Consider the following 118,699-nt stretch of genomic DNA (forward strand, 5'->3'; position numbering starts at 1 on the left):
ACGAGAAGCTCAACATGAGCCGGCAATGCGCCCTTGCGGCCCAGAAGGCCAACCGCATCCTGGGCTGCATCAAGAGGAGCGTGGCCAGCAGGTCGAGGGAGGTGATTCTCCCCCTCTACTCTGCCCTGGTGAGACCCCACCTGGAGTACTGTGTCCAGTTCTGGAGCCCCCAACACAAGAAGGACATGGATCAGTTGGAGAAGGTCCAGAGGAGGCCACGAAGATGATGAGAGGGCTGGAGCACCTCTCTTATGAGGACAGGCTGAGAGAGTTGGGGCTGTTCAGCCTGGAGAAGAGGAGGCTCCGGGGAGACCTGATAGCGGTCTTCCAGTACCTCAAGGGGGCCTACAAGAAAGATGGGGAAAGGCTGTTTAGTAGGGCCTGTTGCAATAGGATGAGGGGTAATGGTTTTAAAATAGAGGGGGGTAGATTTAGATTGGAAATTAGGAAAAAAATTTTTATGATGCGAGTTATAGAACACTGTCCCAGGTTGCCCAGAAAGGTGGTGGAGGCCCCATCCCTGGAAACGTTCAAGGCCAGGCTGGATGAGGCTCTGAGCAACCTGATCTGGTTGGGGATGTCCCTGCTCCTTGCAGGGGGGTTGGAGTAGACTAACCATTCTATGATTCTATGATTCTATAATGACTGTCTGGTCCCAAAGCCATGCACACCCTTATTAGAATCATAGAATCATGGAATGGTTTGGATGGAAAGGGATCTTTCAAGGCCATGCAGTCCAACTCCCCTGCCAGGAGCAGGGACATCTCCAACCAGATCAGGTTGCTCACAGCCCCGGCCAACCTGGCCTGGAATGTTTCCAGGGATGGGGCATCCACCGCCTCGCTGGGCAACCTGGGCCAGTGCTCCACCACCCTCAGTGTATGTCTTCCTGATGTCCAGTCTGAATCTGCCTCCTTCTATTTTAAAACTATTACCCCTCGTCCTGTCACACCAGGCCCTGCTGAAGCCATTACTCTCATAATGGCTCTTGTCTCTCCAAGGGTGGTCTGGCGAGTTCACTGAACCAGCAGAAAAGTAATACTGCTGTGAAGAAAAAGCAGTTTCCTGCCGGTTCTCTCCCTGGAGCTGCCAGCAGCAGGCCAGCCCCAGCACGGTGGCAGGGTGCCGGGGGGTCTGCTAGCAATCGACATGACTGCCAAGCCTGAGCAAGAAGAGAGGTTTGAACGTCCCGTTCGGGGGCAGAAGCAGAGGCGACAGCGGCAGAGCATGTGTCTGCTTCAGCCTCACAGCGAACGGCAGGGCCATGACCAGGCCCGCAGTGCAGCCCACCACCACCGCTGGGCCCGGGAGCTCTCGGGCCGGCACTGCTGCCTCCTGCCCCGCTCCTGCGGGGCTTCTCCGCCGTCCTCTGACACAGCGGTGACCTGGGACGGGCCGGCCGGCCGGTGGGGCCGGAGCACGGCTGCCCCGAAAGAGTTAAAGGCGGGCTCCTCCCTGCCGGTACACAACTCCCGGGCGACCTTCCCAGCAGCCTTCGCTGGCTCTGCCCCAACCAAACAAAGAGGGCAGTGGGTTTTCAAACGGCAGCCTCCCAAAAAAGTTGGCTGTTGGTCCCTGGCCTGGGACCCTGGCTGGCCGCGGCCACCCGAGGATGCAGCAGCGGCAAGTGGGGGCCGTCGCCCGGGAGTCGCCCAGCGGTCGCCGTTAGTCCCTGTACGTGGGTGCGCTGCCCGTTTGTTTCTGTGCGTTAGGCTGTGCGGGTGATGGGGAGGGGTGCAGAGACACTTCTGGCAGCGGTGATTTGCGGGGTGCGAGCGGCGGGGAGGGGGCCGCAGCCCGGAGAGGGTCAGCCCCCGCGGCCCGCAGCCGTCCCAGGCGCGGAGGGAGCGCAGCGCTGCTGCTCGGTCCGGGGACGCGCTCCGGGCGGGGAGGCCGGGGGCTGGGGCCGCGCTGGGGCTCGGTGTCCGAGCTGGGAGCGGCGTGCCCCATCTGAAGTGCTGTCCCCCGGCTGCCTCTCGAACTCGCACGTTCTCCAGCGGAGGAGCAGGCGCCCGTTAGACCTGCCCGTGTGTCCATGTACTGCTGGGTGGTGGGTTTCAGGCAGCAGACAGTCACAAAGCTGCTCCAGCCAAGACACCGAAGGCAAGCAGGAGAGGAGAGAACGGAGCTCCGCGAGTGCTGCTTTTGGATCTTGCCCCGGTGTTTTTCTTTACCCTCATTCCTGCACCTCCAGACTGCTGCTGAGAACCGCGCCGTTGACTGCCAGCTCTGCCGGCGAACGGCTCCAGCGGCCCGTGCTGGTTGGGACTGGTTAAGTCAGCCTCTCTAAGCGCCACCTGAGGCTGAAAGTGCTTGTCCTGTGTGTTGCACCATCTTGCAACTGGGTGCTTCATCTTTCCTCCCTATTAATTGGCTTTGGGTTGTGAAGCTGCAGTGACGTGGTGGCGTGGCTGCAGAGAGCTCTCCCTGAGCCCCAGAAGACCCAGGTGATCAGCGGGTTATTCTACCAACAGCAGCACAAAACCACTGGCGTGGATTTTATTGTGGTGAGGCACAGGCATTGTAGGGATTGCTCTGCTGCGCTGGCTCAGCCGGCAGCCTCTTGGTGCCGATGTTTTCCCCGTGCTTTGGTCTGTCTCCCTGTTCAGTCTGTTGCTCCTTCTGCTCCTCTGTTAGAGTGGGGCAAGATGTGTGTCTGGCTTCAGGAGATACAGTCTGCGTGGCTTTGCTAGACGAACTGCAGGATGGAGGATTTGTTCTCTAAGGGCTTGGAAACTTTTCATCCTAGCATGTTTTAACAGCCTTGGTTATCTCTGCAGAGAGTTGAGATTAGTCCAGGTCTCCAAAAGCTGCACTGTCGAGTAGCTATATAGATTTGGAACAGCAGAAAAATGAGGTTGTTGGGGTTCCCCCCTAATCTGCACAATGAGGTGAACTTAGCAGTTTAGCTGAAATGCTTCTAGGTGAATTAAGTCAGCAGTAGTCTCTGAACATCTGGCCTGCCCTCTCTTGAGGCCTGAGGCTGATTCTTGCAGTGCACGCCGGCAGCTCGAGGCTCCAGGACTGTCTGTGCCTGGATGTGCCTGTATGCTTTTGTATTTCAGGGCTCTTAGTCTAAAAACTGTGCCATGATGCACTTTTTCTCTGTTTTCCTGCAAGACTTACAAAGCATGCCCTGATGCTGTAGGAACATGCCTGCTGAATGTTAACCTTCCTCAAATATCCTGGTTTCACCACAAGGAACAAATACCATGTTACACTTTGTGGTGATTTATTTGTTTCTTATTTGAGTGTGTGAAGAACACTAGAAATTCAAGGTATGGTTGTGGTTTAGCCTTTGCAGCTCTCTCTGCTGGGAGGGCTGCATCTGCGGAGAGCAGAGACTAAAAGGTGCAAAACACTTTAAGGAGAGGCTGATGTTGACTGTACAGGTAAAGGCAGTGAGATACTTGTAGTTATTGTTCTTGTCTGAATGCTTAAGCTCAGCTTGAAGAGTTTGTTCAAGGGATCAACCGTGCTGAATTTCTCAGACCACATGATACGGTGTTGACATTGACCCATGGTTTTTGAGCTGCAGGAGAGCTGATCCAATGCAAAGCCTTTCTGCACAAGCTATCCACCAGCACGATTTTATAGTGCCGCCACTTTGCGTTGTGTGTCTTGGGATCCTTTGACCATCAAGGTGGATTTTTCTGTATTCCTGAGCTTCCTCCATCCCTTTCCTCAAACATGAGGGAACGGTACTGTTTATACGGCTGGTACCCTGAGCCCCCAAACAGTCCTATTTACCCTGTCACCTTGCCTTCATACCCTGTTTCCCAGCTAGCACAAGGCTGGAGTGGCGTTGTCTGCATCAAAAGCAAACTATGTGTATCATCCTACTCATAATTTATGAGCCCCAAAACTGCTAATTAAAGAAACCTCAGAGGGACCCAGCTTTCTTCAGCTTGCACGTGCTGCAAACCTTAAAGTAGAACCTTAAGGTTTTGTATTTTCCATTTGAGGATCCCATTTTTAAAGTGTGGCCAGGCAGGGGACTAGCTCCTCAACTGCTCCTCAAGCAGAGCCTAAAGGAACAGGTTGATTGTCAAAGGTGATGGAGCAAAGCTAGGTCTGGGCTCTGAACAGCTCACTTCCAAATCCCGGGAGGGATATACAACCCTTCCTGCTTTCCTGGTTGCAAGAAGCTCTCTTCCATATCTGAATCAGGTCTAAACCAGCACTGTCCTCCTTGTGCTTCTGGGGGATGTTTTTAATATTTCCCCCCTCCTCTGAGCTGCTGCAGAGTGAAAAAGAACTCATCGTGCCAGCTTTTGCAGTGGCTGTTTAGAATGCTGCGGGGAAGCAGTAAAACCGCTGAGGATGGATCCGTGTCCCTCCCCAGCTGCTTGCAGCTGCTCCAGCTCCCCAAAGGCGTGCTGGGGATCTGAGAAGGCAGCTGGAAATGGGAGGCAGAGAGAAGGGTGTGCAAGAGGACTTCGCCGAGCCGCCATCAGCCACAAGGCCCAGGGTGGAGGGAATTCTGGCAGATTGGGCTTGTGGCTCCTTATGAGGTCCATGAGGATCAATTCCCTATTGCTAACACCTTCCCCTTCTTTATTTTCCTGCTTTTGCGGAGCAATGGATGTCCTCTGCCTCCATTACAAGTTGGTCAAACTGTTTCCTGTCCCATGCCCTGGTACCCTGGCCTTGCCCCGTACAAAGGCAAAGGAAGGGAAAGGGAAGGGACATCCCCACACTTAACTTTGTCCTTCATGGTCCTGCGTGGACCTTCTTAGGGCAGGAGTACTTTGCACTCTAGGCAGTACAGCAAGCTCTTGCGTCTAATGTGCGCTGGGTTGTTAACAACATATAGCGGCCATTTTCAGTTGCTGAGACCAGACCAGATGAGCTGCATCTTCTCACTCTCCATGGGTCGCAGCTTTTCCCTCAGCTGCTCCTCCCTCTTCCCCGTTCACAGCCGTTCTCAGCATCAGCAGTTTGTCTCACTTGCTCCGCCTTGGTACCTGCTGCTCTTGGGGCTGCGCTGCTTCTGAAATGATGGATTGAAGCTTGTTGCTGCGGTTAAGTCCATCCACGGATAAATGCCTGCGTCTCCCCAAGGCTGTTCCACCCCGGAGGGCCAGGCTGGCTGCGGGCGTGCTGTCACGTGGCTAACCTGGATGACTTAAACAGCCATTGAGAAAACGCAGCCCCAGCGTAAAGCGGTTGCGTGACTGTGGGATGGCACTGCTGTCTGTTGAAGACTCTGCGGGGAGCTGACTCTCCCCTGCTTCACCCCAGCATGAATTTCAGAAGAAGCTTTGCTTTCACCTCCCCAGGGTAAAAACTGCCCTGTGTTCAAGCCGCGGCCTGCGGCTGTGAGACAGAAGGGAGAGGCAAATCTTCCTAGACATGAGTCAACTCTCTGGTCACACAACTGAAGCTCAGCTCCTGGAGAGTTTGGCGTTCAAACCCTGGTAATCAGGCCTGCAGGAAGAAACAGGTGGCAGTGCAGCTGGTGGGCGTACGCGTGTGCAGCAAGCGGGGGAGCTTTTCCCTGAGGGGCTCGCAGGGTGGATGCTGGGGAGCTCCTCTGCCTCGCGTTCACCTCCTGGGGCTGGGGCTCGCACTGGCGCCGAAACAAGCAGTGAAGAGGAAAAGCCTGCTGCTTGCCCTAAGGCTAATGGTGAGGTAATTTCACCTGGGCTGTAGGAAACTTGGATTCATGCTCTTCCTCCTCCTCAGACCTTCAATCCACTCTGCCTGGAACTGCAGGAACTTCAGAACTTCCTCTGAAGGAACTCTGGGGTGTGCACGCGTGCTGCCGCCTTTCTCCTCTCTTGAGGCTCTTCCATTTTGTATATAACATTTTCTGGGCTGGAGAGCAGGAGAGCTAAGGAAATAATCCTGGTGATGAGAAGGTTGCTCCAGGCTCTAGTCTTTCTGTACTGCGTGCAGAGTTACAGAACAGAGGCGTTACCAGCAGCAATGCCTGGTTGAAGGAGCTTTCACAGCTACAGCTAAGAACTTGAAAACTTAAGGCATTGCAAGGGTTCAGCAGCAGCTGAAGAAAGGGTAGCTGACCTGAAATTTGGACAGAGGCCTAAATCAGCAGGCTGAAGCAAAATTCCTTTTGCAGGCCTGGCTGTATAACAAAACATGCAGCTGCTCACACAAATGTGTACGTCCAGCTGGCTGGGAAGGGTCTCAAAAGCCGACCCACCAAAGGGCAAAGCTGGGAGCCTGTAGTGCTGCAGGACAGCCCTCTCCAGCCCTCGCCGTAAGCCGAGTGTTCCGGCCATTGCATCCCACTGTGAAACAGGGGGCGTGAGCGGGGAAAGGACGCTTGCAGACCCACGAGAAATCGCACTGAAGCAATCACAGCTGGTAGGGGAACGATGCTGCATCCACGCAGCCATGACTGCAGAATTCAGGCTTGCCGAACACCTCGCGGCTGCGGCTGGTGCGCGAGGCGATAGCCAGGGAGGTGGAGGTAGCCGTGGTTTCGGAACAGGGGATTTCTGGTGTCCACACACAGCTTGCAGCGCCCACACTTTGTCTGGAAACCTCCAAGCCAAGCAGGCTTTGTGGTCCTGCTGTATTTCAGAAATAGCAAAGGCTGAGTCAGCCCAGATGAGGGTGTTCCAGGGACTTTCTGGAGGAGACAAAACCTTTCTGTGTTCCTGATATCCGCAGAAATGAAATGGGGTAAAGGCAGAGAGTAAGCTCACATGATTGCAGTGCGGTGAATTTGCTTCCACTGATACACTCCCTTTCCCTGTCCCGCTGCAAAGCCACCGCTTGAACTAACTTCTCCTGAGTGGTGTAGGAAACTGCCAGAGGAACCACGCACACCCCCAGCCTGGCCCTGAGAATTGATAGGAAAATCAAAATCACAGGTCTAGGAAAATCTCTGAATCTCTCCCTCTCATTGGACTGATTTTTTTTTTTTCCTTGTCCAAAAACTATGGAGAGTTACAAAGATCTTGTAGGCCAGTTGAGTGTAAAGGTCTCATCTGTCAGTGTGTAACCTGAGCAGCTGCGTGGCGTAAGCTGCGTGCATGCCACAGACTGCAGCTCCGTTGGGAAAATCCCCTCTGGAGTGGGAGGAAGAGGGGAAGGGAGTGGGCTCAGCTGTGGAAGCGGGGAGCACGTTTAGTACAGGAAAACTGCAAGTTTGCAGCCAGCCTTAGGTAAAGAAAGGTGTAACTAGCGATGGAGCCAGACCCGAGCTGCCAGAGGGGCTGGCTGTTGTGATCTTGGAGGGAATTGCTGGAATGCTGTCTTGTCTGGAGGGGCAACATGTTGCCTTTGCTGGTGGCTTGTTTTTCCCACCCAGCAGCATAGGGAGCTGCCGCTGGGCACTTTGCACACCCTCACAGTGTCAGCGAGCAGGATTTGCGTGGGGGGGTCAGCGGGTGAAGAAAGAAGTAGCTGGCACCTGGGGACGGCACTGTGAGCTACATCCTCAGTGAAGAGGGAGCTGGGTGAGACGCTGCACAGAGTCAGCACATCTCCAAGGCGTGCTCGTCGTCTCCCATCCTGTGCGGAGGCTGGGTGAAGGCTACAGGCGTGGGGCGCTGGCTTTCCTGGCATGTACTTACGCTTTGTCTGTCACCAGCTGTTCAGATAGCTCCACCACTTTGCTTTTGCTCTGATGTCCTCTGGCCATGTCTTGAACCGCTGTGGGAGGAGGGCAGAGCTTCTTGCCAGGGCCTGAGCTCCCTGTGCCTGCAGCCACAGGAGGCTTGAGGTGGTGGTTGCGGGTAGCCTCTCCCCCTGGGATGGGGAGAGTTGGGTATTTCTGCCCTTTTCCTCTTGCTCTGTAGTTGCGGTGTCTGTTTTCCTGTATCCGCTATCCCCCAGCTCTTGTCTACCCAGTCCCTAATGCGCGTGGCAGGGCGTGGGGAGGCCTTTCCATGTAAATGGATCTGGCGCAAAGTGCAGACTTCATCTCTGGAGTTAATGTCTCTCTCTTTAGCCATGGAAGAAGTAAAACACAGAGGGGTACAACTCTTGTGGCGAATTAAGTGGCTTCATTTCTCCCTGTGGCTTTCTGTGCTGATGTGCAACAGTCTGTGTGCCTCCTTGGCCAACAAAACACATTACTGTCCTTGTTAAGATCCACACGTGCCTGGGGAAATGGCGTTGGGAGAAGGTTTTGTGTCACATCTGCTTGACAGCAACCATGTAGTGGTCAGCCTCTATCATACATTGCTGATCCGAAGTGGGTTTTGCTCTCCTATCGGAATTGTGGAAGTGGGATGTTTTGGTAAGACGAAACCCAAAAGTGTCCTTTTGGCAGCAGTTGCAGCACCCGCGTGTCCAAGAAATGCCTGCAGGTGAAGGAAGCTGAGAGGAAGTGAAAAGCCCCTCCACCATTGTGTACACACATAGGTGGGTATGTGTACAGATATGCAGGCCTGTCCCCACATGATGTCAGCGTATATATACACATACGCAACTCCAAGCACCGTCCCTCCTGACCTGGCCCTGCCAGGATGCCTGCAGTCAGGGACAGGGCTGGTCTGGGTGCGACCCAGTGGAGACATGCGTGTGAGGGCCATAACAGCAGCGCGGTCCCTGCTGTGCCCCAGCGCACACGCAGCGCGTGTCTCCACGTCCTGAGCCACTGACTCCACCAGCCAAGGCTGTATGCGTGGGGAGAGAGGGTAAACAGAAGTGCAGTAATTACATTTCCAGTTGTCCCTTCCTTGCCACTGGTGTATAAATGGTTGCTTTTGGTTCTCCCAAAGGTACGGGGCAGTGTCGTCTCCAGACCTGAAGGCAGCAGGGGTTTCCAGGCAGTAGGTGTCAACGTGGGCATACCTGGTTCTGCTGGCTAGAGCCTTCCAGGCCACCAAGGAGGCACAAGGCCCTGCAGGGACCTGCCAGCCTCGCGCGATGAACCACCGCTTGTCAGGACTCGCACCGAGCTCCCTGGGATACTGAGCCTGGGACTCTGACTGCTCCCGATTACTCGCCGTTCTGCTGGCAGTGGGGAATCGATGTCCAGTTTAGGACACTGGGCAGAGCCAAGCCTGTTACCAGCCTTCGTGCCCTTGGTGGACTGGGGGACGAGGCTGGACCCCTCGCTCTGAGGGGGCTCCACATGAGCGAGGGACGGGGTTTGGGCTATCCCTAGTCACTCTGGTGGGAAGAGCTGCTTCTATCCTCCTCTCCGCTGGGAACTGGGTCGCTGCTGGAAGCTGGGAATGGCACCGCGTGGATCCATGACTGGGGCTGGCAGTCCGGCGGCAGAGCACTAGCAGAGCCTGAGCACCATCGTGGGGCTCAGTGCTGCCTGGGGGGCTGCCGGCGTCCCCGCAGCAGCTGTGCTCCAGGGATGTAGGTGCTGGGCGCAGGAGGGGTGCTGGCAGCGATGGGTCGGCTGGATGACCATGCCAAGAGGAGAATCGTGGAGCTGCGTAGGGCTGGGCTGAGCTTCCGCAAGATCAAGAAGGTGCTGGAGCTGGACGACATCCGGGTGACGCCGCAGGCTGTGTACCTATTCCTCAAGCGGAAAAGCGTGGAGCTGGTGTCGGCAGCAGCTGGCTGGGACAGGGACCAGCCCTGGCCCCCACTGCAGGGGCGCGAGGCTGAGCCGCCCAGGCCACCGAGTGCCTGGTGCCCTGCAATGCCCGGTGGGGGCTCCGCGAGCATCCAGGTGCCCTGCCCTGCTGGCGGCCAAGGCACCAAGGAGAGCATCGTGATGGCTAGCACGGCCTCGCCCTGCAAGGACGGTGGGCAGCTCGGGGAGGCCCAGCCCATGGGATTGCCCCCCGGGAACGGTAAGGCCTGGCTCCCCATGGGGGGCTGCCACCATTGTCACCCCCAGCAGCGCTGGTGGGGGGAGAGGTCTCCCCATCGCCTGCGGGAGCCTCCTTGCGAGGCACTACTCGTGCTGTCTCTTGTAGGTGATGATGGCTCCACTGGCACCCCCTCGGCTCTGGGGAGCTGCCCAGCTCCAGGGGGGAGAGCCACCCCTCCACAGCCTCTGCCCAGCAGAGGGCAGCTGGTCACACCTCCTGGCAGGAACCCAGCCCTGATGGTGAAGAAGAAGATCATGGACAGAGCTATCCTCCTCCAGAAAAAGGTAGGGTGCCAGGTGGCATGGCGGGGTGGGAGAGCCCGTCTGCTCTGGCCGGGAGCTGGCATGCTGCCCGCTGGGACGGCCCTGCACAGTGCCCTGCTGCGTCTAACCCGTGCAGATGGGACAGGCCGTGGGGGATGACGGGCTCCTGAGATGCCCCCTCGACCTCTGCTAGCTGCGCTCTGGAGCAATGCTCAACCCTGACGCTTGGTGAGCTCGTCTGGGATGCCCCTCCGTCTGCTGGGGCCGTGGGGTGTGCTGCCCACCCGCCTGCAGCCAGCCCTCGCTGCTGCCCTTGCATGACGCTGGCTGCGGTGACGCCAGTTTCCACCAGCACTGGCCTCCAACCTGCGGCTCACGGACCCCCTCCTTAGGGCCTGGCCACCCTCCGGCGCACATCCAGCTGCCATAATCCCCAATGTGTGTACCCCCGCCTTGCTGTGCTACGAAACCCCCCCAGGCCATGGCCATGCCTATGCTGTCCCAGCAGAGCCACGTCCGTGCCGCCATCCCACCCACCATAGCGAGCATGTGGCCAGCTGCACAGCCAAGCCCAGCTTTGCTGGCTGCTGCAGTGAGCCGTGGGGCAAACGCAAGTGACCCAGCAGTCACGGGGCCGGCCCTGGGTCAGCTGCCAGCGGGGCAGTGTGGCTGCCCCAGCACACAAGGTTTTACCCCTTCAGAGCAGCCTCCGACCTCCAGAGACGTCATGCTGTTGCCCCACGAAGGATGGTAGGATGCTGGCACCCTTCTTGCCGTGGCATCCTGGATACAAACCACAGCTGTGAGTCCGGCTGCGCCTTCATCCACTGCCTGTCTCTGCTCAGACACAGCAAATGTCTTCTCCAGCCCACTCAGGTGTTTGCCAAGAGCCCTTGCCAGCTGCTTGAGCGGATGCAGGTTGTTCAACACCCTTTCCAGGAGAAAGGCTCCCCTGGGGTTCAAAACCAGCTCATAATCCCTCTTGGGGCAGAACAGCCCTTTGCTCCAGGGTGCAATACAAGAAATGGGAAGGCTGGAAAAAAAACCCCCAGGATACGCCATTTCAGCCTGGCTGTTGTCTAGCAGCACCCACCACCGGTGGCTGAGCATGTAGTGACAGCGCGCAGGGCAACGCGGAGTTCCTGCGGAGCAGCGGCATAGGGGCTGGCTGGGGATGAAGTGCCCCAGTGAGGTCTAGAGGTCCGCAACAAGATGATGACTTTCTCTCATGCCTTGTAGCTAAGTGCAGGATAAGCCCTTCTCTTGCTAATCGCCATTAAAGGAGCCACTGGTAACGTTTCACCTTCCCTTCTCGCCTGCCTCCTGCTACTCCAGGTCAAAGATGCCAGCACTCAGACTGCCCCACCAAACTCCGCGACTCCTGGAAATCAAAACCTTGCTTGGGGTGGACCAGTGCTTCCCCCTGCTCCCGGCTCCCATGCCATTGCCGAAACGCTGGATGCCGTGCAGACGGAGATCCAGAAGCTGAGCCAGGCCCTGCACGCGGTGCTGGAGAGGCAGTGCCGCCTGGAGCGCCGGCAGGAGCACCAGCAGCAGCTGCAGCAGGAGGTGCTGGTGGCGCTGCAGCAGCTCAGCTCCACTGTGAGCCACGGCTCCGTGCCAGCCACCCAGCCCTGCCTCCCCTTCAGCAGTGTGGCCGAGCCCTCGCCTGCTGTGCCAAACTTCAGCCAGTTCAAGATGGAGCTCATCTGACCTCACGCGACGCCAGCGTGCTGCAGCAGTGCCGCACTGACAGTGGGATGGAGCTGAGAAGAAGACCCACCTCTCGACGGCTGTGGCAGCTGCCTAAGGATTCTGTGGGGCACCCGGCAGAGAAGGGCTGGTGCCTCGTGTTTTCAGCCCTGAAAGGGGCTGCCTGGCACAAGAGAAGGGGCAGTGGGCAGCTCCCGTGCTGCCCATCCTGGCTGGCGCTGGAGCTGACGGCTGCCCCACAGACTTCCTGCAAGTAGGAGACGCGGCTAGGAGTGACTCGGCAGGGAGGCGGATCTCAAAGAAAACCTGAGGCTTCCTCTCATGTGGGCCAAGTGCTGTGGTGATCCATTACAGAAATGCTTTGTGCCCTCCCTCTGCTGGGCCCTGTTCAGTAAAAATCTAATACATCACGGTTCAGCAACAGCGTGGGATCTTCTTCACTTTACCTGTCCCTTGCCCCACCAGTCTGCAGACTGGATCTGTCTTGGGCACTGGCACCGTGCGCGGAGCTGCGCAGGGGGCTCAAACCCATGAGGTGAGAGCGTCTGCACACGAAGGATGCTAACAGAGGCCTGGCACCAGCCACCATCAGGGATATATCACACTTGTGCAGGAAACAATCTGTCACTGAGCAGGTTCCACCTGGGTCATCCTCCTCAGCCCAAGTTCTCAGCAGGTCTGGAGCCTGGCACTGCTCCTGCCTGCTGTCTGGCCACGATATCGGCAGGACAGAGGAGTAAGAGCTGCACCTGGGTGTGAGCTGGGCAGTTGTCTCTCCTCTAACCCTTTTTTTTTCTGGGCAGGACATCCTGGTTGCAGTCCCCAGCAGCAAGGGCAAGCCCTAGTGCAGGCTGGTGGTGGTACAGAGCTGCTCGAGCAGAGAGGGGTTGGCGAACTTTCACTGCAGCAGTGGAGTCCAGAGGGACTAGAAACTGGACTTGCCCGCCGGGTGGAGGTGTCTGCTGGGGGGCGGCCTTGGTTCATCCCCCAGCAGAGAACCTGGAGAGCAGACAGGGTTTGTCCTTCCTCTGCATCAGCCAAGCCGGCTTCCTTCATTCTGGTCACCATGCTTTGCACAAACCATACCTAACAGAAGTCCCCAGCCTGTTTCTTTGAACTCGTTTAGTCTGAGGTCAAAATTCAAGTGTAAAAATAATTCAGGTATTTGTATACACTCACACACACACATATATATAAATATGTACATATACACCTGGGCATTTTGCAAATCCTTGCAGCGACCTCCGTAGACGGGGGAGCTGGACGACCCGTCTGCCCCGCACCGAGACGCGTGCCTGGCCCCAGCGCTGCAGACGCTGTCGCTGCACTGCCCGGGGGCGTTGTTAGAAATCGGCTGCAATCTCCCCACGGTCATTCATTTCGATGTTGGTGTAATTTTGGGGATGTCTGAAAAGAAATGGTAAAGAAAAATGCAAGATCGGTCGGTTGCTCTACTCTTTTGCATAAGGCAGGCAACCTGTGCCTTGTCTCTGCACGCAGAATGAAGGGGCTGGGTGGCCAGCCTGCAGCAGGCGCAGCGTTTACTGAGGTCTTTGTAAACATCGGGGGGGAAACCAGGAGCAGAACGCCTGCCATCCCCTGGCACACGTACATCAACTTAAAACCACCATCCTTTTGGAAAGAAATTCCCTAAACCCGACTTCCAGTATTTTTAAAGTTTATTTTAAAAAATTACATACTGAGTTTTCTACTCCCCAATTCCCACCATTTTAAGAACTTTCCTCACTTCTGACACTCACACACCACCCCCCTATCCAATGATGAAAGAAGATCAGTAAAAATTCATGGAAATAAATCCTCTGGGCTTGTTAAATAGTCTGTCTCCTGTAACATTTATTCTGACAAACATACAGCCCGAGTGCTAAGCTGCTGTTTGCCTGCTGACAGCATCAGGGAACACCAAGTAATTATTTAAAGTGGTGTCAGGTTATAGCGTGGAAGCTGTTTCCCATCACGGAAATCCTTAACAGTCCATTGCTTTCACCTTGCTTTAAGGAAGAGCTCTTCCCTGTGGCCAAAGCATCACCTCTCGCTGCCCCTTGCATGCCACAAGCCTTCAGCTTTCTGCTCTCCCACTGCAGCACGTTGTAAGAAAGATCGATGGCCCTTGCACTGTGCCCACTGACATGCCTAGCATGGGTTCTTAACCTCCGGCCAAACCTGCAGCCCGCCCTGCAGCAAAGGGCAAAAATCAGGAGCAACATGTTGGGGTGCTTGGATGCAGCACCTGAATGCACGTGTTCGCCTGAGTGAAGAAGCAGGTCCCTGCACAGTCGTTACAGAGGAAGCGCTGGGAGAGAGTGAGAGAGGGGAAGGAGCTTTCTCACCTTTTGATGAAGTAAAATGCCAGGCTGACTAACAAGGACATGAGCAGGAGAGATCCCACGACACACAGGGCGATTTCCCAGCCCTGGAAGGAAGCTGAGGGTGCAAAGGTAGAGACCGAACGTTGTAGTAATGGCCTTTCCCAGCACAGGATGCCACTGGGAGGTCACAGAATCACAGAGTCACAGAATGGGTTGGGTTGGATTGGGTTGGGCTGGGTTGGGTTGAGTTGGAAGAGACCTTTAAAGATCATCTTGTCCAAGCCTCTGCCATGGGTAGGGACATCTTTCACTAGGTCAGATTGCTCAAGCCCTCTCCAACCTGTCCTTGAACATTTCCAATGATGGGACACCCACAACTTCTCTGGACAATAACAGATTGGACTGTCCCAGTCTCCTGACCTGGAGAGCCACTCTTCCACCCACCCTGGCCGCACTCCTGGTGGCATGCTGGCTCTCGGTGCCAGCTGCTGCTCCAAGCCATTGGGCTTCGGGGCTTCCAGGCTGTGTGTCTAACAGCTCCAAAAGCAAGGGGCTCCCCAGTGAAGCTCAGTCTCATGAGAAAATTGTGACACCCAAACATCCCATGCTATTGGTGTGACAGGGCTAACTACCCCATTGCACCAGAGGAGCAGACCGTTGCTACCTCTCCCGTAACGACCTGACAGTTTCTAGAAGGCAGCGGTGTCTGGGAAGCATCACAAGGGGTCCCTGGTGGCTCGCCCTGCATAGCCCCTCTCATGTGGACACATGCCCTGACCCTAGCCCCAGCTCTGCTCACTGTGCTGGAAGCAGATCGTTGTGCTTAGCTTCACCTCCTACTCACCACCGCTGTGCAACACGGACGGTGCATTTTTCAGGGCGACGCACTCAGGACTGGTTTTCAGCATGCTCCCATCCATGGAGAAGAGCTGAGGGCTGGCCAAGAAGCCCTGGCGCCAGCTCTCAATGGCCTGCTGCTGCTCCGGCTGCCGAGCCCACACCTGGCCCCAGACCTTCACCAGGGAGCCCACGCACGTCAGGTTCAGCTCTGTGGAGAAACAACAGCCAGTCTTGGGTGCTGGGAAACCCTTTGGCTGTTGAGGAACACATCACTCCCACAACTTCATGACCTGCTCCAGTAACACCCTGCAGCTCCTGTGCTCTTCACCCTCTTCTCCTCTGAAATCACGCTGCCATGCTGTATTGCAGGTGATTTAAGCACACGCTCAACCTTTCTTTTGGTGACAAAAGGGACTTGGAGTTGTCCTCCCAGCCCAGCGGAATACTTTGTACTACACTTCGCAACTTCATGTTCTCTACCCATTGGTGAGAGTTGTCTGACATTGTTCAAAGGGTCAAAAAGGTGTTTGGGCAAGGGAGACAAAGCATGGCTGCAAAGCCTTCATTTCCCTACAAAACCAGCCAAAAAATAGGAAACATTTCTTCCCATCCCTCAAAAGCTGTAGATCCCTAAGACCTCCAGAAGTGACTTTTTGGTCCAGGTGCTTCGAATAAGTATAGGATGCTGAAGGACTCTGACAGAGAAGTTGAGAACCAGAGTCCTTTAGAGTGCAAACTGCTTGCGTTGCTGGTTCAGGACGTTCAGTTTCTCTGGCAGACATCTCAAGGCATCATCAGAGACTCCCATTCCTCGTGGTCCCTCTAGCTTGCCCTTCCTCTAGTAAGCAGCCCATGCCAGGCTCTCTCCTCTCTTTGCTGAAATCCCAGGTACCCACCAGTGCTTCTCTACTTACCGTCGCTCGAGTGCAGCCTGCGAGTTTGGCCTGAGAAGGGACCGTCCTGATGACGGGCAGCTGTGGAGGGGTGAGGGCTGAGGGCACTGCAAACTGGGCGAGTGGAGTGGAGCACCCACCTTGCAGGTAGAGCTCAGAGACGCCGCAGGAGCACTGTTCCTCTAGGGACCTCGCCAAGACCTTTCCCAAGCTTTCCAGCATCCTCCTGCGGTGCAGGGTCCATGTGGAACAGTCTAGGGGAAAAGGAGACGGGCTTTTCTGGGTGCGGCTCACGGCTCTTAATAAGCTGTCAGCTGTGTGCCCCTTCTGAAACACTTAGCTTCACGCCTGAGCTCAGGAGCAAAGCTCCTCCAGAGCCTGCATCCCACCCTCTGCTGCATCCTGCCTTCCACTGCCCCACTCCTGCAGGCTCTCTCCACTTCTAGCCACCTACCACCACATACTCCAGCTTCACTGCTTCACCAGGCTCCCAGGGGAGTGGGGAAGAGGCATGCCCCACATGTCCCACCCCACGGCCCAGTACAGACCTGTCTCGTGCTGGGAGGAGGGAGAGGTCCTCAGCCTGCCCCTCTCTGGAGGTGGGAGGAGGAACAACAACCTTCCTTTAATTTTACCCAGATCTTGACTGCCCCAGGCTGATCCAAGCATGGCCTTTGGGGAGCTGGAGACCCCACCGTCCTTTTGCTTGCTGGCTCCGCAGTCAGGCCTGAGCCGCACCATTTTTTCCCCACAGAGTCGGTACCAGCTCTGCCCCAGCACATCCCCTTTCACGAGTGGGAGGGAGGCAGCGAGGTCCCTGCCAGCATCCCCCTCCCGTGCCATGGGAAGCTGGGGTCAGCCCCCAACCCCATCCCACCCCACACTGGTGGGGTGCACCCAGCTCCACTCACTGGGCGTCAGGAGGCAGAGGTGGAGATCCACCGCAAAGGCGTCCCGGGGGCAGCTGTTCCGCAGACCAGGGGTAGGGTCCGAGATGGCAAACTGCATCTCTGTGCTGCCACTGCCGCAGCGGCTCAGGGACACGGGCCTGTAACCAGAAGAGGAGTTGGAGCTCACTAACATGTCACGCATCTTTCTTCCCAGCTCCGACCACAAACCCCTCCCGGGCCCCAGTTCCTGATGCCGCTGGGGGTGATGGGGAGTTTGCTGGAGCTGGAGCTGGAATTGGCTTTCGCAGAGCTGTCAGAGATGGGTCCAGCCAGTCCCACCAGCTGGAGACCTGGGCTTGGCCAGAGCAAACCGATTTGGTCTGACTGGCTTCTGTATGAGTGAGATTGCTGCCTTACTACAGCCAGCCTCCCAAAATTAAGAGTTTGTCCTCCAGCACGAGTTTTCCAAGCTACGCATTTCACTGACCTACTGCTTCCCTCTCCACGTCAGGGCCTAGTAACTCAGTCATGCCGTGAGGAACCAGCTGTTCTGGATGTGGTTGTTCAGGGCTGGACTGGCAGAGGCTGCCTGGAGTCAGCCCACCGGAGCTCTCCCACCAAACCGCTGCCCCGACCTTGTGAATAACCACCCCGTGAGGTTTCAGCACAACCTTTTGGCCAGCCAGAAGCCGGAGATCTCAGTTTCCCGGAAAACCAGGCCCGCAGGGCTGCAGTCTGTGCACCCATGCTCATAGGGGAGGTTACGAACTCAGAAGCTCCTGCCACACCAGACAGGACAGGGAGCAGAGGGCTTGAGGAGGACAGATTCAGTTAACAGAGGTGACCAAGTGGACAGAAGAAACTCTGCTAAGAGTTTCAAGAGAAGGGCTCAGCACTATTTCTTGTTGAGTCCACCTAGAAGCGAAAGGGATGTTGGGTTTTCTTTCATTTTGCTGCTCATAGGGATATCTGTTTTTTGTTGTTTGTTTGGTTTTGTTGTTTTTTTTTTAAAGAAAAAGTTTGGCAAAGGAGCGTATACAGTTGCTATCTGTGAAGGCTGCATTCCTGCATGTGATGCTGTACCTGTCCCTTGGGGGAAGCTAGTTCAGTGAGCAGTGGAGGAACAAACTTCCATTCCCTTCATCAAGGGCAGGGAAACGTTTTCCACTGCAATGTGCCACCCCACCTCTCTGTTTTTCATCTCAGCACCAGTGAATGCATTCAGCTGTACAGGACGCAGGACAAGACAGCAAGCTCTGCGCTGTGCCAGCCAGAGGCTCTGGGCACGGGGAACCCAAAGGCACCTTCCCAGGGAAGTGGCCTCACCTGTCATCCTTGCAGGGCACAGCATAAGACGGTCCGAGGAAGTCCAAGTGTCCTCCAGCTGTGCTGGGCTCACACGCATAAACCAAGGCATCCACCAAGTTCTCTGATGTTGCCTTTGTGCCACCAGGAATCAAGTTGGAGCTGTACACGGCGATAGCGCCAGAGCCTTCGCTAGCAGCAGAGATGTCCTCGAAAGTCAGGTTTGTGCCATCTGGAAATGCCAGGGCAATAGGTCGGGTGAACATGTAGTGTTAGGCTGAGCCTTGAGCCTGATAGGACAAGCTGGTAACAAGGAGAACTCCAAGAGCAGAAAGGGGAGACAAAGTAATGGTGGTGACTGAGGCTGTGAAGAAGCAACTGCTTGCTGTCAACACTGGTTTCCAAAACGATCAAGGTTCCTCTGAGATGCAGAGTCCTCTTCATGCAGCCCAGCCAGAATTTAAGGTGAAGAAAAAAAAATAAATGAAGATAAACAAATGTGCGGAGGGAACACCACCTTGGGACCAGGAGGAGGCAGCAGCACTGCAGGGCTCAGGGAGCATTGGTGAATGTGGCATCAGTGAAGCACCCCACAGTCCTGGTGGACCCTGCTTCTCCTGAAAGCCCCCTTGTCTTGGTACCGGCTGGAGGAGCCTTTGATCCTCCTGGTCCCTCTGCAGTGGCATGGAGGAGGAGTAAGGACCTTCTCAGTTGGAGAGTGACAGAACAGCCCAGGCAGAACAAAGAGAGAAAAATCAGGAGTAAAGGACAGGAAAGGCAAGGAAGAGTTGTTCCCCACGCCATGCTCCCTCCTCCATCCCTTTCCTCAAAGCCACTCAACCTTCTGCCCATTAGGTTGAAGACAGACCACACGCCAGGTCCCTGCCATCAGCCTCACCGAGCCCGTGCCCTCTGTCCAGCGCAAACACGAACAGCCCCGTGGCTCCAATGGTGCCCCTCAGTGGGACGCTGGTAAGCGCTTTGCCCTCCTTCCCTGAGAAGACGACCAGGCTGAACCCTCCCAGGCTGGCGCCAGGCTTCCCCTCCAGCTCAGCGAAGCGGTAGGGAGCAGCACCACCAGCCAGGCACAGCTCACTGATGCGGACGGCGGGACGGACCAGCACTGAGGAGATGCTGCAGACGTTCTCTGCCAGCGGTGTCACCACGGTCACCTGTGGGAAGCTGGGTTTCAGGGATGTGACATGCTGTACCATGCATCCTGAGGGTGGCACCAAACAAGAGAGGGGGGAAGAGGTGGCTCCACATCTGGCCCAGGGTAACTTGAGAGTCCAGGATGCTGATCAGAAGCAGAGTCCCTGGTTCAGAGGTTGGTGGCATGTGAGCTGCCTTCAGGGATCTCCTGGTTCTGAGCCACGCTGCACAGGTCAGGGAGCTGCTACCTGACCGGCAACAGGCAGGTGAATGTGGCAGGGAGGTGAAAGCATCAGCAGATGGACAGAGGTAGATGTGGCTCACCAGAACACCCCACTTTCCCAAATAAGGGACATAATGAAACATGATTGCTGCCCTCCCACTGACTATGGATGGAGAAAGGACATCTGCCATCAACCCACCTGGAAGCTGGTCTGAATTTTTGGGCTCAGGCTGTGGCAGCGGCTCAGAGACTCATCCTCAGTGCTGTGAGAATCATTCTCGTACAGGATGCTCTGCCCCGGTACCAGCACTTTGACCAGCTGCTCTGCCTTCTCCGGCATTCGGGATGTGTACACCACAGCGTCCACCAGCCCCTCGGCAGTCACAGCCATATTCACGGCGTAGAGGGTGGTGTTGCTGTAGTAGAGGGCCACAGCATCCGCCCCGTTCTGGATGGTGTTGGGAGGCAGCCTGATCATGGGTGCTGGGCTCATGGCCCTGCTCCCCACCAAGAAGTAACCCAGCTCATCTGTGTGGTGTCCAGCCAGGTCCAACACCTGGTAGGCCCGGCTGTTTCTACCATTGTAGAGGACCAACCAGTATCCCTGGAGGTCAAAGCCTGTGCGTCCGGGGTAGAAGAGTTCAATGTACTCTGCATCCTCTCCTCCCCCTGGGTTGTCTGGGTTCACCTCGTTGATGAGCAGTGTGGCCGCTTGCACAGAAGGCTCTTGAGTCCCTTCTGGAATCTCTGATGGGACACCTTGGAAAGCAAAAATGTCACAAATGCGGACCTAAGCACAGAGCCCCAGGGAAACCACACAATGTTGGACACTATTTTGCTGAGGTGAGACCAAATTCAGCAGAGGACTAAGAATGCTGGCTCATATTTTTGTCATCTGTGTGCTCTAGGCTCCTCAGAAGAGCCCTGACCACACTCCGGCCAACACCAGCTGTAACAACAGAGTTTGCTGTTATTCCAGATGATGAGCAAGTGGATGAGATGGAATTGGATGGGATCTTTGCCAGGCTTGGGGAAATGGATGGAGGGAGATGTCCCTCTAAGAAAGCTAGACCCACATGTCCACCCTCAAACACATTGTACCCCCCCAACCTGCAAGAGTGCTGACCAGTACCTGGAGCCAAGTCTGGTGCATTAATATCCTTGAAGCAGGAGCTTTCTACTGTGATGTTCCCTCTGTCAAAACTCACAAGGCTGGGTGTCTCTAGGAAGGTCTTGAAGGCTAGCAGCAGGCTGCTCAGCTGGCCCTCTGACTTAGCAGTTAGCAGAGTGGTGAACATAAGCCCCGGGTCCTGGCAGGCTGCCTGTGGCTCTGCAGAGGCAAGCAGAGAACTGTCTCAGTTTCCCCAAAGACCCACTTTCTCCTGGAAGAGACCCAGAGCTCGCCAGCTCATCTCCACCACCGCTGCTTTCCTGGTCAGGCTGACTCAGAGCGGCTCATACCATCTGCACAACCCTGCTAGCCCTGGATCACAAAGTCAGGCAGGCAGCAAACTCCTGGTCAGGATGTCAGTCCTGTTGCCACTAAATGCCCAAGACTAGAATAGCTGGTGGTCTGCAGAGGACCACACACTGCTGTGTTGGTGGAGCTGCAGATGGAAGCGCTCTGCAGAACGTGGAGGAACAGCGCCATGCTCTGCCCAACACCCGACATTTCTGTCATCTGCGCCAAGTTCAAATTATCTGGGATCCAAGCCAGGAGGACACAATGCAACAGGGAACATGGCTGAAAATTGGAAGCGAGTGGACATTAACTGCTGGTGGTTCCTGGAGTGCCCCGCTCCTGCCCAGCTCACCTTTGAAGTAGGCAGCAGAGACTCCACAGCTGCAGAGTCCATCGAGGGTCTGGGCCAGAGCCATCAGGACCTCTTCTGGCTTCAGGAGCCACTCCTGGCAATCTAGGAAACAAAAAGCCAACTGTTACCCAGCCAGTGCAGCCTGGGTCACGGGACCCAGCTCATTCTGAGATGGGGGCAGCTCAGCCTCTGCTGAGCACTCAGAGGGCCCAAGAAGGCTTCCCTTCACCCAAGCAGTTGGGTATGGGAATGATGACTGGAGACGCTCAGCTTGGCATGAAGAAAAATACTGCAGAAGATCATCAGATATCCTAACTGCATTTCATAGAATCATAGAATCACAGAAGGGTTTGAGTGGGAATGGGGCGTTAAAGCCCACCCAGTGCAACCCCCTGCAAGGAGCAGGGACATCTCCAACCAGATCAGGTTGCTCAGAGCCCTGGCCAACCTGGCCTGGAATGTTTCCAGGGATGGGGCATCCACCGCCTCTCTGGGCAACCTGGGACAGTGCTCCACCACCCTCAGTGTAAAATTCTTCCTTATGTCCAGTCTGAATCTACCTCCCTCTATTTTAAACCCATGACCCCTCGTCCTGTCCCACCTGGCCCTGCTGAAGAGTCTCTCCCCACCTTTCCCACCAGCCCCCTTTAGGCACTGGGAGCCGCTCTCAGGTCTCCCCGGAGCCTCCTCTTCTCCAGGCTGAACAGCCCCAGCTCTCTCAGCCTGGCCTCACAGCAGAGCTGCTCCAGCCCTCCCATCCTCTGCGTGGCCTCCTCTGGACCCTCTCCAACAGCTCCACGTCCTTCTGATGCTGGGGGCTCCAGAGCTGGATGCAGCGCTGCAGAGGGGTCTCACCAGAGCGGAGCAGAGGGGCAGAATCCCCTCCCTCGCCCTGCTGCCCACACTGCTGGGGATGCAGCCCAGGGTGCCGTTGGTTTCTGGGCTGTGAGCGCACGTTGCCGGCTCATGCTGAGCTTCTCATCCACCATCACCCCCCAGTCCTTCTCCCCAAGGCTGCTCTCCATCCATTCCCCGCCCAGCCTGGATTTGTGCTTGAGATTGCCCCGACCCATGTGCAGGACCTTGCACTTGGCCTGGTTGAACTTCATGAGGTTTGCATGGGCCCACCTCTCCAGCCTGTCCAGGTCCCTCTGGATGACATCCCTTCCCCCCTACCACACAGCTTGGTGTCATCAGCGAACTTGCTGAGGGTGCGCTCCATCCCACTGTCGATGTCGCAGGCAAAGATGTTGAACAGGGCTGGTCCCAGCAGCAACCTCTGAGGAATGCCACTCATCACTGGTCTACTCCTGGACATGGAGCTGTGGACTGCAACTCTTTGAGTGCAACCACCCAGCCAATTCCTTACCCACCAAGTGGTCTGTCCATCAAACCCGTGTCTCTCCAGTTTAGAGAGAAGGATGTTATGCAGGACAGTGTCAAATGCTTTGCACAAGTGCAGGTCGATGACATCAGTTGCACCATTTCCTTTGGTGCTATGTGCACACACCCCAGCATGGCTGTGGGTGGTCTTCCTGGAGAGCTCTGGCTTTGTGTACGTGCCCTTGTCCTGAGGATCTCCTGCCTATCAGAGCAGAAATAACTAATACCCACCTGCTACATGAAGGCAGAAGGAGAGAGTCTGGCTGAAGCGTTTGCTGGGGCAATCGTTGAACTTGCCGGGGGTGGGCCTGCTGAGGGTGTAGGACGAGGAGTCCCGCGTCACAGAGCAGCAGTTGCACTGGCTTATGGACACATCTCCCAGCTGGTGCCTGCAAGAGACAGACATGTAAACGAACGAGAGAGACCCGAGTGCTCTTCACCCACCAGTCACGCCTGCCTGCGCCAGAGGGTGAAGCCATGCACTTACAGCCTTCTCCCTTCACCAGGTTTGGAGAGAGATCCCACCCTCATCAGCACCTCCTTGTCTCAAAAAAAGCCTGAGAGCTCACTGAATCCTGAGAGAGAAGAGCATGGGCTTCATCCAACCCTTCCTCTTCTAGCACTGGCTGCTTTTTTGACTGATCTGAAGACAGGCAAAATGGTACAGACACACTCGTGGTCAGCCTGGGACTGCTGGGAAGAACGGTGGAGTGCAACTAGAGAAACTGGAAAGGCAGCACCTGAAGATGAAGAGGAGGATGGACTGGAGGACCTTTAACGGTCCCTTCCAACCCAAATCATTCTGTGAGACTATGAAGTCTCACTGTGAGGAGCTGCACAGAGCAGGGCTGCTCAGAGCTCCTCAGGGAAGGCGACCACCTCCTCACGGGACAAGGGTGGATTTTGTTTCACGAGTGGGAGGAAGATGAGCAAAGGAAGGAATAGTAATATGCTGTGAGTAATGGTGACCCTGTCACGGGAGCAAACTACCCCCTTTTCTGATGCAGTGACTCCATTGTAGTCTGCAATGGTCTTTTCACAGGCCTGTCCAGAAAGGGGGCATCTCCTCCAGCTACAGAGCCAGGACGTTGGTATTTAGTTGACAAGTTACACACAGAGGTCAAGTCTGCTGCTTTGCCATCAAAAACACAGAGAAGGGCTTGACAAAAAGAAACCCAAAAATGAAACAGAAAGTGACTCAACCCAGAATGAACAGTAATCCCACTTCCAGTCTTTGGTCTGGATGAAGCAGGGCAGGGATTTCCTCCTTTAATCTAAGAAAAGCCTTTTCTTGTTGAAAGCAGTACTGGAAAATTAATTACATTGACCATTACACTTTTATAAATAACAAATAATAAAAAATTATAAGATATTAACCAGCAATCATTTGGTCAGAAAATTCCTCCTCAGGTACTTTATTCTGCAGCCGTACAGCTGCACCAGGACTGCCGCAGAGAAGGGAGCACCTACAAACTCAGACCAGGCGACAGAAAAATGCCAGGACTCAATTCTGCCATGAGGAGACATGGTCTGGAGGTGGCACTTGTCCCACAGTCCTGACCGGGAGCTGGGACAGCAGGCAAGGATGACTCTGGTGCCAAACTCTCTGCCCAGCCCTTCCCAGCCTCTCACCATTTCTCCTCATAGGCAGGTCTGCCAGGGGTCAGGGTCTCCAGCAGCTCAGGGTTCGGTTCCTCGTTGCTCGTGTACACGAAGGCATCCAACAGGCCGGTCGCCGGCAGCGCCTTCCCCGGGACAAAACTGCTGCTGTTGCCTCTGTAGAGGGCAATGGCGTTGGGGCCACCTCTGAGGACAGGACGGGTGGTGTTCTCCGGGAATGGCAGATCCACTGCACGCCAGCAAGGAAAGGAACAACGAGGGCATGTAAGCAACACATGAGCGATACCCACTGTGCAGGAAAACAGCACCTCTTCAGCCCTGGAGAGCAGGACACAGGGACTCGGAAAGTGGCTGGGGTTGTCTGGATATTGCAGATATGGCATCTGCTGCCCCGTCTGTCTGCTCACGAACATTTCTCACATTTGCTCAGCTTGAATTTCCCCATTCGTGGCCAGATCCTCAGCATGGAGGAGGCTGGAGGGGGAAATCTGAGCAGAGCTCGTCCTGCTATTTTGGTTCTGCAAAAAGAGAAGCTGATTTATGCACAAACAGGGGAACTGGAAAGCAAGTGCTGATGTGACTTTGCCTACAGTAAAGTCAGATTTTAATTCTAAAAGAGATCTGCAAAATCCACGGATCTTCCCTTGTATTTACTGTTCCCTTCACAAGCTATTTCCCCAGCACCCAGCAGAAACCACTGAGGACGTTAAAAAGCAGCAGACTGCTGATATTTCAGTGCTCTCCTTGCGTAAATGGCCCCAGGAAACAAACATTAAAGGAGAAATCACGTGAGGGGCAGAAGGGTAAGGAGAAGTGGTTACTCCTTGAGAAGTGCCGCCAGGGCACCGGCTGGCTGCAGGGTAGTCCTGTGCCTCAGCCCTGATGCTCCCCTGCCCAGGGGACTGTTTTTTCCCTGCCCGACTGATCTGCTGGCCTTCTACAACAGACCGACTGCCTTAGAGGAGAACAGAAGAACAAGTGATGTCATCTATGTTGACTTCTGCAAGGCCTTTGACCCTGTGCCACACAACATCCTCGTCTCTAAATTGAAGAGATATGGATTTGATGGATGGAATATTTTTAATATTCAATGGATAAGGAAAGGCTGGACAGCCACATCCAAAGAGTTGCAGTCAACAGATCTATCCCCAAATGGAGATCAGTAACAAGTGGTGTCCCTCAGGGGTCTGCATTGGGACCGATATGGCTCAATACCTTCATCAACGACATACGCAGTGAGCGCACCCTCAACGAGTTTGTGGATGACACCAAGCTCAGTGATGCAGTTGATACCCTTGAGGGAAGGGATGCCGTCCTTTGTCAGGCTGGGGGAGGGGGGCCCTGTGAACCTCATGAAGTTCAACAAGGCCAAGTGCAAGGTCCTGTACATGGGTCAAGGCAGTCCCCAGTATCAGCACAAACTGGAGGACACATGGACTGTGAGCAGCCCTGCAGAGTAAGACTGGGGGTGCTGGTGTATGAAAAATTGGACATGAGACGGCAATGTGCTCTCACAGCCTACAGCCAACCGCATCCTGGGCTGCATCCCCAGCAGCGTGGGCAGCAGGGCGAGGGAGGGGATTCTGCCCCTCTGCTCCGCTCTGGGGAGACCCCCCTGCAGCGCTGCGTCCAGCTCTGGAGCCCCCAGCATCAGAAGGGCGTGGAGCTGTTGGAGAGGGTCCAGAGGAGGCCACGCAGATGATGGGAGGGCTGGAGCAGCTCTGCTGTGAGGCCAGGCTGAGAGAGCTGGGGCTGCTCAGCCTGAAGAAGAGGAGGCTCCGGGGAGACCTGAGAGCGGCTCCCAGTGCCTAAAGGGGGCTGGTGGGAAAGGTGGGGCCAAACTTCTCACCAGAGCCTGTACCGATAGGATGAAGGGTAATGATTTTAAACTGACAGAGGGTAGATCTAGGTTAGAAGAATAATGGAGAAAAGTTTTACACTGAGGGTGATGGAACACTGGCCCAGGTTGCCCAGAGAGGTGGTGGATGCCCCATCCCTGGAAACATTCCGGGCCAGGTTGGACAGGGCTCTGAGCAACCTGATCTGGTTGGAGATGTCCCTGCTTCTTGCAGGGGAGTTGGACTGGTTGGCCTTGAAAGGTCCCTTCCCACCCAAACCATCCTATGATCCAATTGAAAGTTTTCACACTGGCTTGTGTCAAGGGAGGACTTGCTCCGGTGCTCTCACAGCTTTAAGTTCTCTGCAGTGACCGGCTGTACAAAGGCAGGACGAACAGCCAGGGCCATTTTAAGAGCTCCTATCCCAAATCTGAAGTAGTCAGGTTAAATCAAGAGGTCAGCTTCTCTCCACATGCTCACCGTGCAGTCACTCTGACCCTTTAAGATGATTAAAATGTAATCACACAATGTCATTGGGTGGTTTCTGGGGGAAAACCTTCCACAAAAATGTGTGTGCAGTACGCTTGAGACATCTTGACAAAACCTCATTGGAAAAAAATGCCAGAGTGTATCTCCGGTCACCTTCTTGGCTTGAGTGAGCCTTGAGGAACAGTGAAACACAATCTTTAGAAATCTGCTGCTTGGCCTGCAAGCTGGTTGTGCTTTCACGTCGCTTTCTTTGAACCCCCTTGGCTGTTGAGTGCTAACAGCTCCAGCTCATCCAGAGGCAAGAGCAGGGCACCTTTCCTGGTGAGAAAAGCAGAGCTCAAGTGGACAATCAGCTCCTGTGGCGAGAGAGTGTTTGGAACAGTTTGAATTGCAAAAAGGAGCTCAACTCCTTAAAAAAAAAAAGTTGTAGTTGCAGAAGTATTTTCTTTTTTATGGGAACCAGCTTTGCAAGGAATGAATACACTCCCTGACACAGAAATCATGAGTCAGTGAATTACACAACATCTGCAGAGTCAGTGTCTCCAGCTGCCAAAATCTGCTTTTGAGGGGCCCAAAATAACAAGATATTTCTTCCTCCTCTGATGGCCTGGAAGAATTTTTCAACATTGGGAGGAAGTTCCGATTGCAGCTTCACACAGCCGATATGCGTGACCTAGGTTGGCAGATGGCACAGTGGAAGAAAAGCCCTTGTGCTTCTTCGAGAAGATGGTATGCATCTGCTGCGAATGGCCACCAAATGACACACAGGGAAGAGGGGATGTGGCGCAGGCTGGGTCCCGTGGCTGGCTGCCCACAGGGCTGGAACCAGGACCGCGTCCTCCTGAGCAGCAAAAGCACGTGTGGGTGTCTGACCTCCACCGGGTCCCTCACCTGGAGCTCTGCAAGCCCACCCCTGATCTGAGAACTACCACCTCCACTCGTTTGTCCTGAAGCCACCTCCTTCTACCTTCTTTTGGTGCCCTTTAGTTCTTGTACCAGGAGAAAGAGTGATCAATTGATCCACTTTCTTCAGGCTACTCACATGTCCGAAACCTCTGTCAGGGCCCTCCTAAGCTTTCCCTTTTCTAGGCATACTTAATTATTTCTCCTATTATATTATTTCCAGAGCACTGTCTGTCCTAGCTGACCTTCTCTGAATGTCTTAAACTCTAATACATCCCTTTTGAGATGAAGGTATTGTGCCATGCAGGACACAATTAAAGACAGAAACAAACCAGGAATTTATACTGTGGCATAAAAGATGGCTTTCCTATTCTCCTAATAATGCTTAGTATTTAATTTGCTTTATATAATTCTTTGTCCAATAATTTCTAACATTTGATCTGCTTTTTTTATCTGCCACTGAGTCCCAAGTCACATTTTCACTGTCTCTCAGAACACCAAACAGCAATAAAGAACTGACAGCATTCTCCAGCCCCAAACTTGGCTGATGGCTTCTCCAACTCTAAGGCAATCATCAAAATGCAGACCTTACCTGGGGTTTTGCTCTGTGCTGGACCGATCAGAAGTAGCCCATCCAGTGAGGTTTTGCCGTAAATGTCCATGGTGAAATAAATGTCTTTGGTCCGACCATCAATCAGCACCAGAATGATGTCCCTCAGCACAGTCAAGCGGGGACCCCGAAGCTCTATGAACTCAAACTCTTCAGAAGAAGAGGCAGCAAGGACCTCACTGATCAGGACAGCAGATGTGTTCAGCTGAGAACTTGGGGTGCAGTGGTTGTGTGTGCCTGGTGTTGGCACGGCCACTTGGAAGATCCACTGGGAATCGGCCCCCCGGCACCTTTCTATTGACTCATCCGTGGTCCTGAAGGTGGAGTCCTCCAGGAAGGCATCTCTGCCAGGGGTCAGAACCCTCACCAGTGTATCTGCTCTGTCTGTCTTCTTGGTCTTATGGACCAAGGCATCCACTAGTCCATAACTCGTGACGCTCATGCCCTCCTTGTAGTTCCCTTTCCCGTAGTAGAGAGCAATCGCGTCAGGGCCGTTCTGGATAGTGTTCTTAGGAATAACTACAGCAGGGCTCAGAGAAAAGGAGCCAATGAGGAAGAGCCCTTGGCTGTTGGTAACTCTGCCCTGGAGGTTTACAACTTTGTAGGCTCGGTTTCCATTGCCATTGTAGAAGACCAGAGAGTAGCCATCCAAGCGGGCTGTTTGACCGCTGGTGTGATAGAGCTCCACAAACTCGGACGTGTCCTCTCCTGGGCTGTCAGCATTGACTTCGTTAATCAAGAGGGTGTGCTGTGTTTTCTGGTCCCTGGGGGTTTTTATGAGATTCTGAGCAGCGGCTGCAGGAAACCAGATGTACGTAAGCACCATCAATCCAATGTGGCAGAGATGTCCCATGATGAGAGCTGGGATTTTTGTTTCAGCTCAAATCTAGAGGAGAGCGGCCCTGTCCTTTCCGCAGCCACACAGGGAACGCAGAAGGAAGCAGCCACGGCTCGGCTGTTGCGGGGTAGCACGGCAAGGCCTCCGCCCTGGGTGCTGGCTGGCAGAGGCACAGGCACACTTCTTTCGGGAAGTTCTGGTTCGCAAAGCAAAGCTGCAATCCCACAAAAATCAGACTGAGAAGGGTACGGCTTGAACAAGAAATTTCGCAGCTCAGTGCCTTGAAAAGTCGGAGTGGGGGGGAAATTGTTAGGAAACACAGAAACACACCAGTGACATTTAACAGCATTAAAGCCCGGTATTTTTCCCTGCAGAAGCTGGAGAAGCCGCCACGGCCTCATGCCTCCATCGCACAGGACCAGCCTGGCGCTGCTCTCGCTCCTGTTAGATGGTCTCTGTCAAAAAGGTCTCCATTCCCATTCAGGCACAGATCATCCCCAAAATCACTATCGATGTCCCTGGCATAGTTTAGCCTCTCTTGGGACAAAGCTACACAGCTTCTCTCTCACTCCCCCCACCCTCTGAGGGAACAGGGAGAGATCATATAACAAAAACCTCGAGGTTCGAGATAAGCACCGGGAGGGATCACTAAAGTTACCGTTACAGGCAAAACAGACTCGACTTGGGGAAAACTATTTCAATTTATTAATAATAAAACCAAAGCAGGAGAATGGCCCTGGTCAACGCTCTGGCTGATTCTTGCTCCTGCCAGGCCTCCACAAAAAAAAGAAACGGCACCAGCTTCTCCTCCCCCCAGTCCCATCCCCACAGGTGCCCTATGCCCATGGGCTCTCCCCATTTCAGGGGGGGGCAGGAGAAAGGGGGAGAAACACGCGGGGAAGGCTCCTGTCCAGAGGCGTGTGTGGGACAGCAGGATACCCATCTGAAATTGGAGAAAGCAGCAGGAAAAAAAAAGAACCTCTCCCAAAGGTGGAGAGACTGGCAGGGCAGGAGCAGGGCGGGATTCTCAGCCTGGGATTCTGAGGTGAGGGGGGCAGTGGGACCCCCAGCTGGAGTGGGGTGAGAGGGATGGGGATGGGGATAGAGATGGGATGGGGAGAGAGACAGGGATGGGGATGGGGATGGGATGGGGGAGAGGGATGGGGTGAGAGGGATGGGGATGGGAGGGGGATGGGATGGGGATGGGGATGGGAGGGGGATGGGATGGGAGAGGGATGGGATGGGGATGGGATGGGGATGGGGTGGGGATGGGATGGGGATGGGGAGGGGGATGGGATGGGGATGGGATGGGGATGGGATGGGGATGGGGTGGGGATGGGGTGGGGATGGGGTGGGGATGGGGAGGGGGATGGGATGGGATGGAGATGGGATGGGATGGGGTGGGGATCGAACGGGGAGGGAGATGGGGATGGGATGGGGACAGGGACGAGGATGGGGATGGGAACAAGGATGGAGACGGGATGGGACGAAGGCTTGGCTGGGGGAGGTGGCCCCGTGGGGATGGGGAGGTGGCCCCGTGCGGCCCCGCGCAGCCCCGTGCACCCACCGCCACTCGCTGCCACGCACCCGCCGCCGCCGCCCGCCGGGGCCGCCTCGGGGAGGGCGGGGCGGGGCGGGGAGGGGGCGGGAGGAAAGGCCGGTCACGGGGCTCCAGCCCCAAAATCAGCTCACTGGTTCCCGCGTCCCAGAAAATCATTCTCTGGCTCTTCCCGGCTCTTCTCCCGGGGCGTGGGTGCGTGGGTGGGTGGACGGACGGATGGATGAACGGACAGATGGATGGATGGAGCTGTTGGAGAGGGTCCAGAGGAGGCCACGCAGATGATGGGAGGGCTGGAGCAGCTCTGCTGTGAGGCCAGGCTGAGAGAGCTGGGGCTGTTCAGCCTGGAGAAGAGGAGGCTCCGGGGAGACCTGAGAGCGGCTCCCAGTGCCCAAAGGGGGCTGGTGGGAAAGGTGGGGAGAGACTCTTCAGCAGGGCCTGCTGTGACAGGACGAGGGGTCAGGGTTTAAAATAGAGGGAGGCAGATTCAGACTGGACATCAGGAAGAAATGTTTTATGCTGAGGGTGGTGGCACACTGTCCCAGGTTGCCCAGAGAGGCGGTGGATGCCCCAACCCTGGAAACATTCCAGGCCAGGTTGGCCGGGGCTGTGAGCAACCTGATCTGGTTGGAGATGTCCCTGCTCCTGGCAGGGGGTTGGACTGGGTGGGCTTTAACGCCCCATTCCCACCCAAACCCTTCTGTGATTCTATGAACAGATGGGTGGGTGGGTGGACGAACGGACGGACAGTTTACCAGTTGCGTGTCCATCCCCCTGCACCCTACTGACCTCCCCAGCCTGGACTGGCAGCACAGCCGTGCTGGAGGACGTTGTGTCTCTCCCTGCACCAGCCTTGGTGGTTGAACCAGGAGCTGGAGGGCTGCATAGTGGTGCCGGGAGTCTGTGTCCAGCCTGTCCCAGTGGCAGGGCTTTCCTGTTGGACTGGTCCCCACAGCCCCCACGAGCCACTTGTGTCCCAATCCTGCATTTCTGCTGTGCAGGATCCAGCGCCCGGCCTCTCGGGATGCAGCGGGAAGAGGAAATACCCCCGCGCATCTCCCAGAGTGCCAGGCCAGAAGAACTGTAAGCTCCACTCAAGTTGCACCCTCCTCCCTGCGCGGCGGGAGGGATGCAGGTCTGGCCTTCCTCTTCCTCCCCATCAACTCTTGGGTCCTGCTCACCCAGACCTGCTCAGGGGGCTGCCAGTCCCCCTTCCCTGGATCTCCCCACAGGGAGGAGGAGGTCCCAAAGATCCTGCACTGGGCTGGACTGGGCACCAAACACCCATTTGATGAAGCAGCTGCTCCCACAGCTGGGCCAGATGTGGGCTCCTGCTCGTCACTCAGCAGCCTGGTCTCTTCCTCTCTCTTGTAACTGGAAACCAGTGCTTCAGCGCAATGGGGGGAGCCCTGCCAGAGGGGCTGCACTTGCCCCAGGTCCTGCAGACTGGGCCCCAGTGTCTTCGTGGGATCGGCAGTTATTCCCGGAGGAGAGGCTGTGCAACGAGGGACGGGATATACTGCTTGGGTATAAAACAGCGTGAGGGCTGCAGCACCCCTGGGACGGGGGACCTTGGTGGGCCAAACTTCCCCACGGACTCTGGTGGCATGCGAACCCCCAGAGCGGTGCTGGGGCAGTTCCCACCCAGGACTGGAGCGAAAGGCACTCCGCGAGTGTGCAGATCCGACTGCTGGGCCTGAGTTCTCTGCGTGGCTGTTCGGCAGTAAAGCTGCTGTTCCTCCCGGCAGGGTTTGTCCAGTTTGACTGTTGAATTTTGGAGCCTTTGCATTTACGCAATCAGGAATCTCTGGAATGACAAAGGGAGGTGGAGAGCTGTTGGGGAGAGGAAACACCCTTACCCCATCCCTTGCTGGGATCCACACTGCACTGGGAGCGACTCCCCGTCCTGCCTGCGGCATGTCCCAGACCAGCTCTGGTCCCCACCCATCTGGTCTCCGCTGTGGGTTCAGCCGGGCAACTCTGGGCCATGGCACCAGGAGGAACCAAAGCTGCAGCTCTCACTGCTTTTGGGGGGTTTGGGGGGGGTCCCATGTCACCTGGCTGGGTGGGTTGGGCATGGTCCGTGCTCTCCGACCCGCAACAAACACAGCATGGCACGGCTTGGCCAAGGCAGAGCTCGGCAGGACAGGTGCATACAGCCCCGCAGAAACTTCAACCACTTTGTCAGGGAGTGCCCTCGCTGTTGGAATATGCTTCTGGCTGCACTCTGAACGAGCTCGGCCGTTGGGCCTATGAGAGGCAGGGAAACCTGGAAGGCTCAGACACTGTATGAGGGCACATTTTTCTCGTGCCAAAAGCACACCCTCAGCAGAGGAAGCTGTTTTGCTGAGGGGCTGGAGACTGTACCCAGGTAGAGGGGTCTTACCGCAGGGTGGGACTCGCTGGAGGAGGCCCGCGGTGGCTGATCCTGAGTGGGTGGGGGGCAACCAGGCCATTCGGGGCAGAACCAGCTCCTGCTCCCTTCAGCAAAGCTCCTGGGGGTACTTGGCCAAGTTCATGCCCAGAATGGTGCAGCATGGCCCCCTGCCCCCAACTCCCACCCCATGGCCGCACTGGGCGCCGTGGGGCGCACGCTGCTGGGCTGGGGGCGAGGCAGGGCTGTGGTCGGACCCAATGTGACACAGGACAGTGGCACCAGCCCCACGAGCAGGGCTGGGTGCTCACCGCTGCAATGCAGCACCAAGGGGTGTGGATGCCTGCCTGTGGCCGTGGGCATCGCAGCTGGATGGTCAGCCATGGGTGCATGTCCAGACGGGCAGCTGTGGCCATGCGTGCCCTGTCCTGCTGCTCAGGGGGACAGGGCCACGCTGCCACTGGGCACGTGGAGCAGGGAGAGGGTGCAGGGAGGTGAAGAGGAGAGACGTGCAAGGGGCTCAGCTTGCGCAGAGAGCTCAGTGTTTATTATTTTCACTCCAAAAGGTTTGTACAAGGAACAAGCTGACTCTGCACACGCAGACGCACACACCCTTCGCTGCAGGCTGCCTTGGCAGCGCTGCCGGTATCCCGGAAACATTGCTCGGCCTCCCAGAGCGGGGCTGTACCACCCCCCGCCGCCAATGCTACTGCGCTGCCTGCCAGGCTCTGCCCGAGCCCGTGTTGCCCGTGGGACCCTGGGCTGCATCCCGCCGACACCCGCGGCAGCCATGGGCACGTGTCTGCATGGGCACTGACATCCCTCAGCGATGCCAGCAAAGGAGCTGGCGTGGTCTGGGCCTGTGCGGGGAGCGGCGCTCCCCAAACACCGGCTCTGCCGTGACAGAGCCGCCTCTGAGCTCCTGGCCGCTAACAGAGCCTGTCAATTTTTATCGCTACTCTATGCTGCGGTGAAGCTGCTCAGCTAGCAAGCACTGCTCTAAGGCTGCTGCAAAGCAAGTCTAACGCGCGCTGCCCTCCCGAACCTGGAGACCTCCCCGCTGCTTATCACAAAGCACTTTCGAGCTGCTGACCCGTCCCTCGAAGGCTGGGTGGGAGGGGACGTACCCACCCCGGGGGCCCCTCGGGTGGGGTTTTACAGCTGCCCACCCCCAGGATCAGAGTCAGGGCTCGGGGAGGCCGCAGGGCAAGGTCAGCCCGGCTGCAGCCTCCCCGTCCCTTCCCCTCCTGCACAGGGCTGGCGGGCGGCTTTGGACACTGCTGCCATCCACCCGGGGCTGCACCGAACACCGGGTGACCCTGACAGCCACCGGCACTGGGATGAGAGAGTACAACGGACAAAACCACGCGGCCGATCCTGTCCCACAGGGCCCGGGTGGTCAGGCGGGTTCTGGGGGATGCTGTCTCTCGCCGTGGGATCTGCTGCCCCAGGTGAGAGCGCAGCTCGTATCTGTCCTTCCAACTGAACCCACCCCGCTCCCAGAGCTCCTGTCCTGGACCTCTCAAGGGCAAAGGGTTATTGTTGGCCTGGAGGCTATTTTTGGCACCTTTATGCTGCCCACCTGCATCCACTCTAGATGAAATCCCAAGGAAATCCTTACTGTTTATCCACCTCAACTTTCTTCCTTCCCCGCTCGCTGCCTATAGCAGTCATGAATTGAGACATCTGCTGAGGGTTGTTCTGTTTTTCTTTTTTCATCAGACCACATTCATTGGTATTGTGCCCCATGGGGTCTCACTGGCACACATCCCACTGACAGGACTGTGGGTGCAGAGCAGTTACAAAAATGCTCCTTTACGGCCCCTTCCGACAGCCCAGCAGCGATAAAGACCCCAGCCCAGCCACGGGGAACTTTTCTTGCCTCCCACCCACCTGTGCTAAGGGTCCCCACAGGACTTGTGGCTCAGCCCAGAAAAGCCAAGGAGCTCTAGGGGTCAAAGCAGAGGCTGCTGCCAGGTCTGTCCTGGAGGAGCGTCAGCGTTCCGGGCTTCGGGAAGGCTCTCCTCCCTCCTCCATCACGTCACAGCACAAAGGCAAAAAGCCTGAGGACATCAAATACTCACTGTAGATCCAGGCTGAAGAAGTAGAACTGAGAGTGCCTTGGGGACAGTCTTTACATTCAAAAAGAAAAAAAAAACACCACCAAAAAATAAAACTGAAGTGGCCAGTGGATGGGGTTTAGGGGGTTAAATGGGATGGATCAGCAGCCCAGAGCATTTCCGCTGGCTGTACTGGCTCTTCTGGTGGAACAGTGGGACAGGTTGCCCAGAGAGGTGGTGGATGCCCCATCCCTGGAAACATTCCAGGCCAGGTTGGCCGGGGCTCTGAGCAACCTGATCTGGTTGGCGATGTCCCTGCTCCTGGCAGGGGCGTTAGGCTGGGTGGGCTTTAACACTCCCTTCCCACCCAAACCGTTCTATGGTTCTTCCCCACCCAGCCTCTGCCCACGCCCTCCGGTATCACCGGTGACACCCAACCTCTCTGACTTCCATGTGCTGCCATCTGGGACAGGGCTTTGGAAAGCCATTGAACAGGGAAAAAAAAGCTCTAAAGAAGGACAGGTGCCAGTGCTCACCCCAGCACTGGCTGCCTTCGCTCTCAGGTCGCAGACATGAAGTGAAGCCGCAGGTGACAGCTTTGGGCTGGACCTCGGCCGTGGGAAGCACATCCAGCCCCCTCGGTCCCACCAGTGTTCGTACAAACCCCGTCCCCTCTTGGCCAGAACGGACACCAGCTATAAATGCCAGCAGTCCTTGGGTCGCGGAACAGTGCTGGATTCTGCATGGCCCGAGACAGGCAACTACTGCGCTGCTGTGCTCCGGCCAGACCATTTGGTGTCTCCTGAGATGCTGCCTTCTCGGCTGAGGGATTGCCTTTCCTCTCAGTGCCGCACAGTGCTGGCAGGGCCGCCAGCTGGGTGGGAAGCTACGGCTGCTGAGGGAAGGGCTTGCCGCGGAGCCTGAGGACGTCTGCTCAGATCAAGACTGCAGCTGTACAAACAAGACTGGATGTTTGCTCTCAAGAAACAGCAAATGTGCTCAACCTGGCCTCAATGCAGGGAAAGCTTCTTGCCTTAGCCGCGACAGAACTGCAACATCAAGCATTCCTTCTCCCCTCACCCAGGTTCGCCCCCAAAGATGCCCCGATCCCACCCCACCAAAGCCCTCGGTTCACTCCAGGTCTCCTCTGGGAAGGCTGTGATGCCACTAGTTCTGCAAGCTGCCGCCACACGCCGAGGAAGCTGGAGCTGTTGGGGAACAGAAAGGAAAAGGGAGTGAGGCCAGGATGGAGATGGTGGGAGCGGGATGCAGACTGAAGCTCTGGGAGTGGGGGAGCAGCATCCAGGCAGGACAAGCTGGGCAGGAGGAGCCATGCAATAACACTCCAAGCCCAGTGGGACTTCTGGCACAACACAAAACACACCCTGAGGCTCAGGACATCAGCCCACCCCTCCTGCTCTGCAGTTTCTCTGTCCACGGACATGGGGAATAGCCAGGACAGTGGCTCACATGGCGTGCAGACGGGCGTCACAAGCTGTGCCCACCTAACCCCTCGGGCCTGACAGAGCTCTACAAACCTGGCAGCGAGTGGCGAGGGGACACTTACCAGCTACTGCACTAAGTCGTATCGGTCTCAGGCTGAACGGCTGTTTCAGGCCTGCAAGAAAAGAACAAAACCAAAACGCAGGCAGTCAGTGTGGGGACAACTGCATCTTGGAGCAAGAGGAGAAACAAAACAGTGGCGTCAGCCTTGGAGGCAAGGACACTTTCGCCGGCGCAGAGTAGCGGTCCTCAGCCCGGTGCTTGCAGGTGGGAGCTGCTGGTGCTGCTCGTGGGCACGGGACGCAGCATTCAAACCAAGGTCACTGGGGAGAGCAGAGCAGCTTTTGGCCAACCCAGTTGCAGAGCTCTTTGCACACGTATGACACCAGCCCAGACACTCATGGTCTCTGCACTAGTGCAAAGCCCAAATGTCTTCGGTACCCCAAGCTGGACTTGACACCAGAATGAGCCGTGACAGAATACAGATGAGCAAACCAGCAGCCGTTGCAGATCGGGTTGTCAAAGGCCCTTCCAGCATGCAAGGGCCTGGTGCCCACTCCTGAGGAGCATCCCAGCTATGAAAAGCGGAGACTGTTTGTCCAGGGAGTACTTGGACATTTGCATCTATTTCAAAGGGGGTCAAAACATGCACGTAACCCTTGACATCAGGAAGCATTAGAAGTTCTTGCTTTCAGCTACATGCAACCCTGGCAGGAAAGCACATCTTCTTCCCTGCTCCTCAGCTCCTGGGATATGGACTCTCTGAACCTAGTTCCCCTCTCTGCTACGTGCTCGAGGCAAAAAGGGGGAGCTGCCTGAACGTCTGACTGGTCTTGGACACCGTCTGAGCATCTCCACGTGGAGTGGCAGCGCCAGGCCCTCGCTCCCTCTTGAGACCCAGACCTGTGACCAGGACAAGGCCTTGCCAGCAGCAATGCCCAGGAGAAGTGGGTCCCAGCAAGCCGCCTTCCCCTTGGCGTGGTGGATGGTGGCTGACACTGTTAACCAGGTTCTCACACCTACGAGGCACAAACATCCCTCCTCCCCACTCCCCGTCCTCTGCCGAACCGACTGCGCTGCTGCAGCTGCTGAGGAACAGGCCCTAATTATAAACAGGCAGATGCTTTGCATGTCTGAGGAAGGCTGCTTCAGCTGTCAACATAACCTGATGCTTTTGGGCCTGGGTCAGCTCTAAATTGCCACGACAGAGCACTTGGCGTTAACCTTGCAGAGCCGGGTTAAGCTGTGCCATCACACCCCCCACACAATCTGCTCTGTACGGCCTGACGTGGACGCAGCTAGGGCACCACAGATGTCCCCACAGGGCAGCCCTAACAGCGAGAGTGCGTACGTGAACATCTTCAGCCCGGCTTGGTTCCATGAAACAGCACAAATGTGTGATGTCTGCTGGAGAGGTGGAAACGGGCAGAGCACATTCTAGACAAATACGCACGCACACATCTATACACGCACGTACATTCACCTACGCACCACGTGCTGTGCCGGACAAAGAGTGCTACTGCAAGGTGCAAACGAAGCTCCCCCAAGCCGGGATTACAGGACCACTCTAAGATGGTGTAAGCGCTGACTGCAGAAACAGACAAGAAATAAAATCTCAAGGACGTGCTTTTTAATGGCTGAACAACATAGAGTGCCACACTTTGTTTGTTTAGGTTGGTTTTTTTTTTTTGCACAAACCCTATATCCTTCTTGCTCTCCTCGTTTTCCCGAGTGGCTAGGAGTTGGACAGCCTGTCACAGGAGCCCATGCTGAGCTTCCATAGGGGTAATTTCTCCCTTTCCTGTCACTTCGGTCATGGTAAACTTTGGAGCTGGACCGAGCCCGCTGTAACACGGCTGTTCAGCTCCAGGCCATCAGCATGGCTCCTCTGGAGGTCTCTGAGCCTGCAGTGAAGAGGCTCAGGAGCAGAAATGAAACCTTTCCTCTTTGCCTCGAAGGTGTAGTCCCCAGCGTCCCTGCATGGCAGGTCCCTGAGGGCAGCTCACACAACGCAAGACCAAGCTGCAGCGTTGCCTCCGGGGTCTTTCTTGGTGCGGCCGCTGCGGCCCATTGGGACGCTGGCCAGACTCCCGGCTCCTTGGAGGGCTCAGCTGCCACCCAGAGGCAATGCACTGCGAAAGGCCTCTCCACTTCCACAGAGGTGCCCAAGATAAGACACTGTCCCGTCCCCCAGACACTCACACACGCCAGGTGAACAATGGAAGCCAAGCAGGGCCTTTGCTGACAGGTCAGCCAATTCAGGCTACTCATGAACCACGCTCTTCACTGCCCATGCCAAGGAAGAAAATGGTGCCACCTCTCCCTCAGCTCTTCTCCTCCCACACGGTCAGAGCTCCTGCCCCACGTTAACAGGGAAAAGTATCCCAGAACCATCTTGTACTCCTCCACATCCCCCATCTTCAAAACTTCGCACATCCCCATCCCACTCCTGTGGCTGCTCCTGTCCCAGGGCCACCGCACAGCTCTGACAGGGAGCCACCAAAGCCATGTGGAGCTGCCAACAGTTGTCCTCACACCCCAACTCGGATGGACGTGGTTAAGCTTAGCAGAAAGAGAGTCCAGAAGAGCAAGAAAAGAAAGGAAGAAGGAGGCAAGGAGAGCTACAGACAAAACAAGATGCCCATGGAGAACTGTCTTTACCAGTAACCCTCACGGTATCTCTTGGAAGCAGCTGGGCGCTGTCGTCTTCTCACATACAGATCTGTATCTACCGTCTCCTGAACTGCTTGTTCTGGAAGCAGGACAAAGAAAGATTTACCTCCGTTGATAAGCTCCTTGCAGCTGTCAGCAAGCCCTGCAGAACGCCTGGTCACAGCTGCCGGTGGGGGCCGAGCACCCTGGGAGGTTGGGAATGGCACTCCCAAGCGCTGGATCTCATATAAAGGCTCTGGAAATCTGTACTGTAGCCCTCTTTCTTTCCTCGTTTGGAAATGCCTTTACCCCCTCATGCGCGATTAAACATTTTAAATCAGATGCCTTTTTTGGGTGGCATGTTTGGAAACCCAGAACATTGACCTCCTGAAGATCACAACTGCTGCACAGTGCAGGAGACCAAGGCTTCTACGTTCTCCAAGACTCAGGAAGGAACTCTCAAGCCGGGGTTGTACCCAGCCCCACACAAACCAGTACAAGGCAGTTACTGGCTTCCAGCGCAAACCCAGCCCTTGTGCGCACATGGAAGCATTGGTCTCCAAAGGACTTCACGGACATCCTTCTGGCCTGTCTCTCCTCCACGCAGGCTGACAAGGCTGGCCTTACACCATATGAAGGCGGCATATCCTCTTTCAATACCTGAAGATGTCCGCCCTGCTTCCCGAGGAAGCACTTCACCTGCTGCACCGCTCACACGGGGCCAGGCAGCTCAAAGCCAAATGGCCAAACAAAAAAAATTGCTCCCTGTCTGGAGAATCGCCATCAGCTCCTGCCCGTTCAGTCTCCTTGTCAGCCGATGCACCTGAAAGTCTGGGCTTGTGCTTTTTGTGTCGCACGGCCCATTGTGTGTACACACTCATTATGTTCAATACGCGTGTGCATTTAGCACAATAAGGAGGTACATAAATAAGCTGTGGTTTCCAAACACAAATCCGCGGGGACTGCAGAATGAGGAAGTGGGTAAAGCAACTTTACCTGCATGTGATAAAGCAGAGGAAACTAAAATGAGAGGGGCTTCCTTCCCTTCCACACACACAATACTAAATAGCTGCAGAGCTGGTCAAATCAAATTTTGGCAACAGAAGAATTCTTGTAAAACGAAGCATGGATTTAATTATTTCCTTTTTGGTCAAAAATACTTGTTACAATTGTGCATAGAAGCAATAAAAGTTTCCAAAAGCTGCCACCGAGAGTAACTGCCAGTGAGGTCTTGTGGAGGGCAGCTTTGAAACCCGCCGAATGCGCAAGGGCTGGGATGGGCATAACCCCCCCACGCTTCTCCTGGCAAACCCTCGTTTATTCACCCAACTCCGTCCGCTACCAACTCAGCTTCTGGGTTCACTGCTTTCCTGTGAAGGAAGGGTCAGTTTGTAAGGGGAGAATATAAAATTTGATTTTGAAGGCAATGACCTGTTGGCAAATCAGGCTGAGAGTAAAAAGCCTTGGGAAGGGTCTCAACGCCCAGCTCCCGGCCAGGCAGAGCAGGGCATTGGGGTGCTGCCGAGTCGGAGCCCCTGGAGCAGGCTGGCCTGGAGGAGGCTGGTGGGAGGAAAGGGAAGGCAAGACCGAGAGCATCCGGATCCTGCTCCCATCCGCTGCCTTAGGAGTCCCTGGTGGTGGGTCAGGGCGAGGACCACGCTCTTTTCCTTTTGTATCTGACCTTGGGTATGGCCAGAGAGCATCCTCCAGAGCATGCCGGGTGCCAGTCGCAGAGCCGCGTTTCGCCAAGATTACCTCCCCGGCCAGCGGGAGCATCTTCTGCTCGCTGGCCCCGTTCCCAGGGCTCTGCAGGCTCTGCAGGCACAGTGCTCAGGAGAACAGCTTCTGGGCATACGCCCTCACAAAACCAATGCCCAAAGCCAGCTCTTGGCTTGACTTCCCTGTAGGTTTGCTTTCCTTCAAAAAGTAGCTGCGAGGAAATGCCCACGTGCTGCTGATAATACCCAGCACTCACAGCCAGACTCTGGGTGCTAACTAAGAAGGAACCTGAATATCTGGCCAGGTGTATGGATATTCATGCATGAGATGGCAAAGCCAGGAGTGTTCTCCCCATCACTCCTGGGTGAAGTGGCAAAAGCAAACGCCTGCACGGAGATTTCTCAAGCCACAATCTCACAGTTTGGCCCAACTCACCAATCTCTTCCACAATATTCTCAGTGCTTCCAGGAGGAGTGGTTTTCTCCTGTTCAGAAACAAAACAAAACAAACAAACAAAAAGAATAACAACCTCAGGTGGGTGCCCCCTTGTCCTGCCCCTTTGCTCTGCGAGAGGAATAGGAAGTGCTGGGGCTTTCCTGGTCGTTGCTGTGGTTAACACCACAAATGCCGTGGGGACGGGGACGGAGCTGCTGCCCTCCTGCTCTCAGCACCAGTCGTGCTGCTCTGCTACCATGTCAAGAACTAAGCTGTCCTCCTCGGGCCTTTTTTTCTTTTTTCCCCTTAAAAAAGCGACATTCAGATAACTGTGCAAATTGGCACTGTTTGCTCCAGAGTTCGGGAAAAACAGCAAGAACAGCCGCCGTCCATCCTTCTGAAAACACTGCTAATGTGACTGACGTGCACACAGAGAAACGATGAAGAACAAAGCTACCCTCAAACACATGCTTAAAGTTATGAGTGGCAACGGTTAGAGTAAGCAAATATTAGAGATTTGTGTAGGGTTTAAACCCTAACGACACCCAGCCACCGGCACTCAAACCCAGCCGAGCACAGGCGGGCCCCTCGAACCGCACCCCCCAGAGCCACCTGCAGGCACCTTCAGGTCTCCAGGAGCTGGACCTCACCCTCCCGCATGGAAAGAGCGGATCCAGGAATCTGCTCACTCTGCTCACCCGACCTGCAGCACCAGATGAGGCTTTCCCAGCTCCAGCTGAATGACGAACGCAAACACCTCAAACCATCAGGTGTCATTTTCTCATCTATCCAACTCAGCAGCCATGGTGTCATATGGAAAAAGATGAATTAGGAAGGGAAATGGGGTGAAATGATGCCATGAGTTTCCTTAGGGGTGTATCAGTGGAAACACCGGCTACATGGATCCCATAGGCACTGGACTATTTGATGCTTTGTTATTTGGGATAATCACATCACAGGGTCCATGAAGTGGCACCTGAGTTTAGATATTAAGAAAAAAAAAAATTAGGGAGAAAAAAATTAGGAAGAGACTTTAAAAATCAGAATAAAGTCACCTGTCTTTTTATGGTCATAAGAAGAAAGTAACAAAACTGACTTGATTTATTTCAAGTGCCAGCGATCACTTTTGGTCCTGTGCGTGTGCCAAGCATGCGCTGCCGTCACCGTCTGTGCCCTTTGCTGTCAGTAGCTTCTCACAGTGACTCCTCTCCCATTAGCCTGGCGTGTCCGCTCTCCTTCCCCTGCTCAGAACATCTCGTGATTTGGGTCGAAATAAGCCGAAAGCAGTGCAGAAATCACATTTTTATCAGTGACAAAAATATCTTCTGGGCTTTCCACCACACCTTGCATCTTCTGCACTCATCCCGCTTATGCCGTGAACTTGTAAATGGAGATGACGTAAGGTGGGCAGCGGTGTCGGAGCAAGAGGGACGCAAGAGGCTGGCAGCCGATTGCGGGCCCGTTGGCGGGAGCTGCCCCCCTCCCTTTGCTCTGTGCGTTCTCAGTGACTGCAGGCAGCACGCAGTGTCCCACGGCCTGTCCACAAAACCACGCAGCAGAGCTACAAACCAGAATACGCAGGCACGAATGGCTTCTGAGCTCTCATGCTAGTATTTAACGTTGCGGCTGGCTTAGATTGCTTTCCCAGCCTATGGATTGTACTGAGTGGGCTGCAAGCCCCGCTGCCCGGGTGCTGATGCTGCTCAGAGCCGGTTTGCATTTCAGGTTGGCTTGTAGGCAGGGCTTTTGTGGAGCAGGTACCTTTGGGGTCACTCCTCACGTGCCCGCAAAATTAACCTCTCTGAACTCAGAGGAGTGCCAGTTAACCTGCTGCTTCTGCCTCCCAGCACAGCCATAGCTCACTGGGTTTGCCTGTACGTGGATTCGCACTTCTTACTCGAAGGGCAACCCCGAGCAGCTGAACAGGACCTGACCCTCCAGCTGAAAAATCTCCCATTCCACGTGCAGGCCTTGCTGTGGACCTGCTGCATGGGCTCTTTGCTGAGCACTGCCTGCCCTCCAGAGGTGTCTGAACTGCGTCACCCATCCAAGGGCTTTACACAACCCCAAGAGACCACCTGAGCCAGCCAGTGGAAAGGCTGGCTCATCCAGGCTTCGCCCCTGCCTTCCAGCATGCCAAACCTGACGTTCTTCCAGCAGATTAGCGCTGCTCAGTGAGAGGCAGCAACCAAACAAAGGAATGGAAAAATACAGAGCAGATGGGAGAAACATATCCAGTTAGCTCCCCAGACTGCACTTTCAGAAGCCTTCCTTCTGGCAAAGGTGCGCTGTGACATTAACTTGACCTCTCTGGTTTAAAGACCGCCAACAACTCCTGCACCCGGTTGGGATATCTGAACAGGTCACACTGGCATGGTCCGGCATTCCTACGAGGCCCTGACTGTAACCCAACACTGTCCCGGTCAGGCAGCCCATATACTGCAGCAGCCCGCCTTCGGGAGCCGGAGTCCAGCACCCCTGGCTCCTGCCCGGAGGTTATGGGCCCCAGGGGTGCCGTTTGGAGAGGGCAGCTGGCAGCAGCATGCGAGGACAACGCTTGGACAAAGACAGGTTTCAAACAACAGGCAGGTTTTCCATGGTTTTTCCAAACAGGAGCGGTGGGTTTTCCAGGAATACCGTTTAGCAAAGTAGCCCGCTACTTGAGACCAGAAGCTGAACACGAGCAGGCAGGACGAGTGGACCAGCAGGCCTGACGTGCTGGTGGTGTTGAACTCAGAGCAGCCAGCTCCCCCGGGTGCAAACAATTTACAGAAGAACCACAGTGGCACCCGCCGTCAGGCAAGCACGCAGAGGATTAACACTTCCCCTGCACTCCATGGGCTGTAACAAATGCGGTGTTACATAGCTGTAGCTACCCCAGCTCTCACAAACTTGTGCTTCCTAAATCCAAAAGGGCATCTGGCAGGAACTGGCACCCATGAAAGCATCGCTGCCACCAGACGCAGCCAACTGCAAGTGGGGGTTTTGCTCCATCCTTCCTCAGACTTCGTACGAGAGATCCCCTTACTGCTCTTAGCGCTCTACCAGTCAGCTCAGCCAAGGCACGCCCAACTGCAGAGCAAAAGGGACTTAGAACATCTTGAGAGTGACCCAGATCTCCACACTCGTAGCAGGTGAAACGCACCCACACGACAGCTCCTGCAGCTCTGCTGAGGGGTTCTATTAAAACCTACAGAATCTTTCAGCACTCTTTTGTAACTCCCTTCTCTCAGGTTCTTCCTGGTCACTTCTTACTGTTCCCCTGTCACTGCTCTGGGCTCGCCCTGCTCTCTCCATCCTGCAAATTCTCTGGACTTAGCAGCTCCCTGTCTGAGTTGTCCTTTACAGAGATGGCCTTCAACTCTCTTTGTTCAGTCTGGGGAAGTTCAATTAGCTACTCTTGACCTCCGCCTTCCATCCCTGTTATCTCATGGCTCCTCAAATTCATCTTATGACTCCTCTCTTCCATCCCTGATGAAACCAGTATTGATAGTCCACCAGTCCATAAACTCTGGTCCGTAGACTCTGGTCCTTGCTTGCTGACCTGAAATATCTCCCCTTTCATCCTTTCTCAGGCACACTCTTGTTCACGTTTCACATTCATCTGCTTTTCCATTTTACTACCAAACTGTGTTCCTGACAGTCCTCTAGCCCTCTCGATAGTCACATTGCCATAAATTATTTTCTTCCAGTTCCTGCTGGAAGCCCCAGTGCCAGTAGTTACCTTCTCTACTCTTGAATTGCTTGTCCTCAGTTCGGGGCCAAATCAAGAGAGTCTTTGATTTCCCCCTTTTATCTTCACATCAATGTTTTATCTTGGTGTCTCTGCCAAGCCATCATCTCTTGGATGCGTACACCATCTTTCTCAAAATTGATGTGCCATAAGCATACTCTCTACTTTCTTAGGAAGAACTTGTGCCATTTCCTTTCTGTCCTAGTCACCTTAGACTCCCTCCACAACCTCAGCATATTAATTGGCAACTCTCATCTTTGCACACAAGGTTTCATTAGGTCCTGGTCACTCACCCTCCTCATCCGATCTTTGAAGAGCTAAAAGGTGTAGATGAGCCTTTATTCTCTCTCCTCTTGCAGCCCCATACTACCCTTTCCTTAAGGCTTCCTTACGGATGGGAAAATTGGCTTCATTTTCAGAGGGCAGGCTAAGGCTGTGTCTCTCAGGAGCACCAATGTACTCTGCAACCAATCTCCCATGCATTCAAAGGCTTTGTAAATGGCCCTTTGGTGTTTATCAGAAAAAAAGAACCTTTGTGAACCTGATCATGAAGGCTGCCTCCAAGTGCTCTGTAAAATAAAGCCTACAGTAAACTTAGAATCATCAAGGTTGGAAAAGACCTCTAAGATCATCAAGTCCAACCATTAACCCAACACCACCATGCCTACTTACCCAAGCTGAAGTGGAGAAGCGGGGAACAGAACCCAGAACTGCTAAGCCCTGACCATAATGCTGTCCTTCTACTCACCAAAGACAGGAATCTAAACAGAGCTAAATATTACATATTATTACCTTACCATCAGCTCCCAAATCCTGAAAGGTCAGTCATCAGTCTCAAGAACTTCCACTGGAAGAAGGAAGTAATTATCATGTTTAGGACATTACCTTGAGGCTTATAATGGCTCCTCAAAGGCTTTAGCCCAGCTTGGCTCCACATCTTGATGTAGGGCTGTGTGCTCTTTCAGAGCCTCTCTGTAATGCACGAGCATTTTTCACAAAGCCCTTCACCTGTCTCCGACCTGAAGACTGATATACGATCAGCCATAAAGCTGTCACTCTAAATGCTGGTATCATTGCTCATCACTGCGATTTGGACAGCTAGCAACCACAGTGGATTCCGTTCTGGTGGCCAGAAGATCTTGAAACTTGGTTTGTCAGAAGAAACAAATGACTCTCTTGGTTTATCTGCCAGTTCATGTTATGTATTTGCTGGGACTCGGGAAACTCTTCCCTTTTGGGCAGCACGTCTGCTGTGTCCTGCCTCCATTCAGCCCACAAAACAGTCTGCTTTTCCACTATCCCAGTTTCTCAGGGGACACAGTCTTTTTCAGTCCAAATCCAAGATGGGACATACAGAAGGTAACATTTTTTTTGCGTGTGTTTTTATTTTTTTTTTAAACAAAGGACATGCAGGACAATTAGCTGTCCTTTGGGTTTCAGGGATTCAGGGACAAAAGTGTTTAAGAGCCTGCCATGGCCCCTACTATGAATGCATTTAATCCTTTAGAAAGTAATTAATACATTTTGTTTCCAGGTCATTCTTGGGCAGAAGTTCACGGTTAAACTACGTGCCCTGTGAGTGGTGCTCTGCTTTAAATTTGATGCTTGGCACTTTCGTTGGCTAACCCACGTTTTTGCAGTGAAAGAGAACTGGTGCACAGTCATTCTCATCTCACCTTCTCTGTCCTTCCAGTTTTACAGACTAGAATCACAGAAGGGTTTGGGTTGGGAGGGACCTTTCAAGGCCAACCGGTCCAACCCCCTGCAAGGGGCAGGGACATCTCCAACCAGATCAGGTTGCTCAGAGCCCCGGCCAACCTGGCCTGGAATGTTTCCAGGGATGGGGCATCCACCACCTCTCTAGGCAACCTGGGACAGTGCTCCACCACCCCCAGTGTAAAACATTTCTTCCTGATGTCCAGTCTGAATGTGCCTCCCTCTATTTTAAACCCTGACCCCTCGTCCTGTCACACCAGGCCCTGCTGAAGAGTCTCTCCCCACCTTTCCCACCAGCCCCCTTTAGGCACTGGGAGCCGCTCTCAGGTCTCCCTGCAGCCTTCCCTTCTCTTCTCATCGTCTTTACCATATTCTCTTTGTCTGGCTTTCCCCAAGACACATTTGAAATTTATATTCATGCTTTTCAAAACTAAATTGAATCTGGTGTTTGCTGAAAAGCACAAAGATCAGCAGTGTAAGACAGTAAAATCCGACACACATCTACGAGAGAGGCATGGCATGGACAGCAACAGCTCACTCCACAGCTTGTGCCAAGACTCTGGCAGGTACCAGGCTAAGATAAAAACACGTTTACTAACAACTGGACTGGTAAAAAAAGAAGATGTCACAGAAGTCACTGGAAAACCAGACGCAAGAGGGTTCAGTGACTACCGAGAAGCTGATATTTAAGGCATCCACTTGAACACTACCTACTGCCTACGTACAATTTCCTGAAATATTCAGGCACCTGCTCAAGTGTGTTTTCAGGCCTGATTAGCTTTGAGACAGATTCCTTCGGAACTAAGGATCTGCCTTAACAGCCTGAAGCAAACGTGTTAACACAGCCTAATGAAGTTCATGTCAGGGTAATTGCAGCTGCCTACTCCGGATTGCCGTTGTAGAAAGCTCACTGATAAAGAGGAATTCATCAAGCTGCAACAGTTCAGCACCTTATGATAATGTAAATACATGCTCACATACAAAGAAGAAATGACAAAACTCAAATGTTTCCTTCTGGAAGCAGGGACAAGGACATTAGCTCCTGTAACTTTCCTTCAGGAGATTTCTCTTTGTGTGATTGCCAGTGATTGTCAGTTTACAGCAGAAATTCAACGTAAGACATTGAAGATCAACTGCTCTACTGCTTTGAAGCCACAGAATAATCACAAGAACTACCCTAAGCAAGGAACAGGTATTTTGTTTTAAGGCTAATAAATACATTTGTTAATGTCTTTGTTAATTTGTTTAACTGGGATCAAATGGGATTAATTATTTCCAGAACATGAGTCTGTCCCCAAGACCTTGAACTTAATGGGAAGTCTCCTACTCCTTTATTAGCCTGTGGGAAAAGAATTCTAACACGGTGACCTGCAAATTGTGGAGCAATCTAAAATCTAGTGATAAAAAATAATTGCTAAGGAAAATGCTGAGCTAAGTAGCATGAGTGGAGCACCATTCCAACAGAGCCACAGCACCTGCTTCCACCACCAGCTCAGATCTCTCTACACCACATAATGGCTGTGCCATAAAGGGGGACAGGACTCTGCCCGGCTTGGGCAATCCATCTAAATGGAGATGGTGATGCACAAAATGAGTCAGCCCTCCGAGGATGCCTGTTTCTCTCCCTTCAGTACAGATGGAGCCACGGTGAATCAGCTCAGGGTTTAGACATCTAACTTCTGGGTGTCTCAGTTTGGGCACAGGAGTTCTCCTCCCACGTATGTCTCAAGTTACACAAGTTAAAGGTTTAGGCTCAGCTTCTTAAAAGCACCTGCAGGCATGGCACTGTTGAAGACTTTGTCATCCCTGAGCTGCACTCCCAACTCTTCTCTTTTTCAGTGGCAATGTCACGGCTCATCGGAGTGGTGCAGGCTAGGGACGGGAGGTGGTGTATGGTTAATCATCATAATGAGGTTATTTTAGGCATTATATTTTTGCTCCTCCCTTCAAGGCTCCAAATCATACCTCTCTCCCAGGGCACCTAAGTTAAATGTCTGCAGTTAGATAGCGTGAATACCCTGGAGGTCACTTCTGCTCACCTTAGCAGGTTGGCAGGGATACAGCTCCAGATCCGGTAACACTTTGAGTGGAGCACAGAGAACATAGTGATCAAAAATTCCTCTCAGTTAAACAGATTCCTATTTATCAAAGGCTGGGACACCGCCACTGTAGAGCAGAGCTTGGAAGACAAACTGATACGCTGACATGAGAACCAGCGAGGCAGCAGTGGTAGGCACAGCTAGCTGCAAGGATGAAACTGTGCTGATTTCGCTTATATTAAGAGCTTCCTTGCCTATTTATGGTCATTTTCTTCTGCTGCTGCCACCTCTTATCTTGACTGTACCTTCTGGATGTCTGTAAAGCCCACTACAAACAAAGTGGTGTGTAACAACCAGAGTCAAAGACAGCACTGAAATGATCCCCAGATTTGACATGGCAGATACGACACAGATGCTTCAGCTACGACCTTCCTAACCATAGCCGTGAAAGAGGAAACAGGCAGGGGCAATGGCTGCAAAAAGCAGGTGGCAAAACTTTAGACTAAAGTTCAGCCCTAGCTTGGTTGCAGATGTGGTGCCTGCTCTCACCGACACTGCCTAACTCAAACAGCCAGGAAAGGAAACACTGGAAGCTCGCAAGACTCTTCCAATGAACTCTTCTTCATTAGTTTTCCCCAAAATAACATCAACTCTTTCTACTCTTTTCCCCAAAGAACCAAGTATCTTCCGGAGTTGGTATGTTCTTTCTTTTTCTGCATTTTGACTTACCCAGCTCTATGAGCAAGTGCCACATGATTAAAAATGTCTCCTCGCAAAGCACGACGGTGATTCCAAATGGGTAACATATGCAATACCGTTAGCTTGTGAATAACCCAAAGGCTGAAATTGAATCACAGAATCATAGAATCTTTAAGATTGCAAAAGACCTCCGAGATCATCAAGTCTGACCATCAACCCAACACCACCATGTCCACTAAACGATGCCCTGAAGTGCCACGTCTACATGTTCTTTGAACACCTCCAGGGCTGGTAACTCCACCACTTGATTTGCGCAATGTCCTCAAATAAATAAAATCCAGGGACAGGGCTCTTGGAAACTTTGCACCTGGACAGGCTTTTAAGAGCAAAGTTCCATGGAGAACTGTAAATATCCATCCTTTGCCATTCTAGTACTCCTGCTAATTTGTCACCTTATACCCTTCCTTTCGTTTCCTTTAACCTGAGTCTTACATCCACTACTGAAATGGGAAATCAACGCAACAAGCCTAAAAATGGGAATGTGTACAGGATAACAACACTGACTCATTTATTCTCTGAATATTCTTTTATCAAGTCCTCGACAACAAGCCCACAAAAAACTCCCACATGCTGTCTAACAAAGCACAAATTATTAACTGCACGCTGTTCCCTTGCTGCTTTTCAGTCTGTATTGATCCTTCTCTCCCAACGTATGGGGCAGATCCACGCACACATCTACACCGCCGAGTGCTGGCTCACATTACATACTGCTGGGACACGCTCGGTTCTTACCCAGCTCGTGGATCATATGAAGACAACGCCACAATTAATTGTTCAGCGAACTGGAAGTTAAATCTTGCAAGGTAAAGAAAATCCTAATCTGCTAGACCACAAATGTAGCTGTTCCTTAACTGGCACCAGCTGCTGAGGTAAGGCAAGCGATTTGAGGAGAAGGAAATTCTGTACCTGTAAAGAAATGCTTGTTACTGCTGATAAGCTTGAAATCTATTGAATCTCTGATCATCTTCCTGGAACATCCTAGGCTTCCTCACCAGTGTGTGGTGGCGAGTTAAGAGGTCGGGAAATATCTAGAGCAATACAGAGATGGAGGCCCTGGGTAGAAGCAGAGACTTCAAAAGGAAGTGTTTCATTTTTCCTGCACAAATGCTCAAATTTTACTCTGCTAGAGGACATCCAAGTATCTAGACAGAGATATTAAAAACCTAACTGGACGTAGACCTGGGCAATCTGCTCTAGCTGACCCTGCTTTGAGGAGAGGTTGGACCAGCTGATCTCCAGATGTCCCTGCTAACCTCATTCACTCCGTGGTGCTACAAAGGACTATTTCAGGAGCACCCTGAAATACAAGTGTGGCAGACAGATTATCTTTTCTGAGAACAAATGAAACAAATTATATAGAAAAAAAAGCAGAGAAGCTTTCAGGGACACAAGCTCCACAGATGTAATGACAGATATCCTTGCTGCCTACAAACCTCTGTGCTTGAAACATGACAGCTGCAACACAGACCTAAAAAGTAGCACGATGGCAGGTCTTGACAGGATTACAGAAACACACCCTAACAGTATTATCTTAGGCCATGTCATTTAAGGGGTCTATCACCGTGGCAGGAGACTCACAAAGACATTTAATCATATGGCTGGGCCATCGACGCAGTTCGTGGGACCCGTGATGGGCTGAAGGGGCAGACTGAACCAGCGGATGGACCGATGGAGTAGAGCTGCTTGCAGCACAATTAAAACCACCCCAAATCCACAGGAATGTCCTGCAGAAAGCTTGCCACTCTTGCCAGATCTGGAGAAGCGAGGACGCCCAGCTATACACCACAGAAGTCAGCCTTGTGTGGGTGACGAATAAGTGTTCTTCCTCGCAGCTCTGCCTATTTGTGCCATGCCCACGTGGATCGCGGCTGTGTTAGCACTGACATGTTGTCATGAGAATTTCCATGGGTATGGCTCAAATATACCCAGGGTAAGGACAGCACTGAAGATTACTCGCTATGGGAAGCACTTCCAGTACAAGCACTGAACCTCCTGACCCGTGTCAAACACGGCGTACACTAATACAGGTCCGTCAGAGTCGGCCCAGTTCCCATGAGTTGTCCCAGTGGGTATCTCACACAGCCACTGACGACAGACGGACGTCTCCACCACACTCCTCCCAAACTCAAATTCTTGCCGTCATGAGGCACACACCAGTACTCAGCCAAGCACCTTTGGAAACAACTCCCAACTCGCCATCAGCTGAGCCACTGCACAAGCTTTTCCCCCACCGCGTGGCCTGAAGCTGGCACTGTGGGTTTTCTAAACCCATGGCTACATTAAAGACTCCCCACTTCTCCCTCGTCCTACCAGGAACACACGCTCTGCCGCCCGTGGTACGTGCTGCAGACTGGCTGGCAATCTATTTTTCCAGTGTGTAGGAGGCCCACGCCTCTCTGCCATCTGCCACCACTCATTTTTCATTGCTTCTGAAAACAACCTGAAAATAACCTTGCTCTGATTAAGTTTAATGAAGCAGCAAACCCTCCAAGTATATTTCTCCCAAATAATTTGCTGACTGCTCTGCCACACCTACTGCCTCTACCCGTCCTACCCTCTCTCACTTCTGAATCCATTCATTTGCTCCTGTTTTGGCTGTAATGAGTGGACTGCTGAGTTTCCATGAGAACAGGGAGTGAGAGGGATATGAGGGGAAACCCAGAAATGATTTTTAGATAATTTAATAATTTAATGTGTAGCAACAAACAGAAATTTGTAAGAAAATATGGAATCTACCCTACTAGGTAAGGGCTTAGATGAGTGCAATGAATGACAAAAAACCCCCCTAGCTCCTGAACATCTGTTTGCAAGACAAAATAGCTTCCTGTAGTGGAAAATGGGATAATTGGAGATGTCTACATTGACAGCTGACCAACTATGGTCAAAGTTCATTTAATAAGTCCAATGCCCCCTGAGAAACCTGCAACTACTATTGCCTCTTGCCAATACCAGTTACGTTACTCTGAATTTCTTGCTCCTGAATGTCCTTTGGTGGTGGCTCCAGCTTGGTGGTGTTTTCTCCTTCACCATGACAGGTTTTAGATTACTCCTCTCTGCACAGTGCCAGCAGAGCTGCAGGCTTCTTCAGAACTAGGCAGGAAAAGCAAGCAGAGATCCTGGGTGTGGCTGGTGAAGACGACTGGCACACTTAGTGAAGAAGCTTTTGCTGCAAGCCATCCTAACTTGGCACCTCCCAACACCCTACATTCACTCAGAGAGACAAAATTTTCAGAAGGAAGAGAATGCTATATCCTCCCTGAACAAAAGCATCAATGTCCTTCCTTGACCTGGGAGAGACCCAAAAGCCTTCGTGTGTACTCACACACCCTCATGCTCGTGGATGGCACCTAAATCACGTTCTGAGCTGACTGCACCTGTGTCACGCCGTGCACCCAGGGCACCACACTCCAATACAGCGCCTGAAACTATCCCAGCTCTTAGCCTCTGCCTGAGCAGCAAACAAAAACCCTGGCAGTTTTGGCACTAATGCTATTGCAAGCAAAGCTGAAGTTTCCCATTTCACTTCAGTGCCTGGACAACTCCGTGACAAGTGCTTGTTTAGGTGCTGAATTCCTTCTCGCTGCTCCCAAAAACCAAAATAAGGAACAACAAAAGATTATTTCTGCCTCTTTGCTTCTGCATGATTACTGTTTATTCCATATATCATAGCAGCTTATATTACTTTTCAACTGTCCAAAGAAGGATCATCTGCTGCAATAAGTCTGCAAAAACAGTGTACTCCCATTTTCTAAGCGAGTGAATGTTCACTGAAGCTAACTAGCACTACATTAAACTGTACGAAAATAACGGCCGCAGCACCTTTTCTCCCCAGTTCGTATTCTGCAAACACAGACATCTTTAACCGTAGCAGAAAAATAAGCTATTGCTGTTATTTTTCAAAATGATCCATTTCCATAGTGAAAAATCATTGCTGTTTTTTTAATCTGTAACGGACGTAATAAAACAGCACCTTCTTCAGTAAATGATTTACGCTAGTGAGTAAACAATGACTCGGATTACTCTTTCTGCCCACGTACTCAGCACAACGTTCTCACATTTTGTATATTTGCCCCTCTGCCTTCAACTGGGCGTACTGATTCCCCCGGACAGCTCAGGCAGCTCCTGAAGACGCAAGAAGTTACAACGTCCTGGCTCACTGAAAAGGCCGTTTAGAGCAGTGCCTTCATTGCTAAGAAATCTGTCCCCTGATTCTTCAGCAGGGTGCAATTATTGACATGGAGGTCTGGCTCTCCCCTCTAAGGCGAAGGCTTCGGACTGGAGCTCCCACCTGGACCGAGAACGTGCTCGGTTGGAGAGCGGGGTGCTGGCCCTGCAGGGTACGTGTCTCAAGAATGAAGACTATAAACAGCTGCTCGCATAAAGTAACACAGCCTCGCATAGCTGCCGTGAAACCTTGTCATCTCAAGGGCAAGATCTGATGTATTGCAGTGAGGATAATGATAAAAATATAAAGGCATGCATCTTGCTCCATCCCCTAAAAAAGTGCCTTGGCCAAGGCAAAGAGAATTTTGCAGGTTGCCAGAGCACACTGCACACGATCACCATGCACAGCAGAAAAATTACCTAAGTATTTCCCACGGCTCCTACCACGTATCCACCATTAGATAGGCGTCTGCAGAGCTCCTGTACCCTAACTGGGCCACATCCTCAGCTGGGCAAATGTGCAGAACACTGCCGTATGTGTGGAAAGTGGGAGATTTGTAACAGCTGAAGAGTTGCACGATAATTTATTGAAATAAGAAATGATACCCGTTTCTATTGGTACGGGAAGGAGTAGCTTACATACAGACACACACATATGCACAGATGCTAATGCCAGCATCAACATCTTACACACAAAAGGTACACACAGCTCATGTCACATAGAGCTGCCTCTGAATGACAGCTTAACATTGACATATACAGTGCAAAAATAGGAATTAATTATACTTCAAAATAGGGAGTCTTCCCCCCCTCCTCTTCCCCATCCAAGTTCAGGGATTATGCGACTCAACAGAATTCACTACCTCAGCCAGAAGCTCTAAGTCTGGTTGAGTCTGAAAGTCTTTACAAGCCTCGTACCTGAACCCTTGTGTGGCTTGACAGATACGGAGAGCGTGCTGCCTCCTTTCCCGAATGCTCCTTAGTTTCAGACATAACATCAGCGCTTCTGTGATGGTGATGGTGGGACTTCTGGTCATGGTGGCCATCCCTTTTCCTGGCTTCTGTGTCAAACAAGACATGGCTTAGCCTGTCCAGATAGTTCTCCAGCTCTTCCTGGCTGTGCTCCAGTTGTTTGCCGACATTGCTGGGGAAAAAGGAAGAGGATGGCGGGGGGCTTTTGCTTTCCCTCTCCTTCTTGGCCTCTTCCACATGCGGGTTATGCTTCATTAGAAAAAGCACCATGACAAGCAAGATCAGGCAGAGATACACAACCCAGACTTCTTCCATCTTGGTGGTAGGAGACCAAGGAGCTAGTAGTGCCTGTCGATGTACTCCGAGGGAAGGAGACAGACGGGCCAAACAGTAGGTGGTCAGTGCTTCCCAGCTGTCAGCATCCACGGGAAGGACTGTTGCCAGTAATCAAAGCACTGTGGCAGCTGACGTCAAAGTTCAATTTTCTAAAGCAGTGTGGCTTACAAACCTTCCTGCAGTTCTAAATAGGAAAGCAGCACAAACAGGAAGCAGCAAAAAAAAATTTAAGCAAAGAAAATTAAACAACTTCGTCCTTAGACTAAAAGAACTTCAGCATAAAGACACACGATCATCTATTACAGCTCCAATATGATCTTAAACCAGCAGTATTTCTCCTCTTTTTTGTTAAGGAACTGCAAGTTCAATGCTTGTTACTCTTCAAATAGCTTCCCTTCTGTTACAGTGTTCAAATTGTTGTCTTGCTTGAAGTGGTAAGCTTTTCTTCTTTCCAATTCGAGGAAAAGATAAGATAAGATTGGGGTTTTGCACCCTGAAGGAAGATAACAAGAGTGTTTTATCCTTTAGGTGGCATACGATGCTGATTCTGCAGTCTACCCGCAGCACTCTTCAGAAAAAATATAAGTGGCAGAAGGGAATATTAGTCTCTTGAGTTACAGATTCAGTAAGACCAATTTGTTAGCTTCCTTCTGTCTTTGCCGGTCTTGGGAGAGGGAGTCCTCACAGAAGTGGCTGCTGGGACTCGAGATAATTTCAGCTGAACTTTGCAGGGACCCTTTGGAGATCCTTTGTAGGCTGTTCCTCGGTGACTCTGCCCCTCGGTTACTCAAAGCAGAAGATGGGCAGTGCAGGGACCAATAAATGCATTTCCTCTGAGCAAGCCCAGGGGAAGGGATTGGAAGAATTTACCAATTAGAGCCCAGCACCCAGGTTACAGCCAAAATGTAAGCAGGGACTGGAAGGGGATTGCGTTTCCTAACCTTTGCTAGGGGTATCTTTTTACACATGAGAGTGCCAAGCCTAAAAGGAGCAGAGATCACACCCAGATTTCTGCTGCCTCTGTGTGGAAACATTCCTGGGCTCAACCTGCCACAAAATCAACTCCAAAATTCTTCACTTTGTTCCCAAAGTGAGACCTGTCCTCTGCTTTGCTACAGTGAATGGTCTGAGAAAAGTTATAGCATTCGTTCATCCTGTTACTCACTTTGGCAGCTGGTCTGCAGCTTTTAAAGTTTCAAGACCAACGCTGTTCAGCAGGTTTTGCTCCAGAGGCACTGCTGTACTTTTTGCCTTAATTCATTCCTGAGGTCACAACCACGCTGGAAGATCTCCTGAGCAATGTGCTGCCTACAAGCCTGGGCCTGGCACTGCTGCACTACATTTAGGTGGGCAGCCACTAAAGCGGTACGGTACCGAAACCCAGCCTCCCCTTCTGCACTCATCTCAGGTGGATGGCACAAAGCTGAGGAGAGGATGCAGAAAGAGACACGCAGGTCAGAACTGAGCTCAGTTTTCTACCAAAACTGAGCTATGTGTCACTAATGCAGGAACGCTGGAACAGAGACCTCCAAGCAGACGGGAACATCTCCTTTCTGCCCCACCGCTGTACACCACAAACGCCTCAGGGCACGGACCGCACCTCGAGCAGATGTATTACAGTAACTGGTAGAGCAAAGCCCTCACTCAAACCTGACACTGCTGTAATATGAGACACCACTGAAACCCTGAACAGCGCTCAAAATGCTAAAGAAAGAAATGCTAAAAAGAGAAAACATTTTTTTTTAAAAAAAGTCATTAAAACTGCATTGTGCCTCCTGTAAAGGGAAACGGACTGATGGAGCAGCAACAGCATTTCCTAACTTCTAATAACATTGCTAATTTTCTTTTGAAAAAATAATGCAGCAGAGATGCTTCAAACACTGCAAAAGCTTAAGACTGAAGTAATTTCAGATGCAAAATACTATACAGTTGCCTCTTCAAGAAACAATCATTAATGAAATAACTTGGGCACATTTGTCAAAAATGCAGGAGGCATCACCTTGACTACGAATGCAGGGAGCTAACACAGAAAGGCAAAATGCCTTGCCCAAAACCACACAGGCAACTCGTGGAACAGACCCAGCCAACTTCTGGTCTTGCATTCAAGTCCATAGGGCAAGCGCGACGCTCAGGGCTGTGCAGCATCGCATCGAGGAACATTTGCCTTCCGCATCCTCCAATACTGAAGCACAGCGAAAGGAACAGGGGTTGGCTTTGCAGTCAGCATTAAGCAAACACCTCTGAAAAACTGTAGGAGTTGCTCATGTATTAGAATGCATTTTTCTCTGCCCTTTTTAGAGATAAACCAGGTGGATTAGGTTACATCAAACGTCCGCCTCACTTGTATCTTTATTCTAATTGTGCGTGCCTAACAAATAGTGTAAGCACTAAGCAATTACATAAGGATGCTTTCCAGAATCCCTCTGCAGCCTTCCACAGCACAGGATTCTGTAACATCTTAGCAACTCAAGCTTTACCTGAAACAAGCCCAGGAAAAATAAAGCTATTCTCCAGACATACGCTGCACAACCAGCTAGGAAAGAAACCAGCTGTCGTTCCAAAGTCATGTACAAGGTGCTCTTTAATCTTAGTAAATCGCACAAAAATACTAAAAGTTTGACAATGACATAGCTTTTGTACGTTTAATATAAAATCCTGGAAATAAAAAAAAAATACTGTGTAGTCTTGTTCCATACAGTCAAAGTAACAGCAGTGCTCCTTGGCAAGTAAAAGAATAATCCACTAACCTACTGCTTTGCAGCTTTAACCTATTCCAGAAGACTTGAAGTCTTATCTGCATATTTCTCCTCATCAGATTTGTTACCGAGGTTCAGTTTCTCCTTGACAGGCATTCTTTAAAATATATAAAACAAACAAAAAAATATCCTCACAGATGCAATTGACTGCATCAGAGCTTAGTAATAAATTTTTTTTGCAGCCAACATCAGGTTTTTTTTAAGGCTTTCCCAGCAAATGTTTTCCACCATCTCTCGGCTCCTCTCAGCACACCCTGGAATCTGCCTACACGCCCAGTTCTCGCTTCTCCTACAGGATGACTGACTGGACTATAAAAAGCAAGGAAAGCTCTGCACCCCAGGGACACCCGATACCATGTTTCCCTTTAAAGGACTTCTGTTCCTTCAGCTTTTTTAGAGTGAGTGGGGAAGATTTGCTGCAGGAACACAGGAGATTGGTTCAGCGGCTGAAGCAGTGTCGAAACACTGGAGACACACATTCAACTGTTCAGAAAGCAAAAATTTAATACAAATCAAATGCACCAGAGTCTTTGGGCTCTCACAGTTCATTTCACTGCCACCCAAGGTTTGGCATGCAGCTGATTTATCCTCTGATGGTGGTTGTAATTGGGCTACTTAAAGTAAACTTATTTTGTTAAGAACTGATTGTACATCAACAAAAAAAAAAAAATTTACCTGTCTGGAAACAAGTGTCCTCACATCCCTAGGCTAGATGAAATCAGCATTTGCTGTTCTCTTCTAATATCTGTCAATTAAGAGATGAATGAGCAAGAACGATTCTCACTCCTCTTCCCCCAAGATTGTGAACTCTGCTCTCCAGACGGCAGCGATGACACATGCTGTCCAGTGCCTTCCGGGTACCAGACGCTGCATTCACAGACTCACACGGAGTGCAAGCATTCAACTATCCATTGTGCTTACACTGCTGGATCTTCACAGAAACTGCACTGCCGCTTCATCTGCTATAAAAGGTCTGTTCTATTTAAAAGCAATAGGAGAATGAGAAAATATCCCAGTATAAAAGACAGATTCTTCGGTTAATGTCAATTCTACAGGAAGAAAAACCAGATCCTTCCAGATTCTGTGCTAATCTCTTGCAAAGGTGCCTTTCTGCAGTGCGGCCAGAGGAGTACTACACAGACCGAGCCGTGGGGCTGTATATGTAGCAGGCAGAACTGGTTTTAACTTCTAGATAAGGCACTCTGAAAGAGGATCCTTTCCTTAGGAAATACACAGAGATTCTTGCATAACATTTTCTACTGCACAGCATCTTTTCACCATTCTTAAGTCTACAGGAGATTTGGCACAGTTTTTAGCCACAGTTTTAGTCTAAAAGACTTTCCTAGAAGAAATTAAAGTGAAACTCTTGGGAAGGTGTGAATTTGAATGAGTCTGTGGTAAGTGTCCCGGGTGACTCTGAACTTTGGCTTTTCCTGCAAGCTGCCGAGCACTTCCGGATGAACTGGTAGTTCTTGCTGCGGATGTTTCCCTTCACTTCCACGACTCTGGCAGATTTTGCAGCTTAAAGAGGGGAGAAAAGAGCAATAAGAGATATTTAGTCATGTCATAGTGAGGTTCCACACCCCAAAGCAATATGGCTGGCAGGAGCGAAGCCCTTTCTTCTTCTCTTCCCCCATCATGCAAGGTTCTCCTACCTTTTTCCATGAGCTTCAGCTCCCTGCACCACTCCTCCTCCATCTTCTTCCTGTAGTCTCCAAACATGGTTCTCATGAGCTGACGCTTCTTCACCAGTGGAGCCTTGTCACTGCGCAGTGTCCTGATCGCACGGAGAGCCTCCTCGGCTGGAGCAGTGCAAAGGAGAAACAACGCAGTTTGACTCCCCACCGGCTCTGCCCCCACACGTCTGCCACCCTTCCCACAGGGGAGATCTCTCGTTTACTTGAGTGTTTACCCTGCTTTGGAGTGGGTTTCTGCGTCTTCAGGCCAAGTTCCAGCTGCTCCACACACCATTCCACCTCTTTCCACAGCTGGTCATCTGACTGCTACGCAACAAGAAGCAGAGTGAGCATGAGGAAATAAGTCATCCAAAAATTAGAGCAGCAGTTGCTAGCCAGGAAAAAAGGTATCTGCATAAAGTCAGGACTATTCCAAACCACACATTCTGGTCAAAACTTTATAAACTTAACGACATTTTCCCTATAGTGCTTTTTGTTGGATAAACTTAAAGCACTGGACAAATGTTGAGTTGCAACTCACAGCCCCTGTTTGATGGATTTAATATTTGGCTGCCACTCAGATGATGCTGTTTTCTGGAAAGGTGTCCACAGCCTTTCCTCTGAAACAAGCTGCCAAATCAACTTAGAGATGGGAGGAATAAGCATTACTAAAAAAAAACACCCTACCTGCAAATCTGCCCAAAATCAAGCAGCAAACCACGGATGAAATCAGAATTTGAGTCTTAGTGTCTCAGCTCCTCCATGCTTGCTCAATCAGAAATGCATGAGGAGAAGGAAAGTGAAGGCCATGAAAATGGAAGAAGCCAAGTCCCATCCAGCAAATCCAGCTGGCTAACTGAGCTGTGGCTGGGCAAAGGAAACAGCACTGCACCCTAGGGCTGAAGCAATTATTTACTGCTATGAAAACACAAAAGCCCTCCTGTTGTCTCCTCCTTTTCCCTACAACAGTCTCCTTCCAATGGACTGGAAGGGCTTTACATCACCTTCAAATCCCTCTACCTTTCTGGTGCTCAGCAGTGTTTCCTGGCAGGCTTGTTGGTGAAGCAGCACTTTGGATGGAATGCTTTAAGGGGCAGGTAAACACCTAGTGCTACTTCCCTGCAGAGTATTAACAAAAGCAAGTTTTTTGTAATTCAGTACTGCTCAGCTGGCAGTGTTTGTTAACAACAACTACAGCAGTGCTGAAAAGGAAAATAAAATTAATTCCTGGACCTTAGCAGAACATTAGAAAACGGCAGGGTGGGCCTTAGTGGTGTGTTTACAAATAACCTGTGACTTCAGTCAATTTCTGGGCCATGCCTTATTCTCGGGAGCACCCTCGGGCTTTGCAGCAGGCCCCGCCACAGCCGTGGCTACACCAGCCAGCGGCTCTGCACCTCAGCTTTGCTGTTTGCCTTACGTGAGCAATTCATCCCACCCAGTCATGTGCAAGTCAGGTTTGGCATGCACAGATACCAGCTTGGCACTGACTGAGGACAGCTACCTGCATTTTTTATTCTTATTTTCTTAAGAAAACGTGGGACCCAGCTTCCCAGGATTACCCATTGTCAGTCTAAACATGAAATGTTTCAGCACAAGTCTGAAGCAGACAGTGAAGGAACATTAACTCCCTTTCCACTAGTGAGGTTCCTCTGCTGTCTAGCAGAGACAGAAAACAGCTGCTGTAAGAAATAAGCAGCAATCCTTGTCTTTCAGCTTTCACCTCAAGCCAGTATACTAGCTGTTAAACTATGCAAAGAGATCAAGTTTCTCTTTTGCTCAAGGGTTTATAAATTATGGGATCCCATCAATATTTAAATACCTGAGAGGTCTCGTCCTTGTGGGAAGTATCTCTGTTCTGACACCCATTAGCTTCTGCCTCTGCCTTCCTGTTGATACCGGTTTCTTCTATCTCCTTTTTACTAACAGATGGTTTTTGTTTCTTCTTCTTCTTCTTCTTCTTCTGGGCAGCTCCATCTGCCTTTGATGTCTCTGTCACTGCCTCGTCTTCAGGAGCAGTCTCTGGTTGGGGAATCTCTAACGTTACATGGCTTCTATCCTCTTTGGGTGCACCACCTGCAGTCTGAGTCAGCTCAGGCTTCTGCAAGGCTGAAATCCACTGCGTACCTGCTGATTCATTAGGGAGTGAATTACCCAGCGCTTCAAGACCTGCCATACTCTCTGTATGTTGGCTTGCTGGAACTAACGGTACCGGAGGACAGTCTTCATCTGGGATGGCAAAGTTGAAAGTAAACTCAGGTTCTTGTCCCGGAGCAGCAAAAGTCAAGGGTCCGTTCCAGTTCTCCTCATCAGCAGCTCTTACATTGGTTTGTATCTGCTCAGCACCACTGACACCAGGGACTGCTTCCAAAGATGTGCCAGTTCCTTCCAAGTCAGTCTCAGAAAGTGTAAAATCAAATCGGAAGCTGTTGTCAGATGACATGAACCACTTCGCCTTTGCCTCAGAGATTGAGTCAGATCGTTTCCCATCCAAAGCCTGCCCACTGCTTTGCTGTACTTCCACATCACTGGGTTTCACATCTAGAAAAGGTAAAGGATGTATGTTTCTGTCAATACGCCAGGTTCCTACTATGGGAATGCCACTGCAACTCCTCTGTAAGGCACCGCCACAGAGAGGTGATCCCAGCAAAAGCTGCAACGTAAGAAACCTACAGAAAAGAAGCAAATAGCACCATCCTCTGAAGGGACAGTTCAAGCTCACCTGCTTTCTCCATGCTCTTCTGATCCTCAGCCATCCTGAGACGATAATTCCCAAACACACGGTTCATCACTTGTTGCTTCTCCACAAAAGGAGTCTCACGGGAGCGCAGGACCTTCAGAATGTGCTGTGCCTCCTCTGCTGCACTCAAGAAAAAGACCAAGAGAGACAAGAAACGGGTTACGGTGGGCCCTACAAACCACACTGTAGGATGCCGGTGAGCGGGTCTCCTCTGAACGTGTCCTGTGTTCACACTACCTCTGACTAATCCACGACTGGCATTCGATTGAAAGGAAACCCGAAGCACTTCTAGAAGCTGAAGTATGGGAAATGTTCTTAAAGGGAAAAAAAGAAGTAGATCTTAACTTCTTATTATATATGGTAAGGATCTCACGCTGCTGTAAGTGCACTGCTAACGGCACAGAACCTCACAGGGCTTAACAGCCCTTCCTCCCAAGCAACTGACGAATCCAAGAGCCTAGTTCGGCATCTCTTCTCTGAAAACCTGGAAGAAATCTGACTGAGTAGCAAGCACGCTCTGAAAAGCAGGACTCTTGCTTGACTTTCATCCAAACCAGCCTGATCACAAGAGTAATCTCAACTCTTTGTGTCAGAGCAAATTCTCTAAAAAGCACAGTTGTTCCTCTGTGACAGTGGTCCCCACAGACCTCAGTCTGGGAACTCCAGATACGCATAGTCTTCTAGTGTTTGTCTCACACATTTCCAGCTGCAAAAAAGCTTGATGTACTAGACCAGTATTTTGGAACTGGCACACGTCCTTCTCTCTTGGCTGCAGTGCACCTCTCAGACTCTCCAAATGAGGTGTATCTTGCAGCTCCAATGCTGAGAGCCCCATGCTAGGAACAGAGGAACAGCACACAAGTGTGAGGCAGAAACGCCGCAGTGGGGCTGTAGCCATCCACAGAAGTGGGACATATCTTCATAACACCTGCATGTTGGAGTCCTGTGCACACATTTCCCCCTGCTTCAAGGAGTTTAGCTGGCTGCATTCAAGGCCTGCTCACCTGTAGTAAGAGCTGTTACAAATAGGCACAAAAAACTGCAGGGGAACCTCTTCTCTCCTTCACCTGGGTGTTGTTGTAAGCTGAGGATCTCACCCATAGCACTGCCGCAGCCAGGTACCTCATCGATCCAGACCTTGAATTCCTGGCCAGAGCTTGGATCTCCTCATCATCGCGGACTTGTCTGGTGATCGGGACTCCATGCAGAGCCTGGTTAGCATTAGCAGTACTGCTTTGCTCTCCTGGGTCAGGAACTGGCCCTTTTCTGGCCAAGTCACTGCCTCTGCTTGCCCTGTCACCGCGCTCAGCTGCTGCCTCCCTTCCCCTGCTGCTGCTGGACACCAGGCACTGATACGGGTGTAACAAAGCGGTCCAATGCTCAAGCGTGGTGTCTGGGCACGTATTAATGCGTGCACCAGCAAACATTCATCTGGGCAAATGACAAAGGGCAGCCACGTCCCTCCTCCAAATGTTACGTACTGGCCATCAGAACGAGCAGGACACATGTCTTCATATACGTACAAGTCAGACTGACTCGATCAAACTGTGATCCTCTGAAAAGTATTTCACAGGATTTCACCTTTCATGTAATTTCTTCTCGGAACAAGAACAATGAGGAACAAGCTTCACAAAAATAAACCTACTGGCATTTGAGGGCCAGATGCACTGACACAGTATTTCCTTAAGACTGGAAAACAAAAGCAGAGCTGTAGTAGAACCAAACAACAAGTCGTTAGATGGGAAAATGAGAACGTGAGAAAGAATACAGAAAACAGGGAGAACGAATGTCACAGGAATGAAAGATAAAAGCTGCTTCCAGACAGACAGTTGTTAAAGTTCAATGCTTTATGTTGTTTTCTATTTAGAATAAATCCCATATACCACAAGAATAGGAAACAGATGGGAGAGAAGAAACAGAAAAACATCCAGGGCTGCTAAATCAGAACTAAGGTCCAAATACGGCTGCAGACTGTGACAGAGGCAACGTACCTTGTTTTGGGGTTGGGCTGAGGCGAAGCAGATCTGCCTCCAGCTGTGAAATGCACCACTCCAGCTCATCGTGGAACGTGCCCTGGGGAGCCTTGGACATGGGACGGGGGAAAGCACAACGTTTAATAGAAGCACAAATCTCTCACCTGCAAAATTAATTCCAAAACTGAGTTTTCCGAAGTTTTCTCCCCTCTTAGGGGAGATCAGAGTAGCGGGTCATCACCCCCTTGTCTGGCTTTACACTTGAGGTGCGCTGTGTAACAGCCCAATTTATACCACAAATAACACAGCGCAGGGTGGGACACATGCCCTGCAATATTCCCTCTTTAGAGGGCACCAAGTGAACCCTCTTCATTTAAAAAATTAGAGACAAAAAACCTTAGTAGTAGTAAGCCACCCACCCCTGGCAAGTCAGGACTTCCCATGCACTTTTTTGTTGGTTTTTATTTTTTTTTTCCTTTTTTTCTCCTCCACCCTTTTTAAAGGCCTCAAATGAAAGATTTCTCATTTTTCCTGCGGCTTGTTCTATGGCACAGTGTACCTCCACAGCAGGAAATGTCACTCCAGCGCAGCTCTGGCAACACGCAGCATTTATCTCTATGCTAGACACAAGTCCTTTAGACTCCCTTCGCTGTATTTTTCCCCTGCCTCCTGCTACGCAGGTGGAAAGCTTAGAAGTCCGCCTGTGAACAAGGCAGTTGTTACAATGCATGGAGAAATGGAAAAAAAAAAAATATTCTTGCCTTAGCAGAATAACGAGCTGAGCAGGAATTGGGAACGGTAGGCACAAGTACTAGGGAAGTCCTTTAAAGAAAACCTGGGAGCTGGGGGCGCTGCTGCGGGCTGGAGAAGAGCCCGGGGCTGGAGAAGGGTGCCCCGGCACAGGGCCGGGGGAGAAGAGGGTGCCCCGGCACAGAGGCGAGAGGCAGACAGGCGCCGAGCAAGGCCCTTACCCGCTCCATGCCGGGCCGACTCCGCGCCGCCGCGGGGAGGAAACCGGGCCCGTCTGCCACCGCCCACTTCCGGGCACGGACCGGCGTGCGGCGGGGCCCGGGCCCGGGGCCAGCAACTGGGGCTTGGGGCCTGCGCGCCGCCCCTCGGCTGCCGGGGCCGGGCCTGAAGCGACCGCCGGGGCCCGGGGGGTCGGGACGGGAAGGGCCCGGCCGCCGTGAGCCGCTCGAAGGCCTCCGCCCGCCGCGGTCCGCCCGCCGCCCCTCCGGCCGCTCCCCGGGCCCCGCGCCTCCGTTCCGCCCGCCGCGCTGACGGGAAAGCGCGGCCCGTGCGGGGCCTTCTCGCCCCTCGGGGCCCCGGCACGGACCCGCCGGGGAGGGACGGGGAAGGGCCCCGGCGCGGGGGGACGGACTCGTCACAGACCGCCGTGGGCCGCCCCCTCCGCTCGGCCCGGGGAGGTGAAAGGTGTGAGGGCGGCGGAGGAGGCCGCGGCCTGCGAGGGCGGGGCCGGGCGGAGGCGCACAGCCGCCCCGCGAGGCCGGGCGAGCCGCGGCTGGGGACGGATCAGAGGAGCCGAGCTCCCACGCCGGCCGGGCATCTGCCCCCCCCACAGGCTCGCTTCCCTCTCCCCCGACCCCGCGGGGAGCTGCCGGGACGCGCTTCCAGCGCCGGCCGCCCGCTGCGGCCTCCCTCCGCGCCCCAGGTCCGGCCGCAGCGCCAGCAGGGCGCTCCAGCCCGGGCCTGTGTAACCCCGCGGGGAGGGTACGGCGTAGTTCCAGCGGAAAAAAAGGGGTAATACACATACACAAGTTACTGCCTAGTTCCACTTCTATTTTAGATTTCCTTTTGATTATTTGATTTTGTAAATAATAAAAAAAAAAGAGTTAGACACCTTGTTTCATAATGCATTTTTTCCCATGGATTTTTTTTCAACAGCAGACAGAAGCCCCCCCCGCTGCGATGTGCAGTGCTGTAGCACATCGCATTTCACAGCACAGTATTTGATGTCTCTTTCAGAGGCTTCAAATTGCAGAGGTTACAGTTTCTGCTGACATTGGCAGCTGATGTTAGAAATTCTCCAGGGCTGCTAGTTATTGCAGCAGGGCTGTAAAGTGCTAGGAAAGCACTTCCAACTGTTGCTGTTAAAGGCTGTAAAAAGGTACTGGAAAATTCATCACACTTCTGCCAATCCCGACCAGCCTTTTGTCTTGCCTTCCTCCCTTGCTAAGACTCAGCCCCTGTCTAAGCCTCCCCCTCACTACAAAAAAACCTCTAATTGGTTTGAAGTTCATCAGAGGCCATCTTAAGACTAATCGCAAGGCTCTTCTGACTGCAGTAGGTTCAAAATCGGCATTAGTCTTCACATAAAAGTGTTCAAGTGTCAGGAAAAGAGCTGACAGTCAAGTATTGGAGAAGATAATAACGAGCACGGGAATAACGAGCTGTCAGCAACTGTCTTGAAAGGCAGTTCTCTTCTCCCTCAGTCCCTGAGCTGGACCGAGGGCTCGTGAGCCCATCACCACCAGTCGGATGCATCCCCTAAAGCGAAAGGTTCCCGTCTGTGGCCTGAGGAATGCACAAACCCATCAGACGATGCAGCGGCTCCACCAGGCACAGCTGGGCACAGAGCCTGCGGAAGCTCTCTAGCCAGAACAAAGGGTCAAGAGGAACGTTGTTTTCTGTGGCAGGATGCTGTCCGTGTCTCCAGCCGAAACCACGTGCTGTGGACGCAATGCCCATGCAGGGAAAAGGCACAAAGGACCATCAATGCCTCGTTTTTCCTGGGTTTGATCTCTGCCCTGAGGATTCAGCCCACATGGATTCACAGCTCCACAATGGCACCGGGTCAGTGAGCTGTGACAGCCTTGCTCCGAGGACACACACAGAGGGACTGCCGGGGGATCAGGACGTGATCCTCAACTTCTGCTGACACAACAGGAACCTTCTAATGCCGAAGAGCTGCGAGCTGAGCTGTGGAAATTGATGTCTAACCAGCCACGGCTGCCCGGGAGCGAGGCAAACGGCGGGCAGAGGAATGGAAATGGCTTGAGCCTGCCTCGGGCACGCGGCAGGGTAGTGTGTGCTGTACAGAACAGTGCAAAGGCTGGGACAGCTTCACGCCGCTGTAAGACGGCAACAGGAGCACCTCTGTCTGGGGACTTCGTGCAGGACAGCTGTGCAGTCCTTCAGGTCACTCTGGGGACTGAAAATTCCCCCTGACACAGACCTGCCTGCTTTCCCCACCCCACCAACTGAGCACCAACAAATTAGTTGCAGGCATGGCTGTAACTGGAAGCAGCAGTTGCGCTGGAAAACGCAGCTCTTTGGTATGAGGCTCCTTTAAGGGAGTTGCAGGAAGGAATTAAAAAAAAACCAAAAAGATAGAAGTGGGGTGGTTACCAAAGCTGCTAACCACAGCGCCAGGGAGCCTCGGAGGGCACCAGGACAGCCCAGTGTCACATGCCTGACGCATCCTGCCTCCAGACTTCCTCACCCGCGATGTACGTGGCTTGCACATACAAACCGTCATTCAGCATCAGGAAATCTGCGTTGGACAAGAGAAAGGAAGCAGCTGTCAGAAAAATGGAGCAGCTGAAGCTGGCTGGGAAAAGCTGAGCGCAGCGGGGAAGAGCTGCTCCCCACCCCAGAAACGGCAGCAGGACAGCAGTGGCTCTGCTCCGTGCTTGGGGATGTGGGGGTCTCTCCAAAGGGCTCACGGAACGCCAAGGGAATGGAGCAAAAGCCCAGAGCAAATCCCAGACAGAGCCAGTCTCCCTGCAGCTCCCACTGCAGCAGGGGATGAAGATGTGTTTGCAGCAGCCCCTCCTTTGCTCCAGCACCTAGGAGCCCTCACACTATTGTCCGCATACCAGTACCTGCTGTCCCCATACCAGTACCTGCATCGGAGTTGTAATCTAGCGTCCCCTTTTTGTGTTCAATCCCCAGGAGCTGGGCGGGATGCAGAGACGCTGCCTCCAACGCGGTCTCTACCGAGCACCCTTGGACAGAGAAGGGGGGAAATGTTAAGGCAGCAAGCAGCCCCACTGCCAGAGCAGCTCAAACCCCCCCCACTAAGGTGACCGTCAGCCTGGCAGGGACCGAGCTGGAACACCCTCGCCACAGCCAGATAGAACTGCAGGGGGAAACACCCCTACGGGAGACAGCAGGAAGAGAACTGTACACCTAGGGTACGGGGAGGGGAAAATCATTCACCTTTGTGAGAAAGGAGCAGGAGAGTTCACGTTTCATTAGTGCTACGGGTTAAAATGAAACCTCCCCTCAAAAGGGTGCTCATCTGAGGGCAGTGCCACTGACCGAGCCCTTCTCATCACGTCTCAGGTGAGAGGGAACGTTCTCTGATGGAGTGGACACCGCTGACAAGAGCGAGACCTCCTCCTGAGTCAACACAGGGAGCAACAGCTCATGGACAAGGCTCACTCACCTGTGGCTTCTTGGAAGTGCCGCACGCAAGTGTCCATGGTTGCCACACTACCGCTCAGGGTCTTTGTGCCTGGGAGAGGAACAGCATGGCACTGAGCAGGTCCCACAACTCAGAGTGAGGAGAAGTGGGGTGGTGGGAAAGTGTAACGTGACCAAAAGGGGTAGAAATCCTGGGCTGCATGAGGAGTGGGCTGAAGGGCCCACAGCCATTGCCGCTGACGGACAGAACGAGGCAAGAAAGAGCCTGAGCTGGCCATGCAGGGAGAGATATCAGGATGTCACCCCACAGCTCCACCGTAAGACCAGCTGACCAGGTGAAACTCTAGCTCACAAGGCAGGCACTTGCTGCCAGAGACAGAGGAAGGGAACTGAGAAAGGAATGATCCCTCTCCAAAATATCTTCCCAGTCCCCAACTGTTTGCAGTTTAGGGAAATTTGTTAGCAAGAAGTGCTGATGTAAAGACAAGAAACAATAAATAACTGGGATTTCTCTGTCCTTTCTGACCCTGCTGGAACCTCTAGCATCCATGACACTGGGCAACAAGGTGTTCAAAGCTGTGGCAGACAGGCAAAAATTGGCAGATTCCTCCTCACTCCAGCAACACAGGGCAATCCCACTCTTTACGAGGCGCCTCATTCTCCCCAGGGCCACGGCACTGCAGAGCCATTAACCAATAAGGCACCAAAAGCCAAGGGTGCCACAGGCACAACCGACAGGCACTGCACGGCGTGCTGAGCTCTCCAAGAACAGACACGAGTGGCAGAGCTGCCCCAGCTCTTTCGCAGGACGGCACTTACCTGCAATGTAGGTGTTCAGCCCATCGATCTCCACCATCTGCTGACCCAGTGTGTGCCGCCCTGGTGCCAGCCCCATGCCAGCGATCGCATCTGTCACCAGCACCAGGCCTGAGGAAGGCAAGGAAAGAGGCTGCGTTAGCATTGCGGCTGACCTCGCCGCAGCTCTGAGCACTGCGCCACACTGGCCCTCCCAGAGAGGGGCCAAGGTGTCTCCCGGCCACATCCGACTACAGCAAGAGGGCTGGTGGATCGGCACACGTGGCTGTGACGCAGCGAGAGCAGCACGCCACAGCACTTTGTGCAAGTGTTTTGTGGGAGATGGCACAGCACTTGGGATGGCTGGTGAGCCTGCGTGGGCCTGGCGTGGCTCACCTTTGGGGTGGGCTCGGTGGGCGATTCGCAGGGCAGCAGGGTTGGTGTGGATGCCATCAGAGATCATGCCGTAGAAGACCCTCCGCCCAGCAGGAATCTTGTCACTTGTCAGCAGCCCCACGATCCCAGGGTCACGATGGTGGAACTGCCAGAGGGGAGAGAGGACAAGCTGTGGAGCATCCCCAGGACTCGTGGGCTGAGACCCTTCCTGTCAGGGGACGCAGCTACCATCTCTATCAAACAGCGCCTGGCAGCTGGGTGCTCTGTCCTTTACCAGACAAATCTGGGCATCTCCTCAAATTTGAAGAGTCTGCTACAGCTTTGACTCTCTTTTGGATCAGGCAGTGGAAACGCAAAGCCAGAGGTTCAGTGCTGAAACCTCATTGCAAGGCCTGGTACAAAACAAATGGGAGAACAGGCATCCGCGGGGAGCTGGAGAGAAAGCACTAAAAGCAATACCAGCGCAGGGCAAGCGCCCTCGGCTACCCACCGGCAACATGGCATTGAAAAGGTGAGTGATGAAGGTAGCGCCGTGCTGCACAGCCGCCTCGGCCTGGGAGAGATTAGCCACCGAATGCCCTGCGAACAAAGACCAACGCATGATTTTTCTGCCCATCTCCCCATTTATTTCCCTACAGGAATGAAGACGCTCCGTCACTGGGACTCTACTCTGATGCCCCACCCGGGCATCTCAGATGTCAGCACGGAGGTGTCTGTGACCGTGGGGGACTCTGGCAGTGGGCGTTTCACCTGAACACGTTCACTCTGCACATCAGAACCGTTGCAAACGCTGCCTTGCTCAAAGCCCCTAACCCTTTAGGCTGGGTTAGAAGTCCTGTGGTTCTTCACTTTATGTGGCTGTGAGATAAGAGAGGCTCTGCTGTACGAATGCCCTTCTCACTTAAGGTTTAATTTCACATTGGATAACTCCCCCCACTGATTTCTTCAGCGATCTGAGGCAAAGAAGAGTTTATGAAACAGAGGACAAGAAAAATGCACCCAGTTTATGTCTGGCCTGCAAGACACTACAGCACTTCTGGTTGATCAAAACTCAGCAGTAACCTTTGGAAAATTATTTCACCTGTCAAATAAGGCCTAAAGCAGTTGAACTTCAGAGTTTGAACCTTTCCACATCATTCAGATCTTTATTCAAATAAGACTGCTATTATTTCCTGTGTCTGAACAGCACCAAATGCTGCCTTGTGTTCAACGGCAGGGGCTCCTCAATCAGGATGAAGTTTGGCCCTTCCCGTACAAAGGGCGACAGATTCGCAGCGTGAAGCAAGGGCCCTGTTTGTGACAGGTTTGCCACCTCTGTCTAGGCCAGTCAAAGGAAAATCCCACCCCGTCCCGTCGCACTGAGACACCATCAGCTATGCTACCGCCCCGAGAGGGGCTGCCTGGCCTGTGTGGCACAGGGAGACGGAGCCTTCCTAACCCTCCTCTGGCCCAGCCCTTACCGAGCGAGACGCAGATGCCCCGCTTGGTGAGGTCCTGGATCACCTCACTGCTCCTCTTCATCTCTGGGGCCAGAGTGACTATCCGGACACAGTCCAGGGACCCGTAGGTGGTAAGCAGGTCTTGGAAGGCACCTGCCTCGAAGGTGCGGAGGCAGTGCTCCGGGTGCGCCCCTTTCTTCTCCTTGCTGATGAATGGTCCTTCCAGGTGGGCCCCTGCCCAAACACAAACACAAAGCCATGACCCACCAAGAGACCTGCAATAAAGCTCCTGCCATTCTCCTGCAGCAAAACACACGGCTCGGGTAACTCTGAGCTCAACACAGCGAAAGATGCAGTGCTGGCAACTGGCCACGCCAAGCCACCCCACCGCCATGACCCTGTGGGGCCCAAAAGGGCTGGAGCGCTGTGTCTACAGTGACAGAGACCATGGCAAAGGCCAGGCGCAGGTTGAGGGAGAAAGCGGGTCTGTGCCCACCTCTGCATTCCACCTGTCGAGAGAGTCCCAGCTCCCATTTGTCCTGTCCCTACAGCAGCTTCTTTCCCCTTAACAACGAACAAGATAATTGCCTACCTAGAGTAACACCAGAGAGGATAGTGAGAGACAAAACCACTCACCCAGGATACCTGCTCCGTGGGCTCCGCCATTTCTTATCCTGATCTGAGGGAGAACCTAGAGAAAGGGCTTTGTCAGACCTGGTGCCCCAGACACAGCACCCCAGCCTGCCAAAACAAACCCAAGCATTGCATCCAGAGAGAGCTTTCTACCTGGACCACTTGGGACCATCAGCCAAACAGAGCCGGCAAAGAAAAACCCAGCTGCAAGCGCCATTGTGCAGAGCTGGCCCAGGAGACATTGCTGTCTCAGCGGTCTAAATGTTAAGGGCGAGAAATCCAGGGGTAGAGTCCAGCTGCTCATGCCCATGGCTTTTCCACCAAGGCAGCTATCCCAGTCTCTGCAGGCCCAGCCTTGGGCCTCTCGCCTCTTGGTACCAACCTCAGCCCATCATCACCCTGTGGATGGGAGGGGAGAAGGTCACTTGCCTGGTGGTACACAGATGGAGGAGAGGTCACCAGGGTGGGACAGAAAGAGGTCACTCCATGGGAGAGGATTTTCTGGCTGACCAGGTCAATCCCTGATTTGAAGTCATCTGTAGCCAGGGAGAAGTCCACCCCAAAGCCTCCTGCAGCACAAACGAAACAGAGATGAAGCTTTTCCAGTGGACGTTTTCCCACCCGAAAATGCCAATGAAACATTTTGGGGGAGTGGAGTGAGCCACTCCATTTGTATGGCGCTGGCCAGAAGCAAAGGGCTCCACCAGCACTTCTGTCCTACATTCTGTGAGTACAAATCCAACCAATGCCGTCCTCCTGGAGCGCTTTTTCCCCATGGCATCCCAGCCTTTTGCAAGCACCAACTTTCTATTTTGATGCATAGCAAAATCTGAGGATTCTCCATTAAAGAGACACTTCACACTTCCAACGTAAGCTACCACAGAACAAGTCCCTCTTGACCCTTGGGAAAGAGCTATTGCAGGTAACGTTTGTTCCCTTGAGAGGCCCTGCTCTGTCCTCCCTGCATCCTGGAAGGGGTATGGTGGGCATCCTGCCAGCGCAGGGGCAGGATAAAATGTTGATAAAAACGAAGTTAACAGGAAAGCTGGGCTGAAAACCCCTCAAAGCCAAAGGGGATCAGTTACACGACAGCAGCAACCATGGGCAAAATCGTTCTTTATCATTAGTTCAGTGACTCATCTCCCTCGAGCAGCTGAAACACACTTGGTCATGAGCAGCACATGCCCAGCTGGGTTTGAAGGTCTGGGATGGACAAACCTGGGACCCCCCACCCCTATGGCGTCACCGTACCGTTGATCTGGACGTCAATGAAGCCCGGGGCGATGATGCTGTCCTTACAGTCCAGCTGGATGTCAGCAGAGCCTTTCTCATCAAAGAAGAGTTTCTCCGGGTTGAGGATCTTCCCCTCTCGCACCCACAGGTCCTCCCTGAAGGGACAGTCACACAAACGCCAAGCTCCTGTGCCGTCTGCGGTGGAGCACACGGGAGCAGGCGGCTGTGGCCCCAGCGGCCAGGCTGGCCTCGGGCAGAGCAGACCCCACCGGCACCCTCCGCCTCGGGCTCTCCGCCATGGACTGGGGCAAAGCTGCTCCTGCGGCGGCGAGACGGCTGGCAGCACTCTCTCTGCCTGGACTCGGGCTTTACAAAACTCACGGGAACGGGGTTTTTCACGGGCTGCCCACCCGTGAAATGCGGTGGCGATGGCCAAGGCGCCCAGGGGCCGGCTGAGGCGGCAAAACGAAAGCCGCGGGGCCGCGGGGGGCGGAGCGGGGCCGCACCTCCCGCACACCTCCTCTCCGGCGGAGGGGACGCGGGGCGGTGGGAGCGCGGGGGGCGAGAGCCGGCTGCCGGCGCACTGGGCGCCTGGGGACGCTCCCTCGGGCGCTCCCGGCTCCAGCTCAGCTCCGCAGCCGGGCCGTGGGCACCGGCACCCCCCGCTGCCCGCCGGTGCCCCCGGTAGCCCTCACCTCTGGAGCTGGTGGCTCCTCAGGATGCGGCAGTTGGTGAACTGGACGATGGGCGCGTCCGAGACGGATTTGTTGGACGGCATCGCGGGAACGGGGGACCTTTCCCCGCGGTGACTGGGCTCAGGGTCACGGGGCGGGGACCGCGGCTGCCGGAGCCGGGCAAGGCCCGAGGCACCGGTGCGAGCGGCCGCCGCGGGAACGGGGAGGGGCGGAGGGGCCGGAGCACCGCCCCGGGGGCAGGCGGCGGGTAGGCCCCTGCCCCTGCCCCTCCCCGGGGCTCCGGGCCGGCGCTGCGAGGGAAGGGCTTCGCCGCGGGACCCGGTCAGGGCCGGGCCCGGTGCAGCCCCATCCCCCGCCTTCCTTCTCCGCGGGGCAGCGGCGGCAACCGGGACACCGGGGGGCGGGGCCGGGGCGGGGCCGGGGGCGGGGCTTGGAGGGGAGCGGGCGCCGCCGCGTCCCAGTCACGTGAGCGCGTCTCCTTCGCCGCCATCATCGGGAGGGCGCCGCCATCTTGAGGAGGTCGAGGGCTCCGCAAAGGGCAGGAGCGGCCGCGGCCTTGCTTTGGGAAGCGGTGGGGAAGGAGAAACCGGCGGCGGAGGAGATCCCTTCCGCAGGTGTGCGCGGCCCTGGCTGCCCCTCGGGCCTGGGGTCGCCTGCCGGGCCGACACCGGTGCGGCCCAGTGTGATCTCCACCACGGCAGCGGAGGTGGCCGTGGGGATGATGCTGCAGAGATGTCTGTTCTCGCCTGGAAATTACCTCTGCTCCGCAGGCCTACGGTCTGCTGCCCTTGTGTGCTGACAACAAATATTTGGGGCAGAATCTTTATCCACCATGTCTGCTGACTCCAAACCAGAGCTCCTCAGCGCAGGTGGGCTAGAGCATCATCCCGGGACGGACCAGAGTAAGCTCAAGCCAGCTTTACCTTCACAAGTTCACTACTACCTGGCGTCTTCCAGGCAAAATTCCTGCAGCCCGTAGCGAGCTGTGATGTCACTGCTAGCTGGGCAGCCCTGTCACACACCTACACATGAATGCCTTTGTGGAAGAAAAGTTACTTGCTAAGTAGTATTTTTTTATCAGGCAAAGTTGAAAGGCCTGAGAGGTCTGAGATGAATTAGCAGTTCCTAATGGCTTGTAAATCTGTGAATTTGTGAATACGTAACCGTGGCCTGACTTGTTCCTATCTGGGGAATGATTCTGCCTGGAGGAACGGCTCTGCTTGCTTTGTGGTGTGTCGCGTGTGCGTGGAACAGCAAGCACGCTGTATGGTGAGGGGCCAGCGGGCTACATCCACTGCGCAAGGGAGCAACACTGCGGGCCTGGCTTCGTCTGACTCCTGGTTATTCACTTCTTCAGCGGCAACCCCAGGCAGGCCCAGGCGTGCTGGGTGGACCTCTCACAAAGGGCCACCTGATCCTTGCCCCCGAGAGCTGGTAGCCAGGTATTGCAAAGCACCTGCTTGGAAATCTGGCCGGGCACAATAATAATTACAATAACAAAATTACGTTTCAACTGTGTATTGGCTCAGGCAAAGTAAGGTTTCTCGAACACCCCCTTCACTGTTCCTTTCTCAGTCTCAGCTAGAGGGAAAAGAGAGAACTCCACCCTGAACCAGTATGTCATTACTTCTTTTAAACGTTCCTTTCTAAGCTGACAGGTAGGCTCCTACGGTCATTTGACGAGTCAGCAGCAGCAGGGAGAGAAGGCAGAAAGCTCGTTCTGTGCACTACCGCCAGGCCCCTGCCTTTTCTCTCCAGAAGACCATGCCACCAGGCCCTTGCGCCTGCACTCTCTGTGGCCGGAAGGGCAACAACGTCCAGTTGCCAGAATGTTAAAAGCAAGTACTGTGCTGTGTTAGAATTAAAGCCAGCATGCCCAACACTCTTGAGCATTTACTCCTCAACATCTGCTGGCCATTTCCGCTCCGTCTCTGCTCCACAGGACTGCTGTGTGCTGCAGCAGCCTCCCCCTAGCACTCCCACACGCGCGTTGATCCCGTTTGGTGTCCCTGGTGTTGCAGAGTCAGGTGTCTCATCAAGGACTGCGCCTGCGCAGGGTGCTGATGTGAGCTCTCCTGATTAATCGCACCGAGAAAAGATAAATGATGGGGAGTGTAATTGGGCATGAACGTAACATCCCTGTCTGGCCAGGAATTGATTTTTAGTGAGGCTTTCTGCTGTACTTACCGTTCCATGATGTCAGTGACTGTCCACACTGTCAGGAGCATGCCAGTAAAGGCCCCTGAAACGGGGAGCTGGGAATGATGTTTGTTGAGGCCAGGAAAAGTATGTGCAGCACTGTTTTGGGAACTGGAAGCTAAGTATGGCTTCAGGCAGGTTTTCCTCATCGCAGCTGAAATTGTCTTCATCTGGGGCACCCGGCAGCATATTGGTGGGAACGATTTGTGGTTTCGGTGCAGGTGAAGTCGAGGAGATGCCAAACCAAGATTAGAAAATGAATCCTAAGCGTGGATCTCAGGCCTGCGTATTTAAGCAAATGACTCTGTGAGGAAGGAAGTACCCTGCCAAGCTGCTGAACTGAATTCAGATGTCAAAATGCATGTACAGCACCAAACCGCCCGTGGCCAAAACGGGGCCCTTTCCCGTGAACGTACATGATGCCAGACTTGTGACAGTAACTCTTCTCGGCAGTGGAAGAGATGTCCAGGCAAACGCAAACACTGACTGCTCGCAATAGTACCATCCACTCTAGGAGATCCCGCCACGAGGCCCGCCCCATTGACATGCCACACCGACCCTTCGGGGCAAAGAGATCCGATGTTTTCCTAGATGGCAGGCCCCGCAGCGAACCACTAAATCGGAATGCTGGACAGTGGCCCAGACCTCCCTCCGCTCTGCTGGGGAGAACAGAACAGCCTGTGCTGAGACGAAAGGTACAGGAATTTGCCTCATCGATGCTGTAGGTATGTCACCCAGTCCAACTTTATGTCATCTACCTGTCCTGCTTAAGTCTCATCCCTTTGGATGTTCTCCTTTTATTCCTTAGTATTAAATTAACCCTGTCTCGCATCACCAATAATTGCACACTCCTTCTCTAGCAATTGCATGTTCTTTCTCTCTGCTGCCCCAGTAGTAGGTTGAGGGAATCACAAGCTGTAGTTTCACTCACATTTTCTTTAGCAAACGTTCAGGTTGAGTTATTTTTTAACCTGGCTCAGTTCCCAAATTAGATTCACTGCCTGGCAGCATGAGAAGTTGTACCAGCGCACTTTGAGAAACAGGGGAGTGTGTGCTACAGAAGGTTTAGGCCTCCAGAGGGAGGGCTGAGGCTAGAGTGAAGCACTGTGGAGATGCAGCCTTGGCTGCTAATTTTTCACGTGCATTCACAAAGAGGCCTAAGAAATTGTGCTAATGCACATGAGAGTCGAGGAGGCTGTTTACATCGATGAGCTGAGAACACACTCCCAATCTTGGGAATATCAGTGATTTCCCAAGATTTGTCCTCCACCATTAGGTGTAGGTCATTGTTATCGCTCTCTGCCACTTGAGGTGAGCCCTTTACCCTCTCCCAAAGGAGGAAAGCACAGATGTCACAGACTGGCTGGATAGTTCAGAGTGCCAAGAAACGACCACCAGCATCTGGGTAAACTCAGAAGAGCCAGGACTTGAGCCTGTGGTGAGTGGATCTTGTCCTTTCAGATGGCAAACATGAGCCAGGATTCTCCAGGAACCTCACCTTGTCCCTCCTGCTACCCAGCTCATACTCTCACTGTCAGCGGTCTGCAGATACCTTCTGGGAGGCCGTCGGGAGGGACGGTGCAGTGCGGACAGCTCTGGGCTTTGCACACTCTGAGGCTGGGGGAGGATTTTTTTTCTGCATGCTTTGCGCTGTGATACGGGAACTAGCTCAACAGAAACTCAGTGATATGAGCTGCAAAGGTGTGACTGTCTCTGGAGCTAAATGAAGCGCGGCTTGCAGAGAAAAGGAACAGCATTCATTAGTGAATAATAGGAACAAAAACGGAGAAGCTTTTGGGGGCACAACCCTTTGACCCTGAAAGAGAAAATTCCCATTCCAAAATAAATGGCAATCGGAAGACTTACTCTGGGTTTAATTTAACTATGTCAAGAGAAAAAGATGTTTAACGCCTGTAGAGCAGAGAGAGATACACCGAGAGCAGAGGTGGCAAGTCCTGTGCGCCAGAGACAGTTCTCACCTGAGAACAGTGGTGGTTTGTACAGCAAGGCTGGATGGAAACAGGAAACAGCCATAAAATCAATATCCCCGCGGCTAGACTACGAGGGAAGCAAGGTTTGCCCCGAGTTGTTTCCATTAGGTCTGCTGTTACCCTGTAATTCAAAACAGAGGCTTAGTTTCTGGGATCACTTTCTCTTAACGAGGTTATTTCCCCAAAGCTTATTTACTTTTCCAGGTTACTATGCTTCTCTGTAAACCAGGTCTCCCAAGGAAAGACAATCCCTGAGCAATGACAGATAAAACCCCATTACTTAAAAATGCTTCTCCAACAGAGTCAAAAAAAAAAAATCTGCAGCCTTTGGAAAAAATAAAGCCAGACTGAAAGAGTTAAAAAAGAGAAAGGTCAGCAGGCTCTGTGAAGGCATTGTCAATGCAGGCAGCATGTGGCAGCAGGCATCCCTGAACCCTACCTAGCCTGAACCCACAGCTAACGGACACGTACCCTCTGCTGCTGCTGCAGAGCTGCCCTGCTCCATCCTCTCTCTTCTCTGCAGGGCTGACTCACTCTGCAGTGCACGTTCACAGGCTCGCAATCTGCCACATTACAGAGGACTATTTACGTGCCAGCAGACGCCACCTCTTTTAATCAGGCACTCAACGAGTCTGACATTTCATGCTCTGTTCCCTTCTTCCAAACCAAAGACAAAGTCAATTCCTGCCAGATGGGACCGCGCTCTGATCTGGCACGCTGCTGTCAGTAAACGAAGGAAAGGGACCAAAAGGTCTGCAATTTTCTTAATGCCCTGAATCACTTGAGAAATTCGCTGATGCAATAGCATCAGCAAAGAGCTTGAAATGTGAGTTTTCATCTAGGAGTCATCATTGAGGATCTAGAGCCTCGCCGTCAGAGAACGCCTGGCCAAGGCAACACGCTCAGATTGTTAATTTTACTCCGGGTGTATTTGCAGGTACTCAGCAGAAAGCAATCCTGCACCTAGGCATGCTAACCCCAGCTTTTGCTTTATGCTCTGTTCTCCTGATCCTGACTTGCGTGGATTTATACATTAATGAGAAAGGCTTCATCTTCCAAGGCACAAACCAAAATGCCGTCAATGGGATTTTGCCAGCATTCGGTTACGTAAGTATCCATTGCCATCCCGCGCCTAGTAACTGCCTTCTGCAGGGCGTCAGCAACCTGCAGTGGGATCTTAAAGAGTTCCTGCAGACCAATGCCTTCAAAGTGCTTCTTTCTCCTACAGATGAGAGCTACCACCAGCATTTAGTCGCTCTCTTAAATGCAATTTGTTCATATTCTTGTAAACTGGCAAAACCCAAGGCTGGCAGCAGGTTCCTCATAAAGTAGGTAAAACCAGATCTTAAACATACTTGAGCCCCAGCCAGGACCTTCTCCTGTCCTGCCACACAAGCAAAATACAATTCTCCTCACCAGAACTGCAAGATGTACGTGGCACGCTTTCCTGAGAGCCTGAACGTGTGACTCACCCCCCCCTCAGCTGCAAGCTCTCTCAGGCTGCACACAAGTACTGGAAAGGCACTCACTGCAGTCAGTGCCGAGAGAGAATTATGCCATCATCTCCATACATGTTTATGATGCCTGGGTAAAGTCTAATTCAGAAGCTTAGAGTCTACTACTTTTACTGAAGAAAAGAATCAACACAATTCAAATCAGGAAATTGCCCCAGGCACTGCTTCAGCAGACGTCCAGAATTTTCCTTAAATCAGCTTCCACCTCCCTACGGCCCCAGCACCACCGCTGCTCAGGCTGCCATGAAGGAAAGCCCCTTCCAAATCAGGAAACCAGCAGTACAGCCCACCCCAAAGCCAAACAGCTGCCAGCCTGATAAATGAATGCAGACAGATCAGCTTTCTAGCAAACAGAATAAACCAATTAATTTGTTAGTAATTATTGACGATCAACAACTGTTAAAACTACACCTTCACAAAAGTGTGTGAAAATCCATACTAGCAGAATGACTGGCTCACAGCTGAAGCCTCCTGAACAGCCCCCAGTGTAGAGACCAGCTACCCAGAAGGTGCATGAGGTGCCACCAGGCCTGGGCTGGTGAACACTCCTGCCAGGTTAGAAGCTCCAGCTATAGCTCCAGTGAATGTCTCATGCTCTGGCCATAGCTCTTCATCATACTTACACCAGACTTGTCTGCTGCACAGGTACACACATGGGTGGAATACACATACACCACCACACCTCCCTTCCCAGCGAGGCTGCCAGAAGAGGTTCCAGCAGACCACACCATATTCCTCAGCTCTGCCTGATCACAAAGGCATCACTACTACTGGGTATCTGTGTAATATTAACATTTGGGCTTGAACAAGGTAAAGCATGACCTGTTCTCTAAGCTGTACAACTACGATTAAGGTAGCATACTCCCCCAAAGGCAATTTGGCACAAGCTCTACATTTGTAAGGGTCCAAAATCCATTTCCCACACGAGCTTCAATGTTCCTTCACAACATTCATCAGTCCTTGGGACAAGAGAAGGCTGCTACAGCATTCACAAGCTGCAAAAGCAGAACTTCTCAGCTCAAGTGCTCCTGATTTCCAAATTAAAAATATGAGTTCTTGAATGAAGCCATTTTGTTGATGAGACTATTGTTCAGGTACTTCAGAGGCAATTGCAGCTAACAGGGCAGCTTTCCAACCAGCTCAGTTTCTGCAGAGCCATCACAAGGAGAAGCTGCCTCAAGGCTCTTCAGCAGCTCCCATCCCTTGTCACCTGAAGCCTGCAGCCTTGCTCCCTGACCTTGTCTGCACCGCCTATTACATGGCATTACCACGTGCCAGAGCGGGGATGTGCTGCTTGATCAGGGGAGCACAGAACTGCCACAGCCTGGCACCACCCCTCACCACAAGTACTGCCCATGGGCAGCAGCTGGAAACAGCACTGCTACTTGCGCAGGAGGGTTTAGGTTAGGAGGTTTAGCAGTGATGACAGCATCAGTTCTGCATGGTGCTCAGTGACTTCAAGAACCTGCCTCCCCCTAAAGGAACCCCTCCTCTTCCCAAAGGAGCAGCAAAAGCACAAAATCAGAGGCAGAGGGCTCATTACAGCAATGTAGTGAGGAAGTTTTATTCGGAAACATGATATCAGTTTGTAACCCAACACTGGGTGCACGACTCTGATGCCGGAGCATACGCAGTTACTACTGAAACACAAGAGTGTTTCGGACAATTGCTGTAATAAAACACAATTCTCATACTCCAATACCAGGACACTACAGCAATCTTTAGAATCAAAGTTACATCCAAGGAATTCTCTGCACTTACAATTGACCCCACAGTGTAATCTACCTATATATAAGATTAATATATATAGCATGGGAAATTGAAAATCCTTGCTCCATAGATGTATGAACATGTCAAGTCTTTTATAAATAAACATCCAGTGAAGAGAAAAAATTACATTTCTAGATCATATTTATACATAAAGTACTAACAGCAATGGGTGGAAAACTGCACACAGGCCACCCCAAGCCATGCAGCAGGCTTGGAGCAGCCCATCCAATTTAATATTGAAGTACACACAGGACAGACAAGTCACTAACATACATTGCGCATTTACAAGAGATCAACTACCAAATTGGGACAACTGTACACATTGGAAAGACCATTTTCTTTCTGGAGCTTTTTTTAAATGTGGATTTGTTACATCTCTTTACATCATACCGCAAGGTTTACTTTGTGGAGAGGATAAGGGCAACAATGAGGCCATAGAGACCCAAGACTTCAGCGAAGATCAAGATCAGGATCATGCCCACAAATAACCGGGGCTGCTGTGCTGTTCCCCGTACGCCTGCATCACCCACAATGCCAATGGCAAAGCCAGCAGCCAGACCACTGAGGCCCACACTCAAGCCAGCACCCAGCTGAAGAAAGCTCCTGTAGGACAGAGATGAAAAGAGTTTCAGTGGCAAGCAACAGGACACCCAACCCTTCAACTTCAGGCTACTTTTTTTTCCTCTCCCCAAAGCAAGTAAGAATTAACATTTAAAGGGAACCTCTTTTCTACAAAAAGAGCTTCTATACTCTAAGCAAGCAGAGTACATCTCACAAGCAAATGCTTCCTGAGACTCCTAGCTCGGATACTTAAAAAGATGGGCAGCTATGCAAGATCTTTAGCTGATACTCAGGGATGGCTCAGACAGTAAGCTAAGCTACCAGCCCGCGAGTTCACACAGCCACCCAGCTTGTCTGTAGCCACTTCACTCAGCTGCAGCTTAGCATGCTGCCAGAGCTGTACTTGCTCCAGCCAGGTGGGCTAGCACTGGCAGTAACGCCTGTCCCACAGTGCTGTGTATCCTGTGAAGAGCTGCTTTTGTCTCCCACCTTTAGCAACCTACAGCCATAGCACAGCCGGGTGATGATGGAGCCTCTTGCACTGCAAGAGCTGGAGAGGAATGGCCTGGTTTTCCAGGCAGGGGTACCTGAGGGGCAGTCCCAGTCAGTATCTGGCCGCATGGTAACTGCACAGGAGCATCAGTACCCGCTGTTTCTTAAATCGTGACTTATTAGGCCAACCACACAGCTCATCGGCTCCAGCTGGTACAGTGACACAGATACCTCAGCAGCATTGTTTTATTGCGAGGTCTCAATCAAGCCTGATCCAGCCATTCTCAAAAGTCAAGGGTAGATTAAGTTTCTGGTGTGGCTGCTGTAGAGGCCCAATGTATAGCTTGAGGATTGATTTACCAGCACGTAAAGCAGCAAGCAATATTAATTATTCACTTGCATCTCCCAGGCAACAGGAGAACTACTTAGGTAGTCTGATTATACAGTCAGTATTCCAGGTCTAGAACTGGGCACCATGAAGCAAGCTGGGCCTCCCACCCCAGTACCGCCTGTCCATGGTTTCTTCCAAGCCATAAACCACTGCATTACCTCTAGCAGTGCTGTCTGATCTGCTGGCTAATACAGCAGACTATTCAGGCAGCACTACCGCTGGGGCATCGGGCAGCAGAGCTGAAAGCCAGTCCACACTCTAAGCCCAGGTTCAGAGCATGGAGCCTTGAGCAAAACCCAGCCGTATCAAAATAGCAACAGGACAAATTGAAACAAAACCAGCAGATGCAGCAACTTACTTGAATAGCGTGATGGAGGGTGAGAGGGCATTGGCAATGAGGACTGCCACTACGAGGCCATAGATAGCTATAATACCCGCCATGACAACAGGGATGATTGACTTCATGATGAGCTCAGGCCTCATGACAGACATGGCTGCAATACCCGTGCCACTCTTCGCTGTTCCATATGCAGCTCCCAAGGCTGGAAGAGAAATAAAATGCATTAGACATCCCCAAACACCAACTCCTTCACTAGGCTGCAGTATTAGAACAGTTGAGTCAGCACAAGGAAGATTTGTGCAAAACTAATGCAGTCACTTAATTACTTGGTTTGTCAGCCAGGAATATTCCCCTAAGAGATAAAGAAGTGACCTATCCAGAGTCCTAGACCAAAGCTAGATAATTAAAGGTGCTGTTCAAACAGAACTGGTAACAGAATACCCTCTCTAAGCTAGCTTAACTGCAGGGTGTTCTCCCCAGCAGACATTCACTCCCTGATTAGGAATCCAAGGTTCAAATCTGACCTCATTACTTCAGAATTTGTGCTCCCAGAGCCCACGCTGTGAGGCACTACTCGGCTGAACTGCAGGAGGAATACAGCAAAGTATGTCTTTTTACTGCAACTGAAAGACAGGTTTTACAGCCACTGAACTTTGAGCCACTTGGGGCTGAGTTCTTGGATGCACCCAGTGTTTAACAAGTCACCTTCAAGGGGCCTCTTCCACAAAAATCCATCTGCCTATGCTTTGGCCTGGGGTTAACATGCCATTTCAGCTTCATCAGACACATACTGAGATAGCAACAGACTCACATATCACTGCACTTCATTCCTTGGAGAAAGGAATATCCTCTTCATGTGTCAATAACCTCACCTGAGAAGGATCTGGGTCCAAACACTTGTTAATCCAACTACTGGAACCACAAAATAGAGTAGGGCTTGTAGGCTACAGAGGACCACCACCACCTTACCCCTAAGGTTCACTGATCACTCGTGTAAACACATGTGCATGCAGAGGTCAACACAGGAATCTCGAAGCTTGGTTTTCAAAGCAGAACATGGGCTTATCACCTCCAACTGAGGAACACTAGAAAAGTCCCAAAGCACTATCCCAAAGAGTAACTTCTGCCTTGAAAACTTTGCATTAGTCTCACAAAACCTTCCACAAGTACTCCTTCCTTGATTCTAAAGTAGCTGAAAATACCCCTTTCCTTCCAGCCTTGCTCTGGAGCACTCTAGGAACTCCTTAACTATAGACTGTACTCACCATCACCCAGGAGATGATCTGCAGGCCAGCAGCCATCCAGAACTAAGTCCTTGAAGTAGCACCGTAAGGTATGTTGAAGTGTAGGTAGTGTCCCTTTCAGACACCAGAGGTAACAGTCCTATTTAGCATGAAAATCCTCTTGCCTGCTCTAAAAGACTACTGGGGAATATTAAAACCATGAAGATATCAAATCTTTGTCCTGTTCAGAGGCTTACTATTTGAGTTTGTTCCATCCACTTAAAAACTAAGGTTTCTACAAGGGAGAGCTGCTTCTTCCACAAAGATCTGTAGTTGCCTCTTGCACCAGCATCCCAGTGTGAGATGGTGCACCTTGCCCAAACGGGTTGCTGGGAGGTATTCAAAGGTTTAGGACATGTACTTTCCTGCTTCCCACTCAGCATTTACATAAAGCCTATCTTTGGACAGTTAAGAACTGACCAGTAGTCCTCCTGGCTTTACACTAAGAAACTTCAGAAGATTAATGAAGGTAGCAGCACTGCACTAACTCAAGACTCACTATCAGAAGAAAGTTCAGTTTTAGCTACAAAAACTTAAAGGGAAAGCCTCATTATCAACTAAAACCTGGTTCTGTACTCAAAGCTCTTGAACCTTGACTGTCACCAAGTCAGATGTAAAGGGCTATTCAGTGCAATTCAGAACAAGAATCCCTCTTAAAAAAAGCCTGAGCCAACAGCAGAAGACAGGTTTTGCCTGCAAATGTAAGCTGAGCCTGGAAACTAGTACACAGACTTAGCTAGAAGTATCTGTGATGGTACTGTTACAGCATCTAGCCTCTAGGAAGTCTAGAAAGAAGTCACTAACTTGAACTAGGAACCTTTCCTGTTGGATGAAGCATCTTTAAGAACTGGAAGTTAGCCTGAATCTTGATACCACTATCTAGACTGGCCTTCGCATTCAGCAGAAGCCACTTCTGTCTGGAGTCTTTTATAAACCTCTCCAGCAATGCAGAGGCTCCTGAGAGAAGGTCACTACTAAAAATTAGATCAGTCATTACTTCCTCCAAGCCTGAAGTTACTTAAAGGTGTTGCAATTAATGCAGTAATGGATTACAGAAGCTGATTTTGTAATCTCACTTACAGAAAGCCAGCCTGCTCAAGCTTTTGGGGAGGGGCAGACCCGCACAAGTTTGTAAATTCTCAGTTAAGTCCCAATTCTAGGGAAGAGGCAAGAGCTTTACACCTTGAAGTTTGTCTAGTCATATTGACAAATAAAGTCAACATGGACACTGTGGCAGCTAGTTTTCACAACACCGTTTTAGATGGCACTGAAGATGTATTACACTCCCACTGGTGCACACTCACAGGCACTACACAAACAGCTTCAGAGCTTGGCACATCTGTGCCCAGTGAGGTCTTTATCAGCATCCTGACCAACAGGCTCACACTGCAGCTGCATCTCCAGCATCTTACCAGGCAGCTCCTCACCTGATACGTTCTCCTTGCACCTTTGCCAGTAACCCAATATTACAGTCCAGGTGACAAAGACAATAGCCACTTCCCACCATGGCACAGCCACCTAATGGCACAGCTATTCACTTAGGGGCCATCTGGCACTTCTGTCAATCCCCCTGCACACCTTAACCTGCACCTCTCAGCAGCTGTGAACATTTGAAGCACATATGGTTCATATGCTACATTTAAATACCCCTGATGAGTTGGAAGGACATGTTTTCCAAAAGTCTTCTCAGTGAATACAGTTTGAAGAGATCCATGTGGAAGACAGGGAAAATGGAAAGAGCTGTACCACTGCTACACACCAAGACTCCATATATCTGCTTCAGATCACACAGCTCCATCACCTCTAACATACAGCTCAATTAAGCTGCAACACTCCCTTTAAAGCATACAAACACAGAGTTATCAATACTTACCTGGCAGCCAGAGCAGCACTTTGCCTACCTAGCTTTATCACAGAAGAAAGCCATTCTGGTCTACAACCGGAAACTGTGCCACTTATAAGTTCCATGTGTTATAATAGAGAGAAGTTGCTTTACACGTCATTCCAGACCCCTTACTCCCAGCAAGCCTGTTTCAAGGGTTAACTCAATTTGGAAATACTTCTGAAGAGCAACTCCTTGAACTCACAAACCAGAGTTGATTTAGTACTGCTCCTGGGGGCAAAACACACTCCCACAGGACTGTGGATGTGCTGCCTGGCACCTCACCATCACTGTTACTTTCTGTTAGTCAAAAGTGGTAGCACAGGTAGTATGGCTGCACAGCTCCAAGATGAAGTATGAACCAGAAAGCAGGTTGCCATAGAGGCAATAGCTTCAGTAAGGATTGAAGACTAGTTGTAGTCTTGCCACTCCCAGGACCTTCAGTAGAGCCTTGCCTCAGACATTCACTGTCAGTACTTGAGCAGCCTGCAGCTTAGATCAAGTGCTAGTCCAAGTACTAGGACCAATCTTTTGGAGCTGTAGTTAAAGTGCTCAGTAAGGTCATGCACCAAGAATGTTAATCTTGCAGCTAACTTAGATGCAAGTCACCTCACACGACACTCCCCGAATATAAAGAGGGGCTATTACCAACAGCCTTGCATTGGTTCTGCAAAGCTCTGACGACCAATATGCACCCATGGCAGTGAGCACATCCAGAGCCTTCAAGCCAGGGCACTGTCTGCACAGATGCCATTTCAGCAGCTGCAATACATTCAGACATGCTCAGCCCAATGATAGTGGCTGGGAACACGCCACACACTCTGGCAGCATTTGGGCCACTCAGAGCCAGTCCCACCACAGAGAAGCAGGTTTTCACACTGCAATGTGTAGGATTTCCAAAACACCAAAAGGCATGATTTCCTTGCAGTGAGACAGTAACAGAGGTCAAACTTTCAATTAAATACCACAGGTTATACCATAGCAAATCCCAAAGCCCATTCTGATGAGCGCTTATATCTGGAGCCTCTCCTAATTAATCTATTTTCAAATGGGCTGCCCTCTGCAGTAGGTAGGCTTCCTTTGAACCAGACAGCCGGCATCAATTCACCTCAATGCCTGGTCATCCTTCAGCAGGCTGTTCTTAAACGGTCACAGAACTGTCAGAGGTGATATCCAGGTCAAGTACAGTCCTTGCTCTGCTATGCCAGAAACCTGGGCATCTTCAAAGAAACAGGCTGCTCCTCACTGCTACTCCAAGGCCCCTCTAACATCACCACATTTAACTAACACAGCTCTCCCTCAGATTACTGTAATGGGTGCTCCAGGGCCATCCTGGAAAAACCCTGTTGCTACACACCCAGTTGCATCTTTACGGAAGAGACAGCCACATTAGCGGAACTGTATCTGCAGCCTATGCAAATTCAGATCACGAGCCAGTCCCCCATGATAACCGGAGGGGTAAACAGATAAGCAGCCCTACAGGAAGCTGTAGACTTTGAAAATCTTTAGGGAGTCACCCGGTATAGGATTAGCATGCTTTTTGTTCTTTCCTGATGTAATGAGAGGGTGTGGGGATTTCAAACAAGCCTAGCACTGCCAGCTTACAGCATTATCAAAAATAACCTGCAAGGTCAGCAGGCCATTTACTCTTGTTCAGTAGATCTGAGAACTTAGAAGTCTCCCAGCTCCTTGACAAGCTGCAGCAGCCCAAAGGAAAAAGGAGTTACCAGTCAACTGTCCAAGCAGCTGGGACTGAGCAATTGGTACTCTGGATTGCCTGACATAGCACACAAAGCCAATGTTTGATTTTTTTAAAAGTATGGTAAGGCTGACGCTTCACACCACAGAGTATAGGCTTGCTCTTCTGCAAACAACAAGTCTAATCACTTGTTATTCATCTGTAGCATCATACAAGCTCCCTTGCAACCTTAAAGATGATCCATTTCACAGGCTGGGTGGACAACTGTACTCCAGGTACTGACTGGCAGAGCAGTTTGTTACACCAGTTAGCAGGACCCCTCTTCACCTAGCTGGTCTAACAGCAGCTCACAGCACTCACCAGCAGGCACCTACAGCTAAGCTGCCTCACTTCCAAAGCGTGGGAAAGCCAAGGTCATCTGACTGCATCCCGCAGACTCCTGTGGCCAGACTAGCCTGACTTGAAGCCTCGTGCTCACAAGATTCACAGTCTGAAGGAAGCGAGTTCAGCAAGTTACACCTTACTGTTTGGTGAGGACAGCAAGCTGGTGGAAGCATGCAGTTCTGTGAAACCATTGTTTCAAGTTATCACCAAACAGCCTGGAGAGTTTTTCAGCTTGCAACCACTGCCTGAAATCACTCAGGGTCTGGACAGATGAAAGAGGCTAGTTTTAGGAAGGGAAAAAAGGAAGTTGACTAAGAGGTCTTGAGGCAGGTGGCATTCCTCTCCACTGCTGCTCTGAATGCTCCCAAAGGGGAAGTACCTGCAGATTTTGTAGTGTACAGTGACTTCAGGGTGAGACAGGAGTCCCATCAGGTACACCTGGAAGCCACAGTACAAGCAGCAGCATATCTGCTTGAGCCAAGTTTTGTAGAGCCATTGTTTTATAGTGATGCTTGATCTAGTCTTCAGATGTTCAAGACTAGCATTTACTCAGTGGAAATGATGCCCTTGTTGAGATGTCTTGCCTTAATTTAACTGAGCTGTAGAAATACTGCCTATCTGGTTTACTCTTGTTAAAACACTTCACAGTCCACTCATTCACCTGCTGCTCAAGATGAATGCTCAAGCTAGCCTCTCTACTGTAGACAGTCTGGTAGCGCAAACATCGGACCCACCAAGTTTCCTTGCCTGTACCATGATGCCTTTCAAGTACTCTAATGATTTGGAACAGAAGACTACCTTAAGTTGCACTCTGTTATGCCATTTCATTTTCACCTGCAAGCTACAGCTAGGGAGTCTGCAAGCTCCTCTTAGGATGAGGTCCACAGCTCCTTACTGAGAAGCAAGCAGCTCTCCTCTCTACCACCTCCCCTCTCCTCAAGATACAGTATTTCAGGAAGCACAGGTGTAATTTGCCTTCAAGGCTGCAGGTTTTTATAGTCTGATGCTTTCTAGAATGAGACTGCACAGGGCTGTCAGCTGCATCAAGCTAGATGTTCTGAGGCAGCAAGTTCACCATAGAGGTCCCTTAATAGCTAACCAACTGCCACAAATCTGCAGCCCTCGTTTAAAATAACAGCTACCATTTCGTTAGCTCCGCAGCAACAATGAAAAGTGGGACACACTTACCACTGCTGGCAAGAGTTCTCTTCATTAGCAGTCTTCCAGATGCTCAGTAGTGAAGCAGTACTGAAGGCAATCAACACCCATCCAGAGCCCAGGTCTAAATAAAACTCCTTACCACATTGTGGAGCCCACAGTGAGGTGCACCAGGGACATCACTTTTCCACACAGAGCATCAGCAAGCCCAGAATCGGCCAGCTTTGCCCAACACCATGCTTTTCCATTTTGGCACGCTGAAGTAGCATGGAAAAGCCACAATAATTTGATCACTCAACAGCATCTGACACTGAGCCAGCCCCATGTTTTACACATAGGAAACAGAGGAACCTTGACTGTCAGAACAAGCTGTAATCAGCAAAAGAGCAGGCTCGAAGATAGCCAAGGTCACAGCAGCCTGCTGTAGTCTTTCTAGCTGCCATCAGTACTGGCTGACCAGAACAAGTTCTGCTATCTACCATCAGCAGTTAATGTTCAAACATCAAACAGCACTGCATAAAGTTGCTTGTTTTCACATCAAACTGGCGTGGACAGTATAGAGCTTGAACATGTTTACTAGAAACAGGCCTCAGAACTACAAGCTCCACAAGAATTTGATCTTTAGATACAGCATGAGTCAGACATGATCACTGCTCTAATTAACACTGACCTAGGACAGTTTTATATAGTTTTACACTGCTTGTCCAGACAGACCTTAGCTCCTTGCTTCTAAATCAGGGTGGCCTTTTAACAAGTGATGCTCAATTAACATCAGGACATGCTCTGGGTCACATCTCTATGAGGAAAGCTACATGACACTGCAAGTTTCAGTTTATCCTTTATTCACGCCTCTGCCATATTGCCTTAAAAATGCACGCTGCTTCCCAAAACAAGCAGTTCAGTAATGTTCACAACTAAGAAATAATCTTGGATCAGCAGTATCTACAGCCTATTGTTCCAGTGACCAAACCCATCAGATGTGCTTGGGTCCTAAGTGAGAGGCTAGCTGCATGGCTCCAACCTGCTGGTATGACAGCCATCCGACACGGATTCTGCATCAAGGACCAGCCATGTACCAGCAGCGATGTGATAGTTACCAAGCCTTCAACAATACAGCTTAAGCACGCGCTTTGAACCACCCAACTCAACCCTTCCCCTTCAACTTGCAATCCCACAGCTTCTAGGAAATGCTTCCCTTCTAGTTTGAACATGCCAAGCAACACTTTGAATTTCTATTAAAACTCTGACTCAAGTTTGCACCCCTCACTGATGCCTCCACTGAAGCAAGCCTGCATATCACAAAACCAGTGTCTAAAAGACCATACAACCATGTTCTTCGGCTTCTGAGTTCAATTTTGCAAGAGAAATCTAGTGACTCCTTCCTCAGAAGGAAAGCTCAGCATTTAGGACCTTACCCAATGTCATTTTGCAAAAGCTAGTGATCTGCTGAGTGGTTTCCCAACATAACTAGGTTTTAGTCTATTCCTTCATCATCTTCATCAGCCGAGAGGTAGGTCAGTAGTCCCAACATTGGTTCCTACAGCATTCCAGCCATACTGTTTCCAGACAAGTCCTTACCTGCCAAGTGTGAACACAATGCTTTAACTGCGAGGTGGCAGGTCACTAACTGCCCTCAGCACAGAACATCTGCATCCCATACTGGGTACAGACTGAGCCAGCCAAACACAACCTTTTTTTTTTTGCAAAGATTAAAGCCAAGAACATGGTTAGCGGGAAACCAGTCACTGGTGCCAACACCAGCATCGCTAGTCAGCTTCCTCTCAAAATCTGGTTTTGATCCACTGTCTACATCACCATATACACAGCTTAATCTATAACACTTATCAATCAAGAGCAGTTTCCACAAGTTTGCCTCACATACCCAGCTATCATCTACTACTATAATATAATGAGACTCCAAGCACACTCAAGCTACAGCCAATTCAATACTTGAGTGCTTTGATTCTTCAGCTGGGAGCCAAATTAGATAGCAGATGAAGAGAAGTCAGTATGCTCACGCATGTGGAAGCACTGGCTAAATCTTCAGAAGGGAAAACCAGATTGACCGCTTGTATTCCTAGTTACTGTAACACTTGCATTTGGAAAAAAATAGCTAAAGCCTTCTCCATGTTACATCCCAAACAGAACTGCAGGTCTGCACCTATCAGGAAAACAGTAAGTGCTCAGTCAGGAGCAGCAGTCATTTTCTGCAGAAGGTTTACTCACGCTCCAAGAGAGAGACAAGGCACCATACAATGCTCTTCCTAGTGTAAAAAGCCACTTACAGGTCTCTGCATAAACATTCTTCAATAGGGAGAGTGATACTGCAGAATGACCCAGTTTACTCTGCACTGAACCTCAATGACTTAAGATGCAGATGGATGAACATACACTAGAAATGAGCTCCCCTCTTTGTGTATTTTCTGCATCTCTTATTTTAAAGGGAGGGTCAAAAGCCTACTGGTTCCTTTCAATGCCATTAATATAGAATCACAGAATGGTTTGGGTGGGAAGGGAGTGTTAAAGCCCACCCAGTCCAACCCCCCTGCAAGGGGCAGGGACATCTCCAACCAGATCAGGTTGCTCAGAGCCCCGGCCAACCTGGCCTGGAATGTTTCCAGGGATGGGGCATCCACCGCCTCTCTGGGCAATCTGGGACAGTGCTCCACCACCCTCAGCGTGAAACATTTCTTCCTTATGTCCAGCCTGGATCTCCCCTCTTTCAGTTTAAAACCATCACCCCTCGTCCTGTCACACCAGGCCCTGCTGAAGAGTCTCTCCCCACCTTTCCCACCAGCCCCCTTTAGGCACTGGGAGCCGCTCTCAGGTCTCCCCGGAGCCTCCTCTTCTCCAGGCTGAACAGCCCCAGCTCTCTCAGCCTGGCCTCACAGCAGAGCTGCTCCAGCCCTCTCTCACCTTCGTGGCCCTCCTAAAATGCTTCCATACTCAGGTTTGAATCCCATTAAAAATTGTCCTTGCATTATCCGAGGCCTGCTTTAAAAAGGACCTTTGTCCTATTTACAGCGGAAGAAGTGCTGCAGCCAGCCCTAGGACAGCCAGACCATCCCTCCCTGCCAGGAGCACCCCAGAAGCTGACTCCTATGGAAGACCGGGGCAGACCGACGGCCGAAACAGCCAGAGCCCCCCAGGCGCGCGGGCCTGCCGCAGCCCCCGCCGAGCCAGGACTGGACCTGCGGTGACACGGGGTTTCTGGCTGCCAAGGCCCCTGCCCCCCCACCCGGTGGGCCCGGACGCGCGGCCAAGCGGGGGCTGGGGGCCGCGCGGGCGGCAGCGCCGCCGCAGTCACGTGGGCGCGGGGGCTCCGCCGGCGGCGGCACGCTCCGCGCTGACGTCACCCGCGCAGACCCCCCTCCGCCGCACCGCGGTAGCCCGGATTGAGGTTGGGGGGGGGGGGGGGGGGGGCGCATCCCCGCGCCCGGGGCCGCCTCCGCCCCCCGCGGCCCGACCGGGAGGACGCCCTGTCCAGCTGGGCGCCAGGCTCGCCACCGCGGATCGCGCCCCGCCAAGGGACGGGGCGGATGGGGAAAGGAGTGCCAACCCCCCTCCCGGGTAGCTTCGGGCCCCGACACCCCCCGGGAGGCCGGACAGGTGCTCACCGCTGAAGACCATGGCAGCCGAGGCGCCCATCACGGCGAAGAAGGAGGCGTACTCGGGGCTGGCGCTGGACGACATGGCTGTGCGGCCCGGGCCGGGGCAAGGCGCCGCTGGGAGCGGGAACGCGAGAGGGCGGGGGGGGAAGGCGGCAGGCTCCGCCGCGGCGCCGGTCCTCCGCAGGCAACGCTCGGCCACAAAATGGCGGAGGCGAGGAGGGCGCGGGGGAAGAAGAAGCGAGACGGGGCGGAGGCCGGCTGCGGGCAGTGGGAGGGAGGGGGCCGGCCGCAGGCGGGATAGGGCAGGCAGGCGAGATGGCGTTAGCGCGGAGCTCCGTCTCAGCACCAATGCGCGGCAGCCCCGGCGCTGCGCCCTAAATACTGCCTCCGCAGGACAAAATGGCGGCGGCCCGCCCGTCACGTGACCCGAGCTCCCCGCCCTCGGCCGCCACCACGCGCCCGCGGCTGGGGGGCGTCCTCCCGCCTCCCGCTCCCCCCGCCCCCGATTCCCCGCTCCCACGGCGGCTCTGGCCCCCGGGGACGAGCGGAGCCCGCCCGTCCCTCCGCGCTCCGTGTCGCGACTGGGACGTTTGGCCGCGCCGGACCCCCGCTCCGCTCCCCTCCACTCGGTCTCCCCTCCCCTCCGTCCCGGTGGTTCAGTCCTGCCGGGCGGCCGCGTCCAGCTGAGCGTGATTCAGCGCTCATTAGCATAAGGGGCGGGGCCGGGCACCGGGCCGTTCCTGCTGCGGCGTCCCGGTCCCCGCGGGGCCGTGCTGCCCTGGGCTCCCCGCTGGGCGCCTCTGCCCCTCCGCTCCGCCTCCTCCCGCGGCCGTTCTGCCCCCCGCGCCTCTCCCGCCCCTTCGCGGGATGGCGGCCGGCGCCCCTGGCCCATCCGTTTCCCCCGGGGCCGGCGGGGAGCGGTGAGAACAGGATTTAAATCCCGCGTGGCAAACCCTCTGCTGGGTGGGTGGGCACAGACAGCCCCGCCGCCGCAGCAGGCAGGGGAGAGCCACGGCCCCACGGCGGCCGCTGGCTGGGACGTGTCGGCTGGGCGGAGGAGGTGGCCTGGGGCAGGCTGCGTGCCAGGCCTGCGGCAGGGACGGCTGAAAAGCGGGGACAGCGGGAGGAGGGGGCTGCGGGGCACTGCTGGGGTCAGAACCCCAGAGACGGACCCGGTCCCAAGCGCTGGCAGAGCTGGGCTGTCGCTGCCACCACCATCACTGCCACCACCTTCGCCATTGTCACCACAGAATCACAGGATGGTTTGGGTGGAAAGGGAGTGTTAAAGCCCACCCAGTCCAACCCCCTGCCAGGAGCAGGGACATCTCCAACCAGATCAGGTTGCTCAGAGCCCCGGCCAACCTGGCCTGGAATGTTTCCAGGGATGGGGCATCCACCCCTCTCTGGGCAACCTGGGGCAGTGCTCCACCACCCTCAGTGCAAAAAATGTCTTCCTGATGTCCAGACTGGACCTACCTCCCTCTGTTTTAAACCCATAACCCCTCGTCCTGTCACAGCAGGCCCTGCTGAAGAGTCTCTCCCCACCTCTCCCACCAGCCCCCTTTAGGCACTGGGAGCCGCTCTCAGGTCTCCCCGGAGCCTCCTCTTCTCCAGGCTGAACAGCCCCAGCTCTCTCAGCCTGGCCTCCCAGCAGAGCTGCTCCAGCCCTCCCACCATCTGCGTGGCCTCCTCTGGACCACGATCACCACCATCGCCAGGCTGCTTTTCCTGCAGCATTGCATTCTGGGATGTGTAGTTTGTCGGCCTGGTACTGTCATCAGTGGTGTGGTGGTGGCTGAGAGCATTGACCAGCATTTCCAGCAGCCCCAGTTAACATCCGGAAGCCTTTCACTACGGTGGGGACAATCCCTGCCCCAGAAGCCCGGGACAAGTGGTCTTTGGGTGAATTTCTCAGGCACCAGTGACACTGGCAGTTTGTTCGCCATGTTTGGGCTGGTGAGGGGAGCAGGCGCCGGTGGTACCTCATCCCACCCCTCGTGCTGAGGGCTTTGTCCGGCTGCGTCACTGCCAGTCCTCACCCAGAGCGGGCATCTCACCACTGTGCCTGGCCTGGCTGCGCAAGGGGGCCCTGCGGGGTGCAGAGGGTGGCACAAGCGTCCTGGGTGGCAGGGACAAGCCCAGTCAGCTGCCTGCGCGTGATTTATCCACACAGTCGCTGCAGGATGGGTGCTGATACGGTGCCCGGCGAGGGCTTCGAAGCCCCAGGGAGAGCTGTGGACTGCGCCAGCCCTGACGGGTATTTCGGGCTCGGACTCAGCTTTTAGGGGCCCTTGGAGGATGCTCTTTCCTGTGTGCCTCTGGGCGCCCGCTGCCACCAAGGGCTCCCCTTGCTGCTCCCCAGTCGGGCTGGGCAGCCCCAGCTCCCCGATGCTGCGGTGCCGTTCCCCCACGTGCCGTAGAGCTGCCCACTCCCCCTGCGCCCCGCTCCATGCCAGCCGGCCGCCCCGGCCCCGCTGCCCCTCGCTGACTGGCGGCTTCCCACAAGTCAGCCGGCGCTGCCTCTGCACCGTTTCTCCCAGCTGCCCAGTCAGCGGCCATCACTGGTGAACAAAGAGCCTCCTTGTTGTAGCGCGCTCACGAGTTGTGGCGACGGCGGCGCTTCGGGGATGCCATGTCTCCAGAAGGGCTGAGCATCGGCGGCGACTTCTCCCCAGGGCCTGAGCTTCCCTCCTGCCGCCCTCTGGAGCTGGGGGATGCTGGGAGTCTTTTTGCCCCTGCGCCACGGTCGCAGCCAAAATCCCAGGGGCACGGGCACCTCGAGCCAAGCCCTCTTGTCCTTCCCCCTTTCCTCCTCCTCTTTCTCCCTGCTCTTCGCTTGGGACTCACTCAATATCTCTGGATCTCAGTTCTCCAGCGCTAAAAGTCTAATAAATTGATTGGGTTTTCACCATAAGTCACTGATTCATAGAAAGGATATTTTTTTGTGCTTTAGACAATGCTTTCTTCAAAAATACTTCATTTTACATTTTTCCCATGCCCTGTATTTATTGAGCCCCGCTCTGCCCCGCGCATTCCCCTGCTGCTGGAGCTGGGCAGGTGGACACACAGAAAGGCCATGGTGGGACCGGCGCGATGCCTGCCGCACGCCTCGGTGCAAACACCCTCCTCTCTTTGGGGTACGCACATGGTGGAGGTCTGGGTGCCGGGATACAGCAGCACCAATCTCCTTCCATCTACCCAGGGCTGCCCAGTCCCCAGCTCGCCCAGCACGGCCCCGGACTGACCACGGCCCCCTCCCAGACGCCCACTGAGCCACGCGCCCTCCCGGATGCCCGCTGAGCCACGCCGGTTGCCCTGGGCACGGCTGCCATGGGGGCAGTGGGTGGGCATGAGGACACACGAAGCCCACGTGGGGCAGAGGAGGGGCAGGGCCATGGGGATGCTGCTGACAGCTTGTAAAACCATGTTTGGCTCCTTTTTGTGCCTACATGCCAGGTGAGCTGGGGGGGGTACGCAAGGGTAATTTAATGCTATTAAATCCTTCCTACACTCCTGCTGTTCAAACCCGCGGTATTTCCGCTATCACTAATGCTCCGCTGCTGCTGCGGGGTCTCCGGGCCCATGCAGACCCAGCCGGTGCAACGGGCACTGCTCAGCCAGGGCCTCCCTCGTCCTGCTCCTCGCAGCCGGGTCTGCTCTGCCCCAACAGGCACCGCACCCCGTCCAGCCCCCCAAGGTGCCACTGCCCCTCTGCCACCCCTAAGCGGGGCCACGCTCACGCCAGCACTGGTTCTGCCTCGTGGAGGTGCAGGGACGCTTGCTTCCGGAGGGAAAGGTTGACGAAAGGAGGGAGCAAAATTTAAGGCAAAAACCGGGAGGCGAACGCAGTATCAAAGGCAAAGAGCCAGAAACCCAGAGGCAGAACAATCCGAATTACTGTTCCCACAGCAACTCGCCTTCGCCCTCCTCATGCCGCTGGGCAGACGCTTACCAGGCTGCCACCAAATGTGTGCATGCGTTTGCCGCGGAGGCTGCGAGTTCGTCATCTCCTGTTCTGCCTTTTAATTTTGGGCTGGCAACCCTGCTCCGTGCTCGTGCCCGGCGGTCTCGCACGGCACCACACCGAAGGCAGCCAGAGGGTGATTTTAGGCAGTCTGCTCCCACCCCAAGGAAGAAGTGGAGGGTTGAGCTGGGCTTTCCTGCGGGTGCAGGCTCTGGGTGCCACCGCCTTTTGGGGGCACTTTCTGAGGGGCCTTTCCCACCCCCCGGGACCGTGTGTCCGTCTCTGCGTAGACAAAACGGGCTGGAGAGCAATTTAACAGAGGGCTCCAGCTTTAGTTGGCTGCTTTGAGTGAGTGGGAGCCAGCCACGGGCTGCTGGGTGCTGCCACGCGGGACAGCAAGGCCGCTTCCCGGCCCTGGCCCCGCCAGGTTTCGGCAAGCCAGATCAACTGCGTGCCAGGGGATCTGCACCCGCTCCAAGCTCCTGTTTCTAAACGTCGCAGCGATGCCAGCGGCTTTGCCTGTGTCCTGAAAGCAGGGCTGGAAGGGCTCTGGGAAGCCAGCTGGGAGCATCCTGCCCCTCCAGCGGGTCCGGGCGCGGAGGCGCTGGCACGGGGGCACATTGCTGCAGGACAGGGGCGCTTTGGGAGCCAGCCACTCGGTCCTCCCACGGGATTTGGTGTTAATGCGCTAAAAATGCTCTGTGCCTCCCAGGACCCCGCAGCTTGGTTCATGACAAGCGTGTGCGGGCTCACGGCCAGGGCTGGGGAAGAGGGTCCCACGGGGTCGGCGGAGCTGAGCTGGTGCCAGCAGTGGGGTGAGAAAAGCAGGGCTGGCAGCGGCCCCATCACCCTCAGCCACGGCAGCAACCGCTGCCCAGCAATGGAGCAAACCCAGCCGGAGCGCTTCCTCATTCGGTGTCTGCTGTGGTGCCTCGGCAAAATCACATGGCGAGTCACGGGGCTCGGGGACTGCTCCCCACTCCTTCCCGGTCCTGTGGGTGACACCGTCTCCCAGGAGGTCAGGACCTTGGGCGATTTGCAAATAAGGTTTCTCTTGCTCTACTGGGGTCTTAACAAACTGATTTCCACCCTGAGATGTTAACTCCTTCTTATCCAGGACACTACCCGGTGCTAGGCTTCTAGATGAGGCAAATCACAGGCTTCTAATCCTCTCCTTCTCCTTCTCCTTCTCCTTCTCCTTCTCCTTCTCCTTCTCCTTCTCCTTCTCCTTCTCCTTCTCCTTCTCCTTCTCCTTCTTTCTCCTTCTCCTTCTCCTTCTCCTTCTTTCTCCTTCTCCTTCTCCTTCTCCTTCTCCTTCTCCTTCTCCTTCTCCTTCTCCTTCTCCTTCTTTCTCCTTCTCCTTCTCCTTCTTTGTCCTTCTCCTTCTCCTTCTCCTTCTCCTTCTCCTTCTCCTTCTCCTTCTTTCTCCTTCTCCTTCTCCTTCTCCTTCTCCTTCTCCTTCTCCTTCTCCTTCTCCTTCTCCTTCTTTCTCCTTCTCCTTCTCCTTCTCCTTCTCCTTCTCCTTCTCCTTCTCCTTCTCCTTCTCCTTCTCCTTCTTCTCCTTCTCCTTCCCTTCTCATCTCTTTGTCCAGAACTTTCCTGCCCTATATAAAACCTCTAATCTTCCTCTTTTCCATGCCATGCTTGTGGGTGACTGCAGCTGGGAAATCATCCTTGTTTCTTCAGCTCCTGGGGACAGCGCAGAGAAAAGCTGGGTTTTTTTCCCCACTGTCCTTTTCCTGGCATGCCCTGTCAGGGGCGAACAGGAGGAGCTCCTGGTCCTCTCCATGACCATGTGCTGTGTGTTGGCTGGTCTCCTCCATCCTTCCCTCGGCAGGGCATCCATGCCCGGACCGCAGCACTCAGCTGGCAGCTGGGATCAGCCAGAGCTTCCCACGAGGAGGTTCTGCCGGCGGTTTGAAAATAGCATTTATTTGCTCTGTGTTACCATAGTTACTTGGTTGGGCGATTCTCTTCAACACAGCACTACCGGCTAATTTTACCATCAAAGGGACCCACCGAAATGGCAGGAATTCCCTGGGTATGGGGTGGGCTCTGCGTGGCATGCCCCAGCCGTCACTCACGCCTTTCGGCAGCCCTCTCTTTAAAGCGCTGGATGCACCCGCAGTGCCACTGCAGAATTTCGGTCCTTGGCCACCGGGTTTGCATTGCTAGGAGGAGCCGACATGGTTTCCCCAGTGCCGAGCCTGTGCTTGTGCTGCATCTTGGAGCTCTTGGAGACAAATACTTGAGAGCCAGCATGGCAAACCTCCCTGCTGCAACCCCACACCTGGTTTTTGGGAAGCCGGTCTGCCAGTGGGGGACTGGAGCAGCTGATGTGTCCTGGAGAGACACATTTGGGGAGATGATGCTTGGTGAGATGGGGCTGCTGAGTGCTGCTCTCCCAGGGGCTGGCAGCTAGTGGTGGTGGCTCTTCCATCAACTCTGACCAGTAGCTCAGCGCAGGAAAGCACCGTGCACGTTTACGTTACTTCGCACAAGCGCTACAGCTTGTCCTCGATGCCGGACCAGGTAGAAGTGAGCTTCGCCAAGGCGAGTGGGAGGGATGCTCGGTGCAGGGAGCGCGTGTGGGGCCGTGCTCCCATGCGGCGACACCCGGAGCAGCACAAACCCACAGCGCAGGTTGGTCCAGCACTGCAGCCTCCGAACCGTGGGATTTTCCTGCCAGACGCTTGCGGGAGCAGGGGGTGATTGTTCTCTTCCCCGCAGGGATGGCAGACACCATCCCATGCAGGAGCAGCCCAGGATGCAGCTGGGACTCACCTGCCCACGAACATTTCCCTGCCAGTGACCCAGTGGCCCCGCAGGCCCAGGGGACAGCAGGCACTGGGGGTGAGGAGCGCGTTGGGGACAGGACATGGGAGGGCAAGGCAAAGCCCGGGCTGCATGGCCACCCCTTTTTGGGGACGGAGCCGCCAGCAGATGCTGAGAACCGGCAGCCACGGGGTGCAGAGATGGAGAAGCCTGATTCTGGGTCATTGCTCGGCACCACACTCGGTTTTGGGGAGAAAACATGGGTTGGTTTCCACCAGGAAAGGCGAGGGCAGAGGCTTTCTGCTGCCTGGGTGGGAGCTTGTGCTGGGCTGCCCCAAATCTGTCCTTCGTCGCTGGGTTGGGGCAGTGCCAGGGCTCTGCCCGCTGCCCCCAAACCCGCTCCTCCTGGGTGCTGCCAGCTCTCCCTCGGCCTGCAGAGCTGGCAGGCAGAGAGGGAAATAAAACCTTGGCAGGACACACTGCCTTTCTGCAGAGCCGCCGTGCAGCGAGGCGGCTGAGAAAATCGCCGTCTTTCTGCTCTGAGCTATGCCAGGGCAGGAGTCCCTCTCCTCTGCCTCCCTGCTTGTCTCAGCTCTCATCAGAGCACCCTGCTACCAATTAGCACATTAAATCCACCCCCCGGCACTTCAGCTGTCCCCCACGGCTCCTCTGCTTTTGGCTCCTCCAGCCTCAGCTCCTGCACTCCGACAGAGCATCATCTCCTATGTACGCTACTGTGCCGTGCCGGCCTCTCCTCCGGGCTTCTCACCACGCCTCATCAGCCAGAGATAAGACTGAGCTGCCAGCAGCCTCCGTCAACTCAGGACGGGGCACGATGTCCCAGCAGGCTCACCTCCCTGCCCAGCTGTTGGGAAAGGGATGTGGCAGCCGGCTTCGCTTTCCCAGTGGTGTCCTTGCTGCCTGGGAGCACCCAAACTGAAATGCCATGGGTGAGCCAAATTACACAGCACCCAGTTATCACTGTGTTGTAGCAAAGACAAACTGAAAGGGAGGAGGAACGGGTTTTGCTCTGAGTTTTTTATTTCCTTGGCTGGCTGTTGTTTCCTTGCTGGGGAGCGGGCGCTGCCTGCTGAGCCCGGCCGGCTCCGGAGCCGCTGCTGCACAAGGCATGAGGCCGTTTTATTTTAAGAACCATTTTTCTCTTTCCTGGGTTTCACATCTCTCTTGCAGGCAGTTCCTCTCCTACCACACCCGATGCGAAACGTTGCGCCAGCAGCGAGAGGACGGTTAGCTAATCCCGGGGACACAGTGCACATCTGCTTATCTGAGCCGCCCAGTGCCGGGGCGGCTGCCACGCGGTACCTGCTGGGCTGGGCCGGCACTCTGGCCTGTGTTCCAGAAGCACGGGTGCCTCATTGGGAACAAAAATCTCACTGGGAATGGGAAAGACCACAGTGATGCAGGAAAGGCCCCGGTGGTGGGAGGGGAGAGTTTCTGTTCCTCTTGGGCTGCGGGAAACAATCACAAAACCCCACTGTGCAAAATTCACGTCCCAAGAAGGAGTGGGCTGGGCTGAAGTAGGAATCATAGAATCACAGAAGGGTTTGGGTGGGAAGGGAGCATTAAAGCCCACCCAGTCCAACCCCCTGCCAGGAGCAGGGACATCTCCAACCAGATCAGGTTGCTCAGAGCCCCAGCCAACCTGGCCTGAAATGTTTCCAGGGATGGGGCATCCACTGCCTTGCTGGGCAAACTGAGCCAGTGCCTCACTGCCCTCAGCATAAAACATTTCTTCCTTATGTCCAATCTGAATCTGCCTCCCTCTAGTTTAAACCCATGACCCCTCGTCCTGTCCCACCTGGCCCTGCTGAAGAGTCTCTCCCCACCTTTCCCACCAGCCCCCTTTAGGCACTGGGAGCCGCTCTCAGGTCTCCCCGGAGCCTCCTCTTCTCCAGGCTGAACAGCCCCAGCTCTCTCAGCCTGGCCTCACAGCAGAGCTGCTCCAGCCCTCCCATCATCTGCGTGGCCTCCTCTGGACCCTCTCCAACAGCTCCACGTCCTTCTGATGTTGGGGGCTCCAGAGCTGGACGCAGCGCTGCAGGGGGGTCTCCCCAGAGCGGAGCAGAGGGGCAGAATCCCCTCCCTCGCCCTGCTGCCCACGCTGCTGGGGATGCAGCCCAGGGTGCCGTTGGTTTCTGGGCTGTGAGCGCACGTTGCCGGCTCACATTGAGTTTCTTGCCCACCAGCACCCCCAAGACCTTCTCCTCAGGGCTACTCTCCATCCCTTCTCCCCCAGCCTGGATTTGTGCCTGGGATAAAGATGTTTCAGGGTCTCCCCTGTCCTTGGCTTCATGCATTGCAGTCTTCTCCAAACCTCCAGAGAGAAAGCCCTGGTGCTTGCAGCCAGGGTTGTACCCAGCCCCTGAAGACTGTATTTTAGAGCTGCCTTGCAGAAGAGAAAAGAAAAAAAATCACAAAATTTCCCTGTCAGCCCCAGCCCCAAGGCTGGGACTTGCCAGACTGAGGAGGCTGGGCCAGCTCTGCGCACACCTGTCAAAGGGAACAAGCGGCGACCGTCGCCAGCTGTGGCTGTCACTGCCTTTCTCCAGGTGCCGGAGCCTGGGGACGCTGTGGGGATTTCCTCGTCCCACGCCCATCCTCGGCCATGCGAGGCACGGCATCACGCGCCCCCTCTGGAGGAAGCGCCATCATGTCTAGTCAAAGACAACCTTCATTAGATCATCTGTGGTGTCCCAGTAAAAAGAAAATACCCCAAAGAAAACCAGAGGCCTCCAAAGGGTCCAGTGCAAGTTTTCGGCAGAGCGGGGAGCGGGTCAGTTCCCCGTGGGTTCCTACTGCCTTTTCTGTGGTACCCCAGCTGCACGCCAGGCCTCAGCCGAAGGCAGGGCCCAGCCGTGCCCACTGCTGTCAGCGGGAGACGCGCTGCCCTCACCGGCAAAACACTCAGGAGAAGTTACTGCGTACCGTGGGCCAGCTCACCCCAGCGTCAGCGAGGAGCAGACCCAGACCACGACCCCAGGGCTTCCAAAGCCCAATCCTCTGCTTTTTAGCGCTTTTAGGCTGGCCATCTGTCACGGGCACAACCAGCCTACCAGGGCTGCAGTGAGATCTGGAATTTGGACACTTTGCTGGGGGCAGAGGCACGACTGCACGAACCGCCGGGTTTTGAAGAAGACACAGCCGAGAGGGCAAAGTTAAGTGGATGCAGATGAAAAGGGTGAGAGCATTTGTGGATGACAAAAGATCACACAGGGCTTTTGGCTCAGAAAAGGGGAAGAGACAGAGGAGACTCAGTGGAAATATGTGGGGCACACACGAAAACAAGCAGTTCCCGTTTCTTCCACATCCCGTCAGTACAGTGCAGAAATTGAAGGGCAGCATATGTGGAACAGACTTGCAGAAGCTGATTTCATGTATTTCATTTACTGACAGGTTCTGAAACACACTGGCATGGCTCAGCAGCCAGAGGTAAGGACGGCCACGGCATGAAGCCCAGGGGACAACACAAGTGATGACATGTCATGTTCTGCAGCACTGCTTTGAGGGATTCATAAAACCAAGGGGTTTTACAGTGGAAATAAATCCATCCTTGTGGCTCCTTTGTCTTTCAAGAGAGAGGGAAACACTGTCATCTCTAGTCCCGGGTGGCAACCAGGGTCAGCCAGGGATGGGCACAGCCCCCGTGGCTTTGCGCAGCCTGGCCCTGCACTGGACTCTCCCTCCTCTCTCCTGGCCCTGGAAAGTGGGCAGGTACCCGCTGGCGTGTGCTGGGAAAGGGAAGACGGCTCCCAGCAACATGGGGGGCTGTGACTAGATTGCAGCCCCTTAACTAAGGTCAGGGTGGTAAACCTCTGGCAAGCAAGACACCTCGAGCCAAAGCCGGGTTTGATTCCATCCTCCCTCCAGGACTCCACATTGCTCTGTCCTCATCCCAGCCCTCGCGCGCAGCTGGCTCCCAGCTGCCTGAGCGCAGAGGAGAGGGGGGACACGTGCGGTGCTGGGCCTCTCCGAGGAACACGCCGTTTCTTCCATAAAGAGATTTTTTTTCCCATCAGCTGACACAGTCAGGATCACACGGGGCAGCCTGCGCTCAGGAATAGCTCGTTGTTTAAGAATGCCTGTACGCTACATGTGTATTAGTAATATTTGCTGATGCACAGGCACCATCCGCACCTGAGCTGTTGCTCTGTCCCGGTGCCCTCCTCATCTTCGTGGCCCAACCCTCCCATTTCCACGCTTGCAGAAAAGCTGCGGGTAGAAAAGCTGGCAGAGCCCATGGCACTCGGCTCTTCGCCGTTCGCTCACTGGGGGACGCGGGTGAGGAGCTCCTGGCCGGAGTGGCGGGATGGGGGGGCGGCAGCCTGATGGTCTGGACGTTGCCCCTGGGGACCACAAAACCTAAACCCAGCTGCATGGCCCCCCGCGGGAAAGGCAGCAGGAACCATCCGCTGTCGGGACAGAGCCATTTTTGGCCCCCAGGGGCTTTCAGGACAGATCCCGTCTGTGGTTGTTTCAGCAACGGTGAGCGGCCAGCAGCGGGGAGGATTTGTTCGAGATAATGTCCTTCAGAGAAAACACTGGGGGCTGTTGGAGGCCAGGGCAGAGCCGTCGCTCAGGGGACACCAGCTGGCTCCGGGTTTCAAGTGGGATCTGCTGGACACTCCCCAGTCACGCAGCGCTGGGAGACGGGAAGCCGCGCAATCCCACCCTGAGGTGCTCTAAGAGCCCATGTCCGACAGCGAAGGGACAGAGCTGGCCCCGCGGCCTTGGCACAACCTGGGGAAAGGCTTTGCTGCAGCAGTGCCCAGGGCCACGGAGGGCTTCCTGCTGAACACATCTGCTCCTGCTTTGCCAAGAGCGTCGTGTTTCTGCGAAAACAGCGCCCAGGAATTCAAAAAGTTCTGTCTCCCTCTTTGTGTGCTTGCAGCACAACCCCTTTGCCCTTTGGTGGCTGTTCATCACATGCCTTTCAGCAGCCACAGCAAGTGGCTGGATTTCACATCCCCGTGCTCCGACAGCCTCCCAGCCGGAGGCACACGGACCCTGGAAAGGAGGAGTGCAGCCATCTCCCAGTCCTGTTTAACCTCCACAAGTTCTTCTGCTTAGCAGGGTGCAGATTAAACATTAAGCCCTTAAAAACATCCTCCAAAACACCAGCGTACAGGCAGGGCAGGAGATGTGTGTTCTGGAGGGTCAGGAGAGCGTGGCCTTGTCGTGCGTACAGGGAAACACAGATCCAGCCCCTGCAAGCAGGTTCCGGCTGCACGAGAGACGGATCACGGCAGCAGTCATGAGACACGGTTCAGGCCAAAGGCTTCTGCCCGGAGCTTGTTTACGCTGGTTTACAGGCCAAGGGTCTGCCCTTCCCTTTTCCTCTGGGCAGCCCTGGACCCTCTTTGCAAACAGCTCCCTAGGGCAGCCAGGGGTTGGGGCCAGCAGCAGCCGGAGGTGGCCTCGACCCAGGCACGGGCTCCAGTGAACATCTGCTCTCACCAGCCAAAGGAGCAGCACAGCTCCCCTCCCAAACACAGGCTGGAGATTCTCTCCAGGGCACCAGTTCGGGCCGGGGCAGCTCCAAAACTGTCAGAGGGCTGAGCACAAGCTAGGCAGCCGTCCTGGAAAGAGAAGTGCTTCGACTGTTCCTTAGAAACAAATCTCTACACTTGGCCCTACCTCCACCCCAAGGCTGTGTCAAATGTTAATCAAATTTCCTCTGCTCGTCACTCATTCCCCTGTGGTTTCCACTTCTGCAATTTCAAAATTCCGTAGGTGATGATGTTATTGCTCACGAGGGAAGGAGGCCGCCCCAGACCACCCGCACCTTCAGAAATGCTGAGAGTTATGGCTAAACTGCTCCCTCCAGTGCCAACGGCTCACGAGCGGGAAATGAGCCTGGGTGCGCAGCCCACAGCACGGCCGCCAGCCATGACTGTGAGAAATGCTTTGCCTTTACCTGCCTCAAAGGAGCGCAGGAGCACACCGCTGCGTAGGAGCTGGGGCTGGCGTTTCCTTCAGCGTGAGAGAAAGCATAACGAACGTACACATCTAGATTATGGCAATCAGTAAAATTTAGGCAGCTCCTTGGAGAAAGAGAATATCAACAGCACTTCCGAGAGCTGAGGAACTGCTGAAATCAGTTTCCCTCTGGCTTTGCCCCAGGGGTGGGTAACCGAGGGGGGACTCTCTTAACCAAGGATTACACCCCCGCTGCAGCCCTTCCCCCTGGGACGCAGCGCTGGAGGCTCTTCCCAGCTCGGCGAAACCTGCAGCCAAACCCAGAAAAACTCAGCATCTCTGGGACTTTGCTGCCTCTTCCCCTGTTCTGGTTTTATTTCATGAGGGGAGCTGTGGCGCTAGCTTCTGTAGGAAACTGCTAGAAGTCGCTCCCCTTTGTCAGTGAACTCTGCGGGGCCGAGGGCGGACCCGCTGCTGGCCAAGGCCGAGCCAATTGGTAGCAGAATGTCCTGTGATAACCCCTCTGCTATAACTTATTTAAGAAGGGGAAAAATAAAACTAAAAAAAAAATTAAAAAAGAGGAAGAGATGAAGCAGCTGAGTGGGGGCAGAGAGGGGGAGGCGCGAGCCTTGTGGGCCTTGCAGGCCCTCACCCTCTGGCCTCCCGCCGGGCGGCCGACTGGGCCGGACTCGGCCTGGCCCGGATGCAAGGAGTGGAGAGGAGATGGATGATGTGAAGAGACCCTGAGAGGCGTTTGCCTGCCTGTTGTGAAGGATTTCTGGTGAGAGGAACGGCTGCAGACGCCAAGGTCAGTGCAGAAGGAGGGGGAGCAGTAATGCGGCTCCTGGCCAGAATTCCCCTGCAGCCCATGGTGCAGCCCATGGTGAGGCCGGCTGTGCCCCTGCAGCCCAGGGAGCCCACGGAGGGGCAGAGATCCCCCTGCAGCCCGGGGAGGACCCCACACTGGGGCAGGTGGAGGCCTGAAGGAGGCTTTGGCTGTGGCCCGTGGAGGGCCCGCTGGGACAGCTGTTCTGGAGGGACTGCACCCGTGGAAGAGATGACCCACGCCGGAGCAGTTTCATGAGGGACTGTGGCCCGTGGGAGGGACCCCACGCTGGAGCAGGGGAGGAATGCGAGGAGTTCTTCCCCCGACAATGAAGCAGCAGTGTAAAACAACGCGTGACGAACTGACCGTAACCCCCTGTGCTGCTCGGGGCGGGGGAAGGTGGTAGAGATAATGTTAAGCCTGGGAAGAGGGAGGGGTGGAGGGAGGTTATCTTGTTCTCTGTCTCATTATTCTGCTTTGGTTTTAAGAACAAATGAATAGTTTTCCCCAAGTCGAGTCTGTTTTGCCCGTAACGGTAACTTTAAGGATTTCTCCGTCCTTATCTCAAACCTCGAGCCGTTTTTCTTATGTAATCTCCCCCTGTTCTCTCGGAGGGTGGGGGGAGTGAGAGAGAGACTGCATAGTCTGGTTCCAATTGGGGCTGAACTATGACATCCCCCCCATCAAATTTGCCTGAGTGTGGCCATGAGGAAGGTCCTGCAGCGCTTTGGCTGCGGAGGGAGCAAGGAAGCCCGGACCCCCTGTTTTGCCCTCCCTAGGTGTTATCTCTACGAACTGTCCTCCAAGCCAGGGGAGCGGGTGGCTGCAGCATGCTGCATCGCTTGCGGAGACACAGCTGGTGCGTGGCAAAGCTGCTGTGGGTGCTGAGATGATAGGACTGATGCGGGTGTACCTGCTGCCAGCTCAGCCGTCAGCTGGCTGCCACGACTCTGCTGCAGGGCACCACAGCTCAGCGAGACCCCCAGAGCCACCACTCCTGTACTTCTCAAGCAGGCAGAAGTTGCCGTCATGCTGCTAAGGGCCATTTGCACCGAGCATATATGATTCAGCACGCAAGAAGTCAAGAGATGCGATAGCAGCCTGGATGTACACCTCTCCCTAGTGCAGCAAACAGTGACAGCTCTTGAAGTTTCAGTCCTAAACCTCCCTTGAACAAAACTGGGCAAGTTGCTGCTCTGCAGGATTCATAGTGAGTCACCAAGCTCATTCTAGTTGTGGTCTTTGTTGGGCTTGAATTCAGAGTCTCACCAGGACGCGTCTCCGAAAGCACAGCATACTCAGAGTCCCGGAGCAAGTAAGCGACGCAGAAGCCACTGTGCAGTGGTTTGTGAAAGGGACTGGCTGCCCAAGGCCATCCCTGCAGCGGAGAGCCTCAGGGTGAAGGGGGCAAAAGTGGGCCTTCACCTTAACCTAGGCTTTATGGAAGCAGGATTCTACAGCACGAGGAGGAACATTTGAGGAGGAGAAATAGACTGTGCCCTAGCCACCGTGAGCGGGAGAGCACTGGTTGCAGCCAGCTGGCCCTGCTGAGCTGGCGGAGCCAACACCAGTGCTGCTCTGTCCGCAACACTCACAGGTCAAAAATGTGGACTCCCAGTCATGTATGGCACAGAAGACCCCAGCTGGGAGGGCGAGGCACTGATCACTGCCTCGCTGGACTTGCACTCTTCCCTACGGGTTTCCAAAGCTGCCTCCTTCACCTTGCGGCTGTGAGACCAGGACGACAAGTCCAGTGAGAAACCCTGCCAGTCAATGGCAGATGGAGGGCACGGCCCTTACCTTTGGAGGACAACTTAGCCACAAAAGTGAGGTGACTCACCACGCAAGCAATGAACCGGGGAGGTGCATATCCAGGTTCAGGGACAGCGCAGGCAGCCCTAGCACCTTATCCACATTTGCACGAGGGAAGTCAGCACCAGGTTGGCAGAACAGGAGCTGAGCACCCTTAAGTATCACCCAGCGGAAGACCAAATCCAGTTCCACTGAGCAGCCGGTTGTGTGATTTGAAAACAGAGCAGGAAGCAGCCTACGACACCAGAGCACGGCCAAAGAGCTGAGGCACAACCCCCCCCAGCTCCTCACGCAGCAGCTGGGCAACCCACAGCACTGCTGGGTAAGAGGGACAGCCAGGCAAGTTTGGGAATGCCCAAAATGCTTTAAAAGGCAGAAAGCCTTTCAGTTTGCTTCCAGAAGCTGTCTTGTGCCCTCAGCTGGTTAAAAAAACATCTCCCAGGGAAGCAGCCAGCCCTCGATGCACTCAAGCACACCATTCTCCTTTCAGGTCCTCCATCATGTAGTTTACAGCAGCTGTTAAGGCTCAAATCCCACTGCGTTGCTCAGCTCCTCAGGATCCCTCAGGTACATTTTCCTGCCACCGAGTGCCTTTGTCATTAAGCTTAAGGTCTTCAGGAGAGTTATAAAATTCTGATTTATGGTATTTAATGCTAAGCTCACTTCTAGAAATTAAGCGGAGAGAGCCTATTCATGTTCTGTTCCCTACCCCCATCTCTTTTAAAAATGAAGTACTTGGTCTGATAACGTTCACTCAATTCCTCGCCTGGCTTGTGAGAACAGATTTATTTGTAAGGCAGGGAGAAAGAGGCTGACAACCAGGCGGAGGGGAACCTCCAGTGGCCACAGGTTTTCCTTGCAGCAAACCCTCCTCATGGCAGCGCTGGCGTGAAAATTATCTGTGCATTGTTTCTGCAAGCTCAGCAATCTTCTTCACCTTGCATCTCCTTAGACCACAGCGTTGCTCGGGGAAACACCCGCGTACAGCAGCACAGGAGGCTCTCGTGGTGTGTAGGAGGTGTATAATGAGGTTTTGTCTTTTTTTTCCCCCCTCCTGCCTGCCGGGAATTCCACTCAATCCCCAAGAATTTAGTGGAATTTCTCTGCAAACTCAAACCAGCTTTTTTTTTACTTCACTGGTCATTCCCTGCGGGGAGTTTCCAAAGGTGCTTTGCTCAGAGGACCTTGATATCCTCCAACTATACCAGTACGTTCCCGTAGTTCCCACAAGCCTTACATTCACGTTTCAGGCATTGGCAAAGACCAGGCGTAACTAACAATATTTGTTCAAACCAGTGCTGCTAACTAGGAACACTCCTTTCAACCATGGCAAAAAGCATATGCGCTGTTATCTGCCACACGGGCAGGGAAGAGATCCAGGTTGAAACCAAGCCATCAAGAGGAACAGAAATACTACTTTTAAACAAGCAGTTCCCTCGACCGAGCTGCCTGCCCGCTGCCAACGCTCACGGTTTTGCTGGCACAAGGAGGGTGCAGCCTCTAGCGAGAGCAGCGCCGACGTACAGCGGCTGCAGGACTGTAGCCGAGTCAACAGAGTTTACACGCAGAGGAGGCAACAGCCTGAGCTAGAACTTAGAGCTGCTGGTGGTCAGAAGACGCCTCTAAGCTCTATTTTAATCATGGACTGGGGCAAAACACACCAAAGGGAAGAAGGCTCATTTCAGAATTTGCCAGTCTAAGGTTTTTTACAGTCACTGTGGCACCTGATCTTGGTGGAAGCCTTGTGAGGTCTCCTAAAACTGGCAGAAACCACGTAATTGCTTCCCTGCAGTGAAGAGCTCATGTGAGAGAACACAGACTCCAGTGATTATTTCTCAGTTCCAGCATGCCATTTGCTGTGAGGGCTGCAGGAAAGAAAACAACCACATGAAGGACAAAGTCAGTAGCCTCCACAGTCAAACACCTTTCCAAGATTTGCACAGTGACAAAAATATCGTCAACGTAGGGCAGTGATTCCGATGGCAGGGCAGCAAACCAGTTCAACAGCACATCACCACTCATCTGACGAGAAATATCCCAACACTCATCTCAGCTACGAATAGTCCAGAATTCACGACAGAGCGCTGGCAGAAAGGCATCTCAGCATTAACAGCCGGGTGCCCAAGCCTCTGGTCTCTCCAACAAGGGGACTCTAGGTGTCAGTCGCAGGAGCTGATCTCTTCCAGCTGCACTCGGTCCCTGCAGGCCAGGGCGCCAGTGTCTCTACAGTGACTGTGTGGTCAGTGGACTGAGGAGCTCACTCCGCATCAGAAATGAGGACGGATTTCCAAGAACAAAGCACACAATTTCAATGCACACACCCAAATAGCAGTTGGTCGATCTGCAAGTGCCACCCCTCCACGCTAAGCACAGATCTCTACTGGCATGAGGTTTAACTCCTTAAAGAACAGCACTGCCCACCCCTCCCCACTTCTCTTCAGAGGAAATGGGAGTTTTTCCCTTCCCTTTGTTAACTGGCCTCTAATTAATAGGAGGCTGATTAACGTGCTTCATCAGAAAACAGAACGTGTCAAAGTGCATGACCTGCAGGAATGACAGCTTTTGGGTCCAGTGACAAAGTCTGCCCAGCCTGGCTACCGGCTGGAGCAGTTCCTGTGGCCAGGAAACAGCATAGAAGCCATTTACAATCAACCCAAGTTTCTGAGGTCAGCAGTTTCTAGTCTTTTCTGCCTTCAAGAGATGACAAAGCAGAAAAGTCTTCTCAGGAAAGCAAATATGCTCTTGAAGAACTGCGGTAGCTGACGGCCAACCTGCAGCTCTCCAGCTCCACGCTGAACAGCTGCCCAAGCAACACTGGCACCCCGGCTGTCCCTGCTGCCAGCAGGACTACAAACAAGGGCTACAAACATCAACAGTTGTTCAGTTACAACATGAGCAAAGCACTTCACAGCTGGGGTACCTGGATAACTCTAACTTTCTGATAAGGTGCCCACTGTCTTAGAAACCAGTCTGTGGTCTCCACCTCAAGAATTTTGCATGTAACACAAACGGTTGGCTTAATTACCTGAACTTTGCTACACACTTGGTCAGCAACAACCATTAACTACACAGACGGAAAAAATGCGTCTTCACTACTGGAAAGAAAACCAAGTCAGCTTGGAATTCTGCTGTCTCACAGCTGTAAGGAGAATTACACGACGATTTGCGCATGAAAAGGAACATTCGTTTTTACTGAACAAGAGGACTGTGTGAAGATGATACCACAATTCCTGTTGCTAGATTATGGTAGCCTCTGGCTTATTCAGGCTACTCAAATTTCAAACACGCGTACCAGTCTTGCAGGATGCCCACACCACAGTAGTGCTGTATCAAACTAAAACCGTCCCTTCGATGTGTGCCTCAAGGTTGACAGGAATACGAATAGCCAGCAAAAGCAGGATCACCAGTTAACCCGTTTGCCCCCTGCTCTGATGTGCAGACTTTTGAAAGACACTCAGACTCAACGCCTAAACCTCACTGAGTTTCAGTACTGCTCCCTGGATTCTCACACTAACACCCACAAATCCCAGGGCACTAAGAAAGGAGCAGGGAAAGGAACAGTGTTTCTTAGACATGGCTTAAGACACAGTGCAGTACTTCGGTTTCGCTGACATAGTTGCATCCATCCGGCAGCGATGGGGAGTGAGAAAAGTCACATCACCACTGCCAGCTGCAGGAAGGATTTTGCAGATAAAACCTATTCATTTTGAGTGTAATACTGAAGTCCCACAAATCCCGCAAACATACAGCTTTAGGGAATTTCTGACAAGTTAACAAGTTGAAAATTAATGCTATTGTATTTTGTTGGGTTTTTTTCCCCCCCAAGGGCACCTCAGACAAGCTCGAAAGAGAGGAGATACGCACAAAACTGAAATCCCACCTACAGTTTAGAGAACCTACTAAAGAAGATGATACTTTTTTTTTTTTTTGAGTGATTTCTTTTGTCTGAGAAAGCCCGTGGGATACTAGCAAGTGCAAAGTGATACAGCTAGCTTTGAAAAAAGCAACAGAAGGCAGCACCAGCCAGTATTTGTATAAAGCCGGTATGACTGTTCAAGATCCTCTCCATCAAAACACGTAACTGAATTACATCTTCCCTTACAGTTCAGTCAAGCTTACAGTAAACCCAGGAAAAGACAGCTAGACAGAACTCACCGAGTGGGAAGTGGGAAAGAAAGAGAGGCCCAGTGCGGACTCTCAAACAGGGTGAAATAATCTAATTGTAAATATAAATGGTGCAGAAGACATCTTGAACTTTTGTAGATGAAGTCTAACATTTCAAAGAGTTATTTTGACAAAAACTCAAAAAGGCACCTTCGCAAGCAAATCACCTTTTTGCCAAGTTTGTTCATCGACTTTGCAACAGATAACACTTCACCGAGACACACGGTATTTTCATCGATGGCAAGCTACACCAGGCAACATCACCAACGGGACTCACACCTGGGACCTCGGAATATTAACACCACCATGTCCAGCCTAGCCAGCATTTTACCACTATGGATTTTTAATTTTTCCTTTTAATGATCTTAAACTTTAAGTAGCGATAACATTTCCCCCACTCTAAAGCCATTTTAAAGATTGAACTGCTGAAAAAAACCCAGCAATTCCTCTTTCCTATCATTTTACCTGTATGGTAAATCTTCTTACCAGTGAATTACCCACCGAAGCTTTGAGGGCATCCTGTCGTACGCTCTGGACCATCCATGGATGTTTACGTATTTGTGCAGTCTGTGGGAGCAGCTCTACAGCAGATACTGCAAGTTTTAGATAAAAATGCTGGGCAGTTGCCTCCAGACATCACAAGCCATGAGGCCTGTATGGACTCTCAGGAACAAGCAAAAGCCTCGTTGCATCATCCAAACCCTACCAGAACACTGCTGGCAAAAAAGTGTTATCTTTTTCAGGATCTAATCCATGGGAAGACCCATGATATGGGGTAACAGTGTCACCTGGAGCTCTCCTGGGAAGCTCGTCCACTCCCAGTACAGTATTAGAATCATAGAATCACAGAAGGGTTTGGGTTGGAAGGGCCATCTAGTCCAACCCCCCTGCAAGGGGCAGGGACATCTCCAACCAGATCAGGTTGCTCAGAGCCTCATCCAGCCTGGCCTTGAACGTTTCCAGGGATGGGGCATCCACCGCCTCTCTGGGCAACCTGGGACAGTGTTCTATAACTCGCATTGTAAAAATTTTTTTCCTAATATCCCATCTAAATCTACTCCCCACTATTTTAAAACCATTACTCCTTGTCCTATTGCAACAGGCCCTACTAAACAGCCTCTCCCCATCTTTCTTGTAGGCCCCCTTGAGGTACTGGAAGACTGCTATCAGGTCTCCCCGGAGCCTCCTCTTCTCCAGGCTGAACAGCCCCAGCTCTCTCAGCCTGGCCTCATAAGAGAGGTGCTCCAGCCCTTTTATCATCTTCATGGCCCTCCTCTGGACCTTCTCCAACAGCTCCATGTCCTTCTTGCGCTGGGGGCTCCAGAACTGGACACAGTACTCCAGGTGGGGTCTCACCAGGGCAGAGTTGAGGGGGAGAATCACCTCCCTCGACCTGCTGGCCACGCTTCTCTTGATGCAGCCCAGGATGCGGTTGGCCTTCTGGGCTGCAAGGGCACATTGCCTGCTCATGTTGAGCTTCTCGTCCACCAGCACTCCCAAGTCCTTCTCCTCAGGGCTGCTCTCAATCCATTCCCCACCCAGCCTGTATTTGTGCCTGGGATTGCCATGACCCAGGTGCAGGACCTTGCCCTTGGCCTGGTTGAACTCCATGAGGTTGGCACGGGCCCACGTCTCCAGCCTGTCAAGGTCCCTCTGGATGGCATCCCTCCCCTCCAGCGTGTCGACGGCACCACACGGCTTGGTGTCGTCAGCGAACTTGCTGAGGGTGCACTCTATCCCACTGTCCATGTCACTGACAAAGATGTTGAACAGGGCCAGGCCCAACACGGACCCCTGAGGGACGCCACTCGTGACCGGTCTCCACATGGACATCGAGCCGTTGACCACCACTCTCTGAGTGCGGCCATCCAGCCAACTCCTTATCCACCGAGTGGTCCGTCCATCAAAGCCATGTCTCTCCAGTTTAGAGAGAAGGATGTCATGCGGGACAGTGTCAAAAGCTTTGCACAAGTCCAGGTAGATGATATCCGTTGCTCATCCCTTGTCCACCGATGCTGTCACCCCGTCATAGAAGGCCACCAGATTGGGCAGGCACGATCTGCCCTTGGTGAAGCCATGTTGGCTGTCACTAACCACCTCCTTGCTCTCCATGTGCCTTAGCATGGTTTCCAGGAGAATCTGCTCCATGACCTTGCCAGGCACAGAGGTGAGGCTGACCGGCCTGGAGTTGCCCGGGTCTTCCTTGTTCCCCTTTTTAAAAATGGGGGTTATGTTCCCTCTCTTCCAGTCATTGGGGACCTCACCAGACCGCCACGATTTCTCAAATACGATGGCCAGTGGCTTGGCAACTTCATCCGCCAGTTCCCTCAGGACCCGCGGATGGATCTCATCAGGACCCATGGACTTGTGCACCTTTAAGTTCCTCAGATGATCCCGAACCTGCTCTTCAAGTACAGTGGGCGGTTCTTCATTCTCGCAGTCCCTGCTTGCACCTTCTACAGCTTGGGTGGTGGGACAGGAACTCTTGTCGGTGAAGACTGAGGCAAAAAAGTCATTGAGAACCTCAGCCTTCTCCATGTCCTGGGTAACCAGGACACCAGTTCCCTTCTGGAGGGGGCCTACATTTTCCTTGGACTTTCTTTTGTCCTCTACAGACCTATAGAAGCTCTTCTTGTTGCTTTTTATATCCCTGGCCAGATTCAGTTATGCCAGGGCTTTGGCCTTCCTCATCCGATCCCTGGCCACTTGCACAGCCTCTTTGTAGACCTCCCAAGCTACCTGTCACCACTTCCACCCTCTATAGGCCTCCTTTTTTACTTTCAGTTGGTCCAGGATCTCCTTGCTCATCCACGCGGGCCTCCTGGCCTTTTTGCCTGACTTGTTCTTGTCGGGATGCACTTCTGCTGAGCTTGGAGGAGGTGCTCCTTGAATATAGACCAACTTTCCTGGGCCTCTCTTCCCTCCAGGGCCGCCTCCCATGGCACCTGGCCCATCAGGTCCCTGAAGAGGTTGAAGTCTGCCCTCCTGAAGTCCCAGGGCAGAGAGCTTGCCATGCAGTTTCCTTGCTGCCCCATGGATCTTGAACTCCACCGTGTCGTGGTCGCTGCAGCCAAGGCTGTCCTTCAGTTTCACATCCCCCACCAGCCCCTCCCTGCTGGTGAGCACAAGGTCGAGCGTGGCACCCCTCCTTGTTGGCTCCTCTATTGCCTGCAGGAGGAAGTTGTCGTCCACGCATTCCAGGAACCTCCTGGACTGCCTGTGCCCTGCCGTGTTGTCTCTCCAACAGATGTCAGGGTGGCTGAAGTCCCCCATGAGGACCAGGGCCTGTGACCATAAGGCTGCTCCTATCTGGCTATAGAGCGCCTCGTCCGCTGTGTCCTCCTGGCCAGGTGGCCTGTAACAGACCCCCACCGTAACATCACCTGTCTGTCCCCGTCCTCTAATCTTGACCCATAAGCTGTCAGCTCCTCCTCCATCCCCAGGCAGAGCTCCACGCACTCCAGCCGGTTGCTGATGTAGAGAGCGACACCCCCTCCTCGTCTCCCCTTCCTGTCCTTCCTAAAAAGCCTATACCCCTCCATGTTGACACTCCAGTTGTACGAGTCGTCCCACCACGTCTCCGTGATGCCAACAAGGTCGTAGCCCTGCTCGTGTGCACGCATCTCCAGCTCTTCCTGTTTATTCCCCATGCTGCGTGCATTGGTATAGAGTGTCGTAGTTCAGCCCTGATCAGGACCAGACTACGCAGTCTCTCTCTCACTCCCCCCACCTTCCGAGAGAACAGGGAGAGAAAATATAAGGAAAAACGGCTCGAGGTTTGAGATAAGGACAGGGAGAAATCCTTAAAGTTACCGTCACGGGCAAAACAGACTCGACTTGGGAAAAACTATTCATTTATTACTACAAACAGCAGGATAATGAGACAGAGAACAAGATAACCTCCCCCCACCCCTCCCTCTTCCCAAACTTAACATTATCTCTACTACCTTCCCCCCCCGAGCAGCACAGGGGGGAAGAGGGAATGGGGGTTGCAGTCAGTTCATCATATGTTGTTTTACGCCGCTGCTTCATGGTCGGGGGAAGAACTCCTCGCATTCCTCCCCTGCTCCAGCGTGGGGTCCCACCCATATGCCACAGTCCTTCGTGGAACTGCTCCGGCGTGGGTCATCTCTTCCACGGGGTGCAGTCTCTCCAGAACGGCTGTCCCAGCGGGCCCTCCACGGGCCACAGCCGCCTTCAGGCATCCACCTCCCCCGGTACGGGGTCCTTCATGGGCTCCAAGTGGATCTCTGCCCCTCCGTGGACCTCCATGGGCTGCAGGGGGACAACCTGCTCCACCATGGTCGTCACCACAGGCTGCAGGGGAATCTTGGCCAGGAGTCACATTACTCCTCCCCCTCCTTCTGAACTGACCTTGGTGTCTGCAGCCGTTCCTCACAACAGGCTGGTAGATGTCTCTCAGGATCCTTTTTACATCTCATTCACTTCTCCTCTCCACTTCTTGCAGCCGGGCCGGACCAATTCGGGCCCAGTCAGCCGCTTGGCGAGAGGCCAGAGGGTGAGGCCTGCAAGGCCCATGAGGCCTGCGCCTCCCCCTCTGCGCCTCTGCCCCCGCTCAGCTTCTTCACATCTTCTCTCCTCTCTTTTTTTCTGTTTTCCCCTTCTTAAATACGTTATCGCAGAGGCGTTATCACGGGACATTCTGCTACCAATCGGCTCGGCCTTGGCCAGCAGCGGGTCCGCCCTAGGCCCAGCCGAGTCCACTGAACAAAGGGGAGCGACTTCTAGCAGTTTCCTACAGAAGCTGCCACCTTAGGCCCCCCCCCACTAACAAAACCACGACAAGAGACACTTCAGCTGGGCCCCTGACAAAGCCGACTTGCTGGCTGGAGCTACAGGGGTGCTATTGGACTGCAGTTTAGGTTCATCTGCACTTACCTGTGATCCTTCCTCAGCTTCTGGACCCTTGGTGCTGGCACTGGCACCATGCTGACAGCAGTGGGCTGAACTGTGCTCCCCCTCCCCCAGCAAGACCAGTTTAAAGCCCTCCGGACGAGCCTGGCAAGTCTTTGTCCAAGCACACTCTTCCCCCTCTTGGTTAGGTGCACGACATCCGCCCCTAGCAGCCCGGGCTTCTCAAAGTATGCTCCGTGGTCTAGATACCCAAAGCCCTGGCTGTAGCACCACTCCCTGAGCCACGAGTTGACGTGCCAGATACGCCTGGCCCTTTCAGGTCCCTGCCCTTCGACTGGGAGGATTGACGAGAATACTACCTGCGCCCCAGAGCCTTTGACTGTTGAACCCAGAGCCCTGAAATCCCTTTTGATGTTCCTCAGGCTGCTGCCGGCTGTGTCGCTGGCCCCTACATGAAACACCAACAGCGGATAGTAGTCTGTGGGCCGTATGAGGCTTGGTATTCTCTCGGTGACATCCCTGATGTGAGCCCCCGGGAGACAGCACAGGTCCCGAGAGAGCGCATCGGGGCGGCAGATGGGAGCCTCCGTACCTCTCAGGAGGGAGTCACCCACTACTACCACTCGTCTCTTTTTCTTGGCAGCGCTAGTTATCATGCGAGCCGGTCGGGCTACCTCGCACGGCTCCCGTGCCTTCCCCGAGGTGCTGGGTCTTACTTCTTCAGTCTGCACAGCAGGAAAGCGGTTCTGCAGGGGCACCTTAGGGTTTGGGGGAAGCTGCTGCTTCCTCCTGCTGCGCCTTGCCCTTGCAGCTTTCCATGCAGTGGCATCTTCTGCCTGCTGCTAATGTCGTGTGTCACTGCGGGGGGGGTTGATTGGTTCACCGGGTGCTGCGGTTCCGGTGCAGACTGTGCCTGGAACCAAGCATCCAGCTCCCTCTCCGCCTCCCTGATGTCCCGCAGCCTCCTGCAGCTCAGCCACCTGCCGCAGGAGCTCCTCCACCTGGGCACACCTTCTGCAGCCAGGGCTGCCGCCTGCTCCTGCCCCGGGAGCGGGGTCCGGGCACTGCCTGCAGCCCGAGCTCTGCACCGCAGCCTCCCCCCTCGGCTGCTCCGTCTGCACGGAGGCACCGACCGCCGCAGGGGGTGCCGGTGCAGGCCTCCCGGCCGGAGCTGCAGCCTTTGCCCTCAGGCGGGTGTTGGCCATGTTGCCCTGACAGTCGGGAACAGCAAATGCCCTGGGTCGGCGCCCTCCCTGACACGCCCTGCCCTTGCACACTGCCGCGCCACACCCTTGCTGCCGTGCCACGCCCTGTCCGCCGCGCTGCGGGTCGCTGGCGCTGCCTCGGCCCTGCTTTACCCGGGGAGAGGGGCCGGGCCGCCGGTGCCCCCTGGCTCCGCCCACGTCCCGTCAGCCGCTCTCGCGCGAGCTGCGGGCTCCTGGCGCCTCCCTCCGCTCCCCCCCGAGCTTC

At 53.4% G+C, this 118,699-nt stretch overlaps 6 protein-coding genes and 1 long non-coding RNA gene across 17 annotated transcripts; 1 reads left to right on the top strand and 6 right to left on the bottom strand.

Annotated features, from left to right (window-relative positions):
• Positions 1-1,508: 1,508 nt before the first annotated feature.
• On the top strand, positions 1,509-12,154 carry LOC147598865 (uncharacterized). 3 transcript variants are annotated; one of them, XM_086760194.1, is made up of 4 exons: positions 1,509-1,757; positions 8,700-9,734; positions 9,861-10,039; positions 11,354-12,154. In XM_086760194.1, exons 2-4 carry the CDS (start codon positions 9,326-9,328, stop codon positions 11,729-11,731), a joined length of 966 nt encoding a protein of 321 aa, XP_086616320.1. In that variant the 5' UTR covers positions 1,509-1,757; positions 8,700-9,325; the 3' UTR covers positions 11,732-12,154. The 3 variants fall into 3 exon arrangements, with proteins under 3 accessions (XP_086616320.1, XP_086616319.1, XP_086616321.1); XM_086760193.1 differs by having other exon boundaries at positions 1,509-1,674; XM_086760195.1 differs by lacking the exon at positions 1,509-1,757 and adding an exon at positions 8,066-8,340.
• A 681-nt stretch (positions 12,155-12,835) lies between these two features.
• On the bottom strand, positions 12,836-30,454 carry LOC104484749 (uncharacterized). 2 transcript variants are annotated; one of them, XM_086760186.1, is made up of 14 exons: positions 30,424-30,454; positions 28,001-29,136; positions 24,191-24,407; positions 22,790-22,947; positions 21,176-21,277; positions 20,494-20,691; positions 19,561-20,120; positions 18,885-19,158; positions 18,008-18,218; positions 16,703-16,839; positions 15,932-16,045; positions 14,903-15,106; positions 14,080-14,173; positions 12,836-13,138 (listed from the first exon to the last, which is right to left on the bottom strand). In XM_086760186.1, the coding sequence occupies exons 2-14, from the start codon at positions 28,869-28,871 to the stop codon at positions 13,075-13,077; spliced, it is 3,204 nt and encodes a 1,067-aa protein (XP_086616312.1). In that variant the 5' UTR covers positions 28,872-29,136; positions 30,424-30,454; the 3' UTR covers positions 12,836-13,074. The 2 variants fall into 2 exon arrangements, with proteins under 2 accessions (XP_086616312.1, XP_086616311.1); XM_086760185.1 differs by having other exon boundaries at positions 20,488-20,691.
• Positions 30,455-34,562: 4,108 nt separating this feature from the next.
• Positions 34,563-57,402, bottom strand: LOC147598866 (uncharacterized). The gene is made up of 5 exons (XM_086760197.1): positions 54,487-57,402; positions 41,158-41,206; positions 39,013-39,103; positions 36,416-36,466; positions 34,563-36,056 (listed from the first exon to the last, which is right to left on the bottom strand). The coding sequence occupies exons 1-4, from the start codon at positions 54,853-54,855 to the stop codon at positions 36,427-36,429; spliced, it is 549 nt and encodes a 182-aa protein (XP_086616323.1). The 5' UTR covers positions 54,856-57,402; the 3' UTR covers positions 34,563-36,056; positions 36,416-36,426.
• Positions 57,403-57,439: 37 nt separating this feature from the next.
• C15H8orf33 (chromosome 15 C8orf33 homolog) lies at positions 57,440-65,548 on the bottom strand. 5 transcript variants are annotated; one of them, XM_086760188.1, is made up of 8 exons: positions 64,993-65,548; positions 64,441-64,722; positions 64,040-64,130; positions 62,031-62,168; positions 61,131-61,849; positions 59,545-59,632; positions 59,288-59,434; positions 57,440-59,153 (listed from the first exon to the last, which is right to left on the bottom strand). In XM_086760188.1, exons 2-8 carry the CDS (start codon positions 64,462-64,464, stop codon positions 58,975-58,977), a joined length of 1,386 nt encoding a protein of 461 aa, XP_086616314.1. In that variant the 5' UTR covers positions 64,465-64,722; positions 64,993-65,548; the 3' UTR covers positions 57,440-58,974. The 5 variants fall into 5 exon arrangements, with proteins under 5 accessions (XP_086616314.1, XP_086616313.1, XP_086616315.1 ...); XM_086760187.1 differs by having other exon boundaries at positions 59,545-59,635; XM_086760189.1 differs by lacking the exon at positions 64,441-64,722 and having other exon boundaries at positions 59,545-59,635.
• A 252-nt stretch (positions 65,549-65,800) lies between these two features.
• On the bottom strand, positions 65,801-73,952 carry AMDHD2 (amidohydrolase domain containing 2). The gene is made up of 11 exons (XM_086760192.1): positions 73,602-73,952; positions 72,925-73,061; positions 72,103-72,242; positions 71,677-71,731; positions 71,062-71,274; positions 70,092-70,180; positions 69,602-69,746; positions 69,230-69,337; positions 68,433-68,501; positions 67,888-67,989; positions 65,801-67,535 (listed from the first exon to the last, which is right to left on the bottom strand). Exons 1-11 carry the CDS (start codon positions 73,682-73,684, stop codon positions 67,447-67,449), a joined length of 1,230 nt encoding a protein of 409 aa, XP_086616318.1. The 5' UTR covers positions 73,685-73,952; the 3' UTR covers positions 65,801-67,446.
• A 1,152-nt stretch (positions 73,953-75,104) lies between these two features.
• LOC147598867 (uncharacterized) lies at positions 75,105-78,048 on the bottom strand. Of its 4 annotated transcripts, XR_015260251.1 has the most exons (4): positions 77,780-78,048; positions 76,217-77,534; positions 75,789-76,082; positions 75,105-75,673 (listed from the first exon to the last, which is right to left on the bottom strand). It is a non-coding gene; the product is annotated as an uncharacterized LOC147598867 (long non-coding RNA). The 4 variants fall into 4 exon arrangements; XR_015260248.1 differs by having other exon boundaries at positions 75,789-77,534; XR_015260249.1 differs by having other exon boundaries at positions 75,105-75,676; positions 75,789-77,534.
• A 2,796-nt stretch (positions 78,049-80,844) lies between these two features.
• ATP6V0C (ATPase H+ transporting V0 subunit c) lies at positions 80,845-93,261 on the bottom strand. Its single transcript, XM_086759421.1, has 3 exons — positions 92,883-93,261; positions 82,878-83,061; positions 80,845-81,678 (listed from the first exon to the last, which is right to left on the bottom strand). The coding sequence occupies exons 1-3, from the start codon at positions 92,956-92,958 to the stop codon at positions 81,474-81,476; spliced, it is 465 nt and encodes a 154-aa protein (XP_086615547.1). The 5' UTR covers positions 92,959-93,261; the 3' UTR covers positions 80,845-81,473.
• Between the last annotated feature and the right edge of the window lie 25,438 nt (positions 93,262-118,699).

Source organism: Chlamydotis macqueenii, chromosome 15 (genome assembly GCF_036417535.1).
Source record: "Chlamydotis macqueenii isolate bChlMac1 chromosome 15, bChlMac1.mat, whole genome shotgun sequence".
In the NCBI taxonomy this organism is placed as follows: Eukaryota; Metazoa; Chordata; class Aves; order Otidiformes; family Otididae; genus Chlamydotis; species Chlamydotis macqueenii.

What these genes read in the sequence shown, in the direction of transcription:
- C15H8orf33 (XM_086760187.1), bottom strand. Translation starts at nt 64,464, where the DNA reads ATGGGAAGTCCTGACTTGCCAGGG. An exon ending in GAAACCCACTCCAAAGCAGG is followed by an intron (nt 59,435 to 59,544) that starts GTAAACACTCAA and finishes GCACTGCTCCAG; the next exon opens with CCGAGGAGGCTCTCCGTGCG. An exon ending in GCTGAAGCTCATGGAAAAAG is followed by an intron (nt 59,154 to 59,287) that starts GTAGGAGAACCT and finishes CCCCTCTTTAAG; the next exon opens with CTGCAAAATCTGCCAGAGTC.
- LOC104484749 (XM_086760185.1), bottom strand. Translation starts at nt 28,871, where the DNA reads ATGGGACATCTCTGCCACATTGGATTGATGGTGCTTACGTACATCTGG. An exon ending in CTTCTGCCTTCATGTAGCAG is followed by an intron (nt 21,278 to 22,789) that starts GTGGGTATTAGT and finishes TTTGTTTCCTAG; the next exon opens with ATTGCCAGGAGTGGCTCCTG. An exon ending in GCATTTTACTTCATCAAAAG is followed by an intron (nt 13,139 to 14,079) that starts GTGAGAAAGCTC and finishes ATTTCTTTTCAG; the next exon opens with ACATCCCCAAAATTACACCA.
- LOC147598866 (XM_086760197.1), bottom strand. Translation starts at nt 54,855, where the DNA reads ATGGAAGAAGTCTGGGTTGTGTATCTCTGCCTGATCTTGCTTGTCATG. An exon ending in CAAGCCACACAAGGGTTCAG is followed by an intron (nt 41,207 to 54,486) that starts GTACGAGGCTTG and finishes GTTTCTGAACAG; the next exon opens with GAGAAAACCACTCCTCCTGG. An exon ending in GAATATTGTGGAAGAGATTG is followed by an intron (nt 39,104 to 41,157) that starts GTGAGTTGGGCC and finishes TCCTGCTTCCAG; the next exon opens with AACAAGCAGTTCAGGAGACG.
- ATP6V0C (XM_086759421.1), bottom strand. Translation starts at nt 92,958, where the DNA reads ATGTCGTCCAGCGCCAGCCCCGAGTACGCCTCCTTCTTCGCCGTGATG. An exon ending in GGCTGCCATGGTCTTCAGCG is followed by an intron (nt 83,062 to 92,882) that starts GTGAGCACCTGT and finishes TTTCTCTTCCAG; the next exon opens with CCTTGGGAGCTGCATATGGA. An exon ending in CCCTCCATCACGCTATTCAA is followed by an intron (nt 81,679 to 82,877) that starts GTAAGTTGCTGC and finishes TCTGTCCTACAG; the next exon opens with GAGCTTTCTTCAGCTGGGTG.
- LOC147598865 (XM_086760194.1), top strand. Translation starts at nt 9,326, where the DNA reads ATGGGTCGGCTGGATGACCATGCCAAGAGGAGAATCGTGGAGCTGCGT. An exon ending in GGGATTGCCCCCCGGGAACG is followed by an intron (nt 9,735 to 9,860) that starts GTAAGGCCTGGC and finishes TGTCTCTTGTAG; the next exon opens with GTGATGATGGCTCCACTGGC. An exon ending in CTATCCTCCTCCAGAAAAAG is followed by an intron (nt 10,040 to 11,353) that starts GTAGGGTGCCAG and finishes CTGCTACTCCAG; the next exon opens with GTCAAAGATGCCAGCACTCA.
- AMDHD2 (XM_086760192.1), bottom strand. Translation starts at nt 73,684, where the DNA reads ATGCCGTCCAACAAATCCGTCTCGGACGCGCCCATCGTCCAGTTCACC. An exon ending in CATTGACGTCCAGATCAACG is followed by an intron (nt 72,243 to 72,924) that starts GTACGGTGACGC and finishes TTTGTGCTGCAG; the next exon opens with GAGGCTTTGGGGTGGACTTC. An exon ending in CCACCGAGCCCACCCCAAAG is followed by an intron (nt 69,338 to 69,601) that starts GTGAGCCACGCC and finishes TGCCTTCCTCAG; the next exon opens with GCCTGGTGCTGGTGACAGAT.